The sequence below is a fragment of the Euleptes europaea genome, chromosome 4 (genome assembly GCF_029931775.1).
Source record: "Euleptes europaea isolate rEulEur1 chromosome 4, rEulEur1.hap1, whole genome shotgun sequence".
Lineage (NCBI taxonomy): Eukaryota > Metazoa > Chordata > Lepidosauria > Squamata > Sphaerodactylidae > Euleptes > Euleptes europaea.
Window position 1 is genome coordinate 95,277,073 of NC_079315.1, and position 121,896 is coordinate 95,398,968.

General features: G+C 44.0%; 1 protein-coding gene across 1 annotated transcript; it reads right to left on the reverse strand.

Annotated features, from left to right (window-relative positions):
• Positions 1 to 435: 435 nt before the first annotated feature.
• Positions 436 to 121,615, reverse strand: ZSWIM6 (zinc finger SWIM-type containing 6). Its single transcript, XM_056848242.1, has 14 exons — positions 120,898 to 121,615; positions 70,158 to 70,514; positions 67,378 to 67,526; positions 64,247 to 64,397; positions 38,892 to 39,071; positions 36,999 to 37,175; positions 36,590 to 36,736; positions 32,619 to 32,765; positions 29,909 to 30,169; positions 27,287 to 27,422; positions 10,253 to 10,410; positions 8,344 to 8,507; positions 6,108 to 6,189; positions 436 to 2,073 (listed from the first exon to the last, which is right to left on the reverse strand). Exons 1-14 carry the CDS (start codon positions 121,613 to 121,615, stop codon positions 1,211 to 1,213), a joined length of 3,690 nt encoding a protein of 1,229 aa, XP_056704220.1. The 3' UTR covers positions 436 to 1,210.
• Between the last annotated feature and the right edge of the window lie 281 nt (positions 121,616 to 121,896).

Here is a 121,896-nt window from a genome sequence, read left to right on the forward strand (position 1 = left end):
CAAGCAGCGACTACGCAGTGGCCTGTCACCTGCGACCACCCTGTGTGTACGTGTGTGTGTGTGTGGGGAAAGATAACCTTAAGTTTTCTAGGCTAGGAGGCACAAACCCCAAATCTGGCATACTGTATTCTTAATGCTAAGGCTCGCTGCTCAGGCTGTGTTGTCTCTTTACTATGGTGCAAGTTAGAAGCGCATGAGTTTGTATGCATATATATATACACACACACATACATATATACATACATATATGTATATGTATGTATGTATACAGTCTGTATAAATATATATATATGTATAAAATTCCCCCCTATTTCCAGCCAACAATGCCATCCAAAAAGGCAGCTCTGCATAGATGCCCAGCATTTTTTTTTCGTTCATCACCTGAGCCAGCCCCGAAAGCTTGGCGCATCTGTCTTTTCAATACGTCGTCTTGCTTTTGTTTAAAACCAAGCTACTGCAGCTTCAAGTATTTTTGCATTATAGAATTTCTTTTTTTATAAATTAGTTAATGTTATATTTCTTTTCCTCAATATTCCGACATATACTATAATATATATACAGTACAATAAATGCTCTCATTCTTTTAATTTTTTTTCAGATAAATCCCTGAGAATGTATGTTGACAGTCGCTAAGTTTCCACATGCACAAGCAAATTGTGTGCCATGCTTCCGGATGAACAAGCACTGCAAAGCCACATGGGTCAGCCTTTGAAACTATTAGTTGTTTTCTGTGTGGTTGGTTCGTTTAAAGAAGCTGAAATGTCGGGATGAGTTACAAAGGAGTAAAGCTGGAGCCATTCGAGGTACTTATCACAGGATGGAGGTGTTTTTGTTTGGTTGTTTTTTTCTTCTTTTTAAAGCCATTGCAATATATATATATATTTTGTTTTGAGGCTGTGAAACGTATACAGAAGGAATAGGAGAGCTCTGTGGGCTTTTGCCACTTGACAACATATACTCAGTGTAAACCAAACTTGTTTTTTTAAGCCTCTCGATCATTCATACGAAAACAGAAAAAGGAAAAAATACACACAAACTTTCACAACATGACAATTTAGTTTTGCAAACTCAGTATATAACTATACACATATAATACCGGTGTGGCTCTGGTTTTTTTGTTTTTAAGTTAAAAAGGATACAAAGGCAGGCTCAAGTAAAAACATATCACCCTCCCGAGTCCTCCCCCCCCCGCCCCCATTCACACATTTTGTCAACCAAACCGTTCACGGACCAACATCATCAGTTTCTTTTTGCCTTTGTAGATTTGTTTTAGGTTGTCAATGAACTGTGTAAACTGAATGTGTCCGTCGTGAGCCATCAGGAAAGTCTCTCGGGCCTTACTCAGGAACTCTATGAACTCGCTATAATGCCGCGGACTGATGTGCGTGAGCCGAGAATGTGTGGTATTAATGTACGCCCCGATCGTGGCATCCAGGAGTTGCCTTAGGGGGGCCTTGTCCAATGACATGAGCTTGCCAGAGTTCCTCCTCCCATGGAGTCCCACCATTCCGGGAGTGGTCAAAGTACATCTGCGCAAGATGTCCGACAACACTGTGGCACACTTGACACTTTTCACCACCAGAGGTATTATAGCGGCTAGCTCATTTTTCCCCAGGGAATGGCTGAGCGCGCACGCCCACAAAACGTCGTTAATGGCAGGGTGCGTGTCCTGATTGTAGCTCAGGTTGAGATGCGTCATGGCCAAGGTGGCTAGTTTGTAGGCCCGCATCGGGTAGCCACGGTGCTCCATGTATCGCGCTATAGTGAAAAGCTGCGTGTAGCTCATGCCGGTCGCGGCAGCATCGAGGACGATTTGGTAAGCAGTCTCAAAAGCTATATGATCCTTTTCGCATAAGGTCAGTGCAGAGAGGGCACAGTTCTGAGGATCCTTCATGGCACACTGAAGAGCAAGCGTCCTAGCACTACTGGCCAGTTTCTCCTGCTGATGGCAGTCGAGATGCAAGCGGACTATGGTGCTGTTGGACATCACTGTGGTGGCAACAATACTAGTAGCTTCGGTTGGAGTGAAAAGTGTAAACCAGCTTTGCATGATGCTATCCAGTGCATAAACACCTGTGGGGGGACAGAAGAAAGGTCACAAACATTGAATCAAATACCAGCTCTAAAGAAATGGACACCTTATGGCTGTTGTCCAGATTACTCCACAGAAGACCTCATACCTAAGCCTCGAGAGCTGCTCTGTTTCTGTAGTTTTTGCACTAGTGTGGCAACCGAGTACAGAATTAAGCAACTTGAGAATCTCAGCTTTTCAAAAAGGACAATTCTGTTCTCAGTGTCTGGAAAGGTAAGTTTGGAAGTGTGTGTGCTATAAGGAATCTCTTCAGCCATTGGAGAGGCTGAAGGTATTCTTTTATCAGTATCCTGAAGCTCTGCTTCTGCTAGACCTAGGGAGAAATAATCTGTGCTAACCTACATCGTTCATACACGAGAACACAATTTGGGTTGACCCTGAATCACAGAACTTTGACCTTCAGCATAGATAAGACACAATCCTTTGTAAGATGCATGGATTCATAATGGAGAAAGCACAGCTTTCTCTTTCACAAGAGGAGGAATCAGAAAAAACTGGGGGGGGGGGCTGTTCTGGAAGTTAAGCACGTGTTCCCTGAGACCACACAGATTACCATTACTATGCCCTTCACAGCATAACATACAATCTACATCCTGTAAAACAATCTCAGAATACAGACTATAGTGAATCAAATGCACGGTGCAGAAAAGGTTGTACAATTGATGTTCCATAATGTGTTATGCATGGGGGCTGCCTTTGAAGAGACTATTGGAATATGGTAGCTAGGTGATTAACTGACATCTAGCAGAAAAAGGATGCTATGTTTAAAGAACTTCATTGGTTGGCTCTCAGCTAGTTTTCAAGCACAATTCACTATGCTGGTTAGTGCCTTTTAAAGGTCTTAACAAGTGTGGGATAAGATACCCGAGGGACAGCCTTCTATCTTCTTAGTCACATATAGCCTTTTCTATAGGGGCACCTTGGTTATGCAACCCCTCCCCAACAGACGACAGGCTGGTGTGTTCTTTACTATTTTCCTGGCAGAAGGCGAAGATGGTCCCAGTCTCACATTTGAGTGGTTTTTAAGCAGCTGTTGGTGCCCTGTGTGATTTTAGCCACTCTTCCTATTTTTTAAGCCTGTCCGACGGTTGGTTAGTTAATTTGAACACATGAAGCCGCCTTATACTGCATCAGACCCTTGGAACATCAAAGTCAGTATTGTCTACTCAGACTGGCAGCGGCTCTCCAGGGTCTCAGGCAGAGGTCTTTCACATCACTTACTTGCCTGGTCCCTTTAACTGGAGATGCTGGGGTTTGAACCTGGGACCTTCTGCATGCCAAGCAGATGCTCTACCACTGAGCCACAGCCCCTCCCAATTTGCTTTCATTCGCCTTTGGTTTACAGCCCTCTTGCTGTCTCATGATGGGTTTAGTACTTATTGCTTCATTTATACTCCTCCTGTCTCAACGACAAAGAGTTAATCCTGAAGTCCCCTTCTGGAAGGAGAAGGGCACTACTGCTCATGGGGGGGGGGGGGTAATTGTGTCTCCCCCTTTCACTGCAGAATTTCACAATATACTCCACCTCAGCCTTTCAAAGGGTTTCCTGACACCCACGAACCACTCTTTTGGGATGCAAAGGTGTCTTCAGTAGTAAGAGATCCACGGAACATGCCAGGCAGTTCTGCAAAGATGCTGACTCTTTCCCTGTCTGTAGCTGGACAAAGGGAAGACCAGCCTGCCGCTGTGGGCTCGCTGAATGATCATAGCCTTTGGATGACCTTGGAAGTCCCTACTGCAATCCATCCCCCATCTAATATCCAATGCCCAGCCTCACAGAACTCACATGAATACAAGGACTGATCAATTTGTGACAAGACCGGATTTTATTGTTACAATGCAAGATTGTGCCATTCATGTGTGCGAACGGACTCTTAGATCTGAGTAGAAGGGCGGAGGGAGGGGGAAGGGCCGGATGACTCCAAGCACATCCAAGCAGTCAATATATTTATGCCAAAAGAAATGTGCGTCCTCTCACATAGTTCCATGCTGCTGTGGATACAACCCCAACAGGAAAATAGAACTCTGCCCTTAAGGAAACATCCTAATCTATACTTACTACCAGCTTTCCTATTTGAAACGTGCAGGTTCCTTTAGTACCCTTTTGCTGCTCTTGTGAGGGTGAATGGCGACTGATGGGCTCCATAAATTGAAGCTTATAGGCAGCTTGAGTGCCTCATTATGGTGCGCAGTAATTTGCACACATCTGTGCACTCATCTAACCACACCCAGAGGTCCTTGTTTGCTGCGGTTGGACTCGGCTGTACTATGCGCAGTCCCCCTCCCCTTACCCTGTGGCCAACCATTCAATGCCTGGTCTTCATTTACATAAACAAACACACTCCCAGTTTACAAACTTGCTCTAGTCTCAGAGGTGGCTTTTTGCATGACATTACAGTTTCCTTATGGAAGCTACATACATATGCTAATATGCTACAGAATTTTTAAAAAAAGCAATTTGTTTGCCAAGAGCAAAGCAAGCAAAATAATGCGCTTATCCTCTAATATCTAGAACACAATCAAGGTTTTAATTATCTTGGCCAAGACAAAAAACACTATTAAAAAGAAGAAGAAGAAGAGGGCTCCATGCAAATCTGCAGACGCGTATTACTTGCTGCAAGGGCATGGAACGGGTAAAGCCTAGGTGGTGGTTTTAATTCTACGGGGGAGAAAAAGCAATCGCGACCTCGGTTTTTGCACAGTGATAAACTGATCTAAAAGTTAATAATCGAGTACATATTAAACATATGAAAAGCGAAAGAGTCCTCTGAATTGGAACAGAGGTCCTATTCAAACAGGAAGCATGCCTGAAGGAAATTTCTCAGAAACGAACGGCATTCTGCAGAACGTGATGGCCAAGCTGGAAGCATTTAAGAGCAGAACAGAACAGCCATAAGCAACACACATTGCCAATATAAGCTCGCGTTGCTTTGGAAGGAAAGACCAGGTACTTTCAGAAGTGATGTAAAGAGCACATTCTTGTTCTCAAAGGCATGTATGGTTGACAGGGCGTGTAAGAGGAGACACAGAATTCCTGGAAACCCAACTACTGTTTTCAAATGACCTGAAAGTGGACTGTCCTATTTGTGGACGCTTAAAGGAAGTACAGGCATCAAGGACCTATGCTGAATGGCAGCTTAAAATGACTATTAGTAGTAGAAGGAACATCTCATGAATCTGACCACCTGCAGCAAACCCCACCACCCCTGGCAACATGGCCTCCTCAAGGGCACTAGGCCTGATCTGGTCTTTCTTCTCTCTCGTAAGCTCGTGTAATTTGTGTAAGGCCACGTTTTCCAGCTGCAGCATTTGCTGCCAGGCAGTTTCAGCTGTATCTGGGAAGATGGCGGGTCAGGTCCTCTGGGACCTGGGGGCATTCAGGCTACTTCCTGCATGAAAGACAGGCTCCCCTGCTGGAGTCTCTCCACATATTACAAATGGCTGGGTTAGTATTTCCAAGGGCACGAGTCAGCACAGAATTCTTGTAACACAGGGGTCCCCAGTGCACCTTTTCTGGTGCCCGCCAAGTGTTTTTAGGAAGTGCGGGGGGGGGGGGGAGGCAGGTAGGACTTTTGTCCAGCAAGGCTTCTAGTTGACTATTGGAGATTTGATTGTCTGCACAGGTTTTTGTTTAAATGTTGTTTTGGCAGCAGCTGCTCCCACAGCACAAAGATGTGCACTGTGTTACTGAGCTTAAGCCATGGCAATCATTTTGCGGCCGGCTCCACCTTCTGCAGCAGCCATTTTATGGCGGCCATTTTGTTGCTGCGTCCACCATGCCACGTCAGAATTCCATAGGTGCCCACAGACTCAAAAAAGCTGGGGACCCCCCGTTGTAACATCACTGCTTCCATGCAAGAAATTCCCATGCTCTAGCTTTTCTGGGAATGGCAACATGGTGAAAAATCTGTCTCTTAAATGCCATGTAAAAACAGGGTCATGTCCAAGGTATGATCACTCTGCTTTGCTGCACAAGTCCAATTAGGATTCTTTCAAAACGGATGCTGGTACATACCTACTTCTGTTGCACACGTTACCAACCACCTCACCATCTCCCGCCGCCGCCAATTCAACGTCGATAACGTCATCCGCATCACCTATTAAAAAGATTTGTTTTTTTGTGGCGATGTGAGAAAAACTGTAGCACGGGGCTGTCAACATGCAAACATAAATAGGCACTTCACAAACAGGAATTTACAGGGGGGAGGGGAGATGCCTTCTCCAGGAAGTGCTGGCACATGGGTCAGGAAACTTCCAAATTCCCCTCTCCCTCCCCCACCCTCTCTCTCTCAATGTGGAACGATGGTTACTTCTCAGTTCATGGGAAGCCAGAGTTTGCTGTTACAACCAGTAAGGCTGTGTTCCCATGAGCAATCCTGACTTGCAAGGCAAGAGCAAACAAATATGCTGGTTTGGGTATAATGGCCCACCAGGTGTTTATCATGAGCCTGGAAATGACCATCTCATAATATGCAAGGAGAGAGAGAAAGCATGATCCCGAAGAGTGTACACACTCATTCAAAGTGGTAAACCACAGTTTGTCTTAACCATACCTCAGACATTTTCCCAAGAACTCAATGCAAGAGTGAGCATTGTGCAATATCTTCCTACTTAGTCTTCTCCCATTCTGAAAATCCCCTCAATTACCTTCTCACGCCCAATGTTCTCTAGTTCCATGTGTATAAAACACGGTCAATTCACAGTTGACTTATGGCGACCCCAAAGGGTTTTCAAGGCAACAAATTTAGGTGGTTTGCCATTGCCTCCCTCCGAGTAGCAAACCCTGGACTTTCTTGGTGGTCTCCCATCCAAGTATTAACCAGGGGCCATCCTGCTTAGCTACCAAGATCTGATGAGATCAGGCTAGCCTAGGCCACCCAGACTAGATCTCTAGTCAGAGCTTTTAAAATCTATCCCATCCTCATTCCCCAGTAATTCCTTCCATCCACTAGAATACAAATTCAAACCTCTCATTAACAGCCAGATATGTTCCCCAACCGCTTGAGCAGCACTGCAGCCCAAGGGTCGGAACTGGTATTTCTGAACATGGTAGACAAAATATTCAATATCTTGTACAAGACTCCCAAGTCTGACATAGCACATACCTGCTGCAGTACTTAAAGTAACTTCCCTCAATAAACATTACTAAATTTGGCGAGAAGGGTCATTCTACCAGACTAAACCAAATGCAAGAAAAGGTCACCAAGACCAAACACACACCAGTGATTCGTAAATTGTTTCATTAAACTCCTATTCTAGCTTGCTTGTCTTTTTTGCTGGGCCAGGCATGTGGATGGCTCTGAAAGAATACTATATATTCCCTCCCAGTGGACAGGGGCCTTGCTTCACTAGTAGAGCAAATTCTTTGTATGCAGGTGGCCCCAATTTTTAATCTGTGGCATCTCTTATTAAAGGACTTCAGGTAGCAGGTGTTGGAAAAGACCTCTCTCCTCTGCCTGGCTCTGAAAAGCCAGTGGCGGTCAGAATATGGAGCTAGGTTGGCCAGCAGCCTGACTTACAATAAGACAGCTACAGACAGCCAAATCTACCCTGAATACATCTCAGACAAAAACTCCCATAGAGCATCACCTGTTCACTAGATAGTGATATTTCACCTATTCCTTTAGCCCAAACATCAGTTCAGCTATATAAGAATACACCAGCAACTGAGTTTTAATTTATTATTCAGAACATTTCTATAATGCCTCTCCAGAGAATCTGCCTGATTTGGTGTTGGGTCACTGTTTCAAAGTCTTTCAGCACCTATTTTATTGATTTGTGAAACCACCCACAAGGCAGATCAATGTGTAAACTTTTAACGGGGACACTCTTAGATACCATCCCTGGCAGGATCACAATGTGCATGTTTGAGGATCCGGTTATTTCAAGTATTTACACCTAGACCAAGCTGAGAGTGTACGAAAATAGCCATGTAATTCATACAAGCTTTGCCTGCTTGCCTATGCATCTTTGCTGCCAAGACAGCAAGAAGCCAATGATACAGTCAAGCCTTTTGACAGAACCTTTTAACTGTAGGGAGCCTTTAAAAAAAAATACTACCTCTGTGTGAAAGCAACAAGGAACTCCCTTCTCCCCTAGCATTTTACTCAGCAGTTAAATGACAAGATCTTATTTATTTGACCCTGGATGTGCAGGAAACGTTAAAACTAGCTGCACTCGCGGTTGTGTTCAACACTGGTCCAAGGATAAACTTGCAGCACAGGATGAAACTGCATTAAGTCAAAACGTACCTGAAGACCCAGCTCCAGCGACACTTTCAAAAGGGTGATATCCGGCAAGCTGTCCATAAGTGTTGCTATTTTGAATGCATCTTGGGCAAGCTTGAAGATGTGTGATGAGGAGTGAATGTTTTTCTGGATAGATTCTAACACTGTTTCAAGCCTTCGAACGTCACCTGCAAAAACACTCTGGATAAGCACTCACTAGTGAAGCACAGAATCATAAGAGTTGGAAGGGACCACAAGGGTCATCTAGTCCATCCCTGCACAATGCAGGAAATTCTCAACTACCTCCTCCCACACCCCCAGTGACTCCTACTCCATGCCCAGAGGATGGCAACAAAAACCCTCCAGGATCACCATAATGTGCAATCCCTGAGGTATCAAGAGTTCCCAAGAGGAACAAACATGCACTTAGAAGCAAGTTCATTGGAAGATTTGTTCGGTGTCAAATTAATTAAAAACTCAGAAAGAACTTCACCTGCATTTTCCATCTCTCAGTTCATATACACATTATATTAACCAAAAAACAACAACACCTGTTACACACAGGGATCCAAGATGTTCTCCACGTGGTCTAAAAAATCCACACAGACAGCAAGTTCTGGTTTTAATACTCTTTTGACACAGCTTTAAAAAGGTAAAGGTCCCCTGTGTAAGCAACGGGTCATTCCTGACCCATGGGGTGATGTCACATCCTGACATTTCCTAGACAGACTCTGTTTATGGGGTGGTTTGCCAGTGCCTTCCCCTGTCATCTTCCCTTTAGCCCCAGCAAGCTGGGTACTCATTTTACCAACCTCGGAAGGATGGAAGGCTGAGTTGACCTTGAGCCGGCTACCTGAAACCAACTTTCGTCGGGATCGAACTCAGGTAGTGAGCAGAGCTTTTTTATTATTATTATTGCATATTTTTTTATTTTTTTCATTAATAAATAGATACACAGAGGGAAAAAATAGGGAAAGGGGAAATAATATTATTTACATATCATTTTGTTGGTATCTAACAATCTCTACCCCTCTTTATAATACCGTCTTCCATATTTTCTTAACATAATAGTAATTCGATTTGACTAGATCTTTTGTCTGTTGCTTTTAATATATTCATAAAAGGATTTCCATCTCTCATGATTCTGTTCTCGTGTATTATCTTTCATATATTCTGTTAATTGTGCCATAGTAATATATTCTAAGGACTTGTCTAACCATATTTGAAGTTTTGGGATCTTATTCGTTTTCCAAAGTGATGCCAGGACTACTCTCGCCGCTGTTACAAGATATTTTAATACGATCTGTTGGTCCTCATTCATGGTATCTGGTGATTTATTCAGAAGAAAGAGTTTGGGATCATATTTTATGCTCTGTCCTACGATGCCTTCGAGGTTCTTATGAATTTTTTTCCAATATTTCTGCACGACTTCACATGTCCACCAACAATGGGAAAAGGTGCCTCTGATTTTATGACATTTCCAACAGAGTCCCGAGGCTTTGCTGTTCATATTCTGAATATTGCTAGGCGTTATATACCATCTGTGCAGCATCTTAAGACAATTTTCCTGAATACTTTGACGTAAAGTAAACTTAGAATTTTTCCGAAAGATCATTTCCCATTCTTCTATCATTATCGTTTCATTTAAGTTCTCCATCCATTTAATTTGGCATACTTCAACTTGTTCTTCCTCTGTATCAAACGATATTAGGAGTTTATAGATCTTTCCTAGAAGATGTTGTACTGGTTTACTCATTAGGTGAGCAGAGCTTTTGACTGCAGCACTGCAGCTTACCACTCTGCGCCACGGGGCTCCTCACAGCTTTACTTATCATAAAATCTAGGTCGTGAATAACCTTCGTTCTAAACCCACATTTACCCAAGAACTGTTAATCGAAAGATTAGGCATCTGCTTAAATTGCCGGTACTGTACCTTTGGCTGCTGTTAGCATTGTTGATGCCAACTCGCATTGCTGAGATTCAATATGACTTAGGGTGAACCAACGGGGATACCGGTTTGGAACCACTGACGCGATGTGATGCGGGCGGGACATGTCTCCCGACGGAGCCGTTGATTCCAATACTAGTAACCTGTGAAACGGGAAAGGGGAAAATCTAATCGATCATGTAATTATAGCCATGAGAAGTGTTCTGGCACTTAATAGAAATGCTGCAATATTCTGAAAGTGGTCGCTTTGGCAGAAAATCACGACTCTCCTGTAGGCAGAGCTCCTTTCCAACCAGTGATAAAGGCCTTCACACAATTACAAAAACTGGAAGTTGCACAAGAGGCAAGCTGATGCCAAGATTTCCAAGTCTCTCAAGAATCTATGGGACATAATTAGCAGGAACAGCACTGAGGACTATGAACACATAGTTAGAGAACAGCTAGAAAGGTGGCAGTAATGCCAGCTCATATTTTAATAAAGTAGCAAAAATATCAAATGAGAATTACAGTCCTGATGCACCGACCCTGGCTTCTATGGTTTTATTTCTGTTCTGTGGTATTAAAAAATGACATTATTGGCCAAGAGGAAAAGCTATTACATACAGCATTACTACATACGGTTGAGAGTGTAAAGACAGAAAATTTTATACTGCCCTCTGTAAAAAAAACAAAAAACAGCACCTTTTGAATACAAACTTTCAGCAAAGAATACAGTTAAGTGAGCCAGAAGCTCAAAAAACTCTGACGCAGCTTTGAGCCAGAAGCTTAAAAAACTTTGATGCAACTCAGAAAGTTTCAAGACTGCATTATTTGTAGAATTTTTCTTCCGGGTGCCTCCAGAAATTAGGTGGGTGAAGGCTGGAGAGGGGATTTTCTGTGGTGGCACCTAAGTAACAGATCTCCCAGAGAGATTTGCCTGGCACGTTGTTCTTCTTTTAGGAACCAAGCCAAAACAATTTCATGCGCCCCTATCTTTTTAGATAAGTAGCATCAACTTTTTAGAACACTTACAAATTTTCATGGTCTGCTGATTTGTTTCACTGGTTGTGTCAACCCATTTTATTGTTTTTTTCTCTTGTTCTGTAAGCTACCCTGTTGTTGTTCTGTAAGCTACCCTTTGTTGTTTTAATCTCTTTTGAAAGGCTTCTACAAACTACATAAACTGAGTGAAACATTTCCCACAAAGTGTTACATATCTGTGTTGGAAATGTAATGTGGCTAGCGCAGATTTGCTGCATCTGAGCCGGACACACCTTGTTTAGCTAATGCGCTAATGATGAATCCCAGGTGCCAGGTCATCACGACACCTACAAATGTAACTGTGGCACCCGCCTAGTATTTTCAACAAGCACTTTATTGTGGCATTTCACAGCAACTCTCAGTGGAATTACAAAGGGCTGGATCCAACCAGTTTTTCCACTGATGAAAAAGGGAGGAAGGGGTCTCTCCCTTGACAACCAAAAAAGCCATTTGGGATCATGGGACCTGCATGGGCAAAATCCATTTGAACAGTGGATGTAAATTGGGGAACTGGCTGGAACTGAGAGGCTGGCTGACTCCAGCCCAAATCTTACTCATTGCTTCATTCCAGAATATTTTGTTGTATGACAAAAGTAAATGTGCATGAGGCTCCTGTCATTACTGTCATTACTTGTTTATATGTAAACTTAACTTTACATCATTTGGTAGTAGTGGATGAATTCACAGGCAGCCCATTTCTGAAGGGGGGGGTAGATCCACAGAGGCTGTGAGCGGCACAGCCATGCCTGCCTAGAGGTTTCCCGGCCACCAACAAGACATTTAAAATGTTTTTGAACAGATAAAAAGAAAATGGCCCCTTTGAAAACAGCGAGGCTGCGCCAGTGTGAGGGGGCGTTTCCAGGGTGAAAGGGGCTAGGAAGCTGCCTAAAGAACTCCCCCACAGTCTCCCACAGGAAAGGTATTCTTGCCATTTATTAAAGGAGTCACTGATAGGATGGAGAAACTTTTGAAAAAACATAACCTACAAACAGTGTTTGCCCTGACCTGGATGGCCCAGGCTAGCCTGATCTCGTCAGATCTCAGAAGCTAAGCAGGGTCAGCCCTGGTTAGTATTTGGATGGGAGACCACCAAGGAAGTCCAGGGTTGCTGTGCAGAGGAAGGCACTGGCAAACCACCTCTGTTAGTCTCTTGCCATGAAAACCCCAAAGGGGTCGCCATAAGTTGGCTGCGACTTGACATCACTTTACACTTTACAAACAGTGTTTAAACCCACCAAGAAAATACAACAGATGCTACAATCAGCAAAAGACAAAAGAGACCCCCTCTCCTCTGCAGGAGTATATCGTATACCTTGCAGTTGTCGACAAGATTACATCGGGACCACAAAATGCAACATACAGACAAGGATAAAAGAACATGAAAGATACTGCAGGCTTGGCCAACCTGAGAAATCAGCAGTGGCTGAACATGGACTGACCCAAACAGGACACAGGGTCTTATTCCAAGACACTGAAAGACTGGACAATTCTACCAACTATTTTGTCAGATTGCACAGAGAAGCCATTGAAATTCATAAACATCAGCACAACTTTAACAGAAAAGAAGAGAGTTTAAGAATGAATAAGGCTTGGCTTCCTGTCCTGAAAACCTCCAGACTAACAAAAAATACAGTCCACAATAGCCATGAAGATTAATTTTGGATTCCACATGTTAACAGATCACTTCAGGATACAATGGTTCCACATTAACATACCACACCCTCATTAACACATTATCTTGATACTTACAGGACAATGATTAGCACATTACCTTCAATACTTTACAGGACAATGACTCAGCTCAAACCCAACCCCCTTCTGACTATATATTGCTCTTCCTACACACTTGACACTGAGAGACACTGCCCTTCAGTGTTACTCCTCTGAAGATGCCTGCCACAGCTGTGGGCGAAAGAAAATACCAAGACCACGGTCACACAACCCGGATAAACTACAAGAACCGATGAACTCTGACCATGAAAGCCTTCGACAGTACCAAGTACAGTTTAACACACCTTAGGTTTTTAAAACTAATGCTTCCTTCATGTTGCAGCTGCGGCCCCTTTCAGAACTAATTCCAGCAGGAAGACCTGACCTAAAGCCCTTTCTTTTAAATGTATCAAAAAATACTCAGCTTTCTGTAGAGCAATGAAATACTACAGAACACATTTCAAAAGGAGCAAGGAGAAAGAAGGAAGGAAGGCTGGGGTAGAAGTTAGCTTTTTACTGTGATGACGGCAATCTGGGTTACTCCCACTTTCATTTATATGCTACAACGCTTCGGTCATAGTTAATCAGCCTTGAATCTCAGTGAGAAAGGCGGACTACAAACAACACAAATAAAGATAAATAAAATAGCTTTAATAAAATTACAAGAAGGTATGAAGAGATTAAGGATTAGGTTTTGCGGTAGCAATATTTAGAAAATTTGATCATTAAAATACAAAACGGAGGGCTGCAGCAAGGAGTCTGGTTCCTAGATGTCTGGGTGGGCTCCCAGAGCCAAAGAAAAAATTGGCAAGGCCTGCACTAATGTAATGGGATATCATCCTTCCAATATATAACTGTCAGGAAAAGACCAAGTGGTTTTTTGTTTTAGAATTACTAGAGGAGGTTATAGAGTAATTTGGTACAAACGTGTCAGCAGGAGCTAAAACAATTTAGACACGGTATTGGAACAGAAGAGCAAAGCCATATAAAAAAGCATGCATGTATTGGAAGTGAGAAAACTGAGTAGCAGCAGATAAGTACAAGAAGGATATGAGTATATTTGATTTAAATTGGAGGAAAGCAAGAAATCAGAAGGAGATTGAGACTGGGAAGGCCAGCTTTGAAAGAGCTAGAAAAGATTCTTAAGAGTAAGGATGTGTCAATGGTCACCAAGATCAAGTTAATTCATGCCATCGTATTCCCTATTACTACGTATGGGTGTGAAAGCTGGACATTGAAGAAAGCTGATAGGAAGTAAGTAGATTCCTTTGAAATGTGGTGTTGGAAGAGTGTTAAGGATAACGTGGACTGCCAAAAAACAACAACAAATCAGTGGGTTCTAGATCAAATCTAGCCTGAACTGACTCTAGAAGCTAAAATGACTAAACTGAGTATTTTGGTCATATTATGACAGGGGTGGGTAACCTTTTTTCTGCCAAGGGCCATTTGGATATTTATAACATCATTCAAGGGCCATACAAAATTACCAATTTAAAAATTAGCCTGCTATATTTGGTCAGACATTTAGCCAAGAGGCATGACCGGAGACAGCTCCAAGTGTCTGCCACGTAGAGCGACTCGCTTTTGAGCTCTGCCATCCCCAGCTGGGCCCAAGAGATTCAGGCAGGGCAGCAAACACAAGATAGAGTGAGTGACAGGCCGCTCGGGGCTTGTAGGGGAAGGAGCCCGGTCCAGTAACACCCCGATCCGGCACTTTCCTACCCTACGCATCTTTTGCAGGACTTAGAGAGGAAAGAACCAAAAGGGAGAGGGGTACCGACCAAGCCCCAAGCAGGCAGCTGCCACAGATGACCCTCCCCCACGTGGGCAAGCAGGCAGGCATCCAACCGGTGGCGCACTCGCCCACCTGGTGGCACAGGATGGTCTGTTGCACCAGCCGGGGGTAGCCGTCCAGCTGCACGCCAGAGTTGTTCCTGCTCCGCATGGTCAGGGTCAGATTCTACAGCCGGCTCCTGCTACCTCCGCCTGCAGGGATGAAATGAGGACACACTGGCTAAGGACTCACCCCCGCACAATCTGGCCCTGCCCCCTTTAACCCCTCCATTGTCGCCACTTGTAGTACAGAGGGAATACGTTTCTCCACAGTCCGAGTGGGAAAGGGTTAACACAGTTTCTCGGACGGTCCCAGCAGCTCCATCGCTAACGACTCTTCTGCAAGGGGGGGAAAAAGGTTCCTTTTCTCAGCAAAACAAACTCACATCCGCCTTGAATAAAGGCTATGATCGCCAATCTTAGATCCTTCTGAGCTAGAGATTTGCCAGGACCCACAAAGGGCCAGATATTCCACACCCAAGCATTATGAGAAGACAAGAGTCACTGGAAAAGACAGTCATGCTAGGAAAAGTTGAGGGTAGCAGGAAAAGAGGAAGACTCAACAAGAGATGGACTGACTCAATAAAGGAAGCCACAGCCCTCAATTTGCAAGATCTGAGCAAGGCTGTCAACGATAGGACATTTTGGAGGTCCCGGATTCATAGGGTCGCCATGAGTCAGAAGTGACTTGACAGCACTTGACACACACACATTGGAACAGAAGAGCAAAGCCATATAAGACAGGATGCGTAAGACTGCATATATTAGAAGTGAAAAAACAGAGTAGCAGCAGATAAGTACAAGGATATGAGTATATTTGATTTAAATTGGAGGAAAGCAAGTCTTAGGATCAAAATCATCAACTTCTACGTTGACTACAATGTGAAAGTGTTTATGGTTTGTATTAATGACACACCTCTTTCTTCAATGGCAGTTATGGGATGTGCATTTCTGATTTAAAAAAAAGAACGTATGGAACCCAAGTTGTCTCCCTCCAAGCTAGCAAAGAATCTGGTCATCTCTGGTGAGTAACAACTGCCCTGGGGTGACTCTTTGCAGCAAAGTGGGAGAGAGCAACAACTGCTCCATTACTAGGTGGTAAAGGCCCAGGGGGAATTCTCCCCCCACCCCAGGTCTTTTTGAAATATTTCCAGCAGAAAATTTGTGAAAGCACTGGAAGACTCACCTCTGCAATATGCTCTTGTTTTGATATGTACATATTTTCAAGAATATTTTTGCATAAATGTAAATAGTGTTGGCGCCAATTAATATGCTATAATTGTTTTATGGCAATACATTAGGTTCAGGGCTTTTGAAGCTACAAGGTTTATCTTGATATTTGAATATGCTAGAAGTTAAATATGCTACAGCAGGGGTGTCGAACCCAATTGTTACAAGGGTCAGATATGTAGGGTTGCCAGGTCCCTCTTCACCACTGATGGGAGGTTTGGGGGTGGAGGGCGGGGTTTGGGGAGGGGAGGGACTTCCATGCCATAGAGTCCAATTGCCAAAGCGCCCATTTTCTCCAGGTGAACTGATCTCTTATGGGCTGGAGATCAGCTGTAGTAGCAGGAGATCTCCAGCTAGTATCTGGAGGTTGGCAACCCTATGGATATGACATAAATGTCACTTGGTCGGGCCAGGCCATTGCTTGCCAGCCCAAATTGAGAGTGGGAGGGTGGCTGCCTTGGCTGGCTCGCAGGCTGGATAAGAGCTCTGCTAGAGTGTGTATTTATCCATACTACAGAATTTATTGTCCACTTTCAACTTTTAATTTTTTCTCCCTCTCAGATGGCAGTACATGTGCTAAGGTAGCATGGGATACAGAGGTTTGCAATACTAAAGTATTGGCAATATTTGCATTTTTCCCCTTATAGAAAACCAAGACATATGTACTTTTAAATTCTATAAATATGCTGAAGAACACAGTTTTATATGCTAAGTATATAAATGATGCATTTTTAATTTTTTAGACCAGTAAAATCCATTTAGGACTGAATGGAAAGTATGGAATATATGTCTTTTTTTTTCACTGAGAAAAAAGGGGGGGAACCCTGAGGCTTCCCCTGAATGGCTTCAAAGTTGCCACACATTTATATCTTTGTTGCCTATCAGTTGTTAAGCTGCCTTCTTCAACTTTCCAATGAAAAGTGACAAGAAATGGTTACACAAGACGCTGCTTTGCACAAGACACTGGGTTTTTTCTTCCTTCTCATAAGGGAGATTGGGGTGGGGTCTCAGAGATGCTCGTATGTATACTCCTAAATGTTTCCGGACACACAAAGCCTTCCCCCTCTGACAGCATTTTTGGAATTGTACCAGATGCTGCCAAGAGAGGTACCTAGACTTTTGGGAGTGGCTTCCCGTGAAGCTGTGGCAGGATACAGTAGGTAAGGGCTACGGAGAACAGTAGGTAAGAAAAAGTCTGGTATTTTAATGTATAAAACTAGATGACTGCAAGGGCAAAAACCACAATCTAAAATAACCCTACACAGGAAAGTGAACACGAATAAAAACCTACAGAGAGAGAGAGATGCTGGTTGGAAGAGCTATAGCAACTGTAACAGAAATAGTTGACAACTCTACTGACAAGTTACCAAGTTCTCTCTCCTCCTACTACAGACCTATTATTAGACAGGACTACACTGTAATCTTCTTGAATGAGAATAAAGCGGCTCTGTGTGTGCGCGCGTGTTGAACTAACCCCTTACCATGATGATTAAGAGCAGCCTCAGCCTTCAAAAGGTTAAAGTGGTATTGAAAGCTGGAAAGGGATGTCAACAAGCAGGAGTCCACCGTAACGAGAATGCTTGAAGCACTGGATTGTGCAGATACAGGGATTCTGGACGCCCCATACCAAATCCCACAGATGAACAAGCTGATGATTAAGACTCAGGGCAAAAGTTGCCCCCCTACCAGAGGGGACAAAGTTTAAATTGTTGGCGCCCATGCCTTGTTTTCAAGGCACTGAGAATGCAAGAGAAAAATGGGGTTCCTCTGCTAACCTCAGTCAGGTTTGGGGCCCTTGATATCGGAGTTCTGGGGGACAGGCTGGAGAACCGGAACACAAGCCTCAGTTATACTCAAAATCTGAGTTGAGATTGCTTTCCATGAACCCAGTGACCACTGTCATCAATGATTTGCTCTATAAGGAAAGCAACCCAGACCAGTTAATTGCTCTCTCGCATTTCAGCTTTATCTTTCATTCCGGCTCAAATCCATGAAGACGTTTTGGAATTTACATATACGCTTGCATTTCTGTAAGATCAATTTTTGTTAACTGTTGATTTCGAGAGGGTGGTTTTTTCCTTTCGAACTCTGACGTGACAGCGCAGCATCCAATGGGGGGGAGGGGGGAACCCCCTGCAGTTGAGTTCATTGCATATAACGCTCACATTTGGCACATTCGCCCAAGGAACACTTGCCACTGTCATCCAGTCATTATAAACATGCTTTTGCTGGTATTTTTACAACTTACATTCCCGTCTTCAGTGAAGCAACGCGCGTGACTTTCGAGACAGTAAGTGGCAGTTTCGGTCTATAAATGTTTAACAAATACCTTCATCAACACATAAAACTGGATAAAAATTAAGAATGCTGCCTGAAAGGTAGCATTCTAGGTGCAGCACTAAAGGATCAAAAAAGAAACATGCCAACAGTAACTTTGGGAAACGGTTAAGCCTTCACTTCACAATGATTAGCAGTATTCCAGCTTCCTTTCAGGCACAGTCAAAGTGGTTTTGTTTAAGCTATTTAAGCACCTGTTTATTTATAGGTCACCTTTCTCACCTAGACTGAAGGTGGATTACACAAAAATGATGTAATAAGAATGAGATAAAAACAAACACTAAATAAAACCAGATTGCAAAATTGGAGAACAGTGCAATAAACAGTATTACACAATACAGTTCTGTGCACCAGAACTGAGCTGCAAACATGGAAAATATACAACAAAGCAAGGAAAGTTGCCTACGTTTCAGAAATTAACCTTATTCGCACCATTCCAAGACAACAAAAAGACAGTATTATGCCTAAATAGTATAAGCCTGGCTGGATTTCCACGCCTGTGTTTTGGTGGGAAAACCAGAGAGTAAAACTATTCAACGCAATTATGCATTTAACAGCTGCTTGAACACTCAGATTCCAAAATCCAGCAAAGCTGTCCATTTTCAGTCCAGCTCTCTGCATTCCGTGCACAGAACGGACTGGTGCTTATAGCCAAATCTTCCACATCATGAGTAGTTGGAGATAGTGGCCAGGAGTGCACTTCACCAGCTTCTGCTGGTGGGCCAGCTGCAGCTTTGCCCGGGCAAAAAAGTTCCTGCCACTGTGGCTCATGCCCTGGAAACATCTAAATTAGATTACTGCAGTGTGCTCTGCATTGGGGGGGGGGGGTTGCCCATGAAAAGTGCTTGGAAGCCACAATTGTACAGAATGCTTCAGCCAGAACACCGGCTGGAGTGAGTCTCTGAGACCATCTCTCTCCAGTCTTGGCACACCTATACCGGCTTCCAATTTGCTTCCAGGCTAAATTTAAGGTGCTGGTATTAACCTTTAAAGCCCTGTACAGCCTGGGACCAACATACCTGAAGGGCCGGCTCTCCCATTCGAACCTACCCGCTCACTCCGGTCATCCTTGCAAGGCCCTGCTTTGGTTGCCCCTATCAACCTCCTGGCCAGGATACCTTAAGGACCATCAACTCCCATATGAACATACCCCAACCCACTTCTGTCATCTTTGGAGGCCCTGCTTTGGGCCCCCCCCCTTCATCTAAAATTAGACTGGGGGCAATACAAGAACAGGCCCTCTCAGTTGGGGCACTGAAACTGTGGAATTCCCTCACCAGGAAGACAAGTCCCTCTCCCATCAGTCTTCCACCAATGGTTAAAAGACTTTTCTGTTTTGGTTGGTGTTCCCTCGGTGACCCTCCTTCCCGTTTCTGCTTTTCACTTGTTTGTGTTGTTTTACATAAATGCATTTAAATTTTTTGATGTTTTGACCACTACCTTGGGGGGGTGGGGTCTTGAACTGGGCAGAAAGGCAGTATAAATGCTTTCAAATAAATTAAATAAATTGGGAGGACACAAGTACATTCTATACAGCAAATACTTACCTGCCCCTAAAGCTCCATAAGTATTCTGCCATTTACTAGTGAGAACTTTACTCTCTAACCACTGAAGTAAACCTAGACAGGCCCAGTCTGTAAATGGCCACTTGCTCATGGTGTAATATTCATCAGGAAACTATGCAGGGAAACTTTACGAGATCCATAAAGGAATGTGTTGGCAGACATAAATGAACTAGTCCACAAATGTTTACTAATTTGTGGGCTACAAATTTACATGGACTAATTTGCAAGGTGGTTATTAGCCAACAGCTTGCCGGCTGCAGATGCTAGACACAGACAAGGACAATCAAATTGCATTTCCCGGCCATAGACTGGGGTCTGATTTAAACAGGGCTGTTGGCAAGGCAGAAGTGTTGACCCATGCAACTTTGCACTTGCTTAGCATCGCACGGAAACTGTACTGCAACCCACACAAAAAAGTTAACCATGCTTAATTAGCATGCCAGCGTGAACCCTGGACTGGTAAATGCTTTTGGCCTTGCCAGCATCGTGTTTAAATCAGACTGGAACAGACAGACAGGGCTGGAGACCAAAATCCACTGCAAGGTCTCTATTACAAATATTCTTGAGCCACAATGGGATAGGTGGATCTAGATTAAATTTTCCACTAGCAGAAGGTACTTTCAGCAGGGAACCCAACCCCACCTGCCTGCATCCTCCCACTGAGCTCCCCAAAATGCTGCGCTTTGGGGTCAGGTGGCCTTCAGGAACTCCGTGAGCAGCAAACTGAATTAGGAGCCTGCAGTGATGGGTGGGGGGTAAAAGGTAAAAGTCCCCTGTGCAAGCACCGGGTCATTCCTGACCCATGGGGTGACATCACATCCCGATGTTTACTAGGCAGACTTTGTTTACAGGGTGGTTTGCCAGTGCCTTCCCCAGTCATCTTCCCTTTACCCCCAGCAAGCTGGGTCCTCATTTGACCGCCCTCGGAAGGAGGGATGTCTGAGTCAATCTTGAGCCGGCTACCGGAAACCGACTTCCGTTGGGATCGAACTCAGGTCATGAGCAGGGCTTGGACTGCAGTACTGCAGCTTACCACTCTGCGCCACGGAGGGTAGGGGGGAATTGGTGGAAATTCCAACCCTTTTCCATCAGCGGAAAGTTCAGCCTGGATCTAAAGCTTTAAGGCAAATTTAAAGATAGTAGCTTCCAAGCAGTTTCGAAGTTCTAACATCAGCGCAGGAAATACTTCAGAGTAGCTTGGAGTGTCAACAAGGGCAATTTTCTTCATCAACCTAGTGTGGCAGAGATGGCTTGAGGGGTAGGATATCTTCACCATATATTTAGATCAGTTAGTTCATGATAAGCTACAAACACCGAACACATGAAGCTGCCTTATACTGAATCAGACCCTGGGTCCATCAAAGTCAGTATTGTCTGCTCAGGCAGGCAGCAGTTCTCCAGGGTCTCAGGTAGAGGTCTTTCACATCACCTACTTGCCTAGTCCCTTTGACTGGAGAAGCCAGGAATTGAACCTGGGACCTTCTGCATGCCAAGCAGATGCTCTACCAACTGAGCCACAGACCCTCCCCTCTATCTCAGAGGGTAGCCATGTTGGTCTGCAGTAGAAGAGCTAGATTCAAGTCCAGTATCACCTTAAAGACCAGTAAGATTTTTAGGGTATAGACTTTCAAGGGTCAAAGCTCTCTTCATCAGATACAAATAATGACTGGAATTTAAGACAATGTTTATGGTCTCAGCTGCAAAGCAATTACTGACCCCACCTGCAGATGCATTCCAAAATGGAGTAATATTGGGGCGGGGGGCATGAAGTATTACGCAGTTTATGAGATGCTCTCCAGACCCCAAAAGACAGAGGCTGCACTGAATACAGAAGGTTAACCACACAATCCTAGGCAGGGTTACACCTTTCCAAGCCCACTGAAGTCAATGCACTTAGAATGGCATAAGTCTGTTTAACACTGCACTGTAAGCCACGTATCTGTAAAAAATTTTCTTGGCTTATCAAAAAAACTGCCGTTAGCTAGAGGATTCTTCTCTCTTTATCCCTTCATCTGTGTGTGTGGGTGTGTGTGTGTGTTAAGTGCCGTCAAGTCGCTTCCAACTCATGGCGACTCTATGAATCAATGTCCTCCAAAACATCCTATCTTTAACAACCTTGCTCAGCTCTTGCAAACTGAGGGCTGTGGCTTCCTTTATACAGCCAATCCATCTCTTGTTGGGTCTTCCTCTTTTCCTGCTGCCCTCCACTTTTCCTAGCATGACTGTCTTTTCCAGTGACTCTTGTCTTCTCATAATGTGACCAAAATACGATAGCCTCAGTTTAGTCATTTTAGCTTCTAGGGTCAGTTCAGGCTTGATTTGATCTATAACCCACTGATTTCTTTTTTTTTTTTTTTTTTGGCAGTCCACGGTATCCGTAACACTCTCCTCCAACACCACATCTCAAAGGAATCTACTTTCTTCCCTTCATCTACTATTCTTTAACTTGTCTATGATTGATTACCAGTTAGCTTCAGTGTCATAGCATTCGACTTCTGGCAATAGCAGTTGTTTCCCATTGAGAAGGACGACAGGGTATAAATGAAGTAAAAACAAAAAACACATAGATTCGAGTCCAGCAGCACCTTAGAGGTCAACGAGATTATTTTTTGTTTTAAGCTTTCAAGAGTCAAAAGCTCCCTTCATCAGAGCTCTGACTCTCGAAAGCATATACCCCCAAAATCTTGTTGGCCTCTAAGGTGCTGCTGGACTTGAATCTAGCTATTCTACCGCAGACCAACATGGCTACTCTCTAAAACTAAAAAAAAAAGTGCAGTCATGCATCCCAGCATCCTTTGCTAATCCTGAGCAGCATCTCATTTAGCTATTATGGGCATCAAGTTATATCTGGCCACCCCAGGACGCCTCAAATCTTAACATCAGTCCAGGTATTAAGAACCGTCATGGGACTTTGCTCCAAGGCATCTGCTGTGCCCCTACAATATAAAAACACATAATGACTGAATTCACTAGCTTTTTGTGTCCTTTTGCAAGCAGTTCCTACTGCTATTGGGACTTGGAAAAGGGGTCAACTGAAGTATTCTTAGGGTTGCCAACCTCCAGGTATTAGCTGGAGATCTCCCGCTATTACAACTGTTCTCCAGCCGATAAGAGATCAGTTCACCTGGAGCAAATGGGTCACTTTGGCAATTGGACTCAATGGCATTGAAATCCCCCCCTCCCCAAACCCCACCCTTTTCAGGCTCCACCCCCAAAACCTCCCGCCCGTTGCCAAGGGGGACATGGCAGTCCTAAGCATTCTCAGGCTCCAGAGACCAGAGTGTGGCAATGCGTCTTCCCGTAGTAGGCTTCCAGGGTGGTGGCTGAGTACTTCTATTGGTTGAAAGCAGGGCGTCCATGAATTCTATCATTCTTCATCGTTCCTGACAAGCCATGCAAAAGTTATGCCTGGCACTACGAGCGGCAAATGATACATAACTTGCTTTGCTTCCCTCTCTGACAGGGCTGCAGAATTTTGGTGTTCTGGCCACAGAACTTTAAAATCTGAGTACAAGGATGTACAGTCTTGAGCTTCCCATGCATGTGTGTGAATTTTAGCAGCCTTTACCCGTATTATAGGCTGCATTGATTACATTCAGAGGCTTACGTTGCAACGGTTTATACGGCCTACATGGTTAACATTGTATACCGACCTGGATCATGCGACCCCCTCCGATGTTTGCTATCCCTATTGTTCACCTTCCTGTCTCTCCACCTCATTGCCCCCCCCCCCCACCCAGAGTACTACCTGGGCTGTTGTTAGCTATTGCACCTCACCCCCCCACACACCCTGGTTTTGTGTTTGGTCTTTATTTCGATATTTAATCTCGGGGTGGTTGCTGCCTTTTATTAAGCTACATCACTATGTTGTTTTAGATGAAATGAAGTGTATTTGCTGTTGTGGTTCTACCAGCTTTAAATTATGTTGCATTATATTTACCTTGTGAGTCGCCCCGAGCCCTGCTATGCAGGGGGAGGGTGGGATATAAATGCAAAACAATAAATAAATAAGTAGCTCACAATTCCTTGGGCTGCACAAAGAGCTGAAGCTACACCCTCAACTTCTTATAAATTCAGACTACCAATGAAGAACTGTGGGCCTAATATGTAACCGCTGAAGGAGACGAGGGACGAAACACATCATCAGCCCTTTAATGGACATAAGAAGTTAGTAATATTTCAACTTGTAGTTAGTACCTGGCAATTCTTAATAGCATCCATGGAATTTCGTGGTTCATTTTCAGTGGTTTGACTTGTATTCGTAGCCTGTACTGACTCTACCCAAACCTTCAACTACATCCAAGATAGTCTGGTACTTCAACTATGGTATTTATTTTTTAAAGACTTTGATTCCAACTTATTATTTTTCGATATATTGTATTAAAAATGAAAAGAATGTGTCTGTATTACCTGATCAAATATTTGCACTTAAGAGGCTCCTAAGGATTCCTTCACAACATGCAAGCTGTGCTAATAGCTGTCCAAGGAGAAAGCTTTTATTTATTTATTTATTTAATAGAATCAACATCCCTTGGGACATGCCCATATTCCTACTACCACAAGCAATGGGGACCTAAGAAGAAGAAGAGTTGGTTTTTATATGCCGACTTTCTCTACCACTTAAGGAAGAATCAAACCGGCTTACAATAATCTTCCCTTCCCCTCCCCACAACAAACATCCTGGGAGATAGGTGGGGCTGACAGCTGTGGTTAGCCAAAGGTCACCCAGCTGGCTTCATGTGGAGGAATGGGGAAACCAACCCGGTTCACCAGATTAGCGTCTACTACTTATGTGGAGGTGTGGGGAATCAAACCTGGGCATCTAGATTAGAGTCCACCACTCTTAACCACTACACTATGCTGGCTCTCCAGAGCTGCTTGTAGTGCTATGACACACCTCAATTCTAATTTTCTATCTGAATATACCCAAGTCTGGCTGGTAAGCAAGCAGACAAAAGAAATGGACTGGACCGTGCAGCAGCACCAACAAATTTCCACCGCAAAAAAACTAAGATACAGGGATGCAGCTTAACCAGCCCTGCGGAGAAGAGTAACAGAGCAACCCTAAGCAGAGTTTAACCTTCTAAGCCCACTGACGTCAATGAATTCAGAAGGCTACAACTCTGCTTTGGACTGCACTGTAAACAAGTTACGGTTCTGAGATCTACTATCAAATGTGACAGAAACAGCAAGCTGTTTCAGAGGCTTCTCCACAGGACACTGGGAACCACGAGGAGAAAAGAGGCTTACGAGACAGCGGCATATATTTGAAAAGGAGGTCTAGGAAGACAGGTATCTCCCAAGCCTTGTTACAATATGCATTTCAATCTGGCGACTGTTGTCAAGCACATCAAATATGCTTTCAAAAAGGCAAACGTTGGGGCTATTTTTGAAATTTCACTCCAACTTTCAGAAAAAGAGAAAAACACACAGCTACAATGCTGAACTGCCTAGAGCCGACGGTTTAAATATTTTCCTTTAACTCCTTTGCTTATGAAACCTGAGCTAGAAGTCACCAAACTCAGAGAAGACCCTTTAAACGCATGCTGCACAACAGTCTTAACCAGACCACAAGTTGGCACTCAAGTACCAAAACTTCTGGCTTGGATTCAAGCCTCTCCTTGCAGGAGAGCAAAATGGCTGTGCCAATTTCTCAAGGAGAGGGTGGGACATGCACCAGGGTCCTCCTTCTGCCACGGCCCCTGGTTCTGCGCTCCATACTGTTCCTGAAGGTCACCCTGGCCCTCAGGAGTGGCTTTTTAGTGTGTAAGAAGCTACAGCAGGAAGAGGGTGACAGGAAAGCCACATGCTGAGGGCAAAGTTCTACTTATATTTATACTCTACTTTTCAGCCAGATTGGCTCTCAAAACAGCTTACAATTCAAACCCATAGCAAAGAGTAATTCATACAATAGTTGCCACTGAACTGACCCATGAATCCACTTTCAGAGAGAAGGTAATCCTTGCTTATTGGGGGTGGGGGGCATACTTCAGTGACAGTTGCACTGTTGGATACAATCAGGTCAGTCTGCAGTTTGTGTGTGTATGTTAAGCACCATCAAGTCGCTTCTGACTTATGGACCTATGCATTAAGGTCCTCCAAAATGTCCTATTGTTAATAGCCTTGATCAGGTCTTGCACACTGAGGGCTGTGGCTTCCTTGATTTAGTCAATGTATCTCATGTAGAGTCTTTTACTTTTCCTAGCATTATTCTCTTTGTCTTCTCATAATGCCACCAAAGTATGATAGCCTCAGTTTGGTCATTTTAACTTCTAGGGAGAGTGCTTGATTTGATCTAGAACCCACTGATACATCTTTTTGGTGGTCCATGGCATCTGTAAAACTCTCCTCCAACACCACATTTCAAAGGAATAAACTTTTTTCCAGCCAGCTTTCTTCATTGTCGAACTTTCACACCTATACATAATAATGGGGAATACTATAGTATGAATTATCTTGATCATCAACCTTAAAGTTGTGTAATTTCCCAGTAGTCATTACTTTTGTCTTCCTGGTGTTCAGCTATAATCCTGCTTTGGCACTTTCTACTTCAACCTTTCTGCAGCTCCTAAAGGTAAAGGTCCCCTGGCAAGCACCGGGTCATTCCTTACCCATGGGGTGACGTCACATCCCAATGTTTCCAAGGCAGACTTGGTTTGCGGGGTGGTTTGCCAGTGCCTTCCCCAGTCATCTTCCCTTTACCCCCAGCAAGCTGGGTACTCATTTGACTGACCTCGGAAGGATGGAAGGCTGCGTCAACCTTTAGCCGGCTACCTGAAACCGACTTCCATCGGGACTGAACTCAGGTCGTGAGCAGAGCTTTTGACTGCAGTACTGCAGCTTACCACTCTGCACCATGGGGCTCCTTCTGCAGTTCCTACTAAATATTAAATGCACACCCATCCAATGGACAAACAGGTCCTCAGGTATGCTTAGAAGAAAAATGTTGAATCATCCCATAAATGATTACCATTCAGGCCTATATCAGAAAAAAATAATCAAACACACGCTACATATCCACTGAACTAGGATTGCTCTCCAAATCCTTCCTGAGGAAATGAAAGCAGCCTTTGACAACCTTCAGAAAAGTCACAAAGGAACTTACCTGGTTGGCCTCTAATCGGAGGGAGGTCCACAAAATCAATACCACCACTGAAATAGCCCTGCTGCTTGTCACCATTTTTTTTTTAACCTCTGGTGGATTAGGTGTTTGGAGAAAGGCTTTCCCCCAGTGACCCTGGGGAAGAGCTCATACAGTTGGACAGGAGTTTTGCTTCCTTTCCAAAAAGATTTAAAAAAACAAAAACAAAAAACAAACACGTACCGCATTGCTCTCAGTGCAGTTTTGTATGCCAGTTCAGCATCATGAGGTAGGAGAGAGGTGAAGAGATACTTGGCAAATGTGTGCATTGGAACGCTCTCTCGATGGATGATTTCACCTAGACCACTATAGGGCCCGGCTATGAGGAGAGGGGAGGGGAGAGGGGGAAAAAGAAACAAAGTCTTATTAATGGCGGTGCAATTTTAATTTGCATGAGTACTAAAAGTTAGCTAGAAATAAGGTAATAATCCTTGCAAGGAAAAAAAACACTCACAGTGAAGAGAAATAAGCTCTCTGATGAGGGGGTCCTCTAAGTAATGTGCAGTACTAAAAGAAAATGGTGGTGATAAACATATCTTATTGAAGCGAAGTAAGGTGGGCTCTGCTGTAGCTTTTCTTGCGGGGGTGGTTCAGAAAAGCCAAAACTCAAAGTGGAACATGTTAGCTCATACATCAGGAAAGAATCTGATAAGCGGCTATTTGACACTGCAGACCTTACACCTTCAACATGCGGAGACCTCATTACTGGAACGCAAGGTTTCCACACGTTGACATTAAAGCTACTGCCGTGATAGGCAATCAGAGACTAAAAAAACCTGCCCCTGCTCATGAGTTGTGGCAGAAGGTGTTAAGAACAGACTAGAAAGCTTTTCAACCACATTTCAAAACCAGACTTCGAGGCCCACCCTCCAGTACTCTCCAGTGTAGCCAAACGATACAATGTGGGTGACCTCAGGATGAGAGCATGGGAGTAAGGCTTCACAGGGGGGCTTTATTCTTGGGAATCCCAAGGTTTCTGAATGCTGTCAAGCTCTGCTACTTAGCAGAAGATGCAGGATTATTTAACCTCGGACTCCATAGAGATTAAAAAAACCGTCTACTAATGAGCTAAGTGCCACAGTACTGATGCACTCCCAGCACCCTGCTTATTATTATTTCAGTGCACAGGCTGGGAATCTCTTTTAAGAGCTGACATCTAAACTTCAGAACCAGACTTCAGGAAACGCAAAAGTATTACAAGGTTTGATAACTGCGTACCCCTAATGACCCCATGGAGAACCTGAAGAGTCACCAGAAAATAAGCTGCAGAGTAAAGAATCTGGCAGGCAGTGTTAACCTTAAAGAAAACCCTTAGCACTTGGTTCTTTAAAGATCCTTTAAGTGTGGACCAGACTGGCCATACTTTTAGAAAGTAAAGCCTCAAAATACCACTGACTTTGAACAGGGTTGCAAAACCATTCAAACAAATGACAGCATTGCCAGTTGTTAACGAGTACTGGGATGTGGCTAACTACTGTCATATTTTGCTTCGAGTACAGGCTTCCTTCGCCCAATAACTCTACGAGGTAGGTTCAAGCTGAGAGGGAACAACTGGCCGCCAAAGTCACCCGGTAAACCGACATAAAATAGAGTACGTTTCTCCAATCACCAAATAAGAATTTTAGTAGTAAGACATGGCCCGAGGGTATAGCATTGATAAAGCGGTTGCCTGCCAAGTGGTGGTGGAAAGCGCCATCAAGTCACAGCCGACTAATGGCGGAGACCCTGTAGGGTTTTCAAGGCAAGAGACGAATCGTGCCTGTCTGCCATTGCCTGCCTGGGAGCGGCAACCTTCGTGGTCTCCCATCCAAGAGCTACCCAGGGCTAACCTCGCTCATCCTCCAAGATCGGGCTAGCCTGTGTCATCTAGGTCGGGGCTATATGCCAAGTAACCACCACTAAAACAATACCAAAGCACTACTAAGGGCTCCAGCTTTTTCAGAACAACTGGACTGTTTTCAGATACTCACATGAGAGTCTGGAAAGGATGGGCTGACTTTACAAGTGGTGAAATACATAATTGTGCATTTGTTTTTGCTTGATTGTTCCTCTATTGATGCCGCTGCATTTTATCTGTTATCTTGCACCAGTTTCAGGAACAAATTAACTCAGCCTCTTTTTTCACAAGTGCATAAACAGTGCCATCCCAAGCAGAGCTAAAACCTTTTAAGCCCACTGACTTCAATGGATGAAACAAAAGGAAGAAACTATGCTTAGGATGGCAATGTAAGATAACAATATAACATTGGTATTACAACTACTGTACCTGGGTGTGGAATTCTACTTAAGAGAGTTACTGAAATGACTTTGGGTAGTTTCCAAACTCCCTTTCTGCAAATGGAAAAGCAACTGTGGAGTAATCTACCTCAATTCTTCCTTCTAACTACAGAAACCCACAATATTCTCAACAGTTTCCACGCCCTCAGGTGTAGCAGGCTAACAGTGGGAAGGAGAAGGCAGGAAAGATCCTACGACAAGTTTAAACAGAACATATTTACAAAAACTTCGGTACAAAGCGTTTTTGTAAAGATCTTCCTATCAGGGAGCAATGTAACATTCCTAGCCTTTATATGCTAGCCAGGACACACTAGGTAGGAAAAAAAATCACATAATGCAGAGACCTTTGCATCTCTGCACCAATGCAATATTTAAGTATAGTAGATTGGGGGGTTGATGGAAGATCTATAAGAGCCATTAGATGCCTAAGAGTGTGATAATTACCAGATAATCTGACTCCCAAAGGAGTACCTGGTCTTTTTATCAGAAACCGTTAAAAAGAAGCCGCTACCATCAATAGTCAGCTACCTTCTAATAGGAAGACTGCTTGCTTTTGGAAAATCTTCACCAGCGTGTCATCCAGTTCGATTTCCTGTAGCTTTGAAATCAGCTGCTCCTCATTCCGACAAACCTTCTCTTGTGCGTACAAGCCATCTGGCATGATCCGCTGCTGCCCCAGCCCAATCAGCGCCACTTCCACAGCTAGCGTTAAGTAAGACTCCCCTTCTTCTAAGAACTTGTGCGCGGGCAGGTGATAGTACTCCAGAGATTTGCACTGGCCCATGTGCTCTGGAAAGAAAGCGGTAAGAGGAAACACACTGTTAAAAGTTTCACTGTACTTTTGCACCTTATTTATGCTTGGGGTTTTGCAGGGGGTTGTTTAATTATCTGTGACGTTTCCAGAAAGTACAATAAAAAATAGCGAGTCCCAATTTTTAGCTTGTATCAACTGTGAGCCAAGTGGTAGGATAGGAAAACAAAACAAAACCCTGCAACAATCAGTCCTGGAAATTAAGCTAGTATTATTTCCAATACCATTCGAGCACTTGACCAGTACGGTCTGATTAACTATAAGCTATATGCATGCACTGTAGAAGGGGCAATAAATAAGCTTACCTCTCCCTTCACCAGTTACCTGCAGTCTCCCTGTCCATATTTTTCAGCTTGCGTATCATTACCATTTTCATGTTATGTAACGTACAGTGTGTAGGGGCAATGTACACATGGAAATGGAATGCATCAGGAGAACACCGCCTGGTGCTTTTTTGACATGTCCCTTGCATCTTTGGAGAGGTTTATTCCCCTGCATGCTTTGCGCACATATTGCAGTAAAAAAATGCATCTGATGCACTATTCTGAATTTCTTGTCAGTTACCACATTTAGGTTGTTGTTTTTATTGGGTTTGGTTCCCTTCATCCTTGTTTGAGCTTAGTTACCGCTTTTACCCACGCAAGGGAAGAGTGCACAAATTTGACTGTATTAGCTGCTGACTGCAAAAGAATATTCAACAAATGATCACTTCATGGTTTTGTATTACTGTATGTTACCTGGGATAGAGTAGGTTGTAAAACATCCAGCACGAGCATTTTCATTAATTTTTTTGCCATCTAGTCACAGTTGACTTACAGTGACTGTAGGATTTTCAAGGTAAGAGATGTTCCGAGGTGGTTTGCCATTGTCTGGCTCTGTGTCATGACCCTGGTATTCCTTGGAGGTCTCCCATCCAAATACTTGCCAGGGTCAAGGCTGAGAGTATGACTAGCCCAAGGTCACCCAGCAAGCTTCCATGGTGCGAGAGGGGATTTGAACCTAAGTTTCCCAGGCCCTAGTCCGACACCGTAACTACAACATGACTCTGGCTTTTAGAAACCATAAAAAGCAGAGGAACCCTTTAGGGATTTGCTGTGCATGTTTTTAATATTTTATTTTTGATTGTTTATGAAGTCTCCTGCCTTCCCCTGTGAAATGTGGAAGCAGAGTAGTCTATCCCCAAAGTCTTGTACACTAGCACTAGCAGCAGGAAGTTTATGTGGCAAAATGGCAAATTCTTTAGTTTAAAAGCAGGATAATCACTTCTCTGTGGTTACAAGAGCCAGGCAAATTGGGAAGTGTTGAACAGGAGTCCCTTAAATCCAGCACTAAACAGACAATGATTTGAATGCCTTTAATTTATATTAAGGAGTAGCACCCAGTACAAAGAATTTTCAACACCGGCAATGAATATCATTCACAATGATGGGATTTTTTATCATTAGATTCGAATAAGGAGGTACATAACAGCTAAGGAACAGCAAGAGAACGGCCAAAACAAACATGTCATTGCAAATTGAATCCTCAAGCAACGAATAGGAATAACCCAATGTTTCAAGATGCCCTCCTTTTCAGAGCAAGAACTTTGGTATTAAGCTTTCTCACTTATGCTGTTCCCTGAAACAGCCATGGGAAATGGCTGGCAAGAGTCATCCAAACATTATGTTAATGTGCAGATTTCAACACCATGAGTATGGACAGAATTTCAAGAGCCTTATTTAATCAATGTTTATTTTATTTACAACATTTCCAAGCCACCTTCCCACCCAACTTAGGGTTCCCCAAGGCAGCAAACAATAAAAACATTAAAACATGATTAAACACACACATGCACACAAACAATTTAAAACAATCAGGATGCATATTTTCTGGGAAAATTTGAACTGAAACGTTTTCCAATTCAAATGTCAGCATAAGGAGACAAATATACACGCCTGGACCATATTCAAGCACTGGAGTTTGTCTGTGCTTCATATCTCATATTTAGTGCATCTAACACGATTGATTTGCAGCACAACAGCCCTGACAACTACAGACAGACTATATTTACATACATGGGGTGGAAAATTTTCCACAGAAATATATAGCATTGGAAAATCCTCTGGAAAAACCTTTCACCCCACATCACTGAAAACAATTAAACAATATCTGTTTTATCTGGCATATTAGCGGCAAATAAAATTTATTTATTTTATTTAAACAAAACACAAACACAAGAATGGGAGGATGTCTTCCCCTATTGGTGGAAGACCATGATAGTCGGGGGGATGCATTAATTTCCCTGGGGATTATGAAATTTCAAATCAAGCATAATTAGTGCCAGTACCTGCCATGATTCTGAAGCTGGCTGAACTCCGAAAACAGAAAAGAGGAATTTAAAAATGCTCCGTAAAAAATACACGTCGTATACCTGCAACAATGTTTTACCTGTGAAGTCTGGGAACACGTGGAAGCTCTCTTCGTCCACCCTACAGGCTTCCATAAGGCTACTGAAAAGAGTGCCGATTGGGTCCAGAGGGTGCCCAACCCAGCCTTCCAGGTTAGTGATAGAGGTTACTCCTTTGTGGAGAAGTTCTATATCAGAAAAAAAAAAAAAAAAGCAACTTCATCACCATAGTGCATTTGACAAGCAAACCTCCACAGTTTTATCCAGTACTAGTGATGACAGGAAGGGTTTGGGATTTGAACTCTGTTGTCCCAGGCAAAATTTCTAACAGCATCCGAGAACTCAATAAGGTTTCTCATTCAGTGAGACTGAGCAAGATCAACAGCAAATTAACTTTGGGGATGGGAATCCAGCACTCAGCAGGGTCACCGATTTTCCCCCCCATGCTACCTTCCCAAGCAGCCTTTTTCCAACCCCTGGAAAGTTTATTCCTGGGATCACAGGGCCCATAAGGATTAATAGCCACTTGGGTGAGGAGGTTGCTCTAGGGAGGGTGGGGAGAGAAGACAAATCATCCCGCCTCTTCCATCAGCACAACTCTGCCGGTGGGAGAGGACAATTTCAGATCTACAGGGTTCCATGACCCTGGGAATAAACTTTCCAGAAAGGACTGCAATACAGATCAGTGATCCTTGCCTCCCAGATCGCTGGATCTAAACCCTTCACTTGAAAACAATCTCGCCTAGCAGAAAAAGTTCACAGGTTGTCCCGCCCACCTGAATACAGGAACAGAAAGGCAGGTGTCGTTCTGAATGTAAGGAAGCAATGCCAAAGTCCACCATAATTTATGCCTACCATGCATTAAAATTGCCTGCCATAATATCTGCAGAGGACAACCTGATAATAAAGCAGCTAAGGTTTCTTTGGGGTCACCGCTGAAGGATTTATAAACAGGAAAGAAAACGTGTGGTATGCTCTGCAGAGATAGCTATTTTAGTTTCCTGACTGAGAAAAACAAGGAACACTACTTTAACCGTCCAATCTTGTGAAACTAGGAGCAGCGGGGGAAGGGGAGAGAGAACTATGCACGGCATTGCACAAGACAACTTTTTTATTATTAGTTAGCTGGAGGGGGAACATGTGCCTCATTTGCAAATTTAAATGATCCCTTGTGGGCAGATGAACCAAAACGATTGCTGCAAATGGGCATGTTGCTGGGGTCCACAGACTGATAAGGGGCCCATTACCACCTGGCTGCCAAGAGTCTTTGCGCTGTGCCATGGCAGACTGCCCCAGAGAGCCTAGCAATGATGTGGCAGCCGACACAGTAATCTTCCAGTGATAAGGCCATCTGGAGAGGTGGGGAATTTGATGCTTGCCGGCTCCGTGCCCCCTCCCCCAACCAATCTGAAGATACCCTTACAATCATAACCGGGATCTCTGGGGCAATTTCCTACGGAGAGGTCGTGATGGATAGCCTTTACAGGGGGAGGGATGCAGATACTCTGTGGCATCCGCCAATGATGCCGATGGGAGACTCTGGAACCTGGGGGTGGGGAGTTAGGTGGAGGGAATGTCTGCCACCTCCTCAAATAGGGCTTGGGGAAGCAACAGAGAAACAGGGGAAGCTACCAGGAGAACAGTTTGGCTTTGCCAGGTGAAGAAAAAGGTCCCAGACATTAATAGTTTAAGTACATAGGGCTCAGGGGCCTATAGAAAGGCTGGAATAGAGGAGGTATTCTGCATTACCTTAGGGAGGTAGCATATTAGCGACTTGTGAGGAGGGGACTAAGGGAAACATTCCACAAAACATGCTTACTACTATGTATAGATTCTGAGATTCTTGGGTATAGTGAGAATGTAAAGTAGTGATAAAACCAGAGGTTAACTTCCAATCTTTTTTAGGGCAGAGGTTCTGCCTTACCATAAATAGCTAATACCATGTTATACTCCTTTACTAAAGCACAAAAACAAGCCCTTCCTACAGAAGAGACAAAACTATTTTTTTGTGTGCTGTGAAAAGGTGTTGTCGCGAATCGCTCCAGGAAAAGGGGGCGGGGGAAAGCCATAGAAATTACCTCCGATTCCTATTATACCTCCCCAGGGTTCCTCTGTAATAGCAGCACAGAGTAAAGCACAGTAATCTGTTAACATTGCCTCACTGACCACTCGCAACCCACGCCATAACTAAAAACAACTCGGTCACCGCTATGGGAAAGTGTGATGTGTATGGGTGGGGAACTACGGAAAGTGCCCCGCCATCACACAGACACATCCAGCTACTTTACCCATAGCTTGCCTCACAGTGTAGGGTAACAGCAATGGAAACAGCAGTATGACCCAGCAGATGTTGCCTGTAAGTTCCCCAAATCTGCAACTTTATTTTATTATTCGTTGATGGATAATTTTTTTTTTAGGAATCAGCTAGCCATCATAAGGTAAACAGAACTACTGTTCAGAGAACTGAATCCCTGATGTAAGCAGCTAATGGCTCACAAATTCTTTGCTCATGAATATAGTTCCTCAAGACCGTAAAGTTGGTACTGAAATACTGCGCAGGCATTTCTCCCTTTAAATACCACAACAGTTTCAGTTAAAATGCACAACAACTAGGGTGCACGGCAAGATATATCAAATTCTCTCATCTTTGTTCAAGTCCTGGAAAAGATCACGTGTACAACTCCTCCATTTGAAATTTAACAAACTTTCTATACTATGACATCTGTTTACACAGAACAATTAATTTTAGTTGTTTGCAATGTAGCAGCTGGAAGCCAGGAACCTCTGCGCCATGTATTTTGCCAATTTTTAATACAGAATGTCTTCCCTAAAAAATTTTTGTACACTATTCAAACGGCAGCAGAGATGCACCTTATTCTGTGATGGAGAACTCTGGAAAGTACAAATCCACAAGACCATTTCAAAATAAAGAGACTGAGTGAATGCACTATGTTCATTACCTAACACAAACCCAACATACACACACACAGGGCGTACAGAGCGACACACGTTGACGTACACATAGGCTCTATCTCTTCAATCTGTTCCCAGCACCACCGGGGATGCTCTGTCCATGTGCACCAAATTTGTACGGGAGAGGCAGGACCAGCAAAACTGATGGGTGGGATGAACAAGCCTTGACTTCATATACTAACATGCTCATTTGAGCTCTGTACTCACATGTACATATGTTGGTGCTGTGCCTGGTGTGACTAATGGGAGGCCCAGATAGTAATATTTCATATACACAAGGCTATTAAACACCTTCTGCAGGACAGCCTTACTTCCATTCATACCAAAAACAATTGCTCCTGAAATGCCCTGATATAGGTATAAAGATGTGCAAATGAGGGGAAGGATCACAGAGAAATGGTAAGAGGTCACATCCTACTGTTTGGGGATGACAGCATGTCCCCCAAGCACAAAAGGTAGAAGACCCTCATTACACACAAACAACAGCTGTTCCACACATCAGAAACAGACACAGGTTTGTCACCAAGCTTACACTCAACAAAAACCCTGAACCAATCCTGGATCCCCGAATGCGCTAATCTGCATAATGCACCCTTTTCAAACATCTGTGTCACAGTCACTTCGTACGTTTCAAAATCATGGGCGTGAATGGAACTACCATGCATGAAGAAGCTCCGGCTACGCGAGACAAAATAGTTATCGCGTTCATTTACAGCCAGACCATCTAAGTTGGCTGTTTGGCAAACACATTTCTGCTTCTCTGAAATTTGTTGAACAAGTCAGACCCCGAAAGCTCCACGCTAGCATTAGGGCCCTGTCGTGATCATTATTTTACCAAGAGCTACAGAGAAACTGTCCACGCTCTTACACAGCATTGGGCAATTAACCTGCTCTCACTACCAGTTACTGTCAATCCCTGAAGTGAGTCACCTGCGGCGCTGCAGTTCCAAACAGCATTTCCTTATAGACTTGGCACCTTTCCAGCTGTACCATCACCTTGCTGTGTCCTTTACCCTCCCCTCCTCTTGCCCACATTTACCTTTCTTCTGAAACCGGAACATTTCCAGCTGTTTCTGCTGCTGCCTCCTTAGGGTATTGACAATAGCTATCGCCAGTCGCAGTGCTTCTCTTGGATAGCCATGAGACCTTAACGCATCCACCCTTGCGCAGGCCGTAGGCACATGTTCTGAGAGAGAGATGGAGAGAAAGAGGAAAGAGTTATTAAGGAGCACATCCACGTCTGCAGTAACCCGGTCTCAGTGGCCTATTGAAAAGGTTTTGTTTAAAATATCTGGAAACGGGACTGCTAAAAGACCATTTGAAGGGAAGCTCTGTCGCTGTTGCCAGGCCTTTCACTCTGCTCCCCCACCCCACCAAAAAAAACCAGCGCCATAGAAACGGAACAAAGGACCAAGTCATGGAAACGTCTTTCCGGTTGAGCCACTTACCGTGCCAGAGGGGCCACCCGTGAGAGTCAAAAAGCGAGTTTTCCGCATCATCGTGGTAACAGTAGTTGGTGTACAGGTCGCTGCTGATTATGTGCTGCAAGTGGCTGTCCTGCCAGTGGAGATCACATGCCTCGATGGCTCGAGTGAACACTGTCCGGTGAGACCTGTTTGATGAATCTGTCAGGCCCACAAGTTCAGAGAAGTTGAGTCTGTTCCTCCCATGGGTCAATGTATCATTTACTCACTTCACCCTCTCCCCATTACTCCTTGTATGTCCTTTCCAGTGAGCAGACGAAAAGCATCTCAAAGTTCTGTACGCACCCAGCCTATTTACGCCTCTACAAAAATAACCAGGTTTTAAAACCGTTGGGACTTAAAGGCTAATTAAAGGCTGCCTGTAAAGGTTAATGGTCAAAACTCATCCTGCATTTGCAGTGCATACATGGCAAAATAATCTAAATGTTTAACCGAAGAAGAGTTGGTTTTTATACCCCGATTTTCTCTACCTTTTAAGGAGTCTCAAACTGGCTTACAATTGCCTTCCCTTCCCCTCCCCAAAACAGACACCTTGTGAGGTAGGTGTGGCTGAGAGATTTCGGAGAGAACCATGACTAGCCCAAGGTCATCCAGCAGGGCTTCATGTGTAGGGGTAGGGAAGCCAACCCAGATCACCAGATTAGAGTCCGCCGCTCATGTGGAGGAGCGGGGAATCAAACCCGTCTCTCCAGACTAGAGTTCACCGCTCTTAACCACTACACCAAGCCGGTTTCAGAAGGGCCCAGGAAATTCAGCTCTCGGAGTCATTAAATGTTTGCACACCAAGAAACAGAAATGATACTTGTCTTGCTAGTACTGGAGTTTTCAAAAGTTTTATGGCATCCCTTGGGGTCAAGAACTGCAGGGACTTGCACTACACTTCTAAATAGCACAAGAGCTTTTCCGCTACAGATTTGGGCCCACTGACATGGGACCCTGGAACTGCATCCTTCTGACTGTAATGCCTGCTAGAGTGTCACAGTGGAGTAACTTCAGGTGTCACTAATGAAAAAGATCCATATGCATGGAGGCAGGGGAGGAAATAAAGTACCATACGGAATTATATTCTAGATGCCATCTCAACCCGGCTCCTGGTGGTTTTACAGAATTAGTACGGGGGTTATTTGCTGTTCACCATTCAGCAAGCAGAAAGTGGCTGGCAGAGAGAAATCAAAGACTCTGGATTTCAGAGCACCATATTGAGATACACCCCCATAGGAATGTTATATAGTTATAGAAGGATTTAAGAAGCTGTGAGTGCATGCTGCTTGAACATCCAACACCACCCAGCAAATGTATCTAGTTATGCCAGCTATGAAGATAGCCGCAGAGCCACTAACTACGCAGCTGCTCATAACCCTGAGTATATTTGTTTTCTCAACACACCTAAAGGCAGGAGGACACACCTTACATAGCAAAGGAGAGTAGAAGTTGGAAGATCAACAAGTGAGCACCACAGAGTTATACTAGCTGCAGTGTAGCCCCTGCCCCCAAGCACCCTGACCTTGAAGGGCATAGGACCATACCCAGGGGTGTGGGGGGGAGATTAGAATAAACTTTTTGGCATTTCATCTATGACCAATTTAGGGAAGCAGCAGATGCAGCAGAATATACTGGAGCTGGCATGTTCCTTAGATTTTTTTCCAAGAATGACCTGAAATGTTTTCAGTAGGGAAGAAAGCAAGCAGTAAAGTGTGTGCAGTTTGGAAGCTTAGTTTCTTTACACTAAAGACCTGTGGTTTTGCATCTATCTTTCATGTGGGCGTGAAATGTGAAAAAAACTGAAGTTATTAAGGAGACAATTGTACAAGCATACTATCTAAATAGTATTTCCTGAGTAAATTAACGGTGGCTCACCTTGGATTGCATTTGCACCCTGAGGCAAAGCATTGGTTAGACTGGGCAGATCATTTCCATGGTTCCCATCTTCCCAGGGACAAACATCAACATTGTTCCACTTTTTCAACTGCTTCAACCAACTTGCCTTCTGCTCCACCTTGCAATGGGGATTTAAGACTATGCACATCCAAAGGGCACCTATTGAGACAAAACCCAATGGGGCACATTACTTTACTTTTAGGAAATGTGCAACAACTTGAGAGCATTTCTGCTGACATTTAACTTGGAACTAATGCAGGAGATACGTCTCTTACACTGCATGCCTGAAGAGGCATGCATATATTAGGAACCTCTGCAACATTTTAGAATATGTTATTGCTTCTTACTGCTGCGGCAAACGCTTGACAACCTCAGTGAAGACATCAACAAGTACTGTTTAGCAACACTTCATTTGTTCATCAAGGCAGAGTTCTTACACACTTCAGAGACCTGCAGGATCCACTAAAAATGAATGACAGCCTTTCCGAGAAGGAGACGCAACAGCCAAATGTGACTAACGAAGAATGCAAATGTGGGGTGTGCAAAAAGGGTTTTGCCCTATTATGTTGATTCCCAGAAGCAAATCAGGACCTAAAGCAGGTAACACTTTCAACCATCTGAATGCCTGATCATGTTAAGAGACAGCCGGAAGAAAAAGAGGCAATCCAGCAGCTTCTAATATACTTTCTTATATGCCCTATTTACAGCATTCACAGTGTTTCACACACATGACGGGTATTAGTAAAAGGCGAAAGATTTATACGATCTGAAGAGAAACCAGAGTATATTAGAGAATATGTGTTTGCATCAGACAATGGGTATTCAATCAGGAGAGTCACTGACTCACTTCAGTAGAGTGCTCTTGAATAGGGAATATCCTAGCTCCACATGGCGCTTTCAACCACCTCTCATGAGGCCTTTGCTGGACTCATCATAATGCAAAGCTGGGTGCTGCTGAAAGACTGTAAAGCTAGTGCATTTACAGTGGCTAATCTAGGAAGTCATATTGCACTGGCATTAGCTCCCTTGAGATCTTGGTTGCATTCTAGTGATTTCAAGATTGCTAAGTCCTTGGCAGCCGAAACAATGCACTGCTCTTCCGATGGGCAGCTGGTGACAGCATCACAATACTGAAGACACCTGTGTACAACCCACTGTCCATGTGGCCCCTGTCACCATCAGGCTACGGATGCTGAGCCCCAATGCTACTGTCCCACTGTGGGTGGTGGCCAAGTGTGAGTCCTGCCAAGATCCTAAGAGTCTCAGACTGTTCCATCTCTCCATGGAAGCAGAGGAAGTGGAGGGGGATTGATCTCTAACCCTGCAGGATCTGAGCTTTTCCTCCTGCTCCCCCATCCGTCTTGCATCCCCAAACCCTCTGCAAGTTTCCGTGTGGTAGCCTCCGGAGAGATTTCAAGACCCCTCAGCTACCCCTGTAGTGAACAGGGCCTGCCACCCCATACAAGAAAACCGAAAGCTCAGAACCTCGAGGGCAGCTAGAATTTGGAAATGCCCGATGCCAACATACGCGCCACGCATCCAAGCTTGCTCTCGGCAGCAGTCCACCCCTCTCTATGACACTTTCCTGGTTGTGGAGGCGCACACCATAAACCAATATGCAAATCTCATCTTTTCCTGAAGATAATTGGAAGGCGCATCATGCTGTGACTGCGATTTGGTATTAATTTCACACAAGGGAAAGAATATTAAAGCTGTCAAATCCTAGTGAGGCATTGTCAGTTCCAGTTCCACAATCGCGCTCCTGACTTGAATAGGAGGCGGCTCCACCGCATCAGATCTCTCTCTCTCGCTCCAATGCAGACACTGCAAAGGCAGAGCCAGGCTCCAGCGTTTATCAGCCATCAGGCGCAAGGAAAGATCAGAGAACAGTCCTAGACTAAGAAGTGCCTTCCGATATCAGTATTTTAATCTAGTAGATTCTAGGTGGTGCTTATTGAAGTGCTAAGTTATCCTTAACAGTAGGCGCTATTAACTGCCTACTTTTGCTCTTGGTACGCGGCCGTTTCACAAGGTGCTAAAGGAGGCAGACAGGCAACTGCTCCTTCGAGACGAATCCTTATTTCAATAAATCCCAGGAAGCTGCACTTTTATTTCGAGCAGGAGGTTTCACCACAATCCATGAGCACCATCAAAAGGTCTGGTTGACTAACCATAGCTTGAGACGGGGGGGGGGGGGGAGAGAATAGCACAGCTACATTTTACTCAGGGATTCTTCCAAATCACCAGACGTAGCCAGTCATACACTGGCCTCAGAAGTCACCTTCTGTTTTTTAAAAGCAAGGGTCATAAGAACATAAGAAAGGCCATGCGGGATCATACCAAGGTCCATCAAGTACAACAGTCTGTTTACACAGTGGCCAACCAGCTGCCTCTAGGACAGGGGCAGGGAACCTTTTTTTCGCCAAGGGCCATTTGGATATTTATAACATCATTCGCGGGCCATACAAAATTATCAACTTAAAAATTAGCCGACCAAGCCCCAAGCAGGCAGCAGCCCCAGACGACGACCCCCCCGCGCGAGTAGGCAGGCATCAAAACAGTGGCGCACTCGCCCACCTGGTGGCACAGGATGGTCTGTTGCACCAACCGGGCGTAGCCGTCCAGCCGCATGCCTGAGTTGCTCCTGCTCTGCATGGGCGGGGCCGGATTCTACAGCCAGCTCCTGCTACATCTGCCTGCAGGGATGAAATGAGGACACACTGGCTAAGAACTCGCCCCACCAACGCGCATTCTGGCCCTGCCTCCTTTAACCCCTCCATTGTCGCCATTTCTGCCCCCACCGCTCTTCTAGTACAAAAGGAATGTTTCTCCACAGCCCAGGTGGGAAAGGGTTAACATTGGGCAGTCCTAGAAGCTCTATAGCTAACGGCTTCTACAAGGGGGGGAAAAGGTCCCTTTTCTTGGCAAAACAAACTCACATCCGCCTTTAATAGAGGCTATTCCTGCCGCAGGAGGGGGAGAATCACCAGTCTTAGATCCTTCTGAGCTAGAGAACTGCCAGGACCCACAAAGGGCCAGACCAAATGAGTCCGCAGGCCTGACGTTCCCCACCCCTGCTCTAGGAAGACCACAAGCAATACGACTGCAGCAGCATTGTCCTGCCAGTGTTCCAAAGCACCTAATATAATGGGCATGCTCATATGATCCTGGAGATAATAGGTATGCATCATGACTAGTATCCATTTTTACTAGTAGCCACAAATATCCCTCTCCCCCATGAACATGTCCACTCCCCGCTTAAAGCCTTCCAAGTTGGCAGCCATCACCACATCCTGGGGCAGGGAGTTCTACAATTTACCTAAGCGTTGTGTGAAGAAATACTTCCTTTTATCTGTTTTGAATCTCTCACCCTCCAGCTTCTTATCCTTACAATTGTAAAAGCATGCTTGATTGTACAGACAGTGCTTGGTGAAGTCTTAGAAGCCAGGTAGGATGGTATGTTGTCAGATAGGGTTTCTGACAGCATGGGCCAAACAGGATGGTTCCTCTGTAAACAATATGGATCCTTCCGTGCACTCCCCCCTCCCCTCCTGTTTTGCACACGAGCCACAAGCTCCGGTCAGAGATCTACAATTGTATGGAGACCCGCCCGGGTAAATCTTTCATCTGATACCGGGCCTTGCTCACAATGCCAGGAACCCCACCAGCCCCTTCTCTGATTGCCCTTAAGTACCCAGTACTTGGTTTGCTGAAGTCGTTACCAGGAGAAAGAAATCTCATTGTTTCCTTTGTATTCCTGTAACTCAATCTCATCCATTGTATCCGTTCTATAAATATAGCAATGCCCCAATGCTCTGTATTCTAACCTTCTCCGTCTTGCTGAAACTACTACCTCATGAATAAACTCTCTGAATCACTGCTCCGCCTGGATTTGAGTTCTATTGCCTGAGACGCCGTAGGCTTGCTGAAACCTGACATATGTGTAGTGTTAACATACTGGACTAGGATCTGAGATGCAGGTTCGAATCCCCACTCTGCTATGAAGCATGCTGCCTGATTTCAGGCCACCGGAACACATTCTCAGCCTAAACTACTTCACAGGGCTGTTGTGAGGGTAAAATAGAGGAGGGAGATCTATGTATGATGCCTTTAGCTCCTTGGAGGGTGGGATAAAAATGTAGTAAATACATAAATGAGTAAGATTTATAGTGGTGGGGGAGACTGTAGTGCCCCACTGTTCTCATCTTAGCCCTTTTGGACTAGCTGCAGAAGCAACATTATACAATGCTGAGTATGTAAATTGCTTCAATGTGCATAATTTAGACTGGGTGCAGTTATTCCGAAAAAGAATTTACTTTAAGTGCAGGGTACGGAGTCTGATCTGTGGGGAGTAAGCTCCACCCTTACTTATGTTTCTGCACTTCTCTCCTGTTTTTCATACTGTTGCTGATATATGTTGTCTTCGTTTAATGCAAACGGAAGCTGTGCTCCCCAGAATGTGAAGCTATCCCACTCCAGAGCTCAAATACCACCCCCAACAGACACAACATGAGCCAAACCCAGCCCAGCTATGACAGGCTCAACCAACCTGTCTTTGTTTGCCTGAGCAAACCCTGAAGAGGTAATCAGATTGTTGTAAGGCACACAGTTCATGGGCGCCACATTTACACTTGCCCACAGTGGCGTCCACTTTGCAACAGGATTTCAAACCAGCAGATCCTTCAACTAAGGTGTCATTTAACTGCCAAAGAAATTCCACACTGAACAAAAAAGTTCCGCACAGGGTCTCCGCCGCATCGTCTCTAATATACAACAGAACAAAATTTTAAACAGCACATTTGTGCGATGCAGGGATTCTGCATTCAGCACACTACTATATCACTTCAGCAACTTGCAAAGGATGAGTTTCTTTGGAGGAACACTCACAGGACTGGTTTGCATGGGTCTAGGGAAATAGAGATAACCAGGCCCCCTTTCCCTTTTGGTTCAGCTCCTCTCTCCTCCAAAACTATCCTCCATTTGGTCCCTCCCCCTTTTCTTCTTCAGCTACTTCCGATTTGTTTACTCTGGTAAAGCGCCATCATACAAAATTGTGCTTTTTAAAGTTACTTTCATTCCTTTGTATAAAACCCGAGAATAAAATACAACTTTCATGACTTTACTTGCATCATTTGTGTAAAAGCAATATGAATACTGTTCTGGAGGAGCCTCAGTCTGAGGGTTTGCAGAAAAATTTCTCCACTCTCGCCATGGAAAGTGAGGAGGCCAATCCACATTCATCTAAAATGCTTTAGCAGCTGAACAATACCTTTCTTTTATTCTCTGCTCTTATGACAACAGTCTTGAGCACAAAGTGAACAATACCAACATACGGAAAATTGTTGTATGGAACCATCCAAGATAAAGAAGGGAAATTATTTATCACTTGACACAGGCTCAAAGAAGCCATAACTTAGCTAACACAAGAGGGGGGGCTTACTTTTTTTACTCAGTTTTTTAAACCAAGAGTTGCATCTTTGATACAACTCAATTTAATCCTCTAATAAATAACACCATTGACATCTTTATTGTTGGTTTTTACATTATTCACTGTTTTAAAATTGATTTGTATTACCTTTAACTGTTCTCTGCATTGAAGGCCTATGCACGTACAAACATGACTAAGTTTTTGTGTGTGTGTGTGTGTGTATGTGTTGTTTTTTTGGCCTGGGTGTATCCATCATTATCAAGATGTGCACCATGAAAAAGCACCTCTAATGTATCAACTAACTAGCAATTTCAGCAAAACCAATTTGACAACATCTGCTCCAACATGTAGTCACTCTGAGATGTCAGACCTTTCAGGGCCAGTTTTGGCAAACGCTATAAAGCCACTTCCCAGCATTCTGTAGCTCCAGGAAAAAGAAAAGAATACATGGAATGGAATATTACAAAAAAAAATCCCTTTGCCTGGCCAGAACTGTCTGCTGCATGCATCAACACAGGATTCCAGTTGTGGAGAAACCAAGGTACAAAGAGCGCCTGAGGTCTTTATTTAAAAAAAAAATAGAACAATGGCTTGCTCTCCTTTGGCACTGTTAACATAGCTCTGGCCACAAATATAAGACACTAACCATCCATACTTTTCTGCCACCCTATCCAACACAATGCTTGCACGACCTTTTCCTGCTGTGTCTGAGACAGGCAGAAATTCCCAAAAAGTTCTCTTTGATATCCACTGACTTGCTATTAACAAGGAGAGGGAGAGTGTGTGTCATTAGAGTGGGCAAATTGTCTCCTTGGCACCTTGCTGATAGCTTAGCATCCATCACCATAAAGCAATAAAGTTGCCATTTTCCACTTTACTGTGGTGTCAAGTCTGCAATGTGAGAAAAAAACAACAGTGACTTCCGGATTGGGGGGGAATCGCTGCGGCCGCACAACTGATCGCGGGCCGGCTTGAAGCTGCCGGGGGGCAGGGAAATCGCCCCCACCACCACCACCTGGCAAGCGGCACCCCTTGTGTAAGAGGGGATGCTGAACGGGACGCCGGTGAGCTCCAGGTCGTAGGAGCGGTCGTTGCTGCAGAAGCAGCGACGATCGCTCGGACGGGTGAACCGAGGAGCGGGCGCCATTATCGTCTTAAGCAGCCGGGAAGAGCGGTGGGGAGACCCTGATCTTCACATAGCAAGTTTTTTTCTACATTTCATTTATAACTAAAAATTTACACGGCTGAGGTGTCTGACAGTGATTTGTTTATAAAGGGAAAGCACTCTGGACTTTATCTAAAACTCACTAACAGCTCTAAATTGAAATTTGGCTTTTTGCCAGCTGTGGCGCACTTAAAATTCAGTCTTGCCAGCTCAGCCAACCGTTTTAAAGAGCTCAAATAAGATTTCCGTGGTGAAGAAAAGCTGGCAAATGAAAGCAGACTGAAGAAACTGATGTGCTAAAGTGCTCTCTCGGGTCTGGACTATGAACTAAGTTTGATTTCCAGCTCTTTATGTGATTTTTAAACTGATGATTTAAACAACAAGTGCCACCCCACCATCTCTGGATTACAAACTGCAGCCAATCTAGGTTTTTTGGAATGGGAGACAAAGACAAAAAAGATACAGAAAAACATCCTAAAGGAATCCTTAAAGATACCAAGCAGCTCCAGATTCAGCAAACTTCACTACCCCAGAGAAGAGCCTCTGCATCTAATATAACTGTTCCATTAACCACTTCACCAGTCCAAACAGGGATATCTGTGGCTGTAAAGATGACACCTCAACCAAAACCTGATGTCACCCTGAACTCTTTATATGAACTGATGACTAAAACATTTCAGGAGGTGTCATCAGTAAAACAGGAGGTGGAATCAGTAAAAAAAGAACTGACTCAAAATACAATGGTTATTGGACAAAATACGGACGCCATTTCTGCTCTGAAAGATTCCATTTCATCTTTGACAGTGCAACAGGAGAAGTTGAAGGCTAAACTTCAGAAACACTCAAAGGATAACAAAGAAACCAGAAAAAGAGTTGATACTTTGGAACTGTCAATGGAAGCAAGCTAAGAGAGAGAAGAAAAGTGTGATGACCATTGAGCGATGTTGGAATTTAAAATAAAGGAAAGTTGTATTCGTATACGCGGCCTCAAAGAAAAATCTGAAGGGAAAGATTTTAGAAAATTCTTAAAGGCGTTGTTGGCTGATTTTCTCCAAGAAGATGAAGCAATCATGGAAGGAATCATCATAACAGCTTACAGAATCAACTCTGCTTATGCAACAAGAAATAAAGTTCCAAGGGATTGGTTCTTGTAGGTTATCCGGGCTGTGTGACCGTGGTCTTGGTATTTTCTTTCCTGACGTTTCGCCAGCAGCTGTGGCAGGCATCTTCAGAGGAGTAACACTGAAGGACAGTGTCTCTCAGTGTCAAGTGTGTAGGAAGAGTAATATTTAGTCAGAAAGGGGTTGGGTTTGAGCTGAATCATTGTCCTGCAAAAAGTATCAAAGGTAATGTGCTAATCATTGTCCTGTAAGTATCAAGATAATGTGCTAATGAGGGTGTGGTATGTTAATATGGAACCATTGTATCCTGAAGTGATCTGTTAATGTGTGAAATCCAAAGCTAATCTGCATGGCTATTGTGGACTATAGTCTTTGTTAGGATTGTTTAGTTCAACAAAGGGATTGTTTAGTTCAACTTTTTTCCAGAAGTCATTGGGATCTGATCTTGAATAAACACTATTCAAATCCACTTACAATAGAAGGTACACCGGTGAGGCTAATGAAGGAGATTCCTGGAAGACTTCTTAGGAAAAGAAAGGATTTTGCAGAGATTGTGGAACGGCTGAGATTCAACGGGATTCAACATAGATGAGAATTTCCACAAGGTATATCTTTTCTCTTCAAAACTAAAAGATTCAAGATTACAGACACTGTCAAGGCTTCTAAGAAGATACGAAGGAGATCTCCGTAAACCAACACGTCATCCATCCCAAGATCTTTCAGAAAAGGATCTCCCTGAAGAAGGCGGCAGAAGCAAGTGGTGGGCCAAAGTTACCAGAAACAACTGAGGAGGACTCTCAGTCAGACGATGGCTGAACTATTAAAAATAAAATGATACTAAAAGAAGTAATGGGGGGTGGGAGGGGGGCTAGATTAAAAAAAAGCGTTAAGAAATGAGGTTGATTGTACGTTAATATGCTACAAGTATTGCCATGGAATGTTAATGGTTTAAATTCTCCCAATAAGAGGAAGAAGATATTTTACTATTAACAAAAATCTAAGGCTAATGTTTTTTGTTTACAGGAAACTCATATTTTACCAAAGGATATCATAAGATTGGAACAATCAAAACTGGGTAAACTTTTTACTTCATGCAATGAAAAGAAAAAAATTAATGGAATAGCTATGTATGTTCCTTTGATATTGGAACCTAAGATTTTATATAAAGATAAAGATGGGAGGATCCTGTTGACAGAAATTGTAAGTGCTTTTCAAAAGATATTGTTGGTGGGTATCTATGAACCTGATTCAAACCAAAAAATGTTTTATAATAATTTGGCATCGATATTAGCTGAATATGCTAAAGAAAAAATGATTTGGATGGGAGATTTTAATAAAGTGACGGAACCAAGGTTGGACAGATCTGCAAAGAAAAAAAAGGGTAACTGTGAGGGTAAATTACCCAGTATTTTTAACCATCTTATAGACCAGTGGGAAATGTTTGATATATGGAGATTGGTAAACGGTAATAAAAAGGGATATACATATTATTCATCTAGACATCTTACCCATTCAAGAATAGACATGTTATGGCTTTCTAAAGGAATTATAAACTTGTCAGAAAATTCGGAAATTTTACCTAAGGTATTATCTGACCACAATGCTGTTTCAATTAGAATTAAGATAGGGGACAAGAGAAATAAACCATGGTCTATAAATGAATTTTTATTAAAAAATAAAAAAATTGTAGATAAGATAAAAAAAAAATATACAAAATTATTTTTCTGAGAATGAAGATAAAGGAATTTCAGATGAAGTAGTATGGGATGCCGGTAAGCAGTAGTTAGAGGACTTTTGACACAACAAAATTCAAGATGGTTTAAAGAGAGGGAGGCACAAAAGAAGAAGATATTAGAAGAAATTAAACTGGGAGAAAGACAGCTAAGAAAATCACAAGATAAATCACTCAAACAAGAACAGATAGGTTAAAAAAGTTACAATACCGATATGAATTTTTAATAACTTCAGAAATGGAGAAAAAAATAATGTTTAACAGACAGAGATTTTTTGAACATGCCAATAAACCGAGTAAATTATTATCTTGGCAGCTTAAACATAAAGAGAAGAAATTACCAATATTAAAAATTAAGAAGGAGGGTAAAATAACAACAGACAAACAAAAAATTATGGAAACTTTCATAGATTATTCAAATTTATATAGACAAAATGTTGTTTCAGAGAGGGAAATGGATGTCTATTTAAATCAATTTGACTGGGATGGAATATCACAAGAGCGTAAGGAATTATTGGACTCTAGAATAACTATGGAAGAATTAAAAACTGTTATAGGTAAAAGCAAATTAAATAAATCTCCAGGCGAAGATGGATTTACAGCATTTTATTATAAAACCTTCATAGAACAACTATCTCCATATTTATTAAAGGTGATGAATCATTGCTTGCAGAACAGATCCATCCCACAAACCTGGAAACAAGCAAACATAGTTTTATTACCAAAACCAAACTCGGATTTATTGGATGTCAAAAATTATAGACCAATTTCATTATTGAATAATGATTATAAATTTTTTGTAACTATTTTAGCAAACAGATTAAAAATAGTATTAAATCAGGTTATACATGAAGATCAAGCTGGATTTCTCCCAGGTAGACTGATTAGTCAAAATGTTAGAATAGTAATAGATCTTTTAGAATATGCAGAATCTGTCACTACTCCTGTAGCAATGATATTCTTAGATGCAGAAAAAGCGTTCGATAATGTAAATTGGAAATTTACGAAAAAAATATTAGAGTATATGGGCTTGGGAAAAAATTTTAAGTCAGCTATTGGAAATATTTATACTTATCAATCAGCTAGATTGCTGATCAATGGTAATTTGACATCACAATTTGAAATCCAAAAAGGCACTAGACAAGGTTGCCCTCTTTCACCTTTATTGTTTATTTTAGTGTTAGAAGTTTTATTGAGAAAGATTAGAAATATCCCAGATATAATAGGATGTCAATTGGGGAGAAATTATTTTAAGGTTAAAGCTTATGCTGATGATTTAGTTTGTTTTTTGACTAATCCTATTAGTCAAATTGATAACTGGAACAAAACGGTTGAGGTTTATGGAAAACTTGCAGGTTTTAAAATAAATAAAAATAAAACTAAAATATTGGTTAAAAATATGACACTTTTGCAGCAGCAAGAATTATCCAAAAGGACAGGCTTCTCTATTGAACATAAAATAAAATATTTGGGTATTTGGTTAACTTCAAACAACCTTGATTTATTCAAAAACAATTATATTAAGTTATGGCAACAAATTGTTATAGATTTTAAAAATTGGGGGAAAATACCCCTATGAGTATGGGGTAGAATTTCGGTAATTAAAATGATGGTATTACCTAAAATGCATTTTTTGTTTCAAAACTTACCAATTATAAAAGGGGCTCAAATATTTAAAATTTGGAAAAAATATATATTATTTTTTGATGGGGCAAAGAAAGACATAGAATAGCATATAATAATTTAATTGAACTAAAAGAAACAGAAGGTTTGAGGTTACCAGATTTGAGAATGTATTATGAGGCATCTTGTTTTGTTTGGTTAAAGACCTGGATTTTGTTAGAGAATCCCAAAATATTGGAAATAGAAGGTTTTAATTTACGTTTTGGATGGCATGCATATTTGTGGTATGATAAGGAAAAGGTAAACAAAGATTTTAATATTCATATTATTAGATTTGGTTTATTCCAAACTTGGAACAAACATAAAAGGTTTTTGGAAAATAAAATTCTGGGATGGATTAATCCAGTAGAAGCATTTATGAAGAGAGGGATACAATTAAATTTAGATATGGATGTATATAGAGAAATTATAGATTATAAGGAAGGAGATTGGGTTTTAAGAAGTAGAGAAGAACTTATTAAATATTGGTTTATGTATTATAAATTAAAAGATACATTTAATAAAGATAAGCAAGTTGGATTTAATAAAAATAAATCCAAACTAGAAAATATATTAATAAAGGGAAATAAAGGATTGATAGGAAGGATATATAGGTTATCAATTGAAGTAAATTTAGAACAAGAAAGAATTAAACCAGTAATGGTGAAATGGATGAAGGAGTTAGGATATAATATTGATTTGGAAACATGGGAAAACTTATGGAAGAAAGAATTCAAATTTACAATAACCAATGAAATTAGAGAGAACATATAAAATGTTTTATAGATGGTATATAACTCCCGTGATGATAAGCAAAAGGAAAAAAGGAGACATGGATTTATGCTGGAAATGTGGAAAGGAAAGAGGAACTTTTATGCACACATGGTGGATATGTAAAAAAAAATAAAAAAATTTGGAATAAAGTAATAAGAGAATTTGATTAATATGAGAGTAAAAGGAAATCCTGCATTTTGTTTATTGGGGATTCCTCAAGAAAAAATGGATAGAAATGATAGGGTCATTTGCCAATATAGTTTTGCTGCTGCAAGAATTATAATAGCCAAAGTTTGGAAGCAAGTAAATAAACCGTCAATTAGTGACTGGAGAGAGAAATTATGGATGTATATGAGGATGGCCAAATTAACAGAATTCCTACATGGAAAAGACATGGAAGAATGAAAAAAAACATGGGCGAAGGCCGTCACATATCGGAATAAACTGGCAAAAATGGATTTTACTATTTTAGTTAATGAGTTATAGAAATAAGTTTAATTTTTTTATCTTGTTGTCAATAATGTAATTTTTAAACTGTTTAGACACTTCTCCAGAAGTCTGGTGATGGGTCACTTTGTATGGTGGGTGGTGGGTCAAAAGGATATTTTGAATTTTGTAATTTTGATTGTATTAAGCAGATTATATAATTGATATTCTTTTGTATTTTTTATTATTGTATTTGTTTGTTTTGTTTTATGTGTTATGTTATGTTATAAAAATAATATATATATAAAAAAGAAAAAGAAAAAACAACAGGGGGTAGACATTGGCATAACCCCACCCCACGGGGAAGGGCTGTGGCTCAGTGGTAGAGCATCTGCTCGGCATGCAGAAGGTCCCAGGTTCAATCCCCAGCATCTCAAGTTAAAGGGACTAGGCAAGTAGGTGACGTGAAAGGCCTCTGCCGAGACCCTGAAGAGCCGCTGCCGGTCTGAGTAGACAATACTGACTTTGATGGACCAAGGGTCTGATTCGGTATAAGGCAGCTTCAAGTGTTCACACTTTGCTGATACCAGTACTGAACACTCATAAGGTTTGTGTATGGCTTATGCAGATGCATACTGTCCATTCACTGCTGCAATAAGGTCTGCAAATAGGAGCCATTCTATGTCTCTATGCAATGCTAAGTTCCCTTCCCTTGTGGGCATTCAGCTATGGGGCAGCATTGGGTCTGCAGTGAAGCTAACCCGAGTTACCTGCAATCATACGTTGCATGACAGCTTCAAAACCTAGTTTCAATGTATGGTTAAAAACATCTGCCACGTTAGGGTAAGAACAGATGTAAAGCTGCGCTGTGGTTTAATCCTGACAAGGGAAGGGTGGGAGAGCCTGCAACCTGCTCTTCATTTCTTAACTACAGTGAGGAGACCTGCGGTGTTATGGCGGCACAAAATTAGCCTTATAAGTTTTTTCCCCCAAGACAAAGCACTAACGGCTAACATGGGTGCCCTATTATTGACGTTTTAATGGAAGAACAGACATGCGGAGCAATGAAGAGAGGCTTCACATGCAATCCGTGTCCGCCGCTCCCCACTGCCACCTTCAAGCAAAAAAAAAAAAAAAAAAAAGCCCCCCAATTGCTGGAAAAAAAAACCCAGCTCTGGGTTCATGCAATTACAACAGAACATGATCAGAGGCCCCACTGGAGAATAATCCAATTGAATCACTGCAACCCTGAGCAGAGATTACTATAGGGGAAGTGCTTACCACCATGGAAAGAATCTCAAGGAAAGGTGCATGCACTATTCAGATTGAGGTGGCTACATTTTTTATTCATTTTAAAAAAGAAATACTCTCAATGGAATCTAGCTTTCCTACAGAGCCTTCTCAAAAAGCCTGCAAAGGGTGCCGTGGCTCTTGGAGTACAGAATGTTACATTTTGCTCTAATTCATTCTATTACTGAATTAAACTTTGATGTATTGGTCATGACAAGTGCTTCATGCTGATTGTATTGTGTATGATAGTATAATCACCCCCTATGCATTTCACACTAGCCGGCTGATTAATGCAATAGATTACCTGCAGCACTGAAGGCAAGGGGGAATTACTGCCCTTCCGCCAGCGACATTCTGTGTGCGACGGCGGAGGGCGAGCAATAACAAAGCCAACAACGCTCAGATATAGACTTTCTCCCGTTCAAAAGGCAGCTTTAGATTTTAAGGCTGGTCTCAATGTCAAGGGAGAAAGGGGTTGCTCTAATGTAGGTCATGGGACAAGGTGGAGGTTATGGAAAACAATCCCCCAGCCTCAGGCTTAGCTTTGCCAATAACCCTGTTGTTATCTATAGGGCAGGAGCTCCGTGGCGCAGAGTGGTAAGCTGCAGTACTGCAGTCAAAAGCTCTGCTCACGACCTGAGTTCAATCCCGACGGAAGTTGGTTTCAGGTAGCCAGCACAAGGTTGACTCAGCCTTCCATCCTTCTGAGGTCGGTAAAATGAGTACCCAGCTTGCTGGGGGTAAAGTGCAGATGACTGAGGAAGCCACTGGCAAACCACCCCATCAATATAGTCTGCCTAGTACACGTCGGGATGTGACTTCACCCCATGGGTCAGGAATGACCCGGTGCTTGGATAGGGGACCTTTACCTTTTATCTTAAAGGGCAGACTGAATACTAATTGTCCTCCCCATGTTCATGTCCTCCAAACAAATGATGTGAGTGCCGCACATTTATTGTTTTTACGTCTGAGATGTTTTTAGGTCTGAGGCTATTGTATTTTGGTCACATTATGAGAAGACAAAGAGTCACTAGAAAAGACAGTCATGCTAGGAAAAGTTGACGGCAGCAGGAAAAGAGGAAGACCCAACAAGAGATGGATTGACTCAATAAAAGAAGCCACAGCCCTCAATTTGCAAGATCTGAGCAAGGCTATGAAAGATAGGACATTTTGAGGACACTGATTCATAGGGTCGCCATGAGTCGGAAGCAACTTGACAGCACTTAACACAGAGACACAGGTCTGAGATACAAATCCTGAATGACTGTTCTGACCTCAAGGTTCTCCCAAATGAGGGATGGGATTCCTCAGGTACAAATGTTCCGTGGATAAAAGTGTTTCATCCTACTCTAAGTGCTATCCCACCCTATATGATTGTGAACAATAAATATTCTATAAAAAGGCTGCAACTATAGAGTCTTCAAATTTTGTTTCACTTTGTAGCAATGGAAACAGAGCTTTGATCGACAATCATGAGTAGGCTGAAGTTTTTTTTAAAATAGCTATAATGTATTTTAATTGTTACAAATGGGTTGGCAAGCAGGAAAGAGGTCTTTGACTTATCTAGCCAGCAGGGAATAGTTTTTGAGCATTGATTGGATTACTTCAGCTATTAAACAACTGTACGCAGACAGGAAATGCTTGTGACAACCAGTTTGGGCAAAGCCAAGAATAGCCATCTGAAGAAATAATGCGCTAAGAAACCAGCATATATCAGGCAAGACCCTGAATTAGTAGAGCAAGGTCTTCCCAGTTTCAGAATTTTTAAGCCTGCTGTGACAAATGGGAGTTTCCAAACACACAGCCAAGTTCATTCACAGGAAGCAAATGCATGGGGACAAATCTGGGTTTGCTGGTGCTTGATGCATAAGATAACCTTCAGTTTGCCCGGGTGCATTCAGCTTCCAGGAGCATCTGTTCAGCCCTACCTAACTTTAATCACATTGGCTCAGGATAAATGTATATAGCCACATACATCTTGGGTGTATCAGCACCTGTATCCAAATGGCACTGCAGTGTTCCATGTAATGCAAAGCAGGGCCATGATAAAAGGTTTGTCTGTTTTAAAAATATTGGAATTAGGAAAAGAGGGCATTTTTAAAAAGTTGGATTAAGTGCCTTTAAAACGATTCAGTTGGCCTCTCAAAGCAGCACGCAGTCTCAGATGCAAAGTCTAGAAGATCATTCCTTCCAACTCCATATTTAGGGTCAAATGCCTATTACCAAGGCAGTGAAATGAGATAATCCACACACTAGGGTTGGGTTTCCACACACTGGTGTTTAAGCACACAGACAAGTTTATAAACACAAAGATGCTCCCAGCCACGGCCTAATGATTGGACAAGACCCCTTGACCTTAGAACACTGATAGCAGGTAACACTGAACCCCTGACCAAAGTGGGAGAAACCAAGCTAATTCAGAACTTCAGAAAGCCAAGTTTCAATTAAAACATACGCAAGTCAATAATACCACACCAAACCCCAAAACAGAGCCAAGATGCAGGATGATCTTGACAGGCTGGAGAAGTGGGCTAGAACTAATAAAATGCACTTCAACAAAGACAAATGTAAAGTTCTGCATTTAGGTAGGAAAAATCAAATGCATAATTATAGGATGGGGGACACCTGTCTGAGCAGTAGTGTGTGTGAAAAGGATCTTGGGGTCTTAGTAGACCAAACACTGAACATGAGTCAGCAGTGTGATGCGGTAGCTAAAAAAGCAAATGCAGCCTTGGGCTGCATCAACAGAAGCATAGTGTCCAGATCACGCGAAGTGATGGTATCGCTTTACTCCGCTCTGGTTAGACCTCAACTAGAGTACTGTGTTCAGTTTTGGGCACCACAATTTAAAAAAGATGCGGACAAGCTGGAACGTGTCCAGAGGAGGGCAACAGGGGTCTGGAGACCAAGTCCTATGAGGAAAGGTTGAAGAAGCTGGGTATGTTTAGCCTGAAGAGGAGAAGACTGAGAGGGGATATGATAACCATGTTCAAGTACTTGAGGGGCTGTCATATTGAGGATGGTGCAGAGTTGTTTTCTGTTGCCCAAGAAGGTTGGACCAGAACCAACGGGTTGAAATTAAATCAAAAGAGTTTCCGTCTAGACATTAGGAAGAATTTTCTAACAGTCAGAGCGGTTCCTCAGTGGAACAGGCTTCCTCGGGAGGTGGTAAGCGCTCCTTCCCTGGAGGTTTTTAAAAAGAGGCTAGATGGCCATCTGTCAGCAATGCTGATTCTGTGACCTTAGGCAGATGATGAGAGGGAGGACATCTTGGCCATCTTCTGGTCACTAGGTGTGGGGGGGAGGTAGTTGTGAATTTCCTGCATTGTGCAGGGGGTTGGACTTGATGACCCTGGTGGTCCCTTCCAACTCTATGATTCTATGATTATGCAGACTAATTTTATAACCCAACTCGGTTTTGGAAAGAGTGAGAACATGGTGGTTAGAGTCCTCCACTAATTCTAACACATGCAGGAACCTTCTCATCTGTGCTTTAAAGTCATATGATGCTGGATCCACACATTTTAAAGTGAAGTTAACATGTTTTTACAATGTTTTTTGGGGGGGGCCTGAAATGTTTGTTTTGAAATATAAGACTTTTGTGTGATGGTTCCTCACTTCCAAAACAGAAGGAAAGGCTTGGAAGAGATAATGAAAATCGTAGATTAGAAGAAACAGATCTGATCCTGTAAATCTACGTGTTGACAAGTTGTTGGGCTCCATCACTCCACCAAGCATCGATACTCGCCTTTTGGATTCTTCTGCTTGACTGCTCTCATCAGATAAAGCATCAGAGATTTAATTTAACAGTTTCAGCTTTATTAAGCTGTCACAAGAGCAGCCCCACTTTGATAACAGTAGCTGTGCCAATTACGGCTTGGTTTAGGGTTGACAAGTATAATGATTTATTCGTGGCACATGAGAAGCAATAAAAGGTTGCTTTGCATTACCGCTTTTTAAAAAAAAACTGGGCACTTGTTTCATTTAATTTGTCACTTAGCTTCTGCTAAGAGGACGTTTAAATGGCAGTTATGAGGCAAATGGGTCTTTTCGTTTGAATCGTAATCGCCATATATAAAATGAGCAGTAATGGCGTGGCTTTCAAGTGGGGACCGCTATTGTCTCACCATGGGTCCGGATGGTGACTTGGTGACATTTCGTATACTGGCCCCGCGTTACCCATGTGGCTAAAGGGCTTCCAAATTTCATATCACAGTCAGAAGCCCACAGAAAACACCAATTAACTGGCAGATCCCATTTGCTGACAAAACTCAGCCTCTTCTCTACGTCTAGCATTTGGCAGGGCTCAGCATTTAATTCCAAAGCACAGTCTTGCAGCAATGTGATCCCTACACAGAGGCACAAAAGTCAAATCTCTTCTCACCCCTACACTAAGCAAAATGATACCCTACCCCCTAGAAACCCAGACATTAGTCAGACTTAATTTTTTGACATAGGACCATGGCGTTACAGATTTCAAGCTATAGACTAATAACTGTGAAGAAAGGACACTTATTCCCAGGAAGCGGGAAATAATTTGACCTTTGCTGAAAATCAGCTAACAGTATGCAACAAGCACCAGCAGATAAGTACCATGCATTCCAGGCCCGTGAAGGGAGACCAAGTATATGAAGGATTATCGCTTCAGTTTTTACACCCTGTCAGCTGGCAAGAAGTCTAGTAATTTGAACAGCCAAGCGCTCGAGCACAGTTTATGAACTACCTTTCACAAGCATGATCAGTTATAAGGTGAGGTATACCAAATCGAACCACCTAGCTCAGTATTGCCTGTACCAACTAGCATCCGCTTCGCAGGGTCTCAGGCAGAGAAAGATCTTGTCCAAAACCCGCTGCCTGAGATTTTTAAATTGGAGATGACAGCGAGTCAATCTAGGACGTTCTGCATGCAGCACACATGCTTTAAGAATGGGCCTAAGCAACAATCCACATAACAGCTTGGACCTGAAGCCGGAATAGGCTTAGTGCAGTTCTATTTGTGCAAAATCTTGTACCACACCTAACACTTCCCTTCCTATAATACTACAGTGCCCAGAAGCTTGGTTGCATATGATCATGTAGAAATGCTAGTGGGGTTACAAGAAATCTGACTTTGCACAAACGGCTACCATGGCCTTTCTTGTGTTTCAGCTTGCTCAAGAGCTCTAGTGCAAGTAGAAATTCTCCGCTGAATCCAATCCAATACCTTTTTACTAGTACCAACCAACTGATACAACACAGTGTGCAGGCTTTTGAGTTGATCAGAACTATTCATCATGTTAGACATTACAAAAAAAATTTAAACGCTTTAAAAGATAAGGAAAATTCCTTAGGATACAATGCCAAGCCCTGGTCAAGTCTGCATTACGTGCACAGCTGATTCAAACTTTTAAATATTTTCTTTGTAACATCCAGCCTGATGAAGAATTCTGGTGAACTCAAAAGCTCACACACTTATGCATCATTTCGTTGGTCCTTTAAAAAAGGTATTACACAAACTGTTAAAAGTTTTCTAGATTTTTCTTTGGGACATGACACAACTGCTGACTACTTTTTTCACTTTACTAATGAAATACCTGGACTTAACATTCAAGTTATGCTAGTCACTCCTGCTATCTGGCTATAGCTGGCAGAAATTCATGCATGCACAGAAGATACGACGAATAAACTCTGATATCCAATACTGGTTGAAATTTCGGTCAAATTAGATACGGAACTTCCAAAGTATTTTAGACTGCAGGATAAAGCTGCACTAGAACCAAAATATTTCTTTCTTTTTGAAAATTTATATTATTTTTACTTAAAATGACACGACAGCTGTGAGAGAGAAGCTTTTTCTTGAGCAGCTTTTGAGATCTTAAGTAATCGGAGCCTTGATTCCTTACCGTGAAGGCTCCTTCTGTTCTGAGGCGACGGGCATCTTGAAGCTGTGGGTGTTTACCGATGCTCTCCGGGGAGGCAGGACCAAATCTTATTGGCTGTCTCCTCTAGGCGGGAAACAGCCCTGAGCTTCCCACTTTCAGACTTGCCAAGCCCGAAGCAGGAAAAAACTCCAAGAAAAGAATAGAGGAAAAACTTCCAACAAGTTAAACAAATATAAATAGAAATGGGTTAAAACAAGGAAGACAAACCTGGAGAACTGTAAAAAACTTCCCATAACTATGTTTGTCAACCCAGTAAATCTACTAAACTATCAGTTAAATGATACATTTATCTAAGGAATTTCCATGTGTGCACGAGTATGTAGTGGCCATGAAAGTAGTGAATTGTATGTCCCATGTTTTACCGGGTGGTCAAGATGCCCGTCGCCTCAGAACAGAAGGAGCCTTCACGGTAAGGAATCAAGGCTCCGTTCTCTTCTGAGGCTAGGACATCTTGAAGCTGTGGGACTTGCAAGAGCTTCGACCCGGGTGGGTAAGGAAAACTGATTATTCCACTACATGCTGTAACACTCTACGCCCGAAAGCCACATGGGCTGACGACCATGTGTTAATCCTGTAGTGTTTTATAAATGTAGAGACGTTAGACCACGTTGCGGCCCTACATATCTCGTCTACTGGTGCTTGTTTATCAAAGGCCGCCGTGGTGGCGGCACTACGCAAAGAGTGAGCGGTGATACCGCTTGGAACAGTCTTACCACGTGCTTTGTATGCCTCTGTGATGCATAGCTTCAGGGTGTAACTTATAGAAGCAGCCGACATCTTTTGGCCCTTGTTGGGATTAGAAATTGCTATAAACATAGAGTCCGACTTCCTAAACTCCGCGGTTCTTCTTATGAAAATCCGCAGGGCTCTGCGTAAGTCTAGGGTATGCCACTGATGTTCTTTCTGACGTAAAGGTTTAGGACAGAACGATGGCAAATTGATCTCTTGTGTTCTGTGAAAAGACGAATTCACTTTAGGTAAGAATGTAGGATCCGGTCGAAGAACAACCCTATCCTTATGAAAGATGCATAGGCCTTCTCTGATGGAAAGAGCTCTCAACTCGGACACCCTACGGGCCGAAGTGATGGCCGTTAAAAACAAGACCTTTAATCTTAGGTATTTTAATGGGACCGTCCCCAGTGGTTCAAATGGTGCCCTTGTAAGTGCCTTCAGAACTAAGTTAAGGTTCCATGTCGGGAAACGATGCACGACGGGAGGACTCAACTGGTTAACACCTTTTAGAAACGCCACCACGTCTCGATGTCTAGATGTGGGTAGACCTCCAATCGTTGGGATGACGGTTGAAATAGCAGCGATTTGTCGTCTTAGGGTGGCTGCAGAGAGCCGCATCTGTACCCCATCCTGCAGAAAATCCAGGAGCTGTCCAACGTCGGGAGCGAGTGGATCCACCTTTTTTCTCTGGCACCACCGCACAAAGGCCTTCCAAGAGGTGTTGTATATGCGCCTAGTCGCCGGTCTTCTAGCTTCAATGATGGTATCTACAACTCTAGATGAGTAACCGCACTTCAAAAGGCGTTCCCGTTCAAGTTCCACACGGTTAAACAAAACCATAGGGGGTCTTGGTGAAAGACAGGTCCTTGTTGTAACTAAGCCCGTTCCTGAGGAATTCTCCACGGTTCCTGTATGGATAGCTGTTTCAGTGTGACGAACCACGGTCTTCGAGGCCAATAGGGAGCCACTAGAAGAACCCTGGCCCTCTTGTGTACTATCTTCCGTAGAACTTTTGGGAGAATAGGAAGCGGTGGGAATGCATACAGCAATCCCTTGGGCCAAGGGCTCAGGAGGGAGTCTATCACTTCCGCTTTTGGATGGAAGAACCTGGACCCGAATCTCGGGAGCTTGGCATTTGTTGCTGACGCGAACAAGTCCAACACTGGAGTTCCGAATTTGAGGCAGATGATCTGGAAGGTCTCCTGCGAGAGAGACCATTCGCCCTCGTCCAAGGTCTGGCGGCTCAACCAGTCTGCTTGTACATTTAATGTTCCCTTTATATGTTCTGCTCTGATGGACTTGACGTTGTTCTGAGCCCAAAGGAAAATCTGTTCCGTTTCCTTGTGGAGGGTCGAAGACTTTGATCCCCCTTGTTTGTTTAAATGGGCCTTCGTGGCCACATTGTCCGTTCTTATAAGAATATGACGGTCGACTAGTTTTGACTGGAAGTGATACAACGCCAGCTTGACTGCTCTGATCTCCAGTAAGTTGATATGAGATCTTTTGTCCTGGCAGGACCAACGCCCTTGAGCTGTCTGGTTCTCCAATGTGGCACCCCACCCCTCCAGACTTGCGTCCGTGAAAATCTGGGTTGGTTCCTCGTGCAAATATTGAGTGGAGTGTCCGAGGTTGGCAGGACTGTGCCACCAGGCTAAGCTGAGTTTCACCTTTTGCGATAACAGGATCGGTCTGTCTATCTTGTGAGTTATGTCGCCTTGATATGGTCGTAATAGCCACTGCAGGGGTCTGGAGTGGAAACGTGCCCACGGTACTATTCCTATACAGGATACCATTAACCCCATCAACTTCGCCAGGAGCATGAGGCGGGCCGATTTGGTGCGTGCGGTGATCCTGGCTAACTTGGAAATTTTCTCCCTTCTTTCCTAGTCCTAGGGAAGGGGCCGAAATTATGGGCAAAAAAGGCTGCGGGGGGAATAAGGGGGCTGCGGAATGATCGCGCTTTACCTTCCCCTTATTGCTGCTAGATTTACTGCTGCCCATTTTAAAGGTCAACTTTTTCTTTTTGGCGCCTCCCAGCGACGGCGCCGACTTTCGCGCCTTTTTTACCTTGCCGGCCGCTGCCGCCTTGCCGTGCACCGTCGCCGCCTCCTCGCCCGACTTATAGAGGTCTTGCGGGCTTTTACTGTCCGAAGGACCGTGATGACGGCCATTGGACACCTCCGCGGTCACCCGGGCGGATTGGACCAGCCCACTCTCGCAATCTCCCACAGAAAGGAGATTGTCTTCCCTCGCCTGATTCCCGTCCGCCATTTTACCACCACACCCGAAGGAAGGAGGGGGGGGGGAATATCGGGAACAGACAGAGAGTTGAAGACAAAGGCTGGAAGCAAAGGACAGAAGGACACTAGGAAATTACAGCAAGTAAGAAAAAATAGATTTTAGAGTAGAATAGAATAGATTAGATAACAGTCAGTAACGAACTGTGCAGAGACACTGCTCTCCCCTCAAAGGCAGGACGGAAAGTGGGAAGCTCAGGGCTGTTTCCCGCCTAGAGGAGACAGCCAATAAGATTTGGTCCTGCCTCCCCGGAGAGCATCGGTAAACACCCACAGCTTCAAGATGCCCTAGCCTCAGAAGAGAACTACAATGGAGCCTTGAATGCCATGAAAGTAAATGTGGTCTGTGGCCATTGGAATTAAAGTACACTCTTAGTCCATTTATTAGGTGAATAGGATTTTGCATTAGCGTAATATTACATTAAGAGGGTTTGGGTCTGTTCGCTCATTCTCTGGAATAGTGAACCACTCATATGGAATCGGAATAACAAAGTTCAGATCCTCCAACATGCCTCCTACATCCAGAAGCAACTGGAAGGCAGCAATTCCACACATTTATGGGGGAAGTTCTGTTAGTGTGGACTGTGACAGCAGAGAAAACTGAATCAGCTAATTGCCTGAGCTTGGTTTGCAAACTGGAGACAACTGAATCAATTAGTTGCCTCATATTTGTTCGCAAAGCAGGAGGCCCAAAACGGGAGACAAGGTTTCATAAAGTACCCCCAAGCCACACCTTGGATTTAGAAAGAAAAATAACCAATGAAATGTCTTTATGGGCCATTCTACACCATCCCAGCTGCCAAGCTCTGGGCCAATTTGAAAACTTAAAGACAGCTTGAAGAGCAGCCCAGTTCCCAGCATTGTAGTAATCCTCCTGAGAAGTTACCAAGACATGGAAGCCAGGCCAAATCCTTGTTCTCCTGAAAGAGGCATGGCTGATCAACCAAAGCTGAAAGAACACACTCCTGGCCACAGCCATCACCTGGGAAACCCAAATACCAGGCCTGAGGTCAATGCCAAGTTAAAATCTACTTACGGCAAGAAGGACCCCAATTGTAACAGACATATTCTACACATCTAGATAAAAGGGCCCATCTACAATCACCAACATTTTGTGCTGCTTCAGTGCTGATGGTTTCCAGCCAAACTTAGTACATACTTCGGCTGTGCATGGAGAAAGTAGTGCCTAGAAACTACAGTATTAACTGCTCAATGAAGCCTTGGATGCTTTTAAAATAAGGGACAACAGAACAGTCAGGACACACTGGCAGCCATCCAGATCCATCAGGTTTTGGTGACGGATCATCCCAAATCACCCACCACTTCAGCAAAAGCTCAAGAAAACTGATCTTAATCAAGCAGCAATCCATCTAGAAGTCAACGCCAGATTCCCTTAATCACTTGTCAGAGAAACTCCTGTCTAGTAGAGAACACAAGACCCAGGGTATGACTTGACACACGTTGGATTTGCTACACAATGGGACAATGAAATCCTTAACAGTACTAGGGATTCTTGGCCCAGGATACCACAACACCACAGGCAAGATCTGACGGCTTCTCTGGAGAGATACTTAGGTGGTGGGGTGGGTTTCTTTGTTTGTAACACTGGATACCAGGTCCAAACACTTAAAACGAACCTAGCATGGAAGACGGAACTCTTAAGGATCAAAACCACCTATCACCTAATTTGAAGCTGTGATTACAGATATCAAGCTGGCAGCAACTCGGACCAACAGGCTTCCCCCCTGCTCCATCCAGCCAGGCCTCTGCAATGCACACCAAGTCATTATTAAATATTGTATGCCCTGAAGAACGCTGGAATGTGTTGCAACAACTTCCTTAACTGATTGCTTGTCTGCGCAGAAGGAAGCGAAATAACCATGGCAACCTGGAAGTAGCACCCCTGGCTCTAGTGTCATATTCATGTCATAATGAGAGCCACAAACACATGGCACTCTTGCTTCCAAACGCGTGTGTATGCACTGATCACCAAAACACTAGGCACGAATTACATCTGTAGCAGCTATTTCAGTCCAAGTTTCCACTGAGGCAGATTAAGACGCTCATACCATGGAAGCGCTTCCAAAAAAAGGGAGGGAAGGTCAGTTCCCAGCACATTCTTTCGAGTTCAGAGTTGTGCAAAGTTCAGCTGCAAACATCAACTGAAACCAACAAGCAGTCTACAGTCCAGTGGCCCAGTTGGTTTCACTGCTTATGCTCTCACTACACATGGATGCCATAAAGCACTGTGTCAAGGTGAGGCAAGTGATCACTGCCACAGCCCCACCAGTTAACATGTGTCTTTCTGCCTTTTCAGTCTACAAACCCAAGCACACTGGAAACAACAAGTCATCTTATCTCGAGACTGACTTCCATGTTCCCCACTTCTGACCAAAAACGTGAACTTTGAGGCCCGGATCTCCGTTACACCACCTGTCAAGTTTAAAACAGAGGGCTGCGTGGTTTTTCCACATCAAATGAAAAGCGATCACCGAAGCGGTATGTCCTTTCATAGACATTTTGGAATCGAGAGATAGGCAGACCCAAGTAAACACTTACTATTAATAGCTGCAAAACTAGCTCTTGTTAATACAATGGATTACTTATTGCCTCGGAAGTGTTTATATTCCAACTCCTACTATTAAACATGTTGTGTGGCTATTTCTGGCTGCGTGTCCTTGGGTTTAGCAAACCGTTCCAGGCTCCTTTTAACAAGAGGGAGAAGCCTCATAACGCATCCACTATTTCCTTCATGCCGTCCATGTGCGGCACCTCTCTGCATTTACCTAGCTCATCCCAAAGCTGCCTGTACTTGTCCGTCATCGCTGTTCCTTGCTGCCTCCACAGCGACAGGCGCGGGTCGGCCATGAACTGCTCCGTTATCAACGTCAGCATCCGAGCACCGTTGGAATCTCTCATCTTCAACATCTCTCGCACCTAGGAAATAGAATAAACGCGATGGAAGCAAAAGACACACTGCCAAAAAATAATTTTTTAAAAACAAAATTAAGATGCTAACAATTTGAAAACAAAATTGGAAGGGAAATCGCACGCAAAACAAAACAAAGAAGATGCCAGCAGAAGTATAGGATTACATATGGAACACTGGATGCTGTCAATTTGTACTAATCGGAGAGGAAACTGTTACAAGATGACTTAATAATGCCGCACAAAAGAAAGCACGCCATAATATGTCAAGAGGCAATAATGAGTGGCAGGAAAGAACTTCTCACTTAGAAGGGAGGTATTCTGTGCTGAAAGATTGGGGGGGGGGAACATGTTAAGTTATTAAACCTTCAAATTATGCTCTTTTAGATCCAATCCAATATTGCTCCTGCTGACTGAATGCCAAACTATACGTCATGCTGAAGGGAAATGGGCAGGATTGCCCTCTCTCCTCTTCCAACGTGGCCTCTATTCATGCAATGTTATGCTGTTCATGCAGGGAGGGAGGGCAATTCCAGATGGCTCCCCTTCCTCACCGTAGCTCCCCATACCACTTGGCATCATGTTATGGAGGAACACCCCCCCCCCCAATCGCTGTAGTGACATTTCAGGAGGCACAGAAAGCTGCTTGGGGGAAGGACAACGATTAAAAAGTCGCTTCCTTCATGTTGCTACACAGACAAATCAATGGGCTGGATCCCAAGTGGGTTTTATTTTATTTTACTTATTAAACATAAACCATTCTGAGAATACTGGTGCTGATGCATTACATAACACAATGAAAATAAAATAGAAGCACCAGAGATGGGCATGTTTATCAACTATCCGATGCATCCCAAGGAGATTGCTAGCTCACTGGGGAGGGGGCCATGGCTCAGTGGTAGAGCATCTGTTTGGTATACAGAAGGTCTCAGGTTCAATCCCCGGCATTTCCAGTTTAAAGGCTCAGGCAGTAAAGAATTTATGCCCATAAGGACTACTGCAATAGCTACAGATTCCCCCGAAGAAGCTCCTTGGGCAAAATGCGTAAGGAACTTTTATTCTGAGTAATAAAAAATCTTTTTACCTATTTAGCACCATTAGCCTTGGCTTATTTTTATTTCCTGATTCAGCATAAGGCAGCTTCGTATGCTGATGAAATGTGACAGGTTCCCATTTTGGCTGCAAGTCACCCAGCAAGGATAACCTGCTGCAAGAATTCATTTTGGACACGCTGTTGATCCCAGCAGACCATTTAACTGCTTTAACTCCTTGCAGTGAATTGCTATGCAAGCCCTGACCTGGCTGGCCCAGGCTCGCCTCATTTGTCAGATCTCGAAAGCTAAGCAGGTTAGTACTTAGATGGGAGACTGTCAAGGAAGTCCAGGGTTGCTATGCAGAGGCAGGCAATGGCAAACCAGCTCTGAACATCTCATGCCTTGAAAACCCTACGAGGCCCCCAAAAATGAATTAGCTCTGGTTTCAGGTTCATATACTGCTCTCTACTTCTGACATTCACATTTCTCACTTCAACTGTCAACTCAGTTAGTTTTCCAACTGATGAGAGTCTACTTTTCTTCTACTGTTTCTAATTCTAACAGGGCATTCCAGGAAGGACCTGCGCCAGTGCTGGGGGCCCCCACGCCGGAGTCAGGGCTACTTACACCCCCGTAAGTGGCCCCAACACCGGTGGGGAGGCCCAGACTCTCTTGGTGCTGCCATGGCAGCGCCACCCCAGGACGCAAACGGGGCATTCCCACCAGTGTAAAGTCCTATGCCGGCATTCCAGGGGTGGGGGCATTCCGGCATCTCTAGGGGCATTCCTGTCCCCTTTCAGCCCAGCACGCTGATGGCAAGAACGGCGGTGCTGCGCCTGCTTTTTTAGCAGGTGCAGCCTCATTGGTTCTTGTAGGTTATCCGGGCTGTGTGACCATGGTCTTGGTATTTTCTTTCCTGACGTTTCGCCAGCAGCTGTGGCAGACATCTTCAGAGGAGCCACAGCTGCTGGCGAAACGTCAGGAAAGAAAATACCAAGACCACGGTCACACAGCCCAGATAACCTACAAGAACCAATGAACTCTGACCGTGAAAGCCTTCGACAATATTTTGCAGCCTCATTGTTTCTATGGGGCGAAAAGAACCATTTAAAATTTAAAAGGGCTTTTTTCTAACGTCAGCACCCAGGAAACGGGTTAGGAGGCGCCGCTGCAGCGCCTCCTCCCCGCTGTCCCCAGCCACCGACAGCTCAGGAATGGGCTGTTAATGTCCCAAGCAGATGCAGTTCCTATGACAATATGTCAGTTTCAACCCCCCCCCCCAAGACTACCATTGCTTGCAGCTGTCTGTGGTGTGGGCAAGACATCTATAATGCAACCATCCGGGCAGGAGACTCTGCCCCAGAATTCTCCTATCAACACCGCCATTTCTTTTCCCATGAAAAGGGTTTTGGGGAGCCTAAGAGGAAGCACTGGCTGGTTTGTACCACTGCTTTCGTCAGTAGCAAGCCAGAACATGCAAAGAGAAAACTCAGATCCCAAGTACTGGTTGTTTCATACTACATGTTTCCTTAAAGGTCCTCTCTTGAATGCACTAATTCTTCCCTGCCAGCTCAAGACATGTGGAAAGTCATGAGTCAGGCTTTAAAGCTGCAACCTTTGAAAATATTTATGGGGGTACACACTGGTTTTGTCTGAGTCATTAAAGTCGTCACAGCCAAAAGCTCCTTTGCAACGAAGAACTAGATATTTTGAAAGCCCTTTTATTCCCCATTTAGCAGCTGGCAGCTTTGACACCACAAACACGGGTAGCTCGAAACTTAACTGGATCCCAAGTCACATCGACTCTCACTCCTCCGCAGGAAGCCATTTCCTAGTAATAACCAGATGCGTCCCGATAAGAAAACAGGGAGCCATCACTGAGAAATGCCGCTATCCAATTTGAGACCATCTGGAAGAAAACACAACGCGTGTATGTTCTTGGCGCTCCTACCTACCTTTGCAAAAAGCAGGTTGAGCTGCTTCCCTGATCCGTGGTATCCACCCTGGGAGAGGAAGAGTTTAACCTGCTCCTGGACCTGCTCTTCATCCAGATGCCAGCAATTCTCATCATCTATGCTAGCACCTGCTGTTGGGTCAGGGGCACCTACGAGCACAGCAGGGGGAAAAAGTTATTGTACAGTATTCATTCTGGGGAAAGGTTATGGTACGGTATTCTTCACAGGAATGACTTACTCTGTGCCAGATAATAAAGTCAGAAATACAGGTGTTTCTTGAAAACACTTCTGTTATTGGCCACTACCTTATGAGCAACAGCCGTGGAGCACAGTGCCAATATGTAGAACTCTGCACATATGCCAAGGGGTGAGAGGTTTACTTACTTCATTTATACCCTGGCCTCTTCCCCCCCAATGAGGACTCAAAGTGCTTAAGTGGTTCTCTACCCCCCTTTTATCCTCACAACAACCCTGTGAGGTAGGTAAGGCTGAGAGTATGAGTGCCACAGGGTCACCCACCAAGCTTCCATGGTAGAGTGGGGGGGTTCAAAACCTGGGTCTCCCAAAACCTGGTCTCCCAATCTAACTACTACCTTAAACTGGCATTCGGGGGGGGAGTATAAGTATCAGCCACAATATGTACTTTAAGGGATCAGGGCTCATGGGTTTAAGCTTCATGCAAAAGGTCCTGGGTTCACTATCCAGCATCTACACTTTAAAAAAGAAACTTGGAGACGAGGGCTGGAAGAGTCAACTGCCTTAGCTCATGGAAAGCCTCCACCAGATGAGCCCACTGCATGTATCAAAGGAAAGCCCCTTGGAGTACTTGACATCAACCAGCTCCATAAAACAGGATTCCCCAACGGCGTTGAGCTTCCAGGCACTTCTGGAATGCAAAGTAATGGGCACCACCGCATAACGGCTGCTGTGAGGTCAGCGCCAGGGCCAGTCCCAAAATGTCGTGAGGTTCTAAGCCAAGTGCCGTTTTACAACAGAGGCAGCCGCTTCTTGAATGGATGTGCCTTGCAGTGCAGCAATGATGCTTCCTGGGATCTTCCTGAAGCACCTCTTCCAGGGAAGCAGATGAACTCTGGGATCAACTCACTGCTTTGGGAAAGAGGTACCCATTTGTTTTCAGTTTCCAAACAAGATGGGGTGGGGGTTGCTTCCCATGTTGGGCAGAGACATTTCCAAGCTCAGAAACACAAGAAGGTCATCCTGTAACCAAGCAGGGAGTACTTAAAGGACATGTGCCTAGCCTGGATAAGCTCCATACTTTGATAGCCGGTCAGATGGGTAGGGAATGAAACAAAGCTCACTGTTTTTGTCTGTTCTGTTCAGGACCCTTTGGTTTTTGTCCCCAAGACCAAAGCAGCAAGAGCACACCAGGGAACACAGCGGTGGACACTGGCGGTCCGGGAATCACTGTTGTAGAACCTATGGACAGGCACATTCATTCCATCCTAACACAGCTTACAGTCGCCACTCCCCCCCCCCCACATTAATTACATAGCTGAACAAACATCCTTACCTAGACTGAACCTTGAAGAAAAACCCAGGGTTTGGCAAAAGGGTCTTTTGTGTGCCTACAAAATCCTCTAATGGTTACAAGGATTCCCTGACCAAAATACACCACAGCATTACAGGTCTGAGGTGCAGATTTGCCTGGGGGGGGGGGTCTGGACAAAATTGCATTCTTTTTCCACTTGTGCCTTTGAGGGAGGAAATGGTAATGTCACCAAGGGACCCAGAGACAAGTTCTTTAGGGAAAGGGGAGGCACCGCTACTCTGCCAACTCCTTCCGCAAGCTTTTCCGTGGGACTCAATCCCATACGTATCAAGCCAATGTGGAAGGCACCCTTTTTACAAGTCCATTTTTCACTAAGAGAAACTGGATTCAGAACACCAGCCTCTTCGTCAAGTCAAAACACTGAACTATATTTTTCAGCCAGGCAAGCCGCATTGCTAAACTCCCTCCAAATGAGCCTCTGCTTTGGAACTGGCCCAAATTCTTTAAATGTCAGCTGAAATACACAAGGGTCAAACCCTGCTAGACTTCAAGAGTTCTTGACCTTCTTCATGAATGACACAAGAGTAGGACAGCCTAAAAGGAGGCAGTTGGCACCACTTCATGGAGAATACTTTCTGCTTATGATTCTGTGTCGAGCATATTCTCCACTTATTCCCTTGGCAGTCATAGAGTACATCTGATGGTGAAACATCTTGAAAGAAAAATCTTCAGGGCCTTAAAAGCCTGTCTCCTAACTAAGATGGCCTTCAGTTGTTTACACTGCAGGCCATCAATACATGTTTGAAGTCTGCCACTACTCAGTTGTCTGGAGCAAAATTAAGGGAAGTCGTAAGAACAAGCACTAGCACATCAGAGGTAGCTACCGCCTTGCAAATAGAATAAAATTATTAACTGCTCCAATTTAGATGGGGATAAATGCCAAAATATAGAGGACGGTCCTAGCTCAGGGGACTCTAGCTCTGCAAGTGCACCTCGTAGAATCCAGCTTATTATCTTATCCTTCCCTGTTGCCACCGCCAATTACTTGGGCCTGGCATGACTTTCCTGAGGTGCTGAGGAAGCTCAGCTTCACTCTACTGTCTTCTTAGGGCATAAGCTAACACTTGAGAAAAAGGTCTGTAGGCAACTTTCTTACAAAGTTTAATTAATCACATGCAAGAAAGTCAGGCTTGTCAACAAATACAACGTCCATACATGTGTACCAGAAATACATTCATGAAGGAAGAACCTGGAGAAGAAACACACTCACCGTGAACTTGGTTGATCTCCGAATTCTGAGAAAGGATTTCGTCCGCTAATTTCTGGGCGGTTGGCAAAACTTCCGTGTGGTGCACCGTGATCAAATACTGTACAAACTTTTGCAGCTGGTCTCTGTTCATCTGAAATAGAGTCTCTGAAATGGGAAGATGCAGTTTGACCTGATCTGGCTTGCGGATCCGATATAAAGAAAGAGCCACGACGTGGGCACAGTAAAATATGTCTTTGTTTCCACAGCTACAGGTCACTGAGGTAATCTTGCAACGATCAAAGCTGATAGCTACATTGCAAACAGTTTCTGGCTCCGATTGCGCTGCAGGCTCGGTCACTGTGCCACTCAGGTGGAAACCTGTGCAGAAAACACAAAGTTAAAAAAAGGACAATTCAGTGAGGAATCTAGGATGCTCTTTGTTTAAAAAAATTAGAAGTAGCAGATCTTAAAATGGTTGTTTTCTTGGGAACAGCTCAGGCAGCCACTGCGGTCTTCAGCAGAGGCCACTAAAATCGCCCAAAGAAGAAGACTGAGTATATAAATAGAGTCATTCGCACAAGCAGTCATTGTGGTAGATGATGACTACAGAAAACAAAACAGGAAGCAAACACTAGTCTACCAAGCCTCCATCATTTAAAAAGGCTTTCGGCAATACATTTGCCAACTCCACAGGCATAGAACTGCAAACCCAAGTTGGATCCCGCTGGTTTAATATGAGTCCAGGATTGCGTTTGCATTAAGAGTCCAACATGCAGTACTGTTGTAAAGGTTATTCAGGAACATGGGCCTTACTTCAGTTTTATTCACCAGTACCGTTTCCCAGTGAGTGTACAGGGAGCCACTGCTATTTTCAGTTCCCTGATGAATTCCCTGTAGACCCCAGACGTAATGCCACATGTCGAATGTATAGTGCAACAAGGTATGGTGTGATACAGACATGCTGCTCTGGATGATCCATCCCTCAAGCAACACGGACGCCACCTGATCCTGGGCCATGGTCCAGGCATAAGAACACAAGAAAGGCCATGCTGGATCAGGACAAGGTCCATCAAGTCCAGTAGTCTGTCCACACAGTGGCCAACCGCGTGCCTCTAGGAAGCCCACAAACGACTGCAGCAGAACTGTCCGGCCTGTATTCCAAAGCATCTTATTTCAGATGTTTATAAGCTGTCTTTCAAACCCAAGTTTTTCATGGGACCTTACAATAATGAAGAATCAATAAAATTACAATACATCAAAAAAGTCAACTGTTACAGGTGACTAAAAGTGCAAGCAATGTAAAAAAAAAATTCTTAAAATATGTTCATTGGTGCCTGAGTAGTGCCAGGTGGGTGCAGCAGCAATGGGAAGAGCTACAAAGAGCTACGCAAGCAGCATATCGTGACATATGAGGCCCAGTTCCTGGCAACCATGTGCCTAGAGGTGAGGCACCCAGAGCACAGCCTCTTAGAGCAGGTTCATATGGAAAGAGATGCTTCAGATCCCAGGCTGATTAGAACTTCGTTCACCAAGCCAGCCCTTTTGAATTGCACCCATCCCTCTACACATAGGAAGAGCCATGCTGGATCAGACCAAAGGCCCATCTAGTTCAGCATTCTGTCCACACAGCGGCCAGCCACTCTAGGGGGATCGCTAACAGGATGACTACAATAGCATCATCCTGCCTGTGCTCCCCAGCAACTGATTTAAAGAGGCATACTACCTCTGGTACTGGGGGGAGTAGATGTTCATCACGATTAGTAGACATTGATGGTCCAGTCCTCCATTAATTTGCCTCTCCCCTTTCCAAGCCTTTCCAAGTGGGTGGCCATGACCCACATCCTGGGGCAGCAAGTTCCACAAATTAACTATTCGCAGTGTGAAGAAATACTTCTTTTTGACTGTACAAATATCTCATGCTTCAGTGGGTGACCCCAGGGTCTATTATTATGGGAGAGGGAGAACATCCCCTCAGGATGCTGACTGAATGTATGAGTGTGCTGGCCCAGTCCTGCTGCCTCCACACGATCACCAAGTTGTGAGCATGGCATCTACCTGCTGAGAAAGTGTCCACGTGCAGGCCTCCCCCCACCCCCCATGATTGAGAATGCTGCTTTGCAAACATCTCCTACCATGAGGAGGGAGCTAACGCATGGACGAGGTGTGTGGGCACTTCCAGTACACGTACATACTGTGCTCAGGGGCAGTCTTAATGACCCTGAAGCCCTGGGCAAAAGTCCAGAATGGGGCCCCAGAATCACCACTACCACCCCCATTTGGGTCACCCCAGGTTAAGAACATAAGAACGTAAGAAAAGCCATGCTGGATCCGACCAAGGCCCATCAAGTCCAGCAGTCTGTTCACACAGTGGCCAACCAGGTGCCCCTAGGAAGCCCCCAAACAAGACGTCTGCAGCAGCACCATCCTGCCTGTGTTCCACAGCACCTAGTATAATAGACATGCTCCTCTGATCCTGGAGAGAATAGGTATGCATCATGACTAGTATCTATTTTTACTAGTAGCCCTGAATACCCCTCTCCTCCATGAACATGTCCATTCCCCTCTTAAAGCCTTCCAAGTTGGCAGCCATCCCCACATCCTGGGGCAGGGAGTTCCATAATTTACCTATGCATTAATGGGGGGTTAAGGAAGGGGGGGGCGACACCCCCCTCCTCCCCATGCAAGGTGTGGCCACCACTTTGCTGGCCACCACTCAAAGCTCTGAATGGGTGGGGAGCAAGTGCACAGTGGCAAGAGCTGCCTTCTTCTTCCCCCCTTCATAGGTCACACAGGTTACAACCAAAATAATCACACCAAAATAATCTAACCTATACACGCATTGCTATATCATGTTATCAAAGGTTTGTATTTACTTCCAGGAAATTGAGGAACACACACACCTATCAATACTCCACTGCTGTTTTCTCAAAGTAATGGTGTCAGGAGAACTATCTGGTGAACCTTTTACTAAATCATGATACTTCAACCTATATGCTGTACTGGAGCCCTGCCACAAGCTTGAATGATTCCCCATGCTAAGTACAAACACTCTGCATATCAGATTGAATCCAATGATATGTGAATACAAAAAAGTTTATAAAGTATGGATCACTGAAAAGCTACTAAAAACAAGCTTTGTTACAATGTGGTGTAGTGGTTAAGAGCGGTGGTTTGGAGCAGTGAACTCTGATCTGGAGAACCGGAGTTGATTCTCCACTTCTTCACCGGAGTTGATTCTCCACTTCTCCACATGAGTGGTGGAGGATAATCTGGTGAACTGGAATTGTTTCACCCAGCCAGCTGGGTGACCTTGGGCTAGTCACACTCTCTCAGCCTCACCTACCTCACACGGTGTCTGTTGTGGGTTAGGGAAGGTGATTGTAAGCCGGTTTGAGTCTTCCTTAAGTGGTAGAGGAAGTCAGCATATAAAAACCAACTCTTCTTTTTAAAAGACAGATACTTGCTATACATTCATAGGTAACTAAAAGAGGGCATTTCTGGGCGTTATTCTTTCAGATCATTTTTACTGTAATCACAAATAGGTTGTACACAAGTTTTCCAGTCAAGGAGGCAATAAGATGCCACGGAAACCAAAGCACTGAACAGTTCCAGGATAAGAAGTTGGGACAGTCACACTGCATTGGCTTTGACCTGAACTAAGATTCCAACTGTCTGGAAATACAAGATACACCCAGTCAGCTTCCTAACATTGTGGTTAGGCAACCGTGAGCATGACTCCGAAGGGGACGGACACACAATGCCATGTACGCCACAAGCTGGGAGCCCACATGAAAATGGCTAGACAGCAGTCTGCCACAACGGAAAAAAAGTGGAAATATCTTGAGGTTAAACAAGATTCACTGAGGAGACAGAACATGCTATTCCCAATAAAGCCTGATGCATCTCTGTCACAGCGTAGCCAAGAAAGCCTAGGAACGCTCATGCTTTTTACCAGTGTTCCCATTACTGTTTTGTTTGGACTGTGTACTTATTCTGGCCTCTCAACTTTCACCTCTGATAAAGTTCCATATTCTGTGCCTATATTGTTAGACAGCAATACAGGAATATCCCAACTTCTGTACTGTGTGTGTGTGTGTGTGTGTGTGTGTGTGTGTGTGTGTGTGTAAAGTGCCGTCAAGACGCAGCCGACTTATGGCGACCCCTTTTGGGGTTTTCATGGCAAGAGACTAACAGAGGTGGTTTTGCCAGTGCCTTCCTCTGCACAGCAACCCTGGTATTCCTTGGCGTGGCGGTCTCCCATCCAAATACTAAGCAGGGCTGACCCTGCTTAGCTTCTGAGATCTACCAACGTAGAAAACCTAGTGACAAAGTATGCATACCAAGAATTTTGTTCCCATCTACTCTGAATGTAAATGCTAACAAAGACACACTTGTGCTTGTATCTATCTATATCTCAAGCCAATTCCTTTGTTTGGTCCCATTACGCAAAATAACAAAGACTGTGGACCACTGCCTTACACAAGGACATACGTTGTAATTCAGCTTAAAGGGTACTCCAGTTTAAAGGGCTCTGTTAACTATCTCTTCATTTTTCCCCAGCTCTCTCAAGTGGGGTATTTTTTGCCACACAAAACACAAAACCAGAAGACATTCTGCCCCTTCAGCAAAATCTATAAAGGAACTCTGAATCTTCACAAAAGGTTTGCTATTTAAAGCGGCATACCAAGGAACAATCCAGCATCTCCACCTTGTGAAGACCGGTGGATTGCTGAAAGCTTCATTTGAAGAATTAAGGGCCCTGAGGATTGTAGAAGAGGGTGGCATCTCTCCCCAATCTTGTTTCCAAAGGGGGGAAGAGGCAGGGAGCAGAGTCATGACAAGATCTGTTCTGCAGCCAACAGAACAGATCAATTTAAAACAAGCTGCCAATTTTCTGTTTTGTGAATTTCCGGAACAAGCATGCATACTAATTGATGTGATAATTGAAACACGATTGTTTGCAACTAAATAGAACCTTTATGCTGGCAGAAGCTTAATCCAAAGCTTCTGGCCACATAGCCCACATGCTGGGTAGATAAAAACCCACTCTTTTAAAAGTTGATTATAATAACTTTAGCAATAGCCTAGCTTACAAATAAAGCCTGGATTTAATTCAAACACTCTTAAAACAGATTTTAAGACACTTATGGAAGTTTGTGAAGAAAACTGTGGGGGACACAACAGCATAGTAGCTCATATATATTATGGTGTGATCCCAGGAGTCCAAGACTGGCAAGTCCCTACTGATGCCATCCATTGCTCTAACTGGGTGGCCCTTCTTCTACTCGTGTTCTATGCCAACCAGCTGATCCCTGCACGTGGTTCCGTATTCCAGTATCAAAGAACATGGCTTCCATTTCAAAGAGAACACTGATCCTCACACTGGCAGGGCATTAAGCAGTCCTATCCGAAAAGGTTGAGCTAACAAACACTAAAATTACAAATATATACATTTTAATATGGTGCGTAATAAAGTTAAAAACATAGGCGAGTCATTCACAATCAATAAATACATGAAACTGCTACACAGTTGACGTGAAGTCGTACAATGACCAAAGTAGGATGGCCGTTTGACCTAACACACTGTTTGATGTATACACATCCTTAGAAGACCGGCATGAAATACAAGTACAGGTGGGGCATGTGAGCCAAGTTCTACTATACTTGGAATAAATAACTTTACAAGAAGCTTCATAATACTAGAAGGGCTTTTATGTGTTTTCTACTGTGCATTATGATATCATACTGTTAGGATGTGTACTTGACTACAATTCTATGTCTGACCACTGAGGAAAGCCTTTTTGAGGCAGAAACGCGTTTGGTCCTATTTTTGGTCATTGTACAACTTCATATCAACTGTGTATGAGTTTCATGTATTTACTGATTGTGAATGACTCGCCTATGATATAGGACTTACGTTTTTAACTTTATTCTGCACCACATTAAAATTTATACATTTGTAATTTTAGTGTTTTTAGCTCAACCTTTTCGGTTTGGATTCAACATTCTGGTTGAGTTTAATGTCCCCCCCCCTTTTTTTTTTTTTGTCGTTAAGCAGTCCTGCCACAAAACAGGGGTGGGACTGTCCCAAAGGGCAAGCACTGGTCTGCTCCAGCAGGAGGCACCTTAGGTCTTACTAAAGGAGCGAAACCAACTGCCCCCTCCCCAATTTCCATTCAAAGGAAACAGCCAGCCAACCTCCCCGTTAAGCCAATTTTCAAGGCCCTGGTCAGACCTGTGTTTTTCATTCTTTGCGCTAGTTTTAACACATCCGTGTCATTCCTTCTGCAGCTTCTAGCGGACCAGAGGAGCCAAAATTGCGGCTGCTCTCTTTTCTGGTGCACTTAGATAACACTGAGAATTCTTAACAGGATGCAAGGGAGAAATTTATGTTCCCAGCTAGGACTGCATCATGGAATGTCATATCCCATCTGAAAGCATGAACAGATTTGTACGCCAAAACACAGCAGATTAGACTGTAGTTTAATTCTCCCAAACTGTGGTAACCCTGTGCTTGTGGTGCACCAGTGCAGACTGGGGGGCGGGGGGTGTCACATGGCAATGCACCTCCATTTAGAAACACCCCCTGTGACTGCATACATTACAGTAGACATTTCAGAGAGATTCTAACCTAGCTTTCTCCCCACTAAGCTAGTTTCCGGTGTGCATGGAGTTCTGTTTGCATCAAAGATCATTAAATTGTGAACCCCCACTGGCAACCTGACACCGTGCAGCCCAGATGCAGGTTTACCACCTCCATGAGAGCTAGGCTAGTCTAGAGAGATTGATAGGTTCCAGCAACCCCTTCCTTATCTGGCCTTTCCTGTTTATGTAGCAGGAGAAGCCTGTCTTTACTGATAAGAACTGTGGGAGACAGCAAGGCCTCAAACACTGCCTTTGTTTCCTTCTTCCAACCTTATTATTTGGTTACCAAATTGAAGGGTGCCATGTAAAGCTACCTTAGTCCATAGGAATTCAGAGTTACAGAGCAGTCATTCCCCTGAAACGCCCATTGGTAAGCTAAACATTTCTTGCTTTTCGCCCCCAACATACTGATCAGCCTAGACCCCTAAACTCATTTTTTTTAAAAAAACAGACAAATTCAGTATTTATACCATGGATATTTGAGACTTGTTCACTGGATGGGTACTCCCATTTGACAGTGATTGGAGAGCAGATGAAACATCACTGCATGGGCAGGTTAAAAAAAAATGGCTCTTTTTCCCAAAGCAAATTGTACTGCAGATGCTCTTTGCATAACGGGTGACACACACCCCTCCAACATGCATCAGTTTTTCTTACATGTTAACCTTCAGAAGTAACTGCCTATTATAGTAATAATGTGAATTTTACCACAAAGTAAGGTGAAAAATTGCTCTTCATAAACCAAGCCCTTCTCTCCCCACCCCCATGCTAACAGTTCCAAAGTGTGCCTCCATTAAAAGCACATCTTGGCACATCCCGCTGGCTTGGGTTGCCAGCATGCTCCCCCCCCCCCGCCGCCCATTCTGCCTTTAGTCTCTTGTGGACTATACAGAAGAAATTAGCTATTCATTACATGAGAAGGAGTCACAGATAGAGCTGCACCCTGCTGGGGAAGACTGCTATTTTATATGTCAATTTCACAACGCAAGCATCTGCTGCCTTTTTAATACGTATATTTAAAGCTGCAGCACAATGCGCAGAATTATATGCTGTTCATTACCTGTTTGTTCAGATATTATGAACTCTTAAGCAGTATTGCTCAAAATTATTCCCTTTGAAGCCTTCACTTCCTGGGTTTCTTTGCAGTACACCCCCCCCCCTTGAGTAGCATGTACACTTGGGGGAGGGAGAACACAGCGTACCCTGAGATAACCAAATGAGATATTTTTGGGGCCACAACTGCCAGTGTTTTTTATTTTTCATGTTATTGGTAAAATATTAGTCTCATGAGGAGGGACTGAATCAAAAATCATCCATACATTTCAATACATTACAGACTAAACATGTAAACTCACCCTACAACCACACGGAGGTTCCACAGCATAAGACAGTATACAAAGCCAACAAATCTCTTTTACTATCCAAAAGCAACAATAATTCTGTTTTTTATACATGAACAGGGAATAAGGCACTGGAGAGTTCATCTTTTCAGTTTCATTTCTGACTGTGTAGCTTGCACGTTATACTGGTTCATAACAAGAAGAAACTCAAAATCAGCTAAATTGTTCTCCTGCCAGAATTACGAGTTAGCGGTATTCCAGTGTTCCTAACCATTTAAATTTATTAATATAACAAAAAAGAAAGGCTACTAAACAGTTGTTACTAAAATTTATATTTAAAGTTATAATTGGCATGCCTGTCTCGAGGATACAGGATTTCTTTTTAAGCATTTGTAGGAGCAGAGTCTGATGAACAACACTACAAAGACCTAACCTAATTAGGGCTGTTTAGCTTGGAAAGAAGGCAGCTGAGGGGAGACATGATAGAGGTCTATAAAATTATGCATGGTTTGGAGAGAGTGGACAGGGAGACGTTTTTCTCCCTCTCCCATAATACTAGAACACGGGGTCATCTGCTAAAGCTGGAGGGTGAGAGATTCAAAACAGATAAAAGGAAGTATTTTTTCACACAACACATAGTTAAATTGTGGAACTCCCTGCCCCAGGATGTGGTGATGGCTGCCAGCTTGGAGGGCTTTAAGAGGGGAGTGGACATATTTGGTTGTTAGTTAGAATGGAGATTAGTCATGCTGCATACCTATTCTCGCTAGTATCAGAGGAGCATGCCTATTATTGTGGGTGCAGTGGAACACAGGCAGGATGGTTGTGCTGCAGTCGTCTTGTTTGGGGGCTTCCTAGAGGCACCTGGTTGGCCACTGTGTGAACAGACTGCTGGACTTGATGGGCCTTGGTTGGATCCAGCAGGGCCTTTCTTATGTTCTTAACCTAGAACCCCATTCATCAGCAACTCTTAGTATTCCCCTGTAATATTGCAGGTGCAGAAATCTTACATTTTTTCTCAAGAAGCTTGTACCATAACCTCCAAAGATTGCATCACAGTATCAGTCACCGCTGGGCACACCAACCATTAATTGCCAATACTTTCATTGCAGTAAGGGAGGAAACTTCGTTGCCCAATACCATGAAGGGGCAGTAGCGGCCTCTGAAAGCAGAAGCTGGAATCCAGTTGCAGAGAAAGACAATCAAATATTGTATTTGGTACATTTTTATTCCTCCCACTCCTTTCAAAGAGCTCGGGGCAGCAAACACCCTATGCCCCTCCATCGTTTTATCTTAATCCTGTGAGCCAGCTCAGGCGAAGAGAGAATGACTAGGCTGATCTATGGGAACCCACAGTAAACTTTAAGGCAGAATAAGGATTTTGACATGGGTCTCCCAAATCCTGGTCCCAACCACACTGGCAACTAACAGAAATTCCACACCCTGTTACCCACACAGCGATACCAATGAGAAAATAGCCATTTAAATACCTTTTACTGGTTGGATTTAAAAGTAAAAAACCTTCAAAATGAAACAGATGTGAGATACATACACTGAAGAGAAGAAAATATCGACTATAGAGATTGGCAAGGCAACAGAAAGGAAGACAGAAAGTGATTTACTGTCTTTTTTTTTTACTATGTCCCCCCGCCCCCATCAAACACAATTTCCTTCCATATCTCAGACAGTACTACCAACCCGGTAGCATGACCACATCCCCAGGGAAGAAAAGGGAGGAGTACTTAACTTGCACAACCCAATGTACACCTCTGCCAATTAGGCCAGCGTCTGGATAAAGCGTAACCTTCCAATAGACCAACGCAGGATAAATCCACATGACTGTATCTGGAAGAATTACTTTGAGCAAGCTCACATCTGTTTGTAAGTAAATGCAGACCAAAAGGTTCATCTATCAAAAGGAATCAACTGCAAGCCGAATGTGCATTATTTGCATCCTGCACACCATACTTGCTCTTTCAAGCCACTGTAGTAGTAAGTCAAACACATGCACTGTGTGTTCTAATCCTAACACACCAAAAACTATAAAGCATGATGTATTCCAGCAGAATATTTTACCACACACTTCATTTAATATCCCCCATTATTACAATCTGGTTCCAGAACTGTTAACCAAAACAGTTGCTGTACACAGAGTTCTGCAGCACTCAGCTGCCTAATTTATAAATGGCTTCATTTAGTTATGCTAATTTGTTTCCCCAGGAGTAAGAAATAGGTTATTTTTAACTGGGCTTGGAGAAGACTGTGTACTAGAACTCTGGAAGAAGTATGTTGGTGTTGCTCCATATCCCACCGGTGCCTTCCCCGCAGTGTGGACCAGGGTTAGACAACCTTGTTGAGCCTGTGGGCACAGCTGGAATTGCGAGCACAGCTGGTGGGTGCCACCCCAAAATGTCTGCCATGGTGAGGCATAGTCCACAATAAATGGCTGCCATGGAGACTGGGGCGCATCTTGAAATGTTGTCAGGTTACAAGACAAATATTCTCCTATGAGGCTGCTGTTTCCATGAGCATACCAGGTAGCACCTCCCAGGCACTCCTGAAACATTTCCTGCTCCAATGAGGAACCCATGATTGGGTCTTTGTTTTGAGGAATGAAGAAGTAGGTGCCAAAAGCACATTGGCAGGCACCCCGTGTGCCTATAGGTACCACACAGAAGATTACTGGTACAAAGCTCTCACGGTGGTTGAAATGTATTGTTTCGCTTTTTGTTATTAGCAGAATCATATGTTGGACACACTTCAGCAGCATCAATAATGGCAAATGTGACACCCTCACCCTCCCTGAGAAATCTATGCAATCCCTTTGCTGTTTGCATGATCAACTCGATGGCTGTATTTGTTTACAAAATTTATACCCTTCCTTTCTGCTCTTGCAAGGGTCACCAAGGCAGCTAACAAATTAAAACATCCCTAATAAAATCACATTTTAAAACCATTTAAAACCAACCCCCCAACACAAAAACACACACATCATTAAAATAATTAAGAGCAGAGCTAAAACACACAAAAAGACGTAAAAACCACTACTGAAACACTGGTCAGGAAGGAGGGATTTACTCAAGTCTAGCTTTTTTTCCAGGCATGCTAACAAAAAAAAAGAGGGTTGCCTTATGTTTGCATACAACTTAATTTTGCCCGGTAATATAAAAGTTTCTGTGTATAACATTTTAAGGGGGCCACCTGACATTCAGGGCTGTCTTCCATTTGAGTAAATGTGGTATTTTGCCATTGGGCCTTGGTACTCCGTTGTGTTTTTGAAGATGTTGTTATCCTTTAAGTGTTTTATTGAGAAGGGGGGGAAAATCAATATTGCCTCAAGGCGGCCCATCAACGCATCCTTTTAACAGAAGCCTGTGCTACGATAAGGGAGGAAGTTGTTCGGTTTGTATCTTAAGAGTTTAGAAACACATTTTACCACCTACCTGTTTAAAGAAAAGGGTCACCTGCTGTTTCTTCCCTCCTTTGTTGGGTACCGTTATTTTCAGCATATGTTTGTGTTTGTGGCACACAGCAAAGCTTTATCTATTGGATATACATGGGGATCAACCAAGTGCTGGGCTGGGGTAATTTTACTCCAGGAAAAATAATCCTTTTGCCGTGCTGCTTTGAAAACCTTCCTTCCAGTATTCATTTGAGGCGGCTACCGGAACTGCATAAAGCTACGCCCAGCTTGGTTAAGCACGGATCAGTGCACTGTTCAAGCCTTTGGGAGAGTTGGACCCTGTATGGCTCAGCTTGCTTAGGATATTTGGATTTCATCACCATCTAAACAATAATGCATGTATGGCAGAAATTCTTCTCTCCCCCCACCCCCAAATGCCAAGGACAGAACAGGCCAGAGCAGAGCAGCATTTCATGCTGTTGAGAAGGGGGAGGCAACATTGCCTAGAAATGCTGAGAGAAGTAGGCTGTTGTATTAGAACAAACAGCAGCTTGTTTCTATTGCTCCTTTGTTTGACAAGTTTGAGCTGGCTGGAAAGGTCATTTATGCCTCAAAGCATCAAATTAACATTTGGAGGACATGAATTTTAAAAATGGCTATTCGGTTCTGCTCTCGTAATTGCAAATTTTTTGAAAAAGGGGCTTAGCCAAACCCCAAAAGGAAAAAAGTACTCTTTCCTCAAGCAAAGTAAGCATTGATTTTATGTCTATGTCAGCACATGGCGCCTATATCTTAATTAAACCTCATTTTTAGCACAAGATTTAAGCCAGTAAACTGAAGTGATGTCTAATTCATGGGACTATAGAAAGAAAATTACTGCTTAATTATCACAGGAGAGCTCTTTAGCAGTTCATACAGAACATTAAAGTTTCTTTCTTCTTGGTCATGAAGACACTACACAGTCAATTTGTAATGAACTCAAAATATGGAATAATTCAGGCAAAAGCCTCCCAATACAGTAGCTGACTAGTCCATCTATAAAGGTCAACCGTGAACACATATTAAGGGAAAGTCTCAGTCTGTTCTTCCTGCAGACCTTTCACCTAACGTTTGTAAATGGCCTTCTGTAGGACATCTCAGGTTCGATACTGCAGCTATGAGCATTTGACAGGTTTTATATATAATGTAGCCCTGACCTGGATGGCCCAGGCTAGCCTGATCTCGTCAGATCTCAGAAGTTAAGCAGGGTCAGCCCTGGTTAGTATTTGGATGGGAGACCACCAAGGAATACCAGGGTTGCTGTGCAGAGGAAGGCACAGGCAAACCACCTCTGTTAGTCTCATGCCATGAAAACCCCAAAAAAGGGATCGCCATAAGTCGGCTGCGACTTGAAGGCACTTTACACACACACACACACACACATATATATAATGTAACAGCGTGGTGTGGTGATCAGGAGTGGTGGACTCTAATCTGGAGAGCTGGGTTTGATTCCCCACTCCTCCACATGAGCAGCGGAATCTAATCTGATGAATCGGGTTGGTTTCCCCACTCCTACACATGAAGCCTGCTGGGTGACCTTTGGCCAGTCAGTTTTCTCCGAACTCTCCCACCTACCTCACAAGGTGTCTGTTGTGGGGAGAGGAAGGGCAGTTGATCGTAAGCCAGTTTGAGTCCCCTTAAAGGTAGAGAAAATCAGGGTATGATGTAACAGCCTTGAAAATCAGTCTGTGGCTCTTATTAATCTGCTTTAGTATACCATCTGAGCACATACACCCATATTTATTATTTGTGGCACAGCTGACACCAAGAAAGTAAGCAGCCACTTACTTACCTTGTGCTTAACAGTTCTCTGCTTGTCCCCTGAAAGTAAGTGGCTATTTGCAAGCCTAATGGGGGCAACACCTAGCAAAACCTACCTGCCTTTAGATATTTTTAAGATACCTCCTGCATAAATCCAACAAGTCTTCTATATGACTTAAGCCTTCAAGGTAGTTGGCATACTGCAAAATGCAGAGCCAACAACATGTAAGAAGCTGAAGTTCCTAAAAAACAACAACACCCCACCGTCTTCTTTTACTATAACCACTTCTGTTTAGTTAGTTATGCTCCCTGCCAAGGAAGAAGTTAATCACTGGAAGTCTCATGCAAGAAGGAAGATGACCTATTTTCTAAAGTCTACCCACCATATCCATTCAGGTAAAACCTTAACAAAATTACAAGGTGGGTTTAAAGTCAACTTTCAAGAAAAGGGCACTCCAACTTTGTCTTCTACCACTACTACCCGCTCTGCATTTACAGAAAGACACCTATAAAAAAAAACAAAAGCATTGCATGGACTATACCATATTCCGTTTTTGAAGCACAACACCAACAGATCTGGCAATATGATCACGCTAGCCTCCCTCAACAGAATACATAAGCAAGGTTTAAAGGATACTGACGACCGTTTATTTTTCTGTGATGCTTTTCATTCACTATAAACCATGCTGGTCCAATGGCAAATGAACAGAGCATTATAATCCTGGTTTGGTCACCATGGATTATCCTTACCACCAACAAGCTGAATAACCACCCGAGTTAACGCAGTTCAAGTTATTCAATGGGTTGCGTAGTTTGCCGAAAATTACTCAGATCATGGCTGGGTGATATGTGAGTAGGGTAAGCTCACCATCTTGTAAATAACAGCTTCATTTAAAAAAGCTTCTACGACTTTGTTGAAGAGATTGAAAATGAAGACACGGACCAAAGAACCGCGGGGGGGGGGGGGAGTGATGAGCTCAAATGAATTCTTTCTGAATTCTCATCAGTTCTAACTGTACAAGAGCTTTCAAGCCTGAACCGAGCTTTTAGCATTTGAATAACAATTTGAGGGCCCTCGTATAATCAATACAAAATGTCCATCTATTTATGAACAGCATGGCTTCAGGTACGCTCCGTAAAAGTGTTGTGCTATTACGTGTAACTACTACAGACAAGGCTCTTATTGCTAGGCGGATCTTGGTGTATTTGTAGCATGGCATTATGTGCTAGACTAAGTATACTCTACCTCAAACAGCAAAACCAATCACAATAAATACTATTGGGTCTGGGGGCAAGGTACCAAGACATCAATACAACATGATCAACTATACATGCCACCCCTTATATCCAAGAGCCCAACCCCTTCCATTATTTTGCCTTCAGGCTCAGAATACGAACTAACAGTGCAGGATAAAACAACGATCCACAAGGTTGGTTTTCAAGCTTTGGGGAAATTCATTGTGCAAAATCTTCGGAAGCCCCTCTGACAACAGCAAGAACATAACATTACTGAGGCTGGCTCAAATGTTCTGCTCAGTGTCTCAGAGCACAGCTGTGGCCCTACTCATTTACCAGCACATGAACACTTGTGAGGATCAGTAATCATTTCCCATCCTCTCCACGCCTTTACAGAAACATTCTGTTGTGCAGGCTTCCTGCACAAGTTTTTATTGGTGCGATGTGTTTTGTCCCGCTTAAAGAAAAAGACGCACCTGTTTCCTCAACAGCCTGAAAGCTCATTGAACTTGACAAAGAGACTTGTGTTGCAGGCCAAAGACATCTGATACCTCAAGAGGTTGACTCCCCTGCTTTTACAAATAACTTGAAAAACTGAGGAATGGAACTTTGTGTCTGCTGTCTTAACAGCTGAGGAAATACACACCCCAATATGACCTATTACTGATGGAGAATAGGGGAAGTATGGAGGAATCGAGACTGTTAAAACCAAAATTAAAAACTGTACCTCATTAAGGCAAACTCATTTAAAGATTTGGACAAGGTGATCTTATTGTAAAGGAAGCCAAATTTCCTAACGTTACCACAGATCAGGTTCTATTTAAGTTGGTAAGAAGAAAACTCTGGTTCACAGGTTGTTCAACTTCTAGGGTCTGGCCAAGTGCCAAAGAGCAAGATTTCCTCTGATCAAACCAGAGGCGCCAGTCAATAAAGTTAATATGTTATACCTCTGAGTAGCCTCAAATTCTTCTCAAGCTATTTTACATATTCAGGCATTCATTAGGGTCAAAAGCCCATCACTACCAAAATAAATCTGAGTCCTTTAAGGGAGTGGAAACCTTGACTTCATTCTTCTGTCTGGGCTAGAAAGATCCTTTTACTCCATGGTTTATGTAGTTCCCTTGTACTATTTCATACAAGTTCGCTTCCACGTGGATCTGCCTGACTCACCGTTGCAGCCACACTTGTCTAAGCATGAGCTTCTTTCGAAAATAGTGGATTGTAAAATGGGATTTAATCCTGGAGGTTAAATCAGACAGTTTTTAGCATGCCATTTTTGGTCAAGAGCTCCTGAGATAAGGGCTAAAAATATAAAGACATAACACTGATAATTTGGGTACTTTGTGGTTAATGGGTGTTCCACTGGTACCAGTTAGATTTGAGTTCAGTGGCACCTTAGAGACCAACGAAAGTTACAGGGTATAAACTTTCGAGAATCAAAGCTCCCTTCCGTCAGACTGACGAAGAGAGCTTTGAAGCTTGAAAGCTTATACCCTGAAACTCTGGTTGGTCTCTAAGGTGCCGCCACTGGACTCAAATCTAACTGTTCTACTGCAGACCAGCACAGCTCCCTCAGAAACTATCTCCATTGATAACATTCATACTTATTAGTGAATGTGCACACATTCAGCTGAAAATCAGGAAAATACAGACGTGAACAAGAAATTTCATGTATTGCCCAATTCTCCACCATCAGAAGTAGACACTGTGACCAGTCAATGCACATACTTCTGCTAAGAGACTGTGCATATTTCCCAGGCAATGTACAAAACATCCATGACCAATTCATATTGGCAGGGGGTTGGACTGGATGGCCCTTGTGGTCTCTTCCAACCTTGTGAGATTTTGTGATATTCCCCCAACACAAACAGTAAATGATTCATATTGACTGGGGTTATGTGAACGATTCCGTTTATATTCTCCATGCCTTACTACAAATGTGTGCAATCAGCGGTGTTTGTGCAGTCAACTGATTTACAAGCACAGACCTACATATCTTGCCATTCACCAAGCCAGAATGCAGCCCACAAATACTGTAGCCTGTCAAGTTCTTGAAATCCCCAACCCATTTTTGCAGTTCTGGGCAAATGAAGACACTGCAGAAAGTGATAAGTGCTGTCAAGTCACTGCAGATTTGTTCATGGAGGAGAGGGCTATTCATGGCTACTAGTCAAAATGGATACCAGACATGATGCTTACCTATTCTCTCCAGGCTCAGAGAAGCATGCCTATTATAGTAGGTGCTGTGGAACAGACAGGATAATGCTGCTGCAGTCGTCTTGCTTGTGGTCTTCCTAGAGGCACCCTGGTTGGCCACTGTGTGAACACACTGCTGAACCTGATGGGCCTTAGTCTGATCCAGCATGGCTTTTCTTATGTTCTTATTACTTATGGCACTCCATACAGTTTTCAAGGCAAGAGATGTAGAGGTGGTTTGCCACTGCCTGCATTTGTGTAGCAACCCTGGGCTTGCTTGGTGGTCTCCCATCCAAGTACTAACCAGGGGCAACCTTGTTTAGCTTCTGAGATTCGGCCAGTCTGGATCATCCACTAGTAAAGGGAAAGTTCTGACTTGATTAAGGATGGGGCCAGGTAATTATTTTTTGACAGCATAAAGGAATATCTCATTCCGAAATTCCAGGCCTGTTGTGCTTCCAATATTATCAGCATGCAGTTGTCACAGCTGCTTTGCTGCAAACCAAACGTGTCAGATGAACTAAATGTGGCATATGAAACATGAACAAACCCCAGTGCATGTAGACAGTCCAGGCTTCTATACAATAGACTTGCCTTTTTCTTCTCTTTTTTGCTAAAATTTAAATTTTGCTAACATTATTCAAAATGTTTAAATTAGAATCAGAAACATTTCCCAGACAGCGCACATCACTGCAACCAAGCACAGTGAAGTTGCACATTTTTAAGAACATAAGAAAGGCCCTGCTGGATCAGACCAAGGCCCATCAAGTCCAGCAGTCTGTTCACACAGTGGCCAACCAGGTACCTCCAGGAAGCCCACAAACAAGACGAGTGCAGCAACACCATCCTGCCTGCGCTCCACAGCACCCAAAACAATAGGCATGCTCCGAGGTTTACCGCTATATGGGCCTAAGATGCATTACAGATCCCTGTTACAATCTACTGTCACAAGCCCCTTTCTTTCTCGAAGCTGCGCAATAGAGCATGCACTCAAATCTAGGTCACAAGGATGAAAGGAACATGATTAACTATTCCCATCTGAAAACAGCAAGGAAAGCAAGCCTGGCTCCCGCACTGAAACTAATCCTGATTTCGCCGCTTGTACTTTTAAAATAAGGTTTTTTGTTTCCTTCAAATTTGATTTGAAAAACAAGGGAGATCAAAATCTTAGAAGCAAGACGATTTCTGCTTCTCTCATTTCCTAAAGGCAGACTTCGGAAGTGTGTGATTCAGTAAAAGACACACCGGACCATAATTTGCTGCCTTTAGATTTGCAGGAGTCACCTGCTTGGGGGAGGGGGGGATGCAGAGGATATAGCATGCTCTAACCAGAAAAAGAGTACTCGTGACGCAGAGCAAAACTCCTCCACTCCACAACAGCTTACCATACGGGGATGCCACTCCTCGCCGCCTCCCCCATTACCCATCCCTCACTTTGAAGCCTTGAAGATCACAGCTCAAACCGGCATTTGAACTTGATCTTCCCAACAATGCAGCAGGCCAGAAAAGCTTTTGCCTCTTATGGCGCCACAAGACTCCTGCCTATTTCTGCTGAAACGAACTCAACACAGCAAATCCTTAGGGCATTCATTTTCCAAAGTCATTCTCAAGAGAAACTACAGCGTGAATCAAGATTAAAACAAGTCGCGATTTCATATAGAGGCGGTGAGTCAAAAATGTTGTGGTTCAAACATAAAAAAGCCCTGGTGGGAAAAGGCACCGGGGGTGGGGGGGACTGAAACGCCGACGCTGAGTGCAGCAACAGAGGAAACTGCAGTCTCACTCCTCCTGCCATGCCCAGCATGCGCGCGCAAGCACGAGCGCGCGCGCGCACACACACACACACACACACACACACACACACACACAGAGAAACCTTACACAACGCTCCTCCCACCCACACTGTCAGTCTGGCCTGGCCCTCAGCTGAACTGCCTGTGCTGACGTCAGCTGGCGACTGAGACAGCATTCCTAAACAGTTCAGATAAACCCACTGGTGGGAAGCTTAGAAAGCCCTCAGCTGTAGTGAAGAAAGCAGGGCTTGGCTGGAAGCCAGACTACTGAGCTCAGCATTTTGTAATGTACTTCCTTTTTGCTTAACAGCTTGCATAATGCCTCAGCCAACTCTGCCTTTAACCCGCTCGCCTCCTAACCTGAGCACAAATCGATCCTTTTAGGAGTGTTGCGGGACTGTGCAGGAAAATGATCTATGCGAGGCCTGATCCAGCCACAGTTAAACCCTTGAATCCCAGAGATTTTAGAAGAGATTTAAAACCCACGCCAGCACCGGAAGCTTTTGCAGCGTTTCGATACATTCAAGCACACACAGTGACCATTTAACTTCCAGAAAGGGTTTTTAAGCATCGCCAAGACCAGGGCAACTACCACACAAATAGCAGCACTACTTAAGAAAGCAGCAGGTCTGCGTTGCTCTCCAGCCGGTGTGCTTTGAGGCCAAGTTATCCTTAGCGCTGCCACGCTTGCTCGCCCGTAAGTCTAGCAGATACACACAAACGTCACCGAGCTCCAATCAACTCAAGCTGGTACGTTTGTTGCACGGTGTCCAGCTATCACAAAGACTTCAAAATTGGTGCTTTTCTTCCAACTGGGAACACAAGGCAGCTTAGAGAGGGACTCCCAGGAGGTCTCCCATCCAATCCACTAAGGCTGCTGTATCCCATACCCTCCAACAGTATGCAGGCCATTTGTCTAACCATTGTCACTTTGGGTATTCAAGTAACACAACTCTTTCCCTTCTACAGTATCTCCATTTCCTCTCACTTCCTCTCTCTGAACTCCTCGTCCTGGAGTATAAGCACATGAGTGTGCACACAGCATTCTTGGTGAGAGACCATACTAGAAGCATACTTTCATGACTCCATCAATAGGCTTTGCTTTAGGGAGCCAATTAAGGTCTAGTTCCGCATCTTGTCTCTGGCCTTCAGAAATAGCACAAAGGCAAGAGCCATCTCTCACTCGACTTTGTTTGCCATCAACCCACCAGACTGAAGTCTTTAAAATACAGCATCTCTGAAAGATCGAAGAATATAATCTGCATAAAACTCACATTTACTTCCCCTAAGTGTTTGCAAAAAATTCTTATAAATGCCTAGAAATTGACTCTAGAAAATATAATTTCTGTGATACATAAAAAGTTTTTTTGTTTTGTCGTCAAGTCACAGATGACTCCTGGTGGGGTTTTCAAACCAAGAGGCGTTCAGAGGTGGTTTGCCATTGTTTGCCTCCATGTCACGACCCTGGTATTCCTTGGAGGTCTCCCATCCAAATATTAGCCAGCGCCAACCCTGCTTAGAAGAAGAGTTGGTTTTTATATGCCGACTTTCTCTACCACTGAAGGAAGAATAAAACTGGCTTACAATCACCTTCCCTTCCCCACAATAGACACCCTGTGAGGTAGGTGGGGCTGAGAGAGCTCTAAGAGAGCTGTGACTAGCCCAAGGTCACCCAACTGGCTTCATGTGTAGGAGGGGGTGGGGGAGAATCCAGTTCACCAGACTAGCCTCCGCCGCTCATGTGGAGGAGTGGGGAATCAAATCCAGTTCTACAGATCAGAGTCCATCGTTCCAAACCACCACTCTTAACCACTATACCATGCTTAGCTTCAGAGATCAGACAAGATCAGGCTAGCCTGAGCCATCCAGGTCAGGACACATAAAGAAGTGTGTGTGCGTTAAGTGCCGTCAAGTCGTTTCCGACTCATGGCGACCCTATGAATCAATGTCCTCCAAAGTGTCCTATCCTTAACAGCCTTGCTCATATCTTGCAAATTGAGGGCCATGGCTTCCTTTATAGAGTCAATCCATCTCTTGTTGGGTCTTCCTCTTTTCCTGATGCCTTCAACTTTTCCTAGCATGATTGTCTTTTCCAGTGACTCTTGTCTTCTCATAATAACAACATAAAGAAGTATCGGTATTTAAATACATGAGTCCCAACCAATGACAACTGGTAATGAATTCTTCCAGAAAATATGTTATCCTCCTTCTCAATGTTATTTAAAACAATGTTCTGAATTATCTATATGGTACACGATTACCTCTGCACAGCCCATGTATGAAATAGCAGGACACACATAGTACCTGGTTTGGTTGGCAGAGTAAGTTCCACAATGAAATAATGGTTTAACTTCTGTTTTTACCTGCTCATCCGAAGAATCCAGCTCCTATTTCTCACGTTTTTGATTTACAACATGAACTAGTGTGCTTCCACACAACTGGTTTTTTTCTTTTCATGGGATTCACTTTTTTCTCCACACCAACAACGTAGTATGTTTTACTAGAAACATCACAACGTTTACTACAACAAAAGCCTGGGAGGGTGGGGGTTTAATTTTTTGTTGAGTGCAAAAGGCAATCTCTTTGGAATGCAGGGCATTACTACCAAACTGTCAGCACAAAACCAAGTCAGTCAAGTACTTTGTATTGTCCCCTAGAAAGTCTGACTATAAAGTGGTTTTAAGAAATAGAATCCATGTAGTATTTGTGACAAAGTAGATCAGTTTAATACTTCAGAATGCTCAGAGCCATTTATCTGAATGTGTTTTCCCCACAGATGCTATAACTGTAACAACATACATCTATTATTCCCCAAGACTGAGTATAGTCAATGCTTGTGTACCGGGCAGAGTTACAGTCCCCACAGCACGCGTAACTTTTAGATTTTTGATTTGTGGCTCTGATTTAAGGGCCCTTTGTATATTTAAGGGCGCGGGGGGGGGTGAGCAGAAATAACGTCCTAGCTAATCTACTTCTTCCCGAATGAATTAAATTCAACCACCATAGTAAAGTTGGAGAGGAACAGCATGAAAGAGACAACCGCAGCTGAGTATCCCCAATTATTCCAAGGCCAGGGAAGCTCAAATTTTCAGCAGAACTTCCTTGTCCCGTCATATGCTGCGCAGGTAACTAATTTTGCAGACCAATGGTCTGCTGGTTTTTGGGGTGTTTTTGTTTTTACAGTTTGGCTGGGGGTTCTCATTGCTGAACTTAACTCCTACTGTTCTTGGATTCATTTGCCACCTTTAACTAAGGCAGAATAAAAATAGCTTTGATTATTCTGCAGAAACTACTTTCAGAATCCAAAAATGCTTAACCACACGTGGTGAAGCAGGCAGCCCAAATGACCTTGTCCTGCAGGCCAAATAAATACAAGGCCGCAGAGGTTCGTGGTGGGATGGGGAGGAAGAAGTCCAGTGATCCATTTTGAGAACTATGTGGCTAAACCCAAAGATGTACTAAGTGCAGAGAAACCTTACCTCAAGTAATGAAAAGGCAACCTTTAAAAGGAAAAGCAGCTTTAGGAGGCTGTTTGATGCCGGCTTTTTCATGTCCATCTTTGTTAAGACACTATGAAAATGCACACAGGTAGTATGATATCTGACATGACTTCTCAGGTTCCTCATTTAAAAAGAGGGGGGGGTTACTTACAAATAAATGGCTTCTGAAGGATTTTGAGCCCGTGTGATATTGTTTCACACAAATTTAGAAGCACTTAAGGTATTTTGTCTATTTTTCCTTCCCTTCAAGAAGCTCTGGAAACATCCATGGGATTATCCTATTGTATTCTCACAACAACCCTGTTGAGTTGTATCAGGCTGAAACGCCTGTGACTTGGCTGATGTCCCAGATTCCTTGCAGATTTTGTGAATGCTCCAATAATGCACAGCTTTACAAGAAACCACACCGAAACGTAGACTTATGATGGGTTTCAGAATTTTCATGAAGTCCTACTTTGCTGAAGCCCAAGATTTATCAGGACTACAAGGTTATGTACTCAACACCAACATAAAAATGCAAAGAACTTCATTTTAAACTTTTAAATACAGAACTGCATTGCATTCATTAGGGAAAAAGTAGCATTCCTGTATTCGTGATATAATGGATTACCACAAAGGCCAGTGTTGTAACTAGATTGAAAGAATTCATCCTTGCAGCAGCGGAGTGTCGCGTCAATACAGCTTGGGGGGGGGAGGGGGCACACAAATACATGCCCTGCCCTTGTCTTTAATGAATACAATTCCATACCTTCTCTGAGGTATCTGCTATTTTTTGTTTTGAAGCACTGGACTAGGCAAGACACAGAGCTGGATCCAAAGCACTAACAGTGGAGCAGAGAAAGACTCCCCTCCACCTCGCCACCACAGCACACTGAAATTCTGTTCAAGGGGGAAAGGGTTCTCAGGCAAAAGGGGGATGCGAAGTGTGGAAATCAGCCCAAAATCACCCCCTCCCTTCGCAATAAAAGGGTCATTCTGCTGGAACGGCAGATCTAACCCAAAGATCTCACTTGGTTTCTTGAAAGTAAGTCAACGACAAGACTTGGAGATTGCTCTCTTCCTCCCACACACACACCTAGGTCCCTTGTTCGTTGTATGAATACATACATGTGCATATGTTGCGGCTTTTCTCACATTATTCCTCTTAACATGAACACATGAAGTTGCCTTATACTGAACCAGACCCTTGGTCCATCAAAGTCAGTACTGTCTACCCAGACCAGCAGCGGGTCTCAGGTAGAAAGGTCTTCCACATCACCTATTTGCCTGGTTCCTTTAACTGGAGATGCCAGGGGTTGAACCTGAGACCTTCTGCATGCCAAACAGATGCTCTACCACTGAGCCACAGCCCTCTTCCCTTGTCCAGATACAACCACAAAGACTAAGCAGCAGTCCGAGAGCAGGACACTGCCACTTCAGAGAAGGGGACACCTGCCCTTGTACCACCATAGTTTCACCTTACACCCACCCACCCTGGTTGACTCTGTTAGTGAGAAAAAGCCTAACCCCTTAAGCAGTGAAGCATTTTTCACACCCTTGCCTCATGCGCTCTCACAGTATGATTGCCAAAAAAAGAAGAAGATAAAGTTTATGCCTACATGCCTTTAAGAGTTTCTAGAGGACAGCAATTTACTTTTCATGTGGTGCAATTCAGAGACTTTGATAGCGCCAACAACTTGATTTGCAATCTTACATAAATGGCAAACTGTCATTAGATGTGCCAAAGATTTTAAAACAGTGTAATAATTTGCTAGAGGGCATGTTTAAGTAGTATTTGCAACTGAGAGTTCCCAAGTAGATGGCTAGCATCACATGAGAAAGACTGGGAGACCGAGGCTGCGTTACGAAACCACCTTCAAACTACAGGATCTTCCCACATGTGTACCTGTCAGTGATTCTTCGTTGGTTTTTTATTCAATATTGACTGATTTATCTGAACTAACCAACAAAATCTAGTGACGCTCATAATCTACAACCTGAAGCAACCCAAGAAATTCAGTCAGGCTGAAATCAATTAGATTATTTTGACTCTGAGATATTGCTTTCCAGGTCAGAGACTGGATACCAGAAAGCAGAAACGGAGCAGAGCTTTGGTTCTTGTAGGTTATCCGGGCTGTGTGACCGTGGTCTTGGTATTTTCTTTCCTGACATTTTGTCAGCAGCTGTGGCAGGCATCTTCAGAGGAGTAACACTGAAGGACATGACTTCAGTGTTACTCCTCTGAAGATGCCTGCCACAGCTGCTGGCAAAACGTCAGGAAAGAAAATACCAAGACCACGGTCACACAGCCTGGATAACCTACGAGAACCAATGAACTCTGATGGTGAAAGCCTTCGACAATATTTTGGAGCAGAGCTTCTTATGCAGTGACCAACTACCCTTCTGAATGAGTTGTCAGACCCAATTCTTTTCTGGAAGTTTACTAGCAGGCAGCAAAGTCCCTAGAGACTTCGACCCCTTTGGTTTGATTTGAATATGCACACACTTAAAAGTAATTCTAATTCAATTTTGGCTGGACGTCAATTTACAGTACTGGGCAAAGTTCACACTGATAATTTGAAAGAGATTCCCTGTCCTTCACAAGGTCATTACTCAGAGTGTGACGATGCCATAAGAACAGTGTGACCAGCTTTGGTGTGGAAAGACGGCGGGTGATGTAGCAAAAGAAGCTGTCATAACACAAACTGACTGCGGAGAATCATTTTGCTTTCCCCATAAAATAAGACATTTCATCTAGTTTTAAAACTGTCCCTGCCCCCACCATCATCTACCAGGGGCTGTTGCTCAGTGGTAGAGCATCTGCTTGGTATGCAGAAGGTCCCAGGTTCAATCCCCAGCATCTCCAGTTAAAAGGGACTAAGATAGTAGGTGATATGAAAGACCTCTGCCTGAGACCCTGGAGAGCCACTGCCAGTCTGAATAGACAATACTGACTTTGGTGGACCAAGGGTCTGATTGAGTATAAAGGCAGCTTCATGTGTTCAAATTAACTAACCAACCATCGGACAGGCTTAAAAAAATAGGAAGAGTGGCTAAAATCACACAGGGCACCAACAGCCGCTTAAGAACCCCTCAAACGTGAGACTGGGACCATCTTCCCCTGCTGCCAGGAAAATAGTAAAGAACACACCAGCCTGTCGTCTGTTGGGCAGGGGTTGCATAACCAAGGTGCCCCTATAGAAAAGGCTATATATGACTAAGAAGATAGAAGGGTATCTTATCCCACCCTGGAAGAGTCGCTGCTGGTCTGAGTGACTTTGATGGACCGAGGGTCTGATTCAGTATAAGGCAGCTTCATGTGTTCATGTATACCAGGATGCCTAACCATCTGAGAATTGGCTTCTGGGCACTATGCTCATAAGGCACTGGTGGGTTTCCCTCCCTTCCCTGCACCAAAATAAGTGATGCAGGATGGACATTTGCAGTGAGGTGTAAGCACATCTCTTCTGCCTTTTACACCAGCAGAGCTCCTAGTGCCAGAAAAAGTGCAGCCAATGAGAGAGGCAGGGGTAACCATTTAACCCGCTTCCACTTTCCTGCCGCCGCCATCCATGTCACATGCCTTTATGGGGTCTCCTGTGTGGGAGGATATCACCTTTTTCAGCACTTACAGGGAGTAACCGCGAGAAGAAGGGAAAGATTAGCTCACCGCCTTACACTGACAGTGCACAGGATCCAACCCAATGAAACGAATTAGTGCATTTAAAAAACAACCACAACCACCACCAAGGTTGGCATATTTTTTAAAAACTACCTCTCTTTTGCCCAGACCTCTATGTCATCAGATCTTGGAAGCTAAGCAGGGTCAGCCCTGTGGATGGGAGACGACCAAAGAAGTCCAGGGCAAACCGCCTCTGAACGTCTATTGCCTTGAAATCCCTACGGGGTTACAAAAAGCTGGTTGCGATTTGACGGCACTTTCCACCACCAACTCTTTTTGAACAAAGGACTTTTGCTTAAGTTTTATTTCATACATTGCATTAAGATTACACCCTTGCGAACATTAGTGCTTAACATCAAGCACTGGGGTTTACGATATAATGTGAAATAATAATAGTCCTGAGCCCTGATGATGAATGAAGTTTCATTTAAGAAATTAATGGCTGGTTATCCAGTATTTCTATTTCCTCCAGGAAGCATTTCTGCTTCTAGTTGTTCAAGTCTCCTTCATGACGAATCGGGGGCAGGCCCATCAAGAAGCAGGAGAGGCAGAAGACTTGAGCAGCGGTTTCTGTGTGCCATTATAGGAGGTAGTGGAGAAAGGGAAAGAGAGAAGAGTCATCCATGGGACATTGCACTAGGAAAATCTGATGAACAGTCGCTGAACCAAAAACAAGCATGCTCTTCAGCCACCGTCTCTTCTCAATGAACCTTCTACAGAAGATCTTCCTGCTGAATTGTGTTCCATATTAGAGACTGGGAGAAGGGTGGTAACAAAACGCATCGGGAGGTCTTTGTAATACTGCTTCACTTTTGGCCTCTAAACACCCCAAAAGAGTCTTGTAGCACCATAAAGATATACAGATTATGGAATGAACTTTTGTAGGCCGCGTAAACTTAGTGTTTATGGGGAGGTAATTTCTTTCTCTGGTAAATTCACTTTAGATATAGCCATTGATTTCTCTTCTTCTTTTTCCCCCTCTTAAAAGAGAGGGATTCCTCCTTTGTTTCTCTTCGATTGCTCTTTAAAGAGAAATCAATGAACCCTTTTGTGACTTCAGCCCTTTCGGTTGTTTTATGTTACCCACCACAGGATGGTGCACTAACAGAAAGATAGGAAGGTGTGGGTAGACTCTGCTTGCTCTGAGCATCTACAGAGTAAAATACTGAACGTTTGCAGAACCTCCCTTCCTGCCCTTCCTCTCTTCGAATTTCTCCTTGATCAAAATGGTACCGATTAGAAACTTACTCCAAATTCCTAAAAAAGAGGAACAGAAACAGATTGTTGGATTTCAGGGAGAAATAGGGTAAATAGGAATTAAGAAAATTTCTCTTAGCAAGTGTTTTTTGGTTGCAAAAGATTAACATGGCCACCACAATAGAATTGCGGGTACTAACATTTCTTTCTACTCTTGGTAAGATTGTGCAAATTTTCTAGCTTCAAGGGGTCTTGCCTATTGGGCTTCGCTTCCAACAACAAGATGCAACAGAAGATCACACCACTGTATTGCAGTTTCGTATTAGTCATCAACATGGACTATAAAAGCCTTGCACATAAGTCCATGATGTTACTAGGCCACATAAATGATTTACTGGGTCTCCCAACCTCAGAAGAATCCCAGCTGATACCCAATAACTGAACACTTCTTTTTTTAAGTCCTTCCTTTGTTTCAGTTGCACATTTTCTCTGTGCCTGAGATTTGCTGTTGTTGGTGCAAAATCCATGGGTTTCAACTGCAAGCCCAAACTGCTACCTTCAGGTCAAGTCTTCCTTTTTTGTGCCAAATCAATTTCAAAAAGGGACAACAGCTCTGGACAACTAGCACACATAATACATGCCACCACTTTAAATGACAATAAGTCCCTGTGTCTAGAAACGTCTTTGCTGGGTGACCTTGGGCCAGTCAAACACTCTCCCAACCTTGCCTAGTATTTGGATGGGAGACCTCCAAGAAATACCAGGGTCCTGAATCAAAGGAAGGACATGGCAAACCACCTCTGAATGTCTTTTGCCTTGTAAACCCTGCGGGGTTGCCATAAGTCAGCTGTGACTTGTTGACGAAAAAAGAAAGAAAAAACAACTTAATAGAAGTTACATCAAAAGGCACTGGCTCTTTAAAAAAAAAAACATAGCATCCAAGCCTTAATACCCACTCCCAAAGCCAGCTCACATAGCAAAGATTTTTACAACCCTTCCAGAAGACGCTCCAACTTCGGCAAGCGCCAATGACAAGATACCACCTGTTCACAGAATTCAGTGATGATACAAAGGCATCTTCAGTACAGACCATAACTGCTTCCAAAAATGACCTATGATATTACTTAGTAGACACGACACTGACAGATTTCTCCCATCCCCATTATTCTACATTCTGCTGAGCTTTAGCCCCAAGCAGGGCATTAAAGCTGTCACGGCCGTTTGCCCCATCCCTTATTTACAAGGAACGCACTTCAAAAAGCACATTTCATGCTCTGCTGTCAAGCCAGTATAGCCATTTCTGGATTGAGCCTTCCATAACCAGAAACAATTACAGAAAACAAGAAACCAGATGCTTCATTACTACGTATGGATTCTCCTTAAGAAAAAAATATCCATATAAGGTCTCATTGATGGAATTTCCTACAAGCGATTCCAGGCAACATGATTAGTGTGCATGTGTATATATATATATATATATGTGTGTGTGTGTGGTTATTCCTACAGCCCCTTCATCAGCATCAAATATTCTGAACTGAACAGAAGACATTTGATCATTTTGAACCAAAAGAGAAAAAGTGGTTAGCATTGAAAGAGTGCTTATAAATCACTACTGATGAGCTTGAATCACAAAAACAGTTGTCTAGATTCTGCCTTGAAGACCGATTTGGGGTCCAACACAAGGCAGATTGTATCTTGCTGACCTCTGACTCGCTGAAGGTCATGAGCCATAAAAAAACAGGGTTGTCAAAATGCTTGTGTATCTTCTAAAGCAGCTGTACTGTGCAAAGGAGCATACAAAGAGAACATTATCACCTCTGTGGTCAGTTCTACGGAGCTGAAGAATTCATGCTGCTTTCCAAGACAGGTTAGAGAAGTTGCCCTTCCTGAGCCAAATGAGAGGCAGCTTGGAAAGCCTCTCCCAAACTTTCAAACAGAGCTCATACAGCACATGCAAAGGGAGGGGGAGAACAACAAATTCACCTAATATTGTATTCCTGTCATGCAGAAGTGAAACTGCAGCGAGCAAAAGCCAACCTGAGAAAATTGTTAGGATCCAAACAGGATTTGCTTTAAGGTAGCCGAGTTGGCCAACAGCTTAAGCATTCTGCACACCTGCTTAGGGACAGTTCACTAGGGCCCATCCACAACTTCTCTTCCCTTGCAGTTTCCACACAAGAAACCTAAACCAAAGCCATCTGACCAAAAAGCTCTATGTAACAGTCAGGCAGGGAGCTCAGGTGGAATACGCAAGCTACGCACAGTATCTGCAAAGTATATGGTATTAAAAATTCCCAGCCTCATTGAGCCATGAATACATAATTGCTGCCATTGTAACTTAAGTGACCTGCCAGCCATTTTAAATCAACCAACTCTATGAAGCTGAAATTCGCTTGTTTGGTTCCTCAGACTTTACTATCGTATCAGAACTGGCTTCCGTCTATGACAAACCTGTGCAGTTTTGCTTACAAGAAGCTCTTTCTGAGCTAGACCTTAAGCTGGCTCAAATGCAAAGCTGGGGAAGGGAAAAAATGAATTTTCTGTTCCTAGGCAGGCAGTAGACTCAAATTTCTAGAAGCCTGGAAATTATCCAAGTCTGCCTAAAGGACCAGCTCATTTTACCCTTTGGAACTAGGAAATTCCATCAGCTGCTCACAAGTAAACAGCTGACTGGTTCGACAGAAAAACCCTTTCATGTTGACTCAAGTGGGAAACACATTTTGTTAAGGAACTTAACAGTTATGGTGGGGGGAAATGTGATTTAATACGTTCAACAAATGAGTCAGGCATAATATTAACCACAATTCAACAGCAAAAAATTGCAACTGGAGATTTATTTATTTATTGTAGCTTAAACATGGGTCGATTATCCCTGTTAAGTAAACAGGCAAGTTCTTCCCCAGGAGCTCACTGAGTTTATCAATCCCATAACTTGAATTCTTCTGTACTGATAAAGAGGTCATCAGTCCCCCTTCATCCTCCAATGAATTTTGCTTTTTTTCCGGAGAAATAAGTTTAGAAACAGACACCAACATTTCCATTTTTCAAACGCTCGAGTTTCTAATGTTCGTGGTTCACACTTAGGACAATAAGAATAATGGCATTACGTTTTCTTACCCCTAAGCACACAGGCCCAAGTCTTGCAAAGATCCCAAGTCCCAACACTTAGCAAGTTGTATGTTTATGCAACCTTTTATAACTGCTTTACTTACCAGCCATGAAGTAGCAACGCGCACATTAATCAACATACTGAGTTCAGTTAACAAGGATGTTATTAAATGAGTTAACTCCAATAGATGAAAAGAGACGTGAACATCCATGTGGGATATCTGGGTACATTCATACTCCCACACAACATATGGACAGCGCTATCTTTGGGAACCATCCAGACAAAGTTAAGCATTTAAGCCACACTGATTTGAGCAAGACAGGTTTAAATATGGATTAAACCCTCCTGTAAGATCAATGACACATAAATGCACCCATTTTATTTTACACAGTATTCAGAAATATTCTAGAAGATTCAGTCACATTTGGTTACTCAAGTTCCAGATCTTTCAAGCACCAGACTTCTTACTTAAGCAATTTTACCAGTTCCAAATTAGTTACTCAAAATCAGGATGGTGACTAGCCCAAATGGGAAACAAAAGCTGACGTGTACTATTTAACCTCTGAACAATATCCTAATGGGCTTTAATACTCTCTCTTGCTCATGGAGCAAGCTGGAACGCATCAAATTACTCATGTCTGATTTACTACCTAACTATGCATAATCAATAAAAAAAACCCAATACTTAACATGCAGGATTACAGAAAGCTTTTAAATCCTGACATTTCATAAAACTGTTAGCCAAATGTAAAAACCAAGTGCTGTAATAACGTAAACCCTACAGTGCAAAGCCTATGGAGTCCTTTCATTTGTGTAGTGGCTTGCGAGTAAGGAGAAAAGATTTTATATTGTGAAAAACTGCAATTAGGGCATATTGCATCTTGTATCCAGTATCTGACAGTTCTACCGGTAGTGATTTAAACAGTCTGGAGCAAAAATTATACTCACCACAGCAGAAAGGTTCCTTTTCTTCCTTGCTGAGGATGTAGCAATACTATTGGACTGCCAGTAATATAGGGTGGAAAATTTTCCTCAACAGAAAATTTTCCAATGCTACATTTTTCTGTCCCACGTTAATTATAGTCTCTGTTTATCTATAGCTGTTATAGCTGTTATGCTGCAAATCAATCATGCCAGATAGGCTAAATGTGGGATATGAAGCATGGACATGTACCTGTTCCAGGCTTGTATATGGTGTATTTGCCTCCTTCTGCTAACATTGAAATATTTAAATTATGAAAATATTTAAGCAATCTTCCAATCCAAATTTCCCCAGAAAACCCACACCACCGGGGGTCTGTATGAAATATTTGCAAGTGTATTCCTTTGTGTAGCTGCTTCACAGAGACTGGGATGCCACAACCTTAGCAGAAGCATCATCGAAAGGAAAGGGAAGAGGAGACAACACAAAAAGAATTTCAAAATTAATTTCTTTGCATCAGCAAAAGACCATTGTCTCTCTTTTTAAAAGCAGGATGCCACCCTTTGCTTCTCTATTTTATCAAGTAACAAAATATCTTCTTAACTGTTAACAGCTAATGAACACAAGAACAATTACATGGCCGAATCCCACAGAAAGCCTTTAACCACCCCAAAAACAGTCTGTCTAGTAAACGTCATGATGTGACATCACCCCATGGGACAGTAATGACCTGGTGCTTGTACAAGGGACTACCTTAACCTTTTAAAGCCACCACTGCTTGCCCTGAATCATAAAGATAAGCAATCTGCTAAACATTGCTTCCTACTTCCAGTTACCTCCAGTACAGGCCTTGCATTTATGGCTTACTCAGACAAATCAGGTGAAGCTAAAGACATAACTTAAGCATTGTGAGTCGAATGTACAAAGCTAACTTTGATTTGCATCCCATATACCCTTTACCAGCAGAGGAAAATGAAACTGCTGCCTTAAAAAACCTTAATTTCAGATCTGCATGTGATCTATTAAATGGGGAAAGTCAGGGTAGAGCTGTTTATAGTATGGACAGTGCGCGAATACTGTTATAAAGACAGCAAGGGTTTGGTTTGCTCCCAAATCCCTCTTTAAAAAAAAGTTACCCTGACTTTATATGTGTCTCCACACCCTGCATTCCACATAAATGGCTACCAATCAAAGTGCTTAATGTGGTGACATCGGGGATGGAAATTCTGTTCTGGCAACATACTCTATGGCCACAATATGCAGTTCTTCCCTCAAGAGGCAGAATGACCATGAACGCTTTATAGTGTACAGCTGCAGGGTGCTCAATAAAAAAGAATTTTTTCCTCTAACACGTCCATCTTCAAGATGCCTTCTCTCAAATTCATGAAGCAGATCCTAATTTGGTCAGCCCTTTTTTTTTTTGCTTTGCCTTGACTAAACTACCACATTTTAAAACAGCCACATTTTAAATGTTTAAACCCATTCTTCCGAATGAAGCGTATTTGTCTCATACGAGAGGCTTATATAGCAACGATTCGCAATAAATCAATAATGCACTTGTACCACCTGATGCAGCCTTCCATGTTTTCCAGAAAGATGCCTCCACAGACACCCAATACAAATATACTGCTCAACAGAGGTATGTGGTGTTCCGCCACGAAATGCAAATGAGAGGCAAATCCTACGACGGTGGATTTGAGAACTCTGAAGCTAGTCAGTTAAGAGATGCTTTGTACTTCCATACTAATTCATGCCAAGCTGCAGCTCCATACCTCAAACACTTAACTGAGAGCTAGCTGAAGTACTGTGACCCACACTCTGGTGGCAGAACAGATGCATCTGATGCTCCATTCTAAGCAATACCCTAAAGTCACAGGAGGTACTATACGGTGACACCATCTTGTACCCAAAATCAGAAGCCCAAGATCGCATGGCAGAGGTCCATGCCACAAACTCCTTCCCACACCAGCATAGCTCCAGTTCCCAGGAAAGTGAAGGGGAGAAGGAAATGAGAATGCTAGCATGGGAACATCCATTGTGTTGGAGCATTTGAAAAATTCAAAGGGCGCAACATTGCTGCCCATCTCTTTAGAGTGGGTGGCTAGAGGAGAACATTGACTACGAATGGTGTTACAACTGTACTGATGACTTAACGGGCCTCGTTGGTTATGTCCTTTAAAGCTTTTAGCAGCCCTAATAGCCCAGCCTAATCATGTCAGAATTTGGAAGTTAAGAAAGACCAGCCAAGGAGACCACCAAGGAAGACCAAGGCTGCTATGCAGAAGAAGGCAATTGCAAACCACTTCTGAAACCCCAGGAGGAGAAACCTCATGGGATCGCTATTATAGTAAATTGAAATTCAACAGCACTGCTTACCTTCTATTAATCTCTCTCAGGTACGCAAGTCTGAGCTACAGTTTTAATTGTTATTTTTGTGTCTTTGTATTTTAGCTCAGATTTTCATTATCTGTGTTTCTGGAGGGGATGATTTTAAAGTGTGATATTATAAATGTTTTTTTGTTAGCCGCCTTGGTGGCTCTTGTGAGGACAGAAAGGCAGGATATAAATTTTATAAAAATAAAAATACTATCTGCTCCTACCCTGTTTGTGTGTGTGTGGTGTCTACACGTCCTTTAAGATCTTTGAAAATGTCCCTGCTACCATTACTAGATTGAAGATGCATGAACGTCTGGCACAAATTCAAGTTAGGAGAAGTAGAAGAGTTGGTTTTTATATGCCGACTTTCTCTACCACTTCAGGAAGACTCAAACCTACTTACAATCACCTTTCCTCCCCCTCCCCACATCAGACACCCTGTGAGGTAGAAGGGGCTGAGAGAGCTATAAGAGCTGTGACTAGCCCAAGGTCACCCAGCTGGCTTCATGTGTAGGAGTGGGGAAACACATCCAGTTCACCAGATTAGCCTCCACCATTCATGTGGAGGGGTGGGGAATCAAACCCCTTTCTCCAGATCAGAGTCCACTTCTCCAAACCACCGCTCTTAACCACTACACCACGCTGGCTCGCTTATGCCTTCCATAACTGTAGTTAAGTGTTTGTGTCTACTACTGGTCTGAGATAAACAGCAGCTTGCTTTTTATCATCATAGCTTACATTCTATCCTTTTCCAACTGGCAGGGGACCCTTCCGCTGGTGGATGAGGAAGGAGGAGATTATCGGCAAATTCCTCCTCCCGCTGTGGACCGCCACTTCACATAAGGTAGTAACCCTTCTGGATCACACCAGAAGTCCATCTAGTCCAGCATAATGCCTCACACAGCAGCCAAGCATTTGCCCTGGGGGGCTGACAAAAAAGGCAAAGATCAAGCCCCCCCACCCAATGCTGCCTCCTGGTTCTGATGCCTCCAAAAGAAGTTCACTTGACTCAACATGGCAAACAGCCATCAAGGGGTCCAGTGTGGTGTAGTGGTTAAGAGCGCCAGACTCTAATCTGGAGAACTGGGTTTGTTTCCCCACTCCTACACTTTGAAGCCTGCTGGGTGACCTTGAGCTAGTCACAGTTCTTTCAGAACTCTCTCAGCCCCAGCTACCTCACAAGGTGTCTGTTGTGGGGAAGGGAAGGTGATTATAAGCCACTTTAATACTCCTTAAAGGTGGAGAAAAGCAGGGTATAAAAACCAACTCTTCTTCTTCTCCGTGAATCTGTCTAGTCCCATTTTAAAGCAATCTAAACTCACAGACTTATTTGTAAGTCTGCTGGCAGTGAATTCCAGAATTTAATTATCTGTTGAGCAAGAAGTACTCTTTTATCTGTCCTGAACCTACTGCCTAAGGACTTCACTGGGTGTCCCCAAATTTTATTATGGGAGAGGAAGAAAAAGCTCTGTTTACTTTCTCAATCCCATGCATATTTTTAAACCTCTATGATACCAACACTGTTCCTGGGGATCTGCTAATTTTGGGACTCAGCAGGAGAGGAAGGGCAGAAAGTTCCCCATTCCTTTAACTATACTAGATAGGATCCCTCACTTAAAGTTGGGTAGAATGACTCATAATGTTGGCAGTGAGTCCTCTGTCTTTAGTGGGAGCAACAGGGACCCAGCTGTATGAGGAAGCAAAGGGATAGCAGTTATCTCAGATTTGGCATGTTGTGAATCTCCCAGACTACCATCATATTTGCTCTCCAGAACACCCGCCCACCCCCCAAAAAAATGAATGGGAGATGCATAAGGGCACAGAAGCATTCCTGAACAGCTCCCTTTCAATAAGCTAAACACAGAGGAACTTTGCTCTGATTTCTCCATCTATAGCTTACATTACTTGTTTGAACATAATTGATTTGGGGCATGTAAGCATTTATGGCCTCCTATACAGTTTCTATACCCAGATATGGTTCTCGGGCTTAAAAGTTTTCCCACTCGTTGTCTACTCAAACAGAAAAGCCCAAGAGATCAGAAGAAGGACTTAGGTAAATTGTGTGATTTTTCCCCCGCCCCCTTCCGCTTGTAATGTTTTGGGCCTTTTGTTAAATCTTACATTTGAGAAGACTGTATTTAAACAAAAAAGTTTACAAAAGAAAGGAGCCAGTAACCACTGAGGTGACAGAACCAAAGTCATGCTATTTCTTAAACCAAATGAAGGCTGGAACAGGAAGCTAAAATCACGCTATCGAAGGATCAAAAGTTGTCATTCCATAGGGCAGTGGTGGCAAACCTATGGCACGCGTTCCAGAGAGGGCATGCAGAGCCCTCTCTGTGGGCATGCGCACCATTGCCCCAGCACAGAAAAGCAGCCCCAGCAGCAGGAGAGGCAACGGGAGGGATCCCCTGAGCCGCCTCATGGTGGCGACCCCTGCCCGCAGCCCTGGCTCTTGCACTGGGCAGCCTCTCTCCTCTCCTTCTTTTGGCAGCCACAAGGGGAGGGGTGGGGGGAAAAGGTTGAGCTCCCCGGGTCCTCTCGCCATCGCCGGGGCGCCTGCGAGCTTCCCTCTCTCTCCCCCTCGGTGGTGCAGGGTGACCTTGCTGCAGCCACCCCCCAGGCGCCGGGACCGGCTGGGTAGGCTGGCAGCATGTCTGGGCTCTCCTCAAGCGGGAGCTGCCGTACCGCTCCTGCTTTGCACCGCCAGCGTCTGTCCCGCATGGCGTGAGCAGCAGAAAGACTGGAGCTGGCTCCGGCTGCCTGCACCACCCCTGGCCCTGCCCTCGGAGGAGGAGTCCCGCCGGGGCAACCTCCACCCTCGCTTCTCACCCAGAACTGCTGCTGCTTGCGCGGCCAACTTCCCCAAGGCTGCAGTAAGTGGGTGATCGTTGCCTTGCTTTCCCGCCATCGCAGGGATTCCTTCCCTGGCATGATTGCCAAAGATAGGACTTTTTGGAGGACTTTGATTCATAGGCACTTAACACACACACACGATTGCCAACCTCCAGCTGGGGCCTGGGAATCTCCCAGGATTACAACCGACCGCCGCTCTACACAGATCAGTTCCCCTGGAGAAAATGGCAGCTTTGAAGGGTGGACTCTATGGCATTATACCCCGTTGAAATCCCTCCCCAAACTCCGCTGTCCCCCAGATCTCCAGGAATTCCCGGGCCTGGAGCTGGCAACCGTATCCCCAGGGCATACTCCTTACAAGCACAGTGCATTTTTCCCAGGAGAAAACTGTTCCAAAACCTCAGTATTCAGGTTAAATTGCCGTGTTGGCACTTTGCGATAAATAAGTGGGCTTTGGGTTGCAGTATGGGCACTCGGTCTCTAAAAGGTTTGCCATCACTGCCATAGGGGAAGGATAACCAGTCAGCAACTACTTTCACAACAAGGAAAGCAACTGGCTTAGATCCTAACCGTATTTTCCACAAGCAGAAACATCCACTACAGCAGAAGATGAAAGAGACCATTTTTACCAATTCCAACTTCTTACTACAGACCCCCTCCCCTTGCTGTTCCCAGGGATCCACAGCAGACCCCAAGGGAAATGTCTGCAGGAAAGATTGCTTCCAGAAGTGTCACTGATTGTGCTAGATAAGATCTAATCCATTGTGGTTAAAACCTGGCTTTGATACAAGGGACAAAGCAGACCACGTGTACAACCAGCCTGGCACCACCTCGTGATTAAACATTGCAATAGTATCAGTCGAACATGTACTCCTATAACTAATAGTCAAGTGTTTAAAAATGCAATGCTTACACTGCAAGAATGCTCTCCGCAGTAAGCTATATGGCTGCAATATACCAGCCAGCACTAGATGCTGGCAACAAAAATCGAACAAACATATACACTACTAGTAGCTCAAAAACAACTAAAGTTATCAAAAGACATTGCTTCTTAGAGGTGCTTTCTTTCTCCAAGGTCATGGACAGAACAATCACCTTAACTCCGGTCCATGCGCTCCCTCCTCTGCCACCCCACGTGCCTTGTGTGGAACTCTTTATTTATTAATATTAGTGAGTCTGCTGGCAATTAAAGAAGAGGTAACTTAAAAAGCAGACAGGCTGCTAAAATGGAGAAGAGGCAGGTCAGCACATTAATCCGGTAAGCAAGTTTCTAATGTATCTGAAGCATCCTGAAAACTGAAACTTGCTGATTGGTTCTACTGTATCCTCCCAACTAGTATCAGGCCTCCTCAGACAGTACCCATACGTACCTTCCAGTTTCAAAAACCGCCAGATGCATCCACTTAAAAAAATATGCTCTTTTTACGTGTAATGGTACAAATGATGGTTTAACACAGTTTAGATTTTAAAACTGTCATAGTTGTGGACCTTTCAGAAATGATTGTAGAGGGATTTCAGTTAGAAGCCCTTGAATTTTGTAGAACAATGAAGTGCTATAGGAACCCTTTTGAAGAAAGAGGGGGGGATTCAATAAGGATGCATTAATGCTTAAATGATTGGTCTTTGATATATTCAAGAGCACTGGCCATATTTTAAACGCATCTTGAACATCTAAAGCTGCCTTATACCAAGTCAGATTATTGGCTCATCTAAGTTTAGTGTTGTTCACTCTATCAGTGGTTCTCCAAGGTCTCAAAGAAAATTCTCTAGACCTGCAGTCCAAGATTCGTTTCACTAAAGATTCCAGTACCGAACACAGTAACTTCTGCATGCAAAGCAAATGGCTCTATTACTGAGACACAGTGGTTCTCTTCACGAACCTTACAACGACGGCAGTGGTGTCAAAGGTGATACTCTCACCTCCTTTTGAGCAAAGGGATCTGTGCCTTCGGCATGCATACCTAACATACAGGCCCACATAATTAAGCTCATATGCATGAAGGACTCTTAAGCAAGCAAAAATATCAATACTCTTGAAGAAAAACCTCACGTGGTCAAACATGGAGGAAGTTCTGGTGGCATCCTTGAAAACATTTATAATATACTGCAACTGGCACAATGGTTGACATACCTTTCACCACCCTTTACAACAATTGTCAGCAATCCCTGCTTGCAACATTCCAACAAGATGGAAATAAATGGAGATAGGGAGGGAACCGCAGTCACAAGTTGAGAGCTACCAAGGCTTAAGCTACATGCGACAGAAGCATGTTCAAACAATAACACGTGTCTGCTCCAACAGTGTTTGAAGCAGAAGATGTGTCAATTTTGTACATATTGGGACAGACAGAGGTTTACACAAGTGTGTCTGCTAGTTATATGCAGTTTGAACCCGATAATATCAAAACCCCACAGGCAACCCTGATTGTGACAGTTAAGCCAGTGTGACAAAAAGTTTTTTAATCCATTCTATTTAAGATACTGATACATTCATTGCCTTTAGCTAAGGAAGACACTGATGTATTTTGAGTATACCCATACCAGGCTGAAAGCAGCTGTGAATAAGAATCATACAGGAATCTGAGACCAAAATGCTCAAACGTACTGGAACACAGCCAGTGCTCGAGACAGACATTTGTGAATACATCTTTATGTTCAACCCAAAATTTGAGGGGTTACGGGTGCCCGAACAGAACTCCTGAAGGATCAGAACCCAAGCTCACAGTAGATCCCGAAAATGAAACTAACGGCACTTTCACAAAGCCCAAATAATGCACTTTCAATCCACTTTCAGTGCACCTTAACGATCGTTTGCAAGTGGATTTTGCCAGTTCACACAGTAAAATCCACCTTCAAAGTGCATTGAAAGTGCATTGAAAGTGGATAATTTGAGCTGTGTGAAAGTGCCCTTTAAGAGTCAGCCCATCTGCCACCACACAGCTCACAGGGAAGAAAAGCCACAGGACAGGTCACATGACGAGGTCACGTGATAAGGCCTGGTCCCTGTCCAATCAAGGTTTCCACCACAGGCTTGCTCTCTGGCCTAAGCAATAGCGTTGCTAGTGCTGTTCATCTTTTTAAGCAAAGATCTACATTGCTTCTGTACTTTGGTTTGACAGGAACTGGGTGCAACACTAATATGCTATTTGAGTGTCATCAGTTTTGACAGTGGCTGTTAGCACACTAGGTATTCCCAGCGATGTATCAAGAGTTTGGAAATGTTATAAAAAAACATCGCTTTAAAAGGGTTTTTGGATACTACGGCTAAAAAATGGTTGGAAGACGTCTTCACAGCTAAAGGGGCCAAACAAAGTGCGAACAGTATTTTTTATAACAGTTTTAAACTCTTAATACATCGGTGGGAATACATAGAAAGTGCGAACAGTATTTTTTATAACGTTTTCAAACTCTTAATACATCGGTTCTTGTAGGTTATTCGGGCTGTGTAACCGTGGTCTTGGAATTTTCTTTCCTGACGTTTCGCCAGCAACTGTGGCAGGCATCTTCAGAGTAGTAACACTGAAGGACACTGTCCTTCAGTGTTACTACTCTGAAGATGCCTGCCACAGTTGCTGGCGAAACGTCAGGAAAGAAAATTCCAAGACCACGGTTACACAGCCCGAATAACCTACAAGAACCAATGAACTCTGACCGTGAAAGCCTTCGACAATATCTTAATACATCGCTGGGAATACCTAGTGCGGTAACAGCCTTAAAAACCTACTTTCAAACAAAAAAATTTAGGAGTCAGTCTCAATGCTGTAATTCAATTTCTCAAAGTCTCCAAGTTGCTAGCTCTCCTTCCAGGCCAGGTCCAGGAAATAAGCATGCTAAGCACACCCACTTCCCTCAGTTATGTGCCAAGAGAGCACACCGGTGTTGGATTTCACTAACACTCCAGAAGTTGTCCTGGCATCAAAACTAGATTAACTTGCAGGCAAAATTGTAACCAGCTCACCCCCTAGAAGCATTTTAAGTTGTGCAATATAAAATGGTTTACCTATCATCAGCAGTCTCTTTTACTGCTGATTTCATACATGTACAGTCTACATAAACCCCACCCTGAACTTTGTGCCAGAAAGTGAGCATGACATGCCTGCAATTACCAGCAGAGAGATATAACTGTGTGGAACACTGCATTTAAATAAGGGACAAATTATGAGGCAAGTTTGATTTCAATAGCTTTTTTGACTCCTACCAGCTCACCAAACGCTCTCATTTATAAATTGCTCATCAACAGATGGGAACATCAGCAGCTGCCATCACCACAACCGGCCAGAGCTTAAGAACTGTTACATACTGCAATACTTAGCGCAGCGACTGGCAACCTAACAAACCAGTCAAGACAAGAGTCTAGGAATTTAGAACCGGTTAATGTAGCAACTTCAGCTAGCTCCAGGTGTACATAAGCCTTTTGATGGCTACACAGTTATGGACTCTGACCACTGCCATAGTCATAAAGTATTATCCCAGCCCCTTTTAGGTTTGACAAGGAAGTCACTGCAGCTTTCCTTCACTGCAAGTAGTGGCTGGCACAGACACTGCCAAAATAGCCCCCCCTCCAAATAAACAGGCTGTAGCAACCAAGAGATCCCAGCTGTAACACACAGACACAGGATTCTGTACACATATGTTCGTTTAGGAAAGTCGAAATGGCAAAAATACCACTCTTTAAGCACCCAGCACTTAAAACAGGGTCGTAATATAAGGCTTGGCTAGAGGCAGAACTCTGGTCCTAACCTAGAGATGAGAGGTAGACAGCACATTACTGTCTTCTCCAAACAGCCATGTTGAGTTGCTTTTGAGGTTTCAAGGCAAAGACTGGCATTTGGAGCAAAGGAAGGAGTCAGTAGGGCTAAGAGGCAGGGTGCCTGGAAAATGCTACAATAGAACCTATCATGTGTCTACTACCCTGACGGTAACTGCAAAACACATTACCAACCTTATGTCTTGACAGATTTTTCAAAAGCATGCAGGGCTTATCAAAACCAGTTATGATGCAACGGTCATGGCTGGGCATACAGAGCTAGGTTGGGTGGCCAAGGCTCACTCAGGCACCTGGAGGTACAACAAACCCACCCCAACCATAAACACATGCCAGGGAACAAAGGCAATACTAATTTCTGCAACAGCATGCAATGTTGTAATGCTTCCAAGGCTCCTGAGACTATATGTTGTCCATCTACAATACAGCTAGCCCGAAGAGAACAGAAATACACTGCCATTAAATAGCAAAACAGAAATACTGTTATTTGAGAGAAATATCAAAATCTACAAATGGGGATGGGCAAAGTGGGGCTCAGAAGCCCATCAGTGCAGATGACAGGTCGATTAGATCCCGACCAAGGACTGATTTATTAATTCATTCGCTGATCCTTGTCGGTGAGGAACGTCAGCAAACATCCATTTGCTCTACATGTTTCACACTTACTAGACCTTTTTCAAAAGGAATCCGCATTTCCTGTTATTCAAAGAGACTAGCGTTATTTTATTTTTTTTACACAAATACTTCAAAAATGTAAGGGCTATTACAAAATTGCTGTACTGCCATAGTTAAAATATATTTACCAAAGCTGTAATGTCCTAAAATAAGCAATTTCTGGTCATCACCTTCCTTAAATGTATGATGAGCACTGGCATTACAAAAGAAATGCATCCCGATGTGGACACTGCCCTTTGTGCCCTATATGCAAGTAGTCAAACAGCTATGTTTTATACTATTTGCACAGTGATATATTGTTTAAAACTTTGGACTACCCAAAGTTTAGAATGATTCTGGGATTACAGTTTTGTCCTGTTTGACATAGCTTCATCAAATATTTTTGAAGTCTGTAGATGAAACCTGAAGTAAACACATTAAATAACAAAGATGCTACCTTCTGGGCATTACATATAATTCTTACCTTTTTAGAACAAAGATGAGCATGTTCGTTAAGGAACCTTGGATACTTACTGTGAGGGTTCCTTCTGCTCTGAGGTAAGGAGGGCATCTTGAAACTTGGGTGATTCCCACTGGCTGTTCAGGGAGGCAGAACTAATCTTATCACTTCCTGTCTCCCAGATGGGGATCTCCTGTGGTCAGTTTAAATACTTTCCGAGCTAATAAGAAGAAAGTCAGTAACGAATATAAGGAACATAGAACATTAACGAGAACAGGTGAAAAATTCATCATAGTGCAAAGTGTTAGAACAGAAAAGGAAAGTTTACTGTTTATTTGGGGAGGTTGAGGCAGGAGACGGATCAAGCCTTTTCCCTGTAGGTGTTTGATTACATAATTGTTGACAATCCAGAACATTCTCTTGCATTGTTTCTTGCTCAACGTACTGTCTGAATCTTAATCATTCTTTTTCTTTCTCTCACTCTGGGTGGGCAAGATGCCCTCCTTACGTCAGAGAAGAAGGAACCTTCATGGTAAGTATCTAAGGTTCCATTCTCGCTCTGAGGAGGACATCTTGAAACTTGGGACTTCCAATAGTGGTGTCCCTCAATCGGGATGGGACATAGTCCTCATCCACCATATGTTGCAACACTCTGCATCCAAAGGCTGCATCATTTGAAGAAAACGAATTAAGCTTGTAGTGTCTGACAAAGGTCAAGATGGAGGACCATGTAGCCGCCTTGATGTTCAAAGGCAGTGTTGGTAGCTGCACTTTGTATGGAATGTGCTGTGATGCCTAGATGTATGGGAATGTTGCTGGCCTTGCCTAATATTATAGCTAATTGACTGCCCCAAACAAGGGGAAGATGTCTGGGTCAGCAATGATACGAATAAGGAGTCTGTTTTACTTATGGTTTCAGTATGCCTGATATATATTTGAAGAGCCCTATGGAGGTCCAGCGTGTGCCAAGCTTTCTCTTTGGCATATTTCAGCCATTGGCAGAATGATATGAACCTCTTGTCTTCTGTGGAAAAGAGTTATCTTTGGGGATAAACATGGGGTCTGGTCATGGTACCACTGTATCTTTATGAAAAATACAGACTCCTTTCCTGGCCGACAGTGCTACCAATTCGGAGAACCTATATGCTGAAGTCACTGCAGTTAGGAATAAGGTCTTCATGTGCAGCTACTTAAGTGAAACCTCTCATAATGGTTTGAAGGGAGCTGTGGTAAGAGCTGATAACACTATGTAATCTCCAGGTTGGAGATCTATGGATAATTGGAGGGCTGGTCAGCGCCACCCCTTTAAGAAACGAATTGATGTATGGATGTTTGGTCAGGGGAACACCCGCTATCTGAGGTACTATAGTCGCTATAGCTAATACCTGACGACGCAGGATAGATACCTTGGGTTTCTTATGGACTCTGTCCTGTAGGAAAGCTAATAGTCAGCCTAAACCCAAGTCTAGTGGGTCAACGCGCTTACACTGGTACCATCTTGTGAAGGCTTTCCATAAGGAGTTGTATATATGCCTGGTGGATAACTTTCTGGAGGCCATAATGGTTTCGGCAACCTCTGGAACATAATCTAAGTCTAGCAACCAGTTCCTTTCACAGGAATACACCAAGTCTCTTGTAATGGATAATTCCATCAGAGAAGGGAAACATGGTCTGCGAGGCCACTCTGAAGCCATAAAGATGACTAATGCCTGCTCCTGATGCACCTTCCTCAATGCCTTTGGAATTACAGGTAGTGGTGGAAAGGCATACAGAAGTCCTTGGGGCCATGGAGAGAGTAGAGCATCCACTTGTTCTGCTCATGGTATATGGAGAAGAATCATGGTACTAGATGACTGGAAGCTGAGGCAAAGAGGTCCACCCTCAAGGCACCAAATCTGTCCATGATTAATTGAAAGGTCTCTCTCGAGTGTCCACTCGTTCTCGTCTATGGTCTGTCTGCTTAACCAATCAGCTTGCGTGCTGAGTGACCCCTGAAGGTGCTCTGCAGATATTGATTGCAGGAGTATTACTACCCAAGAAAGAATGCTTCCCAATGCAGGGAGGAGGATCTGGACCCCCATTTGCTGATATGGGCTTTGGCAGATACGTTGTCTGTCCTGATGAGGTTGTCCATCCTGATGAGGATGTGCTGGCCCTTGATTGTTGACTGGAATTCTAGAAGTGCCATCTTGATGACACTAATGTTCAACCTCCTCTCCTGTGTCCAGAAGCCTTGGTCTGGATGATCTGGTAGGGAGGCTCCCCAAGCAACCAGGCTGTCATCTGTGAAGATCTGTACTAAAGACTTGTGAAATAGGATTTACCTCTTTTCAGTTTGCTGGTTTTGGTCCACCAGATCAGGCTTTGCTTCATCAACAGAGTTAAGGTTAAACTCTTGTCCCTTTTTTGCAAAAGTGCCAGCTGGTGATGACGAAGAAACCACTGTAGCACTCTGGAATGCAGACGGGCCCATGATGATATCATAAGACCCTGTAATCGGGTCAGAGACATTAGCTGTGCTGCCTTGGCCAGACTGGATATCTTGTTGTTATTTCTTCTGAAGGAAAAGATCAAGTTATTTCAGGGGTTGATGACAACCCCTAGATGCTATAGTCTCTGAGTCAGCATAAGATTGCTTTTCTCTCTGTTCAGGAAATAACCATGGGCTTCCAAAATCTGTATGGCCTTGCTTGTGTCCTTGATGGCTTGTGCCCTGGTGGGAGAACAAATCAGGATGTTGACCAGAATCTGAAGACTTTGTCTCCAGGCAAGGGCTACTAGTGTCACCAGTACCTTGGAGAACACTTGAGGGACTGAGGCCAGGCCAAAGGGTAGTGCTCTGAATTGGAAAGGACAATGTGAGAAACCTGTAATAGCCCATGTAGACGGGGATGTGCAGGTAGGCCTCTGTAAGATTGACGGATGTCACGAACTCCCCCTAGAATGAGGGCTTTGGTAATTGAGCACAGAGTCTCCACATGAAAGTGTTTCTGTTTCATGAACCTGTTGACAGATTTGAGATCGAGAATAGCTCACCACTCTCCAGTTTTCTTGGGAACTGTGAAGAATATGGAGTAGACTCCTGAGCGACATTCGTAAGGAGGAACGGGCTCTATTGATCTTATCTGCAAGATATGTTTGATGGCAGTTAAAGTCCTTGCTTGTTTCTCTGCTCTGAGGGATCTGGAGGTTTGGAGAAAACAATCTGGGGGAAGACTAGTGAACTCTATGGCATAACTGAATTAAATAATTTGCTGTACCCAGAAGTCCAGTTGTGATTGCATCCACTGGATCTGAAATTGTTTTAATGTTCCCCCCACTGGCAATAGCCTCGCTTCACTGCTTTCCTTATTTGACGGGTCTATTGTTCTTGTCAGATCAATAGAATCTGAAATGAGGAATCTGTTGAATCGCACTCTTCTGTGAAAGGACCCTCTGCTATTTGACCACAGAGATCTCCTATGGTAAGGTCTGGGAAAAGATGGCGTATGGTAGGATCACAAGGAGTTCATTGAAAAAGATCCCTTGGTATCCTTCCTCAGATGTCTGGGCATAGCCTTCTTATCATTTCTGGTCTCCACCAGGATCTTATCTAGCTTGTCTCCAAACAGCACGTCGCCTTGGAAGGGTAGGCCATCACTATCGACTTGAAATGACCACTTTGAAGGTGCTATTTGCTTCAACTATTGCTTTTCTATTGTCGCTGGGAATTAGCTGGCTCAGTTTTCAAGTCCAGATGATTGAAGCTTTGGATATGAGCTGCTGTTGCCACTGCTCTTATTGCTTGTGCCGAAGCCTCGTGGGATTTTCTGGAGGTGTAGTCAGCTTTCCTATCTAGGGAATCTTTTATAGATCCCATGCCATCCTCCCATAGTAAACCTGTGGATTGTAACACTGCAATGAGGGCATCTACTAATGGAACTTGCAACATTTCCATAGCATGTGGGCACAGAGAGTAAAGTTTCTTAGTAGTGGCTGAGAACTGCCTGTTAACCAAGAGTTTGGCCCATTCTGCCCTCATTAGTCTTTCATAGTACTCAGGAAAAAGAACTGATCTATCCGATAATGCCAGCCTTGGGGAAAACTCTTTGGTCCCTTAGGTCTAGATCTTCTCTCTTTTGTTTCCTCTCCTGGATTGGGTTCCTCGGAGATATCCACAGCCAAGATAGATTTTGAATAGTTTAGTTTGCTGTTCTTCCATTGTAGACTCATCATCAGATGAGAACTAGCCTTCCTTCTTTTCATTGTCTATGGAAGGAGAAACATTTCCTGGGGAATGGCTAGGGTGGTTGCCTGAGAATGTGGCCTTCCTAGCTGCTTTAGTGGGCCATCATCTAGAGGTCTCCCTGTAGGAGGCGGCCTGTCCCTTCCCAAACCTGCACTGAGCAATGGGAACATGCGGAGGGGAACTTGGGAGGGGGGAGCAATGTGATTCCCCTGGATGAGGGGGGAGGAGAGAACATCTGAATGTGCTTCAACTCTTCTCTTAGAGCCCTTCTGATTGCCTCCATGTTCTCAATGGAGCGAGATGGTTGCCCTCCCACAACCTCGGAAGAGGGGGTGGTGGTAGTATATTTCCTTAAAGTCTGATCTGTCTCAGGTGGTTGGCTCAGGGAGATATTGTCTGGAGGGCTGGGCCTACCATTGTAGTGGCTCAGGGCCGAACAGGTAGCCATTTTATCAACTGAGGTTCTTTTCGCGCCTATTTTAAGCAACGCGGTTTATCTTTTTCATTTGGCACCAACATCTTGTCCAAACTCTCTCTTGCCGCAGGTGAAACTTCTGGAGACCTCATTGTCTCCTTGCGGCAGAGAGGACAGCAGCCCAGGGTCTGCATCCTTCTTGAAGAGGAAACCATCCTCCGCTGGGCTCCTCCCGAGCCGCTAACTCTGCCATGAGTGGGGGAGAGGAAAAGGACAGACTAAGAAGGAGAGAGAGGCAGGCATGAGAGAAAGCAGGTGCACATGGGTGGGGGGAGAGGGACTGAGGAGATAGATTGAAGTCTCTTCCTCTAACAGAGATGAAAGTAGAAATTTGTTAAGGTAGAGGAAGTCAACTGAGCTCAGAAGATTCCCGCCTGGGAGATAGGAAGTGATAAGATTGGTCCTGCCTCCCTGAATCATCCATTGGGAATCATCCAAGTTTCAAGATCCCCTCCTCCTCAGAGCAAGAAGACATGTCTGTCACAACCTACGGTTTTGACAACACAGTCTGATAGAGAAACCTTAACATACAAGTTTAAGTAGTAGTACAGACTTGGTATGCATTTTCAAAAGGCATGCATATTAGGAGAAGCATCTCATATGTTTCATGTATTTATTCTAATGTACTGCTCAAAACTGGCAAATGTACATCATTAACAAAAAAATCAGTTGGCTCTCAGAAAGATGCTAGCTAGAATTAAAGATGTCACCTTCCCAATATCTGTGCTATAATGCTAGCTTCTGTTAATGTCATGCTGCAGAACTCATACTATACTGTGTGGAAAAACACACACAATGTAGATACCACACATAACTATTAATGAAGGCTGACTTGCGATATAAATGCTTTTGTGTGTGCATTACTACACAAACTTATTTCTGCTCTGTTTTTGACACTCTGCCCCCAGGCAACTCACAATACAACATCAAAAATGAAAACAAGCCACAAAATCCTAATACTAATTATACAGCTAGTTTACAAAACCAATCAACTAAAATCTGTTCACAGAAAAAATCAAGTACATGAGCATAAGGAGATGGCCTATGGATTTGAAATAGGCTATTCATTTACAGGTTTCGCCCCAAGTAAAGCCTTTATGAACTTTAACAAGCCGAACATTCGCTGTAGGAAAATATCTGTGATTTGGAAAACTCCAGCATCTGCTATGCTCATCTCTCACCACATCCTGCATACACTCACATTTAAACAGTGTTGTAAAATACCAAATCTCCATACACTGACAGCCAGGAGAGGTTTCAACACATCATGTAAGAAAGAAATTAAAGTATACTTGTGGTGTGCAGCATTTGCTGCATGTTTATTTAAGCGTCCCAGAAGCAGCCATGGACACACAAGATATATTTATGCATATTTTCCCCTGTTCCGATTGACCTTTGCCAGCATCATCCAGCGCCCCTCCCCTTTTCCGAGGCCATGCAAGTTATTTTTTTTCCTCCTTTCACAAGTTCTCAATGAGGCCTCTTCTAAATGCTGAAAGCAAGCAAAGCAAAGCCCATGCTGTGTGTCTGTCTCCTGGAGAAGATTGCATCTTTTATTTATCGCCCCTTGGCTTTATTTTCACAGTGAATTCCTAGCTTAAATGTAATCAGCCAAGAAACCCTCCCTATGTGCACTCCTGTCATTCCTCATCCCTTGCAAGTGGAGTCAAGCAGAGGCCAAAAAAAAAAAAAAGCCCTCAGCAATGCCAGCCAAACCAGAAAGAGGCTCAGTTCTGGTTGTGCCACCGCTAAATAGAGAGATGCCTCAACCCCAGCTAGAGGGACAGACCCAGAAGCATGGAGGAATGTTAATTAGAACTTAGAAGACTGCCCAGAGCTAAATCATTTGCAGGCAGAAGGGAAAGGCACCATTACAGAGCGCATGAAGCCTGTCTCACAGTCCAACAATTGTGCTCCAACCCAAGCTGGCTTTGACTTGCGTTTGAAGATGGGAGAAAGACACCCCCCTTCCAACCCCCACAGAAGGCACACTGGCACGGCCAAATTAAAACCTCCACAGCAAGGAGTGCCCGCATCTTTAAACATCAAGTGATACCAGCCACAAGAAAAGGGCAATCTTGTAAAGAAGGAACAAGGAGGGAGCTACCAGCACTTTGCTGAGTGGGTTTCAACCCACTTGAAGTCACCTCATATGTGGTCAAAATGCTGGGGGTGGGGGAGACCACTGGTGCTATTTAAAGTTTCATGGGGGAGCAAGCTGGGTAAGTCTCCGAGCAGCAAGCAAAAGCTGAACTGTGCAGCTTTAAAACCACCAGCTCTCCTTCCCCTTTGTCAGATTCCTTGCTATTTTGCAGGCAGTGAAAAGCAATGAAAGAGCCTCTTTTGTTTGGTTCCCCCCCTTTCATGGAGCAACAGAAAACTGAAAAGGACACAAACAAACATGAAAATGAGAAAGTGCCAAGTCCTCCCTCCGAGGGGGGGGGGAGGAGGAGAGAAGCCCGAAGGCCGCTGGAGACGTGCAAACCTCTGGAAACACGACAGCAACAAAAGATCCAGCTTCACAGCGATCCTCCCACCGACCAGGAAGTTCCATAACAGAAATAACCACCCCTGTCCACATATTTCCAGAAACAGACACTTCTTCCCAGAGCCCAGAAAAGGGGGAAGCCAGACATACAGATCCCCCCTTCCAATGAGACAAGTAACCCCTCACTGGAGTGAAGGGCACGACCCTCCATAGAGCCCTTTAATTTGAGCCAAGAAGTTAGGCGAAAAAGCCTTATTGCAGAAAGAATTTAAACCAGCAGGAGAAGAGAGTGTGGGGTTGAGAAAGAAGCACAGCGCTTCCCCTGTTTGGGGGGGTGGAGGGTGGGGATAAAAAAACCTGCTACCTCCTAAAGCTATTCGGCAGCATCCTAGACGTCTCTGCCTTCCTGTACATCAGTCCCCCCTGGGCAGCCCCCCTCTCCTCAGACAAGCCAGCCTTTCAGCCCCGGTTCCATCCGCGACCTGACAGCTTTACGACCCGCTGACCTACCCCCAGTGCCACCACCAACAAAACCTGGGAGGGCAAGAGCGCCCGAGCGAGCGAGACAGACAAGGCGCCCAAGGAGCGCCCAAGGAGCCTGGGCCAGCCAATGGTGGGTTTCATCTCCTCCTCCGGCACCGCTGTCCTAGAAATGTCTTTGTTTGGAGACTCCAACCTCCCCTGGCAAAGCCTGGCGCTAAGGAGGCATTCCTGCCCCCCTCTTTCCCGGGGGGGGGGCTCCTTCTGCTGATTCACTTCCATTCACAGCTATCTGGTGCTGGGAAGGTGGGGGGGGAGAGGAGAAAGGGGCAAATCGAAAGAGTGTAAAGGAAGGATACTCTGATCTAATCCCTTATCTATACTTTGTATTAATTTTATATTAGGTACCGATTTAATAATGTTGGATAAGAACAGGTTAATTAAAATAATACTGGGATTAGTCCCGTTAGCAAAAGTTTATACAATTTATTTCTAGATGGAAGAGGGAGAGGGGGAAGTCATTTTATTGTTAAATTAGCGATATTATTTGTTTTTATTATTATTACTAATATTTTTAGCATTGGCTATTGTTTCTATGTTGAGATGTTAAATGAAGAAAATAAAAAAAATATTTTTTTTAAAAAAAGACTGTACAGGAAAACATATTTTGATCAATGTAGGGGGTGGGGGAGAAAAAGAGGAAGATGCGGGGAGCAGCTACTGGTGCAGGCTGATCATGCCCAGGGCACAAAAAGGGGCGAGGAGGGAAATAGGACGTTTTGTCTGGACGGGAGGCGGAGGGGATTATGTGCGGGAGCTTAATGGCAGGGGATTTAAATGGGGGGGGGGGAGAGAGAGGAGCGGCCGGCTGCGGGGAGCGCGCGCGGCGCAAAGGGGCTGCGCGGACGGTCCGGGTTCTTGGAATGCTAGCGGGGGGGGGGGGGGAAGGATACAATTATAGCAATAAAGTGTGACGGCGGGAGAGAATACAGGGGGTCGGAGACCGGCACGGGTGCACAGGTGGAGGGGGCGGGGAGGAACGCCCTTGTTCCCTCCCCACCCCCAAAAGTCAAGCCTGGGGAGGGGACAGCCCCCCCCCAAGCCCCCCGCGACTGGAAGTGAAAGCGAAAGGCTCCCACGGCTGCCTGCCCCCCCCCCCGGCCGGGCGACTCACCGACTTGCAGGACGTTGTCGACGCAGCCGCCGTCGAGCAGAGCGACCCCCCTGCGGAAAGGCAGGCGGCTCTCGTCGGCGGCGGCGTCCGCTGCCCCTCCGCCGCCGCTGCCGCCTCCTCCCCCTCCGGGCGCGGCGCTGTTGCCGGTGCCGCTGTTGCCGGCCGCGACGGCCGCGGGGGTGGCGGTGCCGGTGGGCCCGACGGCGCTCGCTCCTCCGCCGGGGGCGGCGGCGGCGGCGTTGCTGCCGGCGGCGTTGCCGGCGGCGTTGTCCTCGGCGGCGGCGCCGGCGTTGAAGGACGAGTACATGCAGATCTCCCGCTCGCTGCGGGGGAAGGACCAGTAGACGATGCGGCGCTGGACGGGCTCCGGGATGCGCTCGAACCGCTCCTCCACCCGCTGGAACGGCCACTTCTCCGCCACGCGCCGCGCCGCGATGTCCAGCAGCGACTCCGGGCTCTGCGTCTTGCCCGGCGGCAGCACCCCCAGCGCGGCGTAGGCGGCGGCGAGGGCGGGCGAGAAGGCGACCGCCGCCGAGGACGAGGCGGCGGCGGCGGCACAGGAGGAGGGTCCCGCGACGCACAGCGCCCCGCCGCCGCCCAGGCCTCCTTCGCCGCCGCCGCCGCCGATCGCCCGCAGGCCCGGCCTGCACCCGGCGCCGTAGCCGGGTCTGCAGCAGAGGCGCTTGGCGGGGGGAGGGAGCTGACCGCGCTCCGCCATGATCGCGCCGCTTCTAAGCAGGCAGCGGAAGTGGCCGTACTCTATAAACGGCACCAGGAAGCCGGCGACAGGCTGCCGGAGGCCGGGCCCCGCCTCCCGCTCCCAAATATGGGCCTAGGGGCGGGGCGCCAGCGGCCGCGCGCGCAGGGGGCGGGGAGCGGAGGGGGCGGGGACACGCAGACAAGAAAACCCCGGGGAGAAAGAGGCCGCGGACAGAAATAGAACGGGCCCCGAGGCCGTGTGCTCGGCGCGTCAGCGGTGACGGGGAGGGGGAAGTCGGC

Bases quoted from the DNA above. Each gene is read 5' to 3' on its own strand.
- ZSWIM6 (XM_056848242.1), bottom strand. From the start codon at position 121,615: ATGGCGGAGCGCGGTCAGCTCCCTCCCCCCGCCAAGCGCCTCTGCTGC. The intron at 64,398-67,377 runs GTAGGTAGGAGC...TCTATTTCCTAG, and splicing joins TCAACCTGCTTTTTGCAAAG to GTGCGAGAGATGTTGAAGAT. The intron at 2,074-6,107 runs GTATGTACCAGC...GTCCCCCCACAG, and splicing joins AACGTGTGCAACAGAAGTAG to GTGTTTATGCACTGGATAGC.